The 106728-nt window shown below is 32.0% G+C and overlaps 3 protein-coding genes across 5 annotated transcripts; 2 read left to right on the plus strand and 1 right to left on the minus strand.

Moving 5' to 3' along the window:
* The first annotated feature begins 7622 nt into the window (after positions 1-7622).
* Positions 7623-23649, plus strand: LOC124363605. Its single transcript, XM_046818861.1, has 11 exons — positions 7623-7775; positions 9009-9200; positions 9404-9598; positions 12867-13231; positions 13936-14110; positions 15269-15426; positions 17330-17480; positions 18518-18703; positions 20475-20842; positions 21614-21797; positions 23410-23649. The coding sequence occupies exons 1-11, from the start codon at positions 7754-7756 to the stop codon at positions 23601-23603; spliced, it is 2190 nt and encodes a 729-aa protein (XP_046674817.1). The 5' UTR covers positions 7623-7753; the 3' UTR covers positions 23604-23649.
* Positions 23650-24822: 1173 nt separating this feature from the next.
* LOC124362841 (BICD family-like cargo adapter 2) lies at positions 24823-103504 on the minus strand. Of its 3 annotated transcripts, XM_046817690.1 has the most exons (18): positions 103256-103504; positions 102322-102437; positions 101763-101869; positions 94264-94345; positions 91706-91774; positions 88610-89236; positions 86722-86843; positions 80947-81105; positions 51311-51475; positions 50236-50427; positions 46842-47045; positions 45566-45733; positions 41852-42182; positions 41542-41643; positions 41139-41248; positions 36010-36161; positions 33335-33449; positions 24823-31902 (listed from the first exon to the last, which is right to left on the minus strand). In XM_046817690.1, exons 3-18 carry the CDS (start codon positions 101808-101810, stop codon positions 31663-31665), a joined length of 2886 nt encoding a protein of 961 aa, XP_046673646.1. In that variant the 5' UTR covers positions 101811-101869; positions 102322-102437; positions 103256-103504; the 3' UTR covers positions 24823-31662. The 3 variants fall into 3 exon arrangements, with proteins under 3 accessions (XP_046673646.1, XP_046673645.1, XP_046673647.1); XM_046817689.1 differs by lacking the exon at positions 102322-102437; XM_046817691.1 differs by lacking the exons at positions 24823-31902; positions 33335-33449; positions 36010-36161; positions 102322-102437 and adding an exon at positions 39434-39591.
* On the plus strand, positions 60924-80430 carry LOC124362842 (carboxypeptidase B-like). Its single transcript, XM_046817692.1, has 5 exons — positions 60924-61202; positions 64228-64419; positions 75726-75914; positions 76792-77156; positions 79997-80430. The coding sequence occupies exons 1-5, from the start codon at positions 61043-61045 to the stop codon at positions 80354-80356; spliced, it is 1266 nt and encodes a 421-aa protein (XP_046673648.1). The 5' UTR covers positions 60924-61042; the 3' UTR covers positions 80357-80430.
* Positions 103505-106728: the final 3224 nt, after the last annotated feature.

Raw genomic sequence — 106728 nt, forward strand, 5'->3', positions numbered from 1 at the left:
AACAGTGATCAATCATTTTTACGTAAACACTTTTACTATTTTTGTGAACAACATACAAGTTGTGTTTATAAAAAAAATAGGTGTATTTTTTAAATTAACAGGCAGTCTCATTTTTTGTTTGAAGGAGTCAAATCTAAATCTTACTAAGCATAATATAGATATAATAAGGGTTAATACAATGTGAATTTTCGGTTTAGCTCCAAAACACTTTCCTCTAAGTCCTTCGTCTGGAATCTGACTCGTCAACAACTTGTCTTCTGGAATTTGGAGCCATGTTCGCCTGAAGAGATCACATAAAAGGGCGTCAAAGAGGCTTGAAATCAACTCGTTACATTCCCTTTACACCAAAGACACATAGACTCAAAAATGTTGCACAAAATATTGCACCTCCAGACGCTGTACTAAGAGGAAGGTGAACTGGAGCTAAACACAGCACTCAGATTAAATCCATCATTGCGAGTAACGAGTTTATACCCATCATTAGAATGATACAAATACTTTTTAAAAGATTTTAATTTGTTCAACACTGACTTTACTGCTGATATAGCATACCTAAATAATATACAATTAATATTGTTAGTTCGATAATATTTAAGAGTATATTTTTATATCTCATTCAATTAACGCTAAAGATGCAAACTTTATTCTAAAGAATTTAGAAGGTCTTCATAAGTTTTACTTTAAGATCCCACATCTCTCCGAAGGATTACATTGGGAACAACCTAGTGACGTAATATAACTAGATAAGTAGAAACTTTCTATTGGCCTGCATCAATTTTGCTAATTTGTAAATCAGTAATCATTTACCCTCCACACACACAAGCCTGTTCGAGTTCATTGATCAGAGAGAATGGTTCAGTTATTCCTTTTACAAAATATCCATGGCTAATCAACATATTTCAAGTGTGTAAGAATAGTTTGTAGCTATCAATATACTCTTTGAAATTTATGATACTCATTTTATAGACGGGTTCTTAAGCACATTAATGCAGTTATTTTTTTTAACACTGTCACACCCAAAGTAAGGTCTGTAAGATCTAGCATGGTACTCGTGATTCAATGGTGTAAAACATGAAGTTGCATTGTTCGGCAACAGCAAGGCTCTTTGTCTAGACAGGTCTGAGATGTGGTTAGGTAGCCTGTGATATTCAAGGGCTATTATTTTGTCCTCAATTACGTACTGCGGGTAATTATCATGACCTCATATTTGTGACTTCTTGTGAAATAACCTCTAACTAAATACCTCACTTACACATATCATTTAGTCTTTATTAAGGCTAAGAAAACTGACGTATAGTAAAATTTAAAAAGTACATTGTAAACTTGTGTTTTATGTCATACATTTTTCTGTTATTATTTACATTTTTTTGTTGATATCTTTGTAAATACACAGTTCCTATTTTTTATGGTTATATAATGGAGTACGGTAATGCACTTCAGTTAGTGATCTTATTCAGTTAATTTATTATCTACTCCAGATAACATGCCAAATAAACGCCAGAGTGATAAGGAAGAAGCAACTAACTGCTTAAGGTCGTCAGCTACAGAGGTCCAATTGTTTGATCCGGTAAAGATCTCCATTAAGGTTTGGCATACTACATTCGTTACTGGTCTCCCACTATCCCAAATAATAGATGATATCACAAAAAGGTTAATGTTCATAAATTGGTTATGCCCGCATGTCTTAGGAACAAATTTATCATTGGAAATATCGTTAATTTGTGTAAATCCAATTCTGCCAATGATTCCTCTCTTGAAACATTATGTGAGATATTGTCATTGTCATAGGGTTAAAACAGTTGCTGATGCTGAAAGGGTTGTTATTTTTAACGTAAGCAAAACTGTGAATCACTGATAATCTTTGCTAACAACTTGAGGTGTATGATCAGTGGCTATGATTTTCCAAACCACTTTTATCAGCAAGCATTAGTAACTAATTTTATAATGAGAATTACTGACCCCTTTATTGAAGAAAATGTACACCAAAGAGACTACGCATCGAATCGTTAACTGAGATTTTGGAGTTAGCAAAACCGCTATAGTGCATTCAAGTTGCATCAAGTAACTTACAGCGTACTGAATATCACATAGAACCAGAGTGTAATTCCAATGCAATGCCCCCTGTTTTGTATGTTGCGGTAAACGTTTAATGATAAATTGCAGGATAATATACTCTATTTCTTAAAGTATGAAAGTAACCGTAACATTACAAGAATTCTTTTTAATGAAACAGTTCTATAAGACAGTTGTCAATTAATTTAATGAATTTTGTCACAACTTTCCCACATCTAATTTAGTGGGTGGTATTCGTGAAGCTCTATCTATTACCCCCTTTAATTCCAACGATCGTCGGTATATTTGCGAAGGTTGCCGATGATCGATATAGCGATCGTAAGTATTTTCGTGAACATTTCCGACAATCCTTATAACGATCGTTCTTTATTTTGTATCTTATAGGTACATGATTTCTATTAAATCTCATAAAACTGCGTAGGTCCCTTTTGAAGTCTCTAAGGAACGTAATGAAACACGTTTGACCTTCTACGGAGTTTACTCTATGGATTATAATCTATGAGTCTGCATTTAAGACAAAAGAGGTCTAGCATTTTTTACATATCTACTGCATAATAGCTTGGAATTATGCGCTACACTACATAAAAATCACTCTGGCACTAAAAGGGTTAAGACCAGGTACATAACTTTCAACATGTTAATTTTAAAGCTAACCATTAATAAATACCCAGTCTCTATACAATTTACACGGGTCGTGGTCTTCCCGCGTACGCAGCTCGGCAAGCACAGAGAAAGTTCCTTGTTATTTGGCCACACTGCAAGTCACCTTGGACCTGAATATAAATGTCAAATTTGCCGATCCATTTCTAGACAAATCTTTTCTGCCTGCCGTCAACGATTTGTCGCCATGGACGGACAGAAACGATCACATAAAGCAGCAACGGTAAAACAAATAAAACACTTGATTCCACTTCTTCAGAATTTTCAACTTTCTGTAAACAGTTTGGCATAGAACATAGTACTCTTCCAGTTAACCACCCTTCGTCAAATGGGCAAATTGAAAAGTATGTGGGAACAATAAAAAAACGCTTTGAGAAAGCTATGAAGCTATGAAGAGGTACCGAAGAGTTTATAACCTGACTTGAATAACTTCCTCTTCAAGTACAGATTTATCACCTCATATGGCAGCAGGTGTGCCACCTGCACAGCTTGTATTAGGTTGAAAGTTACGATACCAGTTAGATTTATTCCGACCCAAAAAATTACCACGAGAAAGAAAACGTATATGGAGAAAGAAATTAAGCTCTCCTACAGATTTCCAAGCAGGTCAAAGTTACATTGGTCATAAATGCGAAACGGCAAAGTTACGTGGAAAACCGGAAAGATAAGAAGAGGATTAGGGAGGAATACTTGGAAAATTTAAGCAGCGGATATCTATTCAAAAAAACACAGAATTTTTTACTCACCTCAGCGGGGAAATGACGTATAGTTTGTAAAGTATAATAAATTGTAATTTTATGTTTTATGTTACATGTTTTCATGTTATTCTTTACATTTACACAGTTTATACTTGTTATGGTTATTTAAAGGTGTTAAGTATTTTTACGAAATATATTCTCCAAATTTGTTTTATATATTTTCTTTAAAGAAATCTCTTCATATAAAATTAAGTAGTTCGTTAATTTCCTATTGGACAAATTAGAAGTTTCTATTTAGTCCATTTTGTAATATTTATAATCCTAAATATAATCATAAATCTTTTATTTTACAATATTAAACCAATACCTTAACACCGATTCGCTTTTACTTGACTGTTCTTGATACATATCATGTTCAACCGGTTTGAACGGGAACAATCCAATATTTCACTTTTTACACTAAAACCAATAGTTTTCTTGAAGTTATAAACAGTACATACTTAATTAATTAGCATGGTTTAAATGTGAGTATTGGAAAGAAAATAAATACTTGATATATACAGAAATTCAACGTTATTGTTAAATTATTGCTAATGTTATATCATGTATTTTAAGTGTAAGACTTTTGTCAAATATAATATTTTTTGTTTTTAAATTACTTTAAATAAAAACACACGAAAAAACAAGAACGTTAATAATGTAAAACGCATTCCTTAAAAATCATTGCTACTAACGTAACAGGTATCACAGGAATTATCACGCAATTCCGAAATGGAATGCTCATCTTTCACTGGACATAATAAAAAATTACAGAAATTCGTCCCTATAGTTTATATATAAATATATATATATATATATATATATATATATATATATATATATATATATATATATATATATATAATTAATAATTAATAATTAGAACTTAATAATTTATTTATTTATTATTAAGTTCTATGGCTTAATGGCTCTTCAATCAAAATCACCAGTTGGATTAAATGTGAGACACAGTTAATTTTAATTTTAATTTATTATTCAAACATTATTATCTATCTCTGTGTTTAGGAAAGGTTACATGTTTAATTAATTTACTTGTTTTGATACCATATGTTTTTGTTGTTTGAAATGTTTTTATAACCTTCATTCTTTTGTTTGTTTATATTTTATTATATACATGCTTTTGATAATGTTACTGAAAAGTAACGAAATATTAAGCATTTCGATTTGAAGAAACTTGTTTTGTTTTCTTTTATACACACACACATATATATATATATATATATATATATATATATATATATATATATATATATATTTTATTTAAGGAGAGGCCGATCTCCTTTTAAGCCTTGTTTTGTCCGTCCTCATTTGCCACCGGCCTGTGCGAAGATCGTATCATGCAGAATAAGGGGGAGAGCTGATACAGTACAAGGCCGATGATACTGATAAAAAGTGCTAGGGGTCATAGACAGGATGAACCCGCGCTATCTCTAACCTTAGATCCAACGTCCGACATCTCAGACCATTCGGCTTCCCCCGGCTTTAATTGTTACTACTGTATATTATTAAAATAGGAAGTGATAACGTCTCTATTCAGATGATAAAGGCTATGAGTCCGTATGTAATAGAAGCAATAACTCATCTGGTGAATCAGTCGTTAGCTAATAGTATATTTCCAAAATGCTGGAAAACGTTTTTTTACATCCGCTATCGAAGACAACTGTCCCTAAAAGAGTTCACGAGGACCCATTTCAATATTGCCAGTTATTTTGAAAACCGCTGAAAAAATTGTTGTTTGTCAAACAATGAATATATAAGATTAGAGAATACTGATTTTGAAATTAGATTACCAAAAACAAATCACAGTACGTGCATTGTCTTGGTAAACCTGTTTAGTGACTTGATTGATGCCAAAGACAAGGATGATTGGATCATGCTCGTACTCTAGACTACTCGCTGGCTTTTTATTCGATAAGCCACAAGTTACTCCTGGCAAATGAGCCATCGTGGCTTTGTAGCGAGAACAATTGAGTGGGTACAACCATATATAGCAGACAGAATGCAAGTCTAAGTTTAAGGGTGAGATGTCAACTGCTCTTAAGAGAGAGCGAGGTATATCTCAACAGCTGATTGCGGCCTATACTTTTCATCCTGTACATATCAGATTTTTCAACTTGTGTTCAGAGCTGTACGCCACATTTATACGCTGATGATTGTCAGCTACATTTGACCTAAGATCCTGAGTTCTTTCAGGATGCTATTTTCCAAATTAACACTGACCTTGAAAAGATCTTGTCTTGGTCCTCCGAAAATGGTCTCAAACTAAACATAAGGAACTGTTCTGTGTTACATATAGCAACACAAAACCACATACAAACCCTCAGTGAGAGTGGTTTAGAGGTCACTCTTGGCGGCGAGAGCCTATCAATTTGTGATAAGGTCATAACTATAAGAGTTCGTTTTAGTCAGTGACATCTCTTGCAGACCTCGTGTCTTATAATATCCAGCGAGCCATTGACAGGATGAGGGTTTGTATCGGCTTAAAAGTTTGTTGTCTGAGTCTATACAACTTCAGATCATGCAATCTTTAGCTTATCAGTATTCTATTATTTTTACCCTGCTTGTGGGAACAGTATCGCGAAGCACGACGCTCAGAGAATTCAATAACTCCAAAACACATCGCTGAAGTATGTGTTTTCTCTGAGACGGAATGATCACATGTCAATATCGTAATGCTGTTAAGCAGTATCGTGATAGCTGACTTCTGCAAGCTGTTGACAAACTACATGTCTCACAAAGTCCTCCAACTCAGGGAGCCCCAGTACCTGAGTGAGAGACCTTAGATAAGGTCTCGCAGCGTAGCAGCCGTGACCGGAAGCCTCACTTCCTTACAATGAGGCTTGAGCTAGGCCGAAAAAGTTTTTTCTTCTTTGGGCCGGCATTGTTATAATGCCCTGGTTTCCTGAAGTCTCTTTCCATTAGTTGTTTTAAAAAGAATGTAAAAGTCACAGTTAGAAATTAAGATTTGAATTGAGTTGTCCTGAAAACCAGTTTGTAACTGAGGAACGCTTATAAATTAAAGCATTTTTATTAATTAATTAACCTCTTTAATAGTAAAAATACTTCTTTTATTCTTTGTTTGAAAATTTGTTGACGATGGAAGGATTGTGAAGGAAATAGGATTTTCCCGACATTTGCCATCGTTCAGTGATACAAACAATGATATAGTGTAACTGATCTTTTTGCATCACTGAACGATGACAAATGTCCGGAAAAATCCTCTTTCCTTCACACCTTATATAACATGTAATGCTGGTTTATAGTAGTATAGTTAAATTATAACTTTGTAAAAATTAATTTTACAAATCACTTCTTTTGTTTTTCATTCTTAAAGAAAGTTTAGTGCCAACTTTATTTCTGTTTTAAATCACAGAATATCATTTGGCAAAGTACTGAAATATAAAAATCCCTGGAAGTGGCCTTGCACTGTTTGAATCATATTAATCAGCAAACTAAGGAAAATATGGAAGAGGTATTGCCCAAACACTGCCACAATGTACATAGAGGAAAAAAAAGGGAAGGCAATACAGTGACTCACTGATTGGTGAAGTTCTAAACTGTATAGTTTTATGCTATATTGGTTTATTTAGAGATGTAGTAGTATGAGAATACACAGAATTTAAAGTTTCACTTCAATTCAATTTTGTGCTATTGTAGAACTTATATAGTACTGTAAAGATGTATTTGTTGCAATGATCAGGGTAAACAATAACCATAACTTTTCAGTTTTGCGAGCAGGTTTAGACCTTAGTTTTGGTTTGAACAGTGTTGAAAAATACAATAAAAGCTAATAATGTATTATATATGAACACATATAGAGCCCGTTATTTGTTAGGATAAGTCACTTAAACAGATGAATAAAGAACAGATTTGTCTTGCTATACATTATCATTTTTAAGTTAATTGTGTAAGAAAAACTTACAAAACTCGTTTGCAAAATAAGACAGTTAATAACAAACATTATTCTACCCATGTGCCCAACGAGAAGTATTCTCCACTTCAACATGATTCAGGTAAAACAAGAGGCAATTAGCAACAATTTAAATACAATTAAAGTGATGCAGAGACAAGGTAAGCTATAAGGACAGGAGGAGGGGGGAGGATGGAACTATCCTCAGTTAGTGAGCACGATGACAGTGGCGGTGGCTGTGGCAGCCGTGCTGAGTGTGTCAGTCCTGTTGGTAGCTGGAGACTCTAAGAACTATAGCCAGGCTCAACTTCTTCGAATCTCAAATGTAACCCTGCAAGATCTACACCAACTCATGACTATGGAGGACTCAGGAGGTAAATGATTCAATCTGTCCAATGTAGGTCTCCCTCATATTGCTATTATCATGTTGTTTTTGTTTACCACAAGTAAATAAAGTAAGAACTAGACAGAATAAGTCTCTGTTTTAGCTAAACTAGTTTTACTATTTTATTACTAACTGGGTATAACCACCACATCATTTACAGTTGGACCGTCTAGAAAAGTGACTTTTACTGTTGATAAAATTCTTAAAAATATAAGTTGAAATACAATTATAATATTTTTTTAAACACTTATCTAGCTGAAGGTGTAGTTGGATAAAAACTTGTTACATTATTCCTAATTGAATACATATCCAGGAATGATATGATATGTTTATTGCATTTTGAATGGATAAAAGTTACTATGTGTCCCAAAAACCCAACCCCACGACCACAACTATTAAATAATTGAGAATTTTCAAATCTCCTTTAGGTATATAATAATAACATCCTCAGAGGAATTTTTTAAGGATTTTCAAAATTATTCCACTTTTTCTCAAAATGGGAGTGAGGGACAACTCAGTAATATAACCAAAATAATCCACAAATAATATCTGAAATGTAAAGTTTTAAGACACAAGTATGAAAATCTACAAAAATTAATTTTTATACATGCTATTAGAAATAGCTACATTTTAAATTAAGATTGCATTTTTACTCTAGTTTAAGCACTTTATTGAATGGCATCAACTGGGTGACCTATAATTTTGTCATTCTTTTTATTAAGACCTTAAAATTGAACATGATGTACTAAAACTTACTTAACCTCACAAATACATTTTTTGGAAAGGGGATAATAATTTAACACCTTAACAAAAAGCAGTCACCTGGCCTGAGATAGTCCTAATAATCTGATGCTGCAAGTTCACATGTATGAAACCAATGCCTTACTTACTGCAAAGCACAGATTTATTTACTTATTACTAAAAAATGCAATTTACATTTTTAAGGACTATTTCTGCCATAGGGTGTTAACAGTTTTGGAACATTTTCTCCCTTATTAAATGCACCAGGAAAAACTCCAAATACTATAATTTTTGTAATAAAAACCTTATACATAGCTCTCTCTTATTTGTCAGATTTGCCATTAAGCCTTATGGTTTTTGACATCTGAAGGAGGATAGATTAGAATCCTCAAAACATAGTTTTCTATTTTTGTAACATAAAGGACAGCAAATGTTCTAAAACCTGCTCTTCTATTAAAATAATTACTGTATTATTTTTCAGATTTAGAAATGATGGCAACAAAGTTAGAAACTACTGATGTTTTGGTTCTCAATGATTCAGTGGCATCCATCAAAGAGGAGTTGAGCAGCATGAACATGACATTTGACGTTCTAATTGAAGATCTTCAGAAAGCAATCGTAAAAGAAAAAGAAACATTGGTGGCCCCGAGCAACAAAAGTTTGTGTGAAGAAGGTAAGTTTTCTATATCTTTCATGATAACTATATAACTTTCAGACAGTTATAAAAGACATAAAACTTGTTTTAAGCTTCTTCTACATAAAATATTGTTGAGTATGCTGATGTTTATATTTTGTTCTGGAAAATAGTACCTTTTATATAGATTTTAATGATAAAAAAATATAACACTGATATTTACGAATATATTTTTAATGTAGGATCATGTTTGGATTGGAATAACTACTACAGACTTGCAGATATTTACAACTACATGGACCACCTTCAAATGTCATACCCTGACAAAGTGTCAGTTGAAACAGTTGGATTTTCTGCTGAGAACCGTCCAATCAAACTTGTTAAGATACAAACAGACACAAACACAACAAATGCTAAAGCTGTCTGGGTCGACGGAGGTATGTACGAAGTTTCATCCTTAATTTAGAGAAGTGTGGACAGAATACTTGTAGTTTATATGTGGCAGAAGTGCACACTTTATACACTTAAGAAATATTTATTTACTGTCAAAGCACAGCTACAACAAGTGACATTGTCAAGACATCAACCAACTGGCTAATTTTGATTTGATCAGTTGGCTTTCTACAGTGAGGCCAAACCACCTGAAACCCCTAATCGTGTTAGTAATGTTTCAATGGGCTGTGAACAGAAAACTTACATGATGATGATGACATGTTTGTTTAAGAAATTCTACCATTCTGTAAATAATATTACTTGAAGAAAGGAAGGGTATTATTTCCTTCAGACATTTCAATCAAAGTTTCCAAGTTAAATCCACATATTTTATAAACACCATCTTGGGACATTTCATTGTCTTTTTGTTATGAATAACCCATATTAAAAATCAAATAAAATTCTGGCATCAAATTAAAATTTAGTTTATTACAATAGTTGTTCTAAATGAAATTTGAATCTATTAGTTTGTCGTGCAAATTAACAAAACCAGATGAAATGTTGACTATTATAGATCTTGTCATATATACCTGTATATTTATTAATTTTTTGTTGTCTATTAACATGTTCACCCCAACGTGCTCCATTGGTGATACAAGCTCAAAAATTCTAAAGTATCAATTACTCCCATTGTAATATAATACAATTAGTGTAGCGAGTACAACTGTTATTGCGAGCTAACCAAACTAAAAACAACGTCGAGCATGGCTGCTGCTAGGATGGATAACCGCTGAGCAATCCTGTCCTTGCAAGCAACCTACCTGCCCAGCCATTGGTGGTTGTTCGGAAGTCAACATTAAGCAGTTGGTCTCCAGGTTAAGTGTTAGAGAGGGCTTCTTAGGTCTAACATCGCCTGGTAAAATAAGACATTTTAAATTTACTTTACTTTACAATCACCTACTTAAAATTATGATTGATTATGTGCTGACTCATTACCATATTGCTATATCTATTTCTAAAGCGTCTGAAGCTTTGGAAAAACTACGCACAAACAAAGGTCCAGGGCCAGATTTGATCCCAACACTTTCAGTACTGTGTTGACTTAATTGCTTCTCTCCTTACACTTTATTTAATATTTCGCTATCCAATGGCATCTTTCCTGAAATATATATAATGTCAGCCATATAGCTCACATTTATAAAAATGAACCTACTAGCTCTGAAACAAATTATAAACCTGTTGCCATTTTGCCAGTTCTTACAAAGGTTTTTGAAAAGATCATACTCAAAAAAATTAATTTTATAGGTAGGCAGTTCATTTTTACTTCCCAAAAGGGATTTGTGTCTGGTAGGTATTCATCTACTAATCTGGTCCTTTTTCTGACATTTATATATGACACTTTTTCAGAAATGTCCCAGGTTTATGCTGTAGAATTGGATTTTATCACGGCTTCCAACCGTGTCTTACATAGTATCCTTCTCTGCAAGATCAAAGTCTATGGTTTATCTGGTCAAATGCTCAGCTGGTTTGGCTCATATTCGAAAGGATAATTCTTCAAGTGCACCATAAATCAATTTTATTTTTACATCATCTATCATTACAACGTTAGAAGTCCCACAGGGGTCAAATCTTGGACCTGTCCTATTTAATTTCTAAATAAACAACATGAGCAGAAATTTAAGGTATCTTCAATGTGGGCACCTTCTCTTCACTGACGATCTGAAACGTTATTATCGTGTCTTCAGTCCAAGATGCGTTTACTCCTTCAGGTGGACCTTTAACTGGTTAATGAGTGGTGACGATAATTCTGTCCCTCAACCTACAAAACTGTTGCATAACTTGTTTGCATAACTTTTCACCATAAGACCTCTCCACTACTCTCATTACTCTTCAGGTGGCAATACTCTCGTAGACAAATGGGGTGAAAGATCTTGAAGTTACCCTTACTTCTTCGCTATCATGAGACTCTAAAAGTGTCTAACGTCTGCAGTAGGGCAGACCGAAATCTAAACCTAATATGGAGAATATCTACATGCTTTAATGACCTCCACATGCTGCAGATCTTGCATTGTTCTCTGATTTTACCTTACTTAGAATATTGCAGCATTGTCTGGTCTCTGCATCAACGTTGCCTTAGGGAGGAAATTGAGATTATTCAGACATGATTTTTGTGTATGGTGAGTCAGCGCCTTGGAAATAACTATCTTGATGTTCCAACTGATATAGTAGCTCATCTCAACCTATAAAATTTGGAGACTAGGTTTTACATCCAGGATGTATTCTTCCTTTTCTGTCTGGTGAATGCTGAAATAGACTGTGTCGATCTCAGTCGGGTAGAGCTGCAAATTCCTGGTGATACCCGCTCCATCAGACCCCGCTTTTCACATGACCCTCAGTCTCCTACATATAAGCACACTTTCCATCTCACATATTAAATTTTCTCAAATTAATATATCTATTTGTATTTTTTCATTATTTTTTTGTTACTAGTTATTTGTATACTTTTAAATTGTTATATTATTAATTGTTAATTATATTTAATATTGTTGTATTAAGTTATCCAAATTTTAATTTTTTTTATTTTTAGCTATTGTTATATATTGTGTCACTCTATTATATATTATTTATTACTTTTATAGTATATTTATTATCAATTGATACCAATTATTAATCTTAAAATTATATCTTATGTAAATACTGGCTCTGCCATTGGCAATAAAGAAATTAAACAGGTGTTTTTTGTAGAAAAAATGTGATATATATATATAGCGATATACTTTGTGTGGTACTTTGAACATTTTCCACACATATTGCGGAATATCATAATGAAAATTGTGTTTCTACATACTGTAAAGAGTACTGAAGAACTTAATGTTTTTAAACTTCTTTAATAAGTTTTTTTCAAAATATTATTGATTCATTTTAATTTGATTAGTAGGCCTATTAAGTACACTTGAAATCCTGGAACTGAAAAAGAGTTTAATTTAATTACAAACCTTTTAATACGCTATGTCTTTAATGTATTAAATACATTTTAATAAATTTTATTAAAACCTCTATGTGCGTTATGAAAATACAATGAAAACAACTTCTTCATAACATGACAAAGTCATTCAATGCACTATGCTAAATCACAACAATTTCAAACCAAATGTATACGCACGGAAAGTGTGCACCACTGGTGGTGCATGTCTGATTTTGCGGAGCTCAACATGTACCACCCTTGGTGTACATAAGTGTTTTAAGAAGGCAAAATACCTATCTGTTAATTAGGGGTTCATGCCAGAGAGTGGATATCTCCTGCTGCTGCCACATACATTCTCCATGAGCTACTGACAAGCTTACAAGCCAATGAATCCACATTCTCAGGCCTCAACTATTACATTCTACCGGTGATGAACCCGGATGGCTACGAGTATACCCACACCAATGACAGATTCTGGAGGAAAAACAGATCTACCAACAATGCCTCTGACTGTATTGGAACCGATCTGAACCGCAACTGGGCCTACAACTGGGGAGGTAAGGAGTCAACATCAGACCCGTGCTCTTCAAATTATCGAGGGGCTAAAGCATTTTCTGAATCAGAAACAGCCTCAGTGTCATCCTACATGTTGAACAGTACTTCTCAAATTATGGTAAGTACAAAATGTTTACAATTAGTATAGAATATATGTCCATTGTTAAATGACTGTCCTTTCCACTACCACTGAAGATCAAGCATGTAACCAGCAAGGGGGTCCAAGGGTTCCAGACTACCCCAAATTTAAATTTTTGTCAATTACTTTTTTAGTAAACGATTATTATTATTTAAATAATTCAGTATTACTGACATGTACTGCTGAAACATCGTTCTCAATAAAGAAAACGGGTCACGAAAATTTTAAGGAACAAAATGGGGCCTTACTCTCTGTCCACTACAGAAAAATATTAGTTGTCCGGATCTTCCCCCCCCCTCAAAATATTTTCCTGGCTACATTCTTGCTGAAGATGAAACCAACTGTTTCAACTACTGTAACTGTTGTAGTATCAATTGATTGCTTTAACTGTAAGTAATAGATTTATTATTAAAATGAGATTAGTAATAATAAAATTAAAAAGAAAATGATATGTTATTACACAAAAGTGAGCTAAAATAATGTTTAGGTTATATTTAAAGGGCTGATTCCCCTAAAATATTTTAGGGAAAATATTACTACTCTTTTCATCTTTTTCAGTGTTTTACACAATTATTATGTTTAAAAGCTATTCCTCAACATTTAATGAATTTAAAAATAACACATATTTAATCAAGCCATATAATTTAATTTAATTGTATTAAAGTGCAACTTATTTGTTATAGGGCTATTTGAGCCTGCACAGCTACGGACAAGCAATAACGTTTCCTTGGGCTTACACCTATCACCGTCCTGCAGACTTTAGAGAACTGTACAATCTTGCTTACAACATGACCTACAACATCAGTGGAGCATCTTATAGATATGGAACTACAGCTGAATTATTTTACGTAGCATCCGGTAAGAATACAATGTAAACTGTTTCATCCACTTATGATGACCATGTCGTGATGATGAGAAATAGCTTCATTCTGACAGAATTATGTAAATGAAGATTGCCAAAATGATGATTTTTCCCAAAGATTGGGAATGGATTAAGAGCTTTAAAAATCTTGTTTGTTTCTTTATTTCTACTTTCTAAATGTTTATTTTACTCCACAGAATTCTTACATATTGAAAGATTTTAACTCTTTATTTTGTTATAATATTGTTAAATTCATGTTTATCAACTACAATAATTCTAATGAGGCCTAATATATGATTAATATAGAGATTAAACCATTGAAGTAAAATTATGGTTAACATCAATTAACATTAAGACCGTAACTGTACTGTCATGAAAACCAACATAATAGTTATTAAATAAATACTATTGTACAACAATTCAGCAAGAATAAACTTCAAAATGTCTTCAACTTAGTAGATTTATTAAACTGATATAAATATATTGAGTGAAAATCAGGAAATTCACACTTTTCATTACCTGACACACTTATTCTTTTTATATAATATAGTTATGTATCTAATTAGAACTCATCCAATTAATGATATACAAATTAAGTCCACTTTTTGAATGAACCAATTTGGAAGAAACATTTTTTGTTGAAATATATATTCCTTCGTGATAAGGATAAAGTTGCTGTTCATTCTGCTAATTGCTTGGTGTTTCATTACTGAACATAGATCTATCACTAACGGTATCAGGACAATGTAGTAATGATAGTTGAATTGTTTACAGCTTAAGATGTTAATAATTTAACAAATTTTGAAGAGAAACATATTTTTCTTCCATATTTTTAGAGCTATAGAGTAAATAAATTACTCAGGTTAAATTACACAGAAAACGGCTTTTATTCAACCTGAAGTAATAATGCAGCCACTGTATGTACTTTATTTCAAATACCTATTAAAAAACTTGTGGAAAATTACTGATTTATATTGTTATTTATATAACTTTGTTTATTTGTAGTTATAGTAATAAAAGGCACTCCAGAACATTTTGATATTTTCTAAAGTATTAACAAGATTTCAAAGCAGCATACTAAACATGTTTATCCTGATTGAACCAAGTACTGTATAAAGGAAACTAACGACTGTAACAACTAGTAACGTGTGCAGGAGGATCCCAGGACTGGGCCAAGGCAACAGCCAACATCACTTATTCCTTCACCATGGAGCTCAGAGACACCGGCCAGTTCAGTTTCTCTCTTCCTGCTACCAAGATTTTGGAAACATCGAAAGATGCATTTACGGCATTTACAGTCCTCGCGCAAAAAGTGAAAAGTTAATAAACATTCTTTTGATTTTCATGCCAAAATGTATTTCTTACCTTTTACATTTCTGTGTGCTTCATTTAAACATTATTCAATATTACTGCATTATGAAAAAAATGTTGTCAAATATATAAATTTAGAATATAAAAGACATATCTTATGCTTTTTTGGATAAGGTAAATAATTCCACACATATTTTGATTTATGTAAGAAAAGAACATCTTTTAAAAAGGTTTATACTACATATCTATATACTATATAAAGTATCCTCTTTTACCTCAAATTTAATTTTAATTTTTAATTTTACTTATATTAGTGCAATATCTAGAAATAGGTTTTGTATACTCTTTTAAGCCTTAGTTCTTGGCTATGCTGACTTGTTTTGGGTCACTATGGCTATTATTCCTATCATGATTGGACCTCTCTGGGATTCGAACCCGTGATCTCTCAGTTAGAGACTTGTGACTGTATCCACTAGTCTATGGAGGAGGACTAGAAATATATTATAGTTTTTTTTCAGCAAATATTAATTTATGTAAAGTACTTCAATTATTTCTTGCCTCCACTCATAAACTTGTTCTTTGGATCAAATTATTAACAGCTGAGAATTCTTACAGTTAGGTACTGTTTTTACTAAAAAAATTTTACTAAAGAATTTATACAAATATAAAAAGTTATGATTAGTATTTTGTTTTGCTAATAATTTACAATACTGTACTGGGAAAAATTCAATAAATTTCTTCTAAGCACAGGCAAAACATGAAACACAAGCAACTATTAAGAGAGATAGTTTGTTCAATCCAGTAGATATTAAAGTCACATTAGTAAAATAAAATCTTAATTATAACCAAAATATACAACTCATTGTCTATATTACTATATCTTTTGCAAAATCAATCTTTCATAGATGTTCTTTTTCAAAACAATGCTCTCAACAAATTTGAGGAATCAAGCAAACGCAATAAAATAAAATAAATAAAACCCTTGTTTGGCCACTTTGTGTTGTTGAATAATGTTAAAACGCACTTTAAATTATAAAAATTAAAACAAAATTTCTTCACCACTTTTTAATTAATCACATACATACTTAGATAATTCAAATAAAAACAGACCTATTTTATCATTTAATTTATGTCTTGTAATATTAACCCATTGGCCTTGTATCACGGAACGGTTCCATGACAGCTAGTCTGGGCTCAAAATTTATATCACGAAACCGTCCCGTGACAAGTACAGCGCCATCTAAATAATTTTTTTTTAACTCCTTTTTCAACCTAATGTTAGTATAAATTAGACTAATATTGTTGTAACACGTAAGAAAAACTGCAATACTACAATTAATTAATTGAAATTTAAATTAATAATAAGTTACTATAAGAATATTAGTGTACTACAAGAGAAAAAATCAATATTCTTGGAATTTTCAGTATTTAGAAAAAACATTTATTCTGACAAACTATGCGTATGTATATATTTATATATATATATATATACACATATTCTAGTATTGCTAGGTAGAGAAATACATTTCAAATAAAATAAAAGCAACAATAGGGTATTTTATTTTATATTATATTTGAGTAAAAAAAATTTTAATTTAAAAAATTCCAAAACTTATTTATTTTGTACAGCATTATTATTTTTAAATTATGACCAAATATATCACTATCTATTTATTATTAAAGCCCATTTCATGTTAATCCAAAAAGATATAAAATATAACCAAATACTTGAAAAAAATTTTTTATAAACATATAACAAAACTCTTACGTTTTTAGCATTTTTAATAGGATAACTCCAGTTGAGCTGATAGTAAAAATATGTATAAGCCAATGGGTTAAAGTAAAACACCAGGTGTAATAGGACTGCCAGCAACTGAAGATCTGAACAATGATAGTGAGACTAGATAAGGGTTGTGGATAGATTAGATAATGCTGTGATTGTTGATTGTCCATTATACAATGCCCACATGGAGGCTGTGGCTGTGCTACTGGTGGGAACTCTATTCTCATGGCTCTGTGTCTACCTCTCTATGCTGTCAGCTGCTGATGTTCAAGGTGATCAACATTACAATTACACATTTAAATAGAATGGCTGCATAAAACATGTGTGATGTTTTATTATTTCCTTTCCAACTTAAATTCAATTTAACTTTTTCATTATTCATTGATTAATAATCATGAAAAACTTTATAATTGGTTACTGGTTTCTAATGTTTGATCCCAATTCTTACTATATTATTTCGAGTAGATATTAAATTTATTACAACCATATTGCTGCAAATTGATTTCTCATTTCCACAGCAAGTGTTGACAAAGCTGATCAGTTGATTTATAGTATTTTGTATGCATTTATTTAGTTGGTATGTTAATTTTTGTTAAAATGCATTTAGTTCTACTTTAAAGTCAGATCTAAATAGAAACATGGATTAATTTTATTTAGTTAGATATGTCTACATAATTAATCAACATAAATTTGTATTGTATTGTATCAACTATATTGATTATTGTTACTTTGGATTTTAATTGTTAAAAGGTTTTATTTGACAAAAACCATACAACCTGTAAACTGTTTTATTAATAATTTGGAAACTTTGCTATTTGACACAAAAACAAACAAAATCAATTTAAAAATTATAGTATAAGAATGTTAGAAAAGTATCTCCTTAAACTTTATGTGATCTGTATACAAAATAAAAAAGATATACATACTACATATAATTCAACACTATTATTTTATACATTACCAATTTTAATAAGCGTAAATACTTTTTACAAATTCTTCAAATTAAGTGGATGCAACAACAAGTAAAATTGGTTTGGCATTTACAGAAATTTCTCAGATAATTTTAGGAAAAAAATGTAAAAATAACACAAGAACTAATCTTTTTTAATCCAGGCCTTGTAGTATAGGAGTATTGTTATGACCATATGACGGCTAATATTTTTGCTTTTTGTTGTTATTTGTTTTGTTGGAAATAAATGGCAGTGTTTCACTTCACACTTGCTCAAAAATGTGTAGGAAATTTTTACAGCAATCAGAGATTATGACAGTGTTATTTTGTTTAAGTAAAAAAAATGGATATTCATTACAGGAAATCCAATGACATGGGACCGATATTATTCATTGGAAGATATAGAAAAATATATGGAATATTTAGCTGATAAGCACGACTTCATTTCTACCGTTGACATTGGTCAGACACATGAAGGACGATCCATCAAGGTGTTAAAGTTGGAATGGGGGTCTAGAAAAAATGCTTCTGTGCTTATAGTTGGAGGTAAATTACAAATAAGGTATGAAACCATAAGAGTACTAACAGAAGAGATGAACAGTCACTAGTTACAATAGACACAATACATAATATGTCACTTGTCGACATGCAAACTTTTAGTGTTATGGATAACCACATAATACAAGTTTGAACAAATTTCAGATTCAGAAACTGAATAAAACATTAAATGTAAATGTTACTGAACAGGTTTACCAATTAAATAAAACAATATTGAATTGTTATTAGAATTATTTTTTATCAGTGAAGAAATGCTGTGTAAAAATTAACAATAAAAGCTTAGGACAAGCAGTTTGATTGTTGTGTCGAGAATCTTTTGTGTAAACTCTGCAACATTTGTAATCCAAAGAAAACTGTCCAGAAGAAAACTTACAATTTAGAAATTTTACCTCTGTAGAAGCCTGTTGGAAGTATTCATATAGTTGGAGGCTGTTTAAAATGTATTATACTATACCCCAGCAAATATTAAAAATAGAGAAAATACTTCTAGACTAATTCCCTCAGAATTAAAAATTGTATTCATATGAAATTATTTTTTTAATGCTTGATTAGACTAAATTCAACAGCAACATGCTTTACTTTAATAAGTAAACAAAATCCTAATTTATGTTCTTGAAATTAACCTTTAAAATCTGATAACAACCCCTTTCATATAAGTATATAGATCTTAAGTGATGTTTCAAACATATCCTGTGGTCAATGAATTTACTCTGGAACCTTTATTCTAGGTCATAATGATTAATATTAACCTTATAACATTACCCTCATATTTAAAAATTATATATCTAACATTTCTGCTTATTTACAAATATTTAGATAGTACCAAATTTGTAAATGCTATTATAAAAATGTATTCTATTACTAAGAGCTTTCTCTGTCAAAGATTCAAAATAGCTGATTCAATTCAGTTTGCTTTAAATTTCAAAACTTCTAGCTTCTATTATGGTACTTCCATGAAAGGTTTTAGACTTTATTCTCTGAGAATAATTTTAATTCTCTGCACTTATTTTAATTTGTAGAACATTTATACATATAAACTTTACACCTTTACATACAGTTTAACTTTACTAAGCTTGATAGCTTGATTCAATATAGGCATAGGCAGACAATAATGTGTTTCATATCTTTAAAAAACACATGTACTTTTTACTTGTTTTTTTTTGTTGTTTCTTCTACTTGTGTACATAAACAATTTGTTAAAGCTGAGATCACATTATTTTATACTTTAATGTTTAACTATCTCTGCAACAATATGAAATTTACAAATACCCATTCCAAAAATTAGGTTATATTTTTAATTTCTGCGGTTTCTGGATATTGGAGGTTTACTTCCTTACTTTACCCAACCAATTTCAAAATTATTTATTTTCAAGTATTTATACTGATGTTTAATTTTTTTTAACTAAACCAGATTTCTATTTAGTATAAATAATTTTTTTTAAATTTTTATTGCATATTTAAAAACTAATTGTAAAACTTTAAATATTATTCCAAATGTTGACATTATTAAACATACCAGTTCCAAAAGTGGCCCTATCAAATGCTGAATAATAACAGTTTATTACTGTGCTTAATATCTATTACGCTTCAACATTTTTTATAATTATATGAAACTACAAGAAATAAGGTGTTTTTTATCGTTAATAATTACTTTACTATTCTTGAAAAGTTCTATAAAACGAACAAGGCTAATGTTTTGAAACTATAAGACTCATCATTATTTGAATTGTAAAACAACTAATAATGTCATCTACTCCAGGAATCCATGCAAATGAGCACATAGGGCCAGCAGCCACATTGTTCCTACTGAACCACATTCTGGAGTCCAAAATAAACAGGACTTCACAGGATTTTCAAGATGTGAACTATTACTTTATCGCAGTCGCCAACCCAGATGGGTACAAATACTCCTTTGAAACTGACAGATCTTGGAGGAAGAACAGAGAACCCATCTTATTGAAAAACAACAAGACAGTCTACGGTGTGGACTTGAACCGCAACTGGAAAACTGGTTGGAAGAGACACAAGAGACCTTGGCAACCCGACTACAGCGGTCCCCAACCTTTCTCTGCTGCCGAGACCAAAGCCTTAGCCAACTTCATACGGAAGAACATAACTAACTTAAATGTAACTATAAGATCTTAGATAAAAATCAATTATGAGTGCATAGGTTTCATACAATGTATGTGAGCCTAATAATTCAAGCAATATCAATTAAACATCACTAGATAACAATTCAGAAAAAATACCAATATTGAATAAAGCTAAAAATATTTTCATTATAAAACCTCATTTATAAAATATATATTGTTGAAAAAAGTTTTCTTTTTTAAATGTTAATAACTGAGGAGTGGAAAACCACATGTTAGAATTGACAGTTTGATACATATGAAGTTAAATGCAAAAACTAAGAACTAATACAAAAGTTATTGGCAAAAATGCATGTAATAAATCCTATCTATTTAAGGTGCAAAAAAGAACATTAAAATATTTTGTTTGGAGGCTGATGGAAACAATGACACGTGTTCCAAATCTATCCTCTCTTAGGTTAACAATATTAATTACCTATAGCCAAGGTTAGAAATGTCATGACATGTTACAGAATGAGTTTATATGTATTTTTTATGATCAAATGTTTGAAAGGTTCCCTTAAAAAGTTAAATTTGTTTTGCAATAGAGAATTATTACCAAAATGATTAAAATTTGAAGACGATTTGCCTAAATTGTAAAATTGCTAATTGTATACTCCTTAGCTTCTCACTACAAATCCCTCCTTAACTGACATCCCTAATAAAACATAAATGTTGTACTAATTCAGTTAATATGTTAAAAAATTAACTATTGAGTTCATAAAAATTAATTAACATCTCTTTTTGCTTATTGTTAATTCCTTTTCAGACATTTGTGACGATTCACAACTACGGCCAGTATATAATATATCCTTGGACTCATGTAACGGCGCCTATTAGAGACTATAAACACATCCGCAAGTTGGCAGAAAAAATGGCATTTGCTATCAAAGGACAAGGAGGACCGATGTATAATGTGGGTTCAGGCGCCAAAAAACTTGCTATAGTGCCAGGTAAGTTGATAGTGCTAATGTTGGCAGATATGTATACAAAATTAGAAAATCTGGCGCTGAGTTTTAAAATATGTGTAAAGTTTTACTACATTACTTTGGAATAGTGGTGGTTGAATTGAAGAATACTACTCTGTTTTAAATGGATTTGAAAAAGGTTCAGTGAAATGGCTATACTTGTTAAGAACTAAGTCATCATCTACATCTACCTAGCTTTTCCTTTAATAAAGTAATTTTCCATTTTATTTTATTATTTTCATTTGTTAGATTTTAAAATGAATTTCCATGGTAATGCCTTTGAACTGCAAAAATGTGGGCATATACTTGTTTTATATATAAAACTTATTTTATTGCAGATACAAATACATGAACATAAATATATAAAATAACAAACTGTAAACATAATGACTTTTTTAACTACAATAATTTGTTAATTTGGCTATCTATCTATGCTTTTTGAATATATAAAGTATGATGGAAAAATGTTTTAGCGATCAGTAATTTGTGTACTTCTGATTAGCTGTTGTATGCAAATAGACGTAGATAACTCGTGGTGATGAATGAAAATAAATGTGGAAAATACTAACTGCAAGCACAATAATATTGAAAAACTACGATAATTTGTTCATTAGGTTATCTAAGGGTTTTCAAATAAAAAGTGCCAGATACATTTGTTTTGTCCATCAGTAAGTATTAGCATATATCAATTCCGAAATCAAATCTTTTGAGAAGATTCAAACTCAGCTTACTGACACATTACTGGTTTAGAAGAAAATAAAAGGCCATAAAATAATCTTAAACAAAAGTGAAATCCTTCTCTACATCATTTACTTTGTCAAATATTGGATAAAAAACATAAATAATTATTTCTATTCTTCGTCTTATTTTCTATAATCTGTAGGTTCTACTCTTTAATTCTTTACCCAATGCCTGTTATCTTTTCCATCATCCCTCTTATTTTAATTTAATCTTATATTTTGTTACTTCCTTCCTTCCATTCTCTTTACTTTCCACATACCTGTAATCACCTGTTTGGATGTATTTACACTTAGCATGGGCAAAATAATATGTGCGTGCTTTCCAAGCTCCTTTTACCTAAGTACTAAATTACTACTTACTACTTATTACTACTTATTAGTACTTTTACTAAATTTACTTCATAAATTTAGTAATTTCTTCAACTAGCCAAATTTGTTCCTCAAATTAAATCCTGTATTATTATCATAGTAATTCATCGCGAAAAAATGTATTTAAATATTTGCTTCCCTAATATCTAAAACCAATTTCCATCAAAAACATATTCAAATATGATAAAAATAAAATTTGCAAATTTTAGAAAGCTAAAATTTAATTTGCTTCAACATGCAATTTGTATTTGATTTTAAAATAGAAACAGTTGGTCCTGTCCTTAGCGTTTCTAATTGAAACCATTATTTTATTGAGCTCAAAATTGAAGCCTCATAATAATAGTATAGCCTTACCATTATTCCAACCAGTAAACTATTTTGGTCAGATATTTATTTTCTGTTGACAGTTTAAATCATACAAGCATTTTATATTTTAAAACAAACTCTTCAATACTTGTTTTCCCAAATATAACACACTTGATGTGCAGGTACGCCAGAGAACTGGGTGCGGCGGGTGGTGGAGGTAAAGTATGTATTCTCTCTGATTCTGAGGGACCAGGGCACTTACGGCTACGAGGTCCCACCGGAGCTGATATCTGTTGTGGCAGGAGATGCTGTGGCTGCCGTTAACTCCCTTGTAACTCACATGAAGTTCTCCCGGCGAGTACAGTCTGTCAGGTAGTCTGTGCTTCCATCAATATATTAAACTACTAATCTTTAAATTAAAATGTGACCTATTTATTTCTTTCACCTTGAAAGTGTGAACCTAATTTTTTATTTTGGTAGACGTTACTAAATCTCTGACTAACTTTACAATAAATTTTATTTCATAAATATATTGTTATGTATCTACCAGACTGTATGATTCTTGCACTGTATTGTTTTTATTTAACTAATTACTTCCTTTAAAAAAATATTTTTCATTTGCCTTAGAGAAGAAGTGGAAAGAGAACCATATCTAATTTGTTTATCTCTTGATCTGGGAGGTGCTATGGAAACTACTTGGAAGATGATATAGTCCCATATCTTTTTGATAACTGGCGTTTTTTGAGTGTAGCCATCTAAAGATTATGCCTATAAAACATTTTTATGAATATAAAACAGTGTGTATTATATATTACGGACGAGCTTGTAAAAAATATGTGAATCCAAAAATCACAATTATCTAGTGGATAAATAAACGTAATATTGTATAAGTTTTGAATTTTACAAAAAGCTAGGATTTTGTTCAGAATTTATATCAATGGCAAAGACATAACAATCTATTTTGGTTGGAATATCTTATAAATTTTCACCGTTTTCATTTTTTTTTTTTATGATTTATGTAAGTTTTAAAAAAACATAGCTTTAAAAAAAAGAAGACGTCCCAAAAATAAGTTGGCCAAATGAAAGAATATGGAGTAAACATTCCTCCCAGGACTGTTATCCGAATGCTCAAAGTTGTTGGTCTAAATACCAGATTCTGCCATGAAGGCAATGAAGTAAAGACCAACTTTTATTGAATCACAAAACTGATTATAATGCTAAGTATTACTATTTTGTAGAGAAATATATGGACCATGGGTGGATCTGCTTGCATACCCATGGAATTTAAAGGGTTTATGTAATTAAATTGGTTTAAATAAAAATTATGTAATTAATTTATATTTAAAACAATTGCCCAAACGCTGGGCTACAGCCAATAAACCAGTTTGTTTGTTTATTGGTAGCACTATGTGAATAAATCCATGTCAACCATTCCAGCTTTGTCATTGTATAGTATTGCAGGCCAGGACTAAAACAGCTGATGTGAACTTAGTTATCAAGAAGTTAGTTTCTGAGCCGCAGTTAGACCAGCCAAGATTGAACTGGCAAGGTTTAGTCTACAACGTTTACCAACAATGTGTAAAAAAATGCTTTAATTCTGTGAAAACATATTTATTTAGTAAAAGTGCACAAGCGCTAACAATAAAAACAACCTTTATTATAGTAACAAATATATCCTCTAAAAGTTAAACTAACAATTGAAGGAATAAGTCTTGTTATACAAAAAACTATAAAGTTTGTATAATTATTTTCAGACTTTTAAACTAAATCAGTTTGATTATATAACGAGACTGGAATTGTTACATCACATTCTGACAAACACTTAGCAATGATAATACCAAGTAACTATAATGTTTATCAATAGCTTGTTAAGGAAGAATATAATTTCAGACAAAATAATGTGAGTTTTACAGTTGATAGAGTCTTGTACCATTAGCTTAGGTAAATACATTAAATCAAATGAATAGGGAAATGATAAGACTCTTAGATGTTTCACTTTTAAACTTGCCTGTCTTTTGTGTTGCAATTATTATAGTAAAAATAAACAAAATATAATGTGCCAGCCCAAATTCCAAAGTACAAGAAGGCGCTTATGCTACTAAAATTACTTAACTGGGTACATTCAATATAAATATTGGCACCATAATTAGTTAACATGAAAGTAGCATAATATCACTGTAACAATAAATAATACTGTTATAAAAATAAAGTGCTAAACATGAGTTATAAATATTACATTATACAAAATCTTGTGTCAGAAACAAAAGAATTTAGAATGGCACACATTTACTATTAGAAGAATAAAGTCAGGAATGTAAATATATCAATGTAACAGAGGATTACAAAAATTTTGTTAAAGGGATAAATGAATGTAGTATCTAATACATAAAGTACATTAATGAACAAAATAAATAAGAATGCTGATATAACTTCAAAAAATTATAAGAAATTCATTTTTGAGAGCAACTACTGTATGTTATGTTAAAATAACAATATTCACATCTTTCTTTGTATTAATTTCAACCTAATATTAAAAATTTCATTAAACACTATCTGACGACAGTGCAGTTTTAGTTCACATTAATATTTATAAAATATTACAACTTTAATACTTATTCTTAAACATTCTGTAAATCAGGAACTATTGTACATAATCTCCAGTCACTTATTCTCTTCATTATTTCTCATCCTTCCAAATTATTTGATAAACTTAAAAAAATAAAATTTGTTTAACTGAGGTAAGAAAAATGTAGAAAATACATTATTATGATGAAAATGTACACTGGTAATAGTAATACAACAATACAGAAATACTATAATACATGTAAAAATCATATATAGTAATGGCATAAACATGTTCACTCCCTAGATTACACATGCTGATTCTTCTGAGTAGTCCACAACTATACGTTATGCCACTTAGGAGTAAACGTGTTAAACTCAAATTAAAATTATAAACCAATTTCAACAGTTTTCTTATTCTAAGTTATAGTTGTAAAATTCATCAACAATAATTTAGGACGTAACTGGGAGGATGGATTCAATTTTACATCTAGAAGTAGAACCAAATTATTACTATCTAATCACAGCATTTTTGTGAAAATCATACACTTACAACACAATGGAACAAATAATACCAAAATTTTAATACTTATTACATACATACCCTGCTTTTCTTATATTGCCAGTGCTCTGCGAGTCAGAACTGGCATTGACATTACCATATATTTTGTACTACTAGGAGACTAGAGTTATTCCCCACATTGACAGGATACGATCAATACATTCACATGACTGTACATTATTCAGGACAGCACAGTACAACATTACATGCCACATTATTGTGTGTGAGGTACAACTAATTTTACCAATGATAGTTTTTCTTTCTCATTTATAACATTATTTGGCTGATGATTAACCCTAGAGCTGGCAGTTGGAATTTCTCTAAATGACAATACTATCTTCCTCGTTGTGTAAAAAATATATAAAATATATTTGTATCTTATTGGCTAATTGTATCTTATTGTGTATAATTTTTTTATCTTTAGGTGTATATTTTAGATAGTATGGATGCATTAACAAATTATCATAAGTATTTTGTTTAAATTGATTGATTGATTGATTAAATTGAGTATTTTCCATAAAAACAATTTACATACAAAATTAAATCTAAAACTATTCTGGTGCAGTGTTTACTTTATTACGTTCCAGCCACTGCCTTCGAGATTGTAGTATTTGTACACTAGTAATGCAGCGAGCAGCACTATTTAAATGTACAATACAGATAATTAGAATTCTGAGCTTTTTAGTGAAAGAAAGGTCTGTAAATCAAACCATTTTTAGATATATTGAAAAATGCATTACAAAATGTGTTTATTATCTAAGATAGATTGCCACTACGACAGTAACAAATTTTTATCGTCTAAAAAAGACAACTGCCAGTTCGAGAGTTGATAAATCATCCATTAGTAATAAATATAACTCTGGAGTAATGTTAATTAAATGATTTTGCCTCGTCTCATTTATTCGCTAAAACATTATCCACATTATAAGTCTAAACCACACATATTACCTTTTTTGGTGATCGATGGCTCTGATTTAATTGTATGATAGAAAATAACAGAATTTTCATACATGTATACAAACATCGATCTCTGGCAGTTATTTTAGTCTTCTGTTTGTTTTACCTTGAAAAATAGATAATACATAACTATGTTGAAAAAAAGACAGTAAATTGTTACGAGACAAAAAGCTAGTTTATAAAAGGACTAAATAATTAGTAACTCATTAGTTAGGGCCATATGGTCTTAGTGTAACCATTGCATTATTACCTTAATGTATTTCATTTCTATGGATCTTGTTTTAAATCTCAAAAACTTTGTGCATTAATTTTGTGCGTTTTATTTTTCTTGTCAAAAATGTTTTTAATTAGTGTCATAGCTGCTGACTTGGTATTGCGTTGTTGATTCCTGTCATCTGTGCAATTCATGATTATCTGCAGTTTCAGCTGCTTTACTCTGCTACTTTGTGAATAGTTAGCATTATTCCTGATCACTAATATTCTAATAATAGAATAATGTTGACTATTCCTCACTGTAAATAATGGATGACTTTGTTCAAGATGAGAAAATTTGTGAATACTTATATCATGAACTGCAGTAAGTGTATTGTGAGTTAAACTTTTCTTTAGTATCATGAACATTGAATCTATTTGCAAAAAGATAACTATTTGAGAAAGACTGAAAATATAAAAGTACAAAATATTGAAAGTGAATATAAAATTATAATATAAACCCAATAAGCATATAATACAGGAAAAAACTGAAAATACTGTTGGACCTAAAATGGATTTTATTTAACTAAAATAATAAGCAATAGTATCATTTTTGTTTATCAAATTAATTGTAACAATTTTTTTAACTCAGGTTTTTTTGAACAAATTATTTTATTAAATAAGTAAATAAGGGAAAGTTTACAGAATAACATTAGCATCAATAATAAGTTTCTTAAAGCTGTTTAGGCCAAACTCTACACTCTATTAAAATTAATGAAATTTTGCTGAAAATTTCAATTTTTTGTAAGAATGTTACAAGGAAAAACACAAACAGACAGGAGAATAATTGCTAGTAATTTATATTTATATTATAACATACAAAAAGGGGACCGTCCCTAAATGACATAACATTGGGAGTAGTTTTCAGCCGGATTATACACTGTTACAGGGGGAGAATGGTGAGGGAGTTGTGACACAGCGTTAAGTAACTATTAAATCTCAACAATTAATTATTCATATTCATTCTAAAAATTTGCCTGTTTTTCACAAAGATATTAAAGTTAGTATTATATAACCCTCTCCAACCAATAATTAAGTTTTAATCCTCCATATAAATACCTCCTTAAATGTAATAGCAGTTTTTTAAAATCTGTTAGTATCAAGCATTTTGGCAGAGTACGAGTTTTTGACGTTTGAGCCCAATGTTTACAGTAAAGATCAAACTTTACGAAACTGTGCCTAAACACTGTATCCATCATAAATCCAAATATTCAAGTTAGTAAAAAAGAATGACTCAGAGGTGTGCCGTAGTAGGATACAGAAAGTTTGGTGCTGTAAATGTACAGATAGGCTCGCGGCAACTGGTGCGACAAGGAAGCAAACGTCAGATCATCTGTCAGTTCTGCATGTGCATTACAGTCAAGTGTAAAAATACAGTGAATGCCTTACCTAGTTGTTGTAGTCTTGTTACTATGTCGTTGCACTTTCAGATCCAAAAAAGTAGACAGAGTAGAAATGTTTCAAATTACAAAAATGCACATCCCGAGATGAAACAGCAAACAATTCAAAACGATGTAGTACAGTTATGGGATGCTAGTTTTATATTAATAAATCACGTTTTACTTAGGAGTATGCAACTGTCTTTATTATGTTACAATATTTAGAATAATATAAATTGAAAGGGTGTTGTTGGCAGCGTTACATAATTTTTGAGTTGGGTTGGTGTTACCATTGCAAGTCCATTACAAGGAGAGAGGGGGGTCTAAAAAGTGTGATTTTAGTGTTACGTAATTATGGGACGGCCCCTTCTCTCAATTGAAGCAGCAAATTTAAAAAGCATGTCCAGAGACCAAAGAGTTACAAGAGATTCTTAATTGTCCTTCCATGTTCCTTCCAACATAAATAGTAGAATAACTTTAAAATAAAAAATACATTGCTCTTAGGCACTATTATCTTTGGCTTTTTCTCACTAAAAATACTTAAAACTGAAAGACAAATCTTCTTAAAATAATTGTACACACTATCTTACAAAAGAAAATTAAAAATACACAACAACCCACAGTACAATGTTTTCATAACAAAAACACAACTTGTAATTTACTCTCCAAGATTGTAATTTTGAATATATTGAAATGAACTGATAAATTATCATTATACAATGATGTAATTGACATGAAACATTAATGAAAAAAATCATTTCAGTTCAATGTTCTTGTTTCTTGTTACTTTTTATTACTTCTGTACAGACAAAACAAGCTAATGAGGTTGAAGTTTAATACACAAGATCAGAAGGCAAAATTATCGAATGCTGCTGGGAAAAATGTTTGTTTATAATGTAATACAATACATTTGACTTTGAATTAAATATATATCAAACTTATGTATAGCATTAACTTATTGAATAAGGGTTAATAGTGTATTCAGATCAAAATTGATAGCTCTATAAACTAAAGTTTTACTTTTCATCTCCAGTAATATAAATGTAGGACCAATACGGTATAGCTGGGAGCCATAGTGAATTTGATATATAATTTATAACAACTGACACTAAATATAGAATCATATTTAATAGATTTATATGAGAGCTGTTTGGAAAGTATCTGATATTTGACATTACTCCTTATCTATAGCAGCTACTGTTATCAGATTCAGCATGCACTATCACTACCCCTGCTTCCACTGAGAATAGCTCTCATTCATACCTTCATTAAGTCAGCTGTGAGGCGGTCTTTCTCAAGCCTTTATTGGGGTTTTCTCTAAACAATGAAAAAACATGAAGATAGAATATGCATTAAGTTTTGTTTAAAACTCAGAAAAACGTGTATAGAAAAAACTCATATGATCCAGCAAGCCTTTTGTGGTTCTACTCGTTTTAAAAATAGCCGTGATTCACTGAAAAATGATATACTTTATAGTTACTATTCATCAACACAATCCATAGCAATCAAAGCGGAGAATTGCTTTAACAGTGAATGAGTTGGAGTAACTCTTGTACATACAAAAAAAAACCGTTGCTGCTGAAAATCTGTATGAGAATTTGGGATTGAAACGAATGGTTTTGTATATTTATCCCAAAATTGCTCACTGAACACCAAGAGGTGCAGCGTTTGAAAATCATGCAGAGTGCAAGACTTTTACATGATCATCAACCCTAAATTTAAAAAAGTTATTCTCAGCAATGATATGGGTTTAGGGCTATGATTCATAAACAAAAGCCCTATAATTAGCCTAGATCAAAATCTAGCACCCAAAAAAAGGTCAGCAAGTTCTAAGCAAAATCATGGCTATGATGACAGTGTTTTTTGGCAACAAGGCTTAGACACCACCAATATGCTCTGGGATATAGTATAACAAAAAAATCCTAATGTGAGCCAGTGGAGACTGGCTGCTTAACCATGAAAATGCACCATCTCATTCCTCTCACGTGATTCAACAGTTATTGAACAAGCACCATACCAGCCAGGGTGCCACTTCTTCCATACAGATTTAATATGCCACCATATAGCTTCTAGCTGTTCCCGAAATCGAAACAGCTACCCCACTCAAAGGAACCAGATTTCAAACATGTGAAGAGATCAAAGTGAATTTGATTGCAAAGCTAATGCCAATCCTGAAGTCGGACTTTACAACTTGTTTCTCGAAGTGAGAGAATAATTGGAACAAGTGTATCGTGACCAAAGGAGAGTACTTTGAAGGAGCCTGAAATTTGGTTGTGATCAGTAAGCTAGTTTTTCAGTAACATCACAATATTGGATACTTTCCAAACAGCCCTTGTATGAGCTGTTCAAAATTATGTTCTGTAACAGTTTCTATACCTTAATTGCATAAGTCAATCGTCACAGCACTAGCTGATATTCTGTCAAAATAACATGTCAGCACTAATTAGCTTGAATTGACTATACCCAAACGTTTCTAATCCTATAATATTAAACCTATAGTAGTAAACACTACCTAGATTATATATGCTCAAATTTAATAAAGCTTGCCTGTCAAATATAACTTTAGTGTTAAACCACTAAAATCTAACCTCTAAGGGTTAATTATTCTACACTTGTAATTGATTTCATTGAGCTTTAACAATGTTATTGTTGAATTATACTTATATCATACTTAGTTATGAAAATTAGTTTCAATGTAAACAATTAGAGAATAGAAAAAGGTACTACTTGGTCCTGCGTAGCTCTAGCAGTGCCTCGAGTATCCGGTCCATTTGTGCTCTGTAGTAGCAGATCTGACGATTCTTGTCCAACAGTTTGTCCCGACAAGTTCCACTGCACTGACCTTGCCCCTGCGTGCTGCGGCTCAACAGCTCCCTTACTGCGTTCAACTTCTGTTCTCTGATCTCCTGATTCTTCTCCAAGGTCTCCAATTTCGCCAGCAGAGTCTTGTATTGATTGCTTTCCTAAAAAGTTAAAGATGTAAGTACTCTAAAGTAGGAGGTGGATGGGAGTGATTATTAGTATTAGGTCAAGATGTCAAAGAAAGTCCAGTAACGTGGTTTCATGAGAATACTTTGTTTTTGTATACACTGTATTCCTCTCCGCAATCTATTAGTGGTAGTTGGAACTATTTCAAATATTTACTTGTCTCACTACATTGAAGACAGTTCATTCTATCTTTTTATTAATACTACAAAGTTTCATTTCTTTTATTCAATTGGTTTTTTCACAAAATAGATCATACCAGCTGATCATACTATCATTATAGATCACAATGTTCTCTGCTATTTGGAATGGTTTAGATTTACAGTGTTAAACCTAATACACTTTACAGTGATAAATATTACTGTTTTTGTCAATATAGATTATAGTATAAGTCTAATTTATTAAATGTGCAATAAATGCAAAACAAATTTTAAGTGTCATCTTCAGTTAGCTGGGTTGTGTAGGTCTAATTACAAAATTTGTTTTTCTTTTATACTGTACAATGTGTAATGTTAATCATATCATTTTCTACAGGTATTTCTGTGATGATATTTTTAAAATTAACCTTGATATAATGACAAATAACAATGCCCAGATAGCTGATTCATAATGTGACTGTATACTCCCACAGTTGAAAGTAGAGGGATCCAAGAAAATTCCCACACTGAAGAGTTAAACTGGCTGGGATTCTTGGGTAGCATTTGGTCCATTATAACTGGGACTTTTGAGTCACAATATGTCTATCCAATATGTCTTTGGGATTTTTAGAAGTGAATTAGGAAGCAAAGGGTTAATATTGTTAAGATTGAGCTATTCTGTGAAGTTTAGGCATATCCAAGGAAAACTACCATGCTCGTTTACACACTATGATTCTCATTACACTAAAAATCGGTAACATATATGCATATCTACATAAACACAGGGTGTTCAGAAAAGGGTGTCACAACTTACAAATGACAAAATATTTGTTGCCACGCAGGCCAGCTTCTGCTGCTTCTTCATATTCTATTATAAGTGGCACTGTTGTACAAACAAAATTAGTGGGACTTTTATAATATTATTAACATCATTGTTTTTGTTAAAAAGTCGGAGAGAGTAATGCTGAATTTGTCAAAGATCTCCAGAGAATGAATTAACTGATGAGTTATTTAGTGATTAATGTGGATTTTAACAGCTTGGAGAAGACTATAAATTAGTCAGCAAAATGCTCTTTCTAATAAAATAATTCCAAACTAGTAAGACAAGTAATTTTATAATTCTTGGATTACAATACACCTAACTAATGTCTTGTGAATCCTGAATTTGTTTATGCAGTCACCACAAAAGCAATATTGTCAATCTTTTCTTTTATACTTTTTTAATCCAACACAAGTGATGGGAATTAACATAAATGAAAGAAGTGGTACTAACAGGGGACTGAGCATTCTGTAAGTAACACATCTTCTGGTTCACCGCACTCAAGCTCTCTTCTAAATGATCTCTTTCAGCTCTCAGCAATGTCACTTCGTTCTTCAGTTCTTCCATCCTGGAAACATGTTATACCAACACTGTTAAATGTCAACTTATATTAAATAATTTATATAAATGTGATTTTTATTGATCTTATCTCTACTAAGTTAAAACAATTTTGACTTAAACCATCAGTAACAATATTTAAGGTCAAAAGTTTGATGTGACGTTTGGTTGAATACTTTCAGTTGTAATAAAAAGAGAGCTAATTTAACTTTTTAACTGTTTTTTTTTTACTGTAACACCATGCAATATTGTAACACCTTCTTGTATCACTATCTTATATATATAAAAATCTTGAGTCACGATGTATGTTGCCAATAAACTCCAAAACGACTGAACCAATTTCAATCAAATTTCACATGTATCCGTAATTTAGTCTAACTTAGAAGATAGGATAGTTATTATCTGAATTATTCGCTTATGTCGTGAATATAAACGAATAAAATGAAGAAAAAGTTTTCAAAGCGCCTGCACATTATAACCTGCAATTACGAGATAGATACGTATATTAAACAGTGAAACACTATTTGAAGGCGCTAAGTTATGATGTATAATTGTCTAAACTAAATTTTTGGTTGAACTTAAAGGTTGAGTGGTAGACCACTTTGTAATAAAATACATTATGCATGTACAATACATTTTTGACATATTTTCTTGATTGTGACATCAAGGTAAAATCTACATCGGGGTTGGAAATATAATTTACTTCAACCAGAAATGCTCATACGCGGGCAAAACTTACGAAAAGCGTGCGAAGCCGCGGGAAACAGCTAGTAGTCATATATAATAGTACCCTAAGTGAATTTTTGTTTTTAAATTTAATTGTATAGGCTTGGCCTAAAATGTCATACATATAGAAATACAAACCTGTTTTCAAATTCCCTGTTTTCCACGGGAAAATATTTATGATTCTCTAGTCCATTTTCAAACCAAATAAACAACTATAATACTGGCCGATTGGAAAGGTGAAAGTTTATCATTACCAGTTGTATTTGCCAGTACTATATTGATATGTCACGAGGCTGCGGTGGTTTAGCAAATTTTGAATAGCGATATGCAAGAAATTCGATGACAATTCAACGCTAAAACCTATTTTAAGCTCTTAGTTTTTATCTCTGTGTCTATTCATGTGCCGACATAATCTCTTGTACACCTAATAACTTTCCTTTCAGTGATGTTTGGAAAATACATGTATTTAATTTGAAAAAATAAAGAGATCAAACAATTAACACACTCCTACTGCGGGGCAGAATGCAGTCCAGCATTACCGGTCAGAACTTTCATTACGAGACAATTTTTCCAGTACACAAGGTCTGACATTGCTCTCTAGTTCTTGCAAACAACTGTCTAACACTGGTTGCGGCAGCAGTTGCGAGAGCTCTTGTACCCCTTTAGACCAGCGATTATCACTGTCAAACACAAAACTTGTGCAACTTTTTGCTAATGATAACACAGCTAGTCCAGTCAAGGTTTGGATGTGACCGTGATATCAAAACATAACCACTTTCCTTGTTTTGACCTAACTAATCTGACATCCAATCGGAACGTGTGTGTGTGTGAGGCCATATACCAACCAATGCCAATGAGCGGTGGGCGGTGAGTGTTTAATATTTGTATGCACATACAGTACAGAAAACACTTGACACTGGCCATGACATGACGTGGGCAGCATAGCGGTACCGCTGATCTACGCTGCCAATTCCAGACATTGAATTTTTCTCCTACCGCTCAGCCCTCAGCTCATTCTATCATTGTTGTGGATCATATGGGACCCAAAGGCTTCCTTCTTGGCTTTATTTCTCGCAAACCTACTATTTTTTTCTCCAAAACGTGTCTTATCAGTTCTGGTAAAAATTCAAGTAACATTCTGGTGTACTGAAAAAACCGAACTCTAAGCCTGTTTAGAGTAAACAATGTACATTGTAGGCCTATGCAATCTATCTGACAAATGTCTTTTCAAAATGTATAATTGTTTGAAGATCCATTTCAGTGACTGAATAAAACTTAAACACAAAAACACTGTTTGTATCGCAGCTACTACTGCTTTACCGCTTACAGCTAGCGCTCGTACACAAACTGAGGCACGAGATAATCGGTTGGAGGACTTTAATTTCCAATGGATTGTTACATGCTTGGGAGCTTGCTGCAACACAGGAGTAGAACTAACCAAGATAAACTGCACTACACTAGTGGAGGCAAACGGCATCAGATAGAGCTCACGAAACATGTGTTGATCTTCTTTCTTCGTTTCGAGGACCACGTCTCATAAAATACAATGTTTTAATAGTAATCAGGTTTTGATTCAAGAGGTGTCAAATTATTTCTTGATTTCATAAGTTCTTAGAAACGGAAAAACTGTTTTTGAGATTTTCCTGGTTCTACAGGAAGATTCCCAGCTAATTCACGGTTTTTTTTTTTGCGGTTCATTAAATTCCCTTCATTCCAGGTATCGCGGTTGGGAGGCCACCCTCAATTATCAAAGATATCTCATTTTAAAGATACAATTAACTACACAAATCCAAAAGGATTTGGTTTTTCTTGTAAAATGTATGTATGTACACTATGATACTTACTGCTTCAGTCGGTTTTTAAGGTGGGTGATGACCATCTGCTGAGTGTAGACCTGGCCCTGCAGCTCAGTGTTGGAGCTATCAGTGAGGAACGCAGCTCTCTCCTCCAACACTCTAGACATCTCTAGCTCGTGCTCATTCTGCAGCACATTTAGCTGCCAACAAAAAAACACTCTCATCTCAGCATTTTCTGCAAGAATTTCTTCCTACACTACAACATGGGACTGTGTAGTTGAGTTTTATTTCCAGTATTATTTAAACAAACACAAAATATAATGTCACATGATGACCAGAATATTTCTTGATAAGGGCTTCCACTGCCTTTATGATCTTATTATTCGAAAACTAGAAAATGTGGTAGTAACAGAATTAGCAAAGTCATGGTTTCAAGTCTATCTTGGGAAACAGAGACAATTAGTTGAGCTAAGACACACAGAAAATGGAATATGTAAACTTGCAAGATACTCCAACTTGTTAGTCAATTTGTCCTACAAGGATCTGTTTTGGAGTTAGTGATTTTTATTCTCTTCACTAATTATTTGTCCCAATATATGGGAGATACTTGCTAAACTTTCATGTACACTGATAACACAATCATGGTGTTCAGTGAAACTTCAATTGAAATTTGGCTATTACATCTTACATATATCCCAATACGCCATACCAGTAATGTCACAATGATTTAGCAGTATAAATTACCAAAACTGCCCAAGTACCATTTGTAAGACAATTTGAATTTGTACCACACATACCAGACATTGTGATGAATGACAAAGTACAATTTTTACATATTACACTTGACAAGAAATTTTCCTGGACAACTCATGAGGATAAACTTTGTAAGAAGCTGAGTTCCAGTCTCTATGCAATTAAAGTCATAAAAGCTTTAACTGATGAAACAACACGCTCATTTGGATCATCACTTCTACTTTATAGAAAATTTCGCTTAGAGAACTCTAGGCACACAACTTTGTATCTTGAAATGTAGTTATAACTATGACGCTAACACTGTGTTCGATGTATATATGAATAAAGAATATTGTCTATGGTTTTTTATTTATAAATAATTTTATGATATATATATATATATAAATCAAATTTCTAAAACTTTTAGAACAAACACAAATTAGAATTATTTTGTCATAGTAATAGTTTTTGTTCTTAACCTTTCTTCCTTTAACATCTAGATCTAGATACGCTTAGAAATCAAGTTTGTCTCTACACTGGCTAGGATGGTACTCGAAGAAGTGCGAAATACCCAATCTTTAATCGACTAGGCTGTGACATAGTGACAGCTGAAATCTGCTGACTATCTGTCTCTGGAGACACATTTTCTTGTGTTTAAAAATATTTCCCCTCCTTATAGACTAACTGCTCTCATTTTGACAACAGAACTCTTTTCTCTGATAGGTGGTTTTCTTTCTGTGTTCTTTTGTCATGTATGTGTTTTTGTCCAGGAGAACTTCAAAGTCTTCAATATGGATGTTGAACTTGAACTAAATAATAATACTGCAGTCCAATATTTATTATTATTTTTAGTTCTCTCTGTTGTGATGTCTTTCAAATAGCTGTTAACCTCCCTTGTTGATTCTGATTGGTGGTTTAAGAGCTGGCTGTACTGGCAGCCATAGTGATTTTAATTTCATAAGAGCACTGTTACACTTCAAAAACTTTAGAATGGGAAAGAAGATATGTAATGGTGAAGACGCTTACATGTCTTCTTCAGGTAATTTAACACTCCATGAGAACAATATTAAATCTCAAACACTTTTATATGCTTTTTTCATATTAGAGTTAAGGAGGATGTATACTTATAATAGTAAGACTGTTTTAAAGACATGATTAATACACATCCAAACATGTTCTAGTTTTTTTGTACAGTTTATTTTAAATATTCAAACAATGAAGTATAATAAGTTTCATATTAATTTGATGAGTAACCAATAAAGAATTGTATCCTTAAAATGAGACAACTTCATGTAAGCGTCTTTACCATTACATATCTCCCTTTCCCATTTTTAGGCCAGATGTTAAAAATTAATTTCAAGTATATTGGCAACATGTATTATGAGCTATGAATCTGCTCCTCTTTTGTACTGATTGATTTTCATAAATTACCATCTACTTGTTATTAGTGTTCACAATTGGTACTCTTACTAATCTGGTGCAACATATCTTTAAGTTATGTGCTTAAAAGAAAGGGCATTCATACCTTATCTCAACACCCTATTCTAATATTGCATCATTCTAATCCAGCATTGTGTCACCCTAGACTACCAAAAACTTCGCTGACATCCCAAAAGACTCCATCTGCCCATCTCTCCCCTCCTAACTCACCGGTAGTTATCCCTTTCCTACTTCTAGGACAAAAAAAAGTACTCAAATTATGTGATTCAAAGTGTAAATATACTTGAATCACATCAACTTTATTGTTTTTTTAATTCAAAACAGAGAATGTTTTCAAACTATTTATAAAACGTTGGTATCACAGAATTTGAAAGATAATTGTTTAAACGTCTTTCTATATAGTTTCTACATTTAGAAATTTTTTAAAATTGCAATAACCTATAATAGAAAAGTCCTAGAGAGTTGAAACTTGGCACATAGGTTCCTCTTAGTTCAAGAGAGAACACTAATGATTTTGGAGTCTAAACGTTAAAATCAAACGTAAAAAAATTTAATTATAATATTTGTAAATTGGCATTATAGCCATAAGACCATAGAGAAATTGTACAAGCAAAAAGGAAATCACAGAATAAACAAATTTGTAAACAAACAAACTACAATGTAACAGTTAATCATATGGCATTAACTTGATGATGGCATATGATCAAATTACTTTGTAGAATGGGTTAGTTTCTTTTTATGACACAAGCAAGTATACAAGTACTTGCAAGTACAAGTACAGAAAGCAAGTTGTCAAAAGTTAAATAATTTAGTATTTATAAAAAACAGTTAAATGCAAATGTAAACAGGAAGATAACTGTATATAACTGTACAAAGCCATATAGAATATTAACTTACACACATGACCCTCACCACAGTGATGATGAATACTTCAGGTAACATGATAACCAGTACTGCTATGATTAAAATTGTGTGCATAAATTAATCTATAATAAATGTGATCTTGAGTTAATTTTGAATATTAATATAACGTTTATCAATTGTTTAACATTATTGTTTAATGTTGAATACACAATCAGTGGCATGCAAACTTGTAAACCAAGATGTTTTTAAAAACTGCAACATTTATTTCGCAGAACGAAAACTAGAACAAAAAGGTTTAAAAATGATTGGAATTATTCTATACTATGAGTTTTAGCATAGCTTCCTTTAATGTGATTCACAATCTCAAAAAGTAATTTAAATTATTTATCTATATTCATTTGTTACTAACTAAAAATAATTATATCAATTGGTTTAATCTGATTCACAATAAAAAGTTTTATTGAAGATGAACTTAGGTACAAAAAAACTTATTAATAAACAGGAAAGGAATACACTTAATTCTTCACTACACAGTTATATCTTCTTTAAGTGATACTAAAATCATACTGTTCAAACTGCTCTTCTTCAAGACATCTAAACATAATGTTGTGTTAAAATATTGTTTAGAATAGCAAATAAATACTTTACACATTAGAAGTACGAGATAAAATAGAATCTGAACTGAAAACACCACATTTTAGAGTTTTGAAATTTAATTTCTCATTTACACATGTACAGCAGGGGCACTGACGGTGTTCTAATGAGAATGTATAACATGTTAAGGGAATGTAGCCATCTAAAACAAAAATGGACAGAAGCCAATAGCTCTCTGATGATTATTCTTGAACAGCTATATACTTTATTATAAATGTTTATATTGTATCAGTATTTTATGAAAAATAAAACTCAAGAATTACTGTATACTTTTATTACCTCTGTGCATCCTAGGATATGCAACCTGTATTGCCTATAGTTCTTAAAGAGTCAATGTCATACCCATAGCCTCTGAATTTCATAGAAAATATTACCCAAAATTCAATTGGTTTCACAATTTAACCTGTTCTTGATATTTGTATTTCATTGTATGATACCATTCTAATATCAAAGATTGTGAATAAATAATATTGTCTATAGTGTATTGCCTAAGCACTATCAATCACTAGACAGCTGCTAAGTCTCAGTTACGTCCACTTTATTGTCTCGGTTTCAATTTAATTGTCATTTAAAGAAACAAACTAGTGAATATTTCGAAAAATGAAAAAGAGAGTTTCAAGCAGTGGTTTAAAACATATTTGAAAAGCTTAACAAAGAAAGAGATCAAAGGTGAGTTGGATAAAGTTAATGAAAAATCTGATTCCGCTAACTATTTACAATTGAAAAAAGGAGTTTAAACATGGCCAAACATTCTCAAAAGGACATTGTTTGGATGGTAAGTAGAGTGGAAGTGTTATCTATCACAAAAATAAGGAAGAAAATCTACAATATGATTTTGAGTGATTGACAAATCAAATTACACAAAATAGTAGAGACAACATGCATATGACAAGGTATGATGCTTTAAATTTTGCATGAAATAATTGCAAAAATTATATCAATCGACGAGGTGATGTCATGGCTTTTATTTCAGGACACAGAATTATCATCTAAACCAATTACTTGGAAAGAGAACAAACAATAGCTGGATAGTATTATGCAACATTATTGCACCATTGAGCAAAACATTTATAAAAAAATCTTTGAAAAAAACTCATTTGAAAAGGCAAAAATCTATGGCTAAATTACTATGAAATTACAGTTTGAATTATTACTACATCGACTCTATTCACAGAATCTGGCTCCTGTTACTTTTTTTATTTCCAAAATTTAAAAATCAACTCAGCGAACAACAGTTTATATGAGACAAGGTAACATGTCATCGCCCAAACAGATGCTTTAATGTAAGGATCTACAAAAATCCTACTTTTAGAATGGCTTAAAAAAGGTGTAAAGTTATACAATATATGTTGTTACGTTAAAGGTGTTTGAGAAACACTTGAAAAACTGTATAGAGCTACAAGGAGATTTTGTTAAAAGATTTTAAAAAGTTTTCTACTAAAATTCTAAAATTAGAATAGGTACAAGGTAGAGATTATTCAACTCACATCATGAACTCGCTTATTGTGCATGGCGATCAGGTCTTGCTCAAGTCTTTTCACTTCTTCTTGGAGACTCTTCGTTTTCGATTTAAGTATTAAATTCGATTCTTGCAATTCTGCACATATTAATAATAACAATCAATATCTTACAAAAATTCAGAATTACAAAATAATGTAGCATACCGAACATGAAATAAAACAACTGATAAGAGGAGATGAATTTTTATGTAAAGTAAAGTGACACTAATTATCCTATCTAAATAGATAAATGATATTTTGTTGTACATGACGTCATGGTTTAACCCAATCAATGCAATCTTTTGGTTTATCGAGCAAGTATCACAAAAAGAACGTAATTAAAATATTTATAGTGTTTTGACAAAATTGATAACAACTGAGAATAACAAACCTGCAAAGAGCAGTGGGTTTATGTTGTTGTTGGGGGAAGTTGTCACAGAACGTGGCTCTCCAGCTGAACCTGTCTTGTCCACTTTTCTCAGGTTTGTCTTCTCTAGAATTCAAAAAAATAATGGTTATGTGCTAAAAATATCTTTAATAATTTCTCTTCTTTGAATATTAGATTCATTAACAATGAATAAATTATTAAAAATACAATTTAGTACCCTAACTTTTTACGAAAACTCATACAAACCATGTAAAAAGCTAAATTTAATATTAATTTATGAAAATATACTCTTATGTTTTACAGTATTTTTTACCTCGTATGTGTGACATTTTAACAGGCATTGAGTTCAACTGTTTTTCTCTCTCTTTTTGTAATCGTTTATTCGTTAGTCTCACTTCTTCTATTTCTTTGGTTAACTTTGTTATTTCTTTTTCTCGAGTCGAAACCTCTTGCCTTAATCCTCGGATTGTAGCCAATAAATGAGTTTCCTCTTTGACAACCGCAGTGCTCTGTTTCAATCTCTTTGCATTCGATTTTAGTTGGTTAGCATCTTCTTTCTTCTGGTTAGCTTTTAGTGTAATTATCTCTTCCCTGCACTCTTTGAGTCTTTCTTCTAATTCTTGTATGTGGTCCTCGTACTTTTTCTAAAATAAGGAAAAGTTAAATATTAGTTAAGTTTAGATAATACTACAACTATGGAGGATCACCATTAGGACCATTAGGATTCTAAATATGAAGACATGAATGTCATGATTGACATAACTGAGAAAATAACATCTGAACCAGAGAAAGAATTTGAAGTTTTTGGGTTCATAGGAGTAAATCTCACTAAGCATAAATTGTATGACAAATTAATGCAAAACTCAACTGAGATGTATAGATTTTTTTCAATCCAACTACAACCAGTTCAAACAGTTTTTAAGCAATTCTTAAAAGAGCAAGAACTGCTCCTTCACAAGCACTAGACACAACCATTCATCTCATATGAACTACTAGATGATGGACCATTTCAAGTTAATTTGTTGTTAGCATCATGTTATTATGTGGCATATACTATCTATGTAAATCTTAACAGATAAATTGGAAAACTAAAAATAGTTTCCAAAAGTGTATTATTTCAGAAACAATTTTGAATGATTCCCTAAATCCCTGAAACTGGTGAGCTGGGTGGCCCGTGAAGCAGGTCCATCTGTATTATAGTGGTCCATCTGGTGCGATAGTTTAGATGTTTGTGCTTCTGTCACGCAAAAGCTACTATGTATAATTATCTTCAAAGCATGAACACAAAATAATACGAGATAAAACTAACTCAAATCATTAATATATGAACATTGATGCCTCAAATATGCCTAATTTCGTTCAAAATTATCAAAGAAGCAACTTGATACATCATAGTGCTACGGGACTCAGACTTTAGGATTCCTCTCCAGTGGCCTAAAATAGTTTAAGTGATACTGAAATCTCAGGAGCTATTTTTAATCAAATATCACATGAATGTTGCATAAACATTAGAGTTATTTCATTAGTGTTTGTAAAATCTGTTTCACTATTCAAGTACACGGCTGTGCAATATTATCCTTTAAATTTTAAGTCCAATTATTTATTCTAAAGTAGATCAAGAAACGGGAATATTTTCTAATGATCATTACACCTCCCAAAAGTGCTTGGTATGCTATTTAAAAAGGATATGCCTAAATCATCCCTGTTACTCAGTAAGGAATTGTGTGCGAAGCCACACGTAACAGCTAGTATTTAAATAACGGTTATTTTAAAAATTCAATAATTCAAAATAAATAATTCAAAAACTTGGTAATTCTAAGCAATATATGGGTCAACCTCGATTTTTTCTCATATTACAATATAATGTTCCAATAGTCAATTAGAAAAGGAAATGACTAGAATTTTTTGCCGAAAAGCAGTTATAGGGAGCAGGCAACCGCCAGACGGTCATATATTGCTTAGAGTTACCTATTAGTGATCAGGGGCACTGACGTGATCTGGGCTTCAAATTTGGAACTACTCAAGTTAATTTTTTTTCTAAAAGAGCAAGCAGCGCAAAGCGCTGCGCAGCGGGCAGGCATCGAGCGTGATCCTTTTTTTTATTAAAAATTTCTGATAAATTGTTATTACATATTACAATATAATGTAGGTAATGTATGTAAAAACAATTTTAAACACATAATTACATGGTGGAAAGCAAAGTAAACCAATATAATCCGCCCAATACAAAATCTCCGTAAAAATCTGGTAAAGGAATCTGTGTCATTCCTTTGGCCTGAATCAATTCAGTATATACGAAGATCACGCACGATGCTTGCCCGCTGCGCAGCGCTTTGCACTGCTTGCTCTTTTAGAAAAAAAATTAACTCGAGTAGTTCCAAATTTGAAGCCCAGATCACGTCAGTGCCCCTGATCACTAATAGGTAATTCTCGCGGTTGCCTGCTCCCTATAACTGCTTTCCAGCAAGAAATTCTAGTCATTTCCTTTTCTAATTGACTATTGGAAAATTATATTGTAAAATGAGAAAAATCGAGGTTGACCCATATATTGCTTAGAATTACCAAAAACTTTTACAAGCATATTTGAAAAATGATCAATCCTAAGAACATAAGTCTTATCAGACTTAAACTAAAACAGGTTAGTTAGTTTACTGAGGTTAGAACCTATTAGGGTAAAACTCTCAGTTTTTCAATCTTATAGACTGTTTCCTGAAAAACCCCTTACATTATAAAGTTAATCTGTGACTTTTAAGGGTTTCTTTTAGTATTTTATATTAGGATTATACTTAGATAATATATTGAAATACATTGGAAACCTAATTAGAGGTAATATTTGATATTTGTACCTAACTAAATATAAAATATGGCTTAGATAAAATATCTGATTATAATTCACTAAGTTAAATTAAATGCATTCCTTTAAAGGCATGTTTCAAGTACTCCGGCCTTTTAACCTATTGGCTACAAATTATGTATATTGCCTTCTGTCATTTAGCATCAACATAAATTACTGATGACGGACACTGTCCGTCACACTAAGTTTGTAATTTTGGAGTCAAAAAATATTCCTGATATTGATTATGATTTTGGTATTTGTTTATACTATTACATAAATGGTCTGTTAATACTCGTATATAACATGTTAGATTTTGAAGCTGGCCAACTCTGTGAAAATCGATTGTTACTGTTTTATCAGTTGATTGTTGCCGTTAAAAATCGTGTTGCAGCAAAATCACGATCTTTTCAGAGAGATTTAGTAACTTTGTATAGAACATACTCAATAAATATAAAAATGAAGTGAGTGATGGTAACTGTGATGACGAAAGTTTGAGTAAAAGTAGTAGTAAAAGTGTCAATGAAGAAATTGAAGAAAATTATGTGACAAGGCATAAACTTGAAACTTGGGAGTGGACATGGCAAGCAAATGATCTACATAATTTTCATTTTAGTGGTAGATCTGGTATAAATCCAATTGTTGCTAGGCAAATAAATACTTAAAATATAAGGTAATAAATTTAACATGTTATAAGGTAGTTAAATATTTTTAATCAACTCTAAGCACCCACACAACAATTTTCATTGAAAAAGTGAAAAATTAATTCAATACCTGAGGGTAAAAATATTTCAATTTTAATTGGTAGTGAATGGGTTAAAAAGTAAAGTTAAACTGATACTATTCAAACAATACAGATTTATAAAAATGAAATCTGTAAAATATTTGTTTTCGTCTACTGTATTATGATTGTGCATTTTATAATAAAACACAAATAGAGGTTCTATAAAATTAAAATAAATAATTTCTTTAACTTCAAAAAGGTTGATAAGGCTAATAAGGGAGGGCTCAAACAGTTCTCTAAAAACTTCTTACTATGTATTTTACCTACATCAAGATACCAAGATAATTTGGACATGAGCACAAATGTGATATAGGATTAATAACTCCAAACTCTAAACTGCAGATCTATTTTAAATACCACTAAGTGGCAACAACTACTCGATCTATTTGTGTCACTGTACACGCACTGACCTGCATATTGAGGAACTGAGTGTGCAATGCAGAGAGTGACTCCTGGCGTGAAGACAACTCCTTCTCCAGTTCTACCAGCCGAGAGCTGGACTGAGTCTCACTTGAAATGACTGGGAAACACGACTCAGATCTTTGCCGGCGCTTGACGATGCTTTCAAGTTCCCTGACCTGACCATCACAAATAACAAATAAAATGAAAGAATAGAAATTGTTGATATTCACTTAATTTAATTTCCAAAAACGAGATAAAACTTTACAATGGAGTACTACAAAATTTGAAGCATCTGATTTATTGTTAGTTTTTAAACCCTAATTTTTCACACATGTTGTAATATATCATAACTACACTCGATTACATGTTTAAAGTTTATTTTTGACAATTTACCTTTGAATTGTGAAGGTAACAGGAATTTTTTGGACGTTTGCCATTGTTCAGTGATACAAACAATCAGTAACACTACGGTACATACTAACACATGATTCTAACCAACAATATTTCCTGATACCCAGAACATCCATGAACACCTATCACGATCTGCCAGCTACCTCAATAGAGAAGCACTGTTCTTTATGAGAGTTACTGAGAAATTTAACAAAGTTTTTGTTTGACAATTTATGGGTTAAACTAATCAAAAGGTAATTTTCTAAATAAAGAAGTCAAATGTTGATATCTTCACACTAAAAGAAACACACTGAAAATCTTAAATATTCTCTCCAGCTACAAATTTGTGAAAGAAATAGGGTATAAAGTCCATGGTATACTTGAGGCATTTTATTAATTTTTTTAACAGTGAACCATGAAAGTTGTACATATACAATCTTTATATTGACAGTTAGTCTTCCAGACAACCACAAAAAAAAAATATACATATAAACCCCTGAAACATGTTGGACAAAACAGTGTCTCTCAAATCTTTGAGAATCCTGTCTTACAGGTGTGTGAAGTAATAAATTTTTATTGCCATTGAGCATTCTTTTCAGACAATGAGAATGACTTATCCCTTGGTAATCTATAATGCCACAACCATCCTGAGTAGTTAGCCAAGGTAATTTATTGTAATCACTATGATATTGTACCATTTGTTATAGAAAACATAGTAAAAGAATTATCTACTTTAATACCATTTTCTTCATGGTTTTAATTTTAGTGTCCCTGTCTAAAGACTTGACTCTTTGGTTATTAAAAATTGTTTAACTAAAGGAAAGAATCATTTTAATTACTATTGCATTAATAAAGTATCAGGAGTACATACATATTGTGATTGGCTGGACTAACCTGACGTTTAAGGTCAAGGTTCTCCTTCAGAAGCATCTCCTTTTCATGTACCAGATCCTTGACTGTCTGCCGCTCCACTGCCAGCGCTGCCTGTAGCTGACTGATTGTGAGGTTGTGAGACTCCAGCTGCTGGCTGTACATGCTTCCCTCTCTGCCACCCAACTCTCCCTTTAGCACCCCCAACGTTGTACTCATCTGGGCTATCTGGAATATGGAACGACATTCCATGTATTCATAGAATATATATAACATCTTTGCCTACTTTCAACAGTTTTTCTTGTCTAAAGTTTATACAATATATGATTTGAGAGGGACACTAATTACTAAATACATTACCACTGTTGTGATACACATTATTGAACTATTCCATGTCAATATCTGCAATCTGAACTTAACGTCCACAGCTAAAAAGCTCTTTATTTATTAAAATGCAGAAAATATTTTACTATGCATACAATGAACAAGTTTTTACATATAGTTAGTTAAAAAGATATGAATAAATTTCATAGTACAATTAGTATAAAACAACATGAATAATAAGAATATTTTATTTGCCATACTGGCTTACACAAATAGTAACATATTCTTATTTAGCAATATTGTCACTAACCTTCGTAAATAAATTATAAAGAATTAAGTCACTAAAATACAGTTAATAAGTTAACACAGATAAAAATAGTTATTGCTTGATAAAATATTAGCAAACTTAATCAACATGAAAATACAACTAATAACAAATCAATTCCCATTAGGCAATACATCGAAGTGTTCAACTTTGCTCCAACTAATGAAAAAGAAGTTTTAGAAATAATTAGCTCTCTCAAATCAAAATTATCATGTGGTTTGGATGAGGTACCATCCAAGGCTGTCAAGCATTGTGCTGAACAACTCGCTGCCCCCCTTGCTGCTGTGATAAATAAATCATTTGAACAAGGACACTTTCCCATCATTACTAAAATTATCGAAGATTTACCCAAAACACAAGACTGGAACAACTACAAAATTAGAGAACTATCGGCCAATCTCATTGATATCCACATTTTCAAAAATAATAGAAAAAATTGCAATCAAAAGGATGACTGAACATCTGCAAAACCAAGAGCTGCTAACAAAACATCAGCACGGCTTCTTAAAAGGAAGATCAACACTAAGTGCATTAGTCAGCCTAGTTTGAATTTGTCACAGATCAGCTGGAGGACAACAAACTTGTAGCAGCTGTTATGGTTGACTATAGCAAAGCTTTCGACTGCTTGGGACACGAACTCATTCTAACTAAACTGGCAACTCTAGGTGTCAGGGGAGGGTCGGGGAACTGGATAGCGAGTTACCTAGAAGGACGCCAACAGCTTGTAGAATTACAAACATCAACAAATGGTAAGAAGACATCCTTCAAATCCACCTTTCAACCCTCAAATAGAGGAGTACCACAAGGCTCAGTTTTGGGCCCTTTTCTGTTTGTCCTTTTTACCAATGATTTTCCAAATTCCATAAATTATAACTCTGTAATGTATGCCGATGACACTACTCTCCTTCTAACCACAAATACTGCTGAAGAGCTCCACTCTGACATAATATCATCAACGCAAGAAACACTTCACTACTGTCTCCAAAACGACCTGGTAATAAATCCAAAAAAAGACAACCTGCATAAACTTTAGTAGGCGACTGGACGAGATACCAAAAATTCCTGATCTCTTGGTAGAAAAAGAAGCCAAATTACTGGGAGTTACCATAGACTCTGATCTTTCCTGGACTACTCATGTCAATAATTTGAGCAAGAAGCTGGCATCAGGAGTTTTTGTTGTGAGAAGAATGAAGTGGATTGGAGGACTCGATATAGCGAAAGCAGCCTACTACGCCTTGATTGAATCCCACATTAGGTATGGTTTGATAGTGTGGGGTGGCACAACCAAACAAAACCTAAATAGAATCCTAGTCCTACAAAAGAAGGCAATAAGAACACTTGCTGATCTAAAACCAACAGAGAGTTGTAGAGAATCTTTCAAAGCACTAGGAATTCTAACAGTGATAAGTCTCTATATCCACACTGTTGTTACCCACACACACCAGCAGGACTACAGACGAGGGGAGAATATCCACCACTACAACACGAGACGAGCAAAAGACTACATACTTCCACTACACCACACTACACAGTACAGCAAGAAGCCGTCGTACATCGGACGTAAACTGTATAATGCACTACCAGAATCACTGAAGAACCTGAACACCCAACAACTGAAGAGACAACTACAGGACTGGCTGGTGGAACGACCGCTATACACATTGGAGGAATTCTTCACCATGACACAAACCTACTAATTTTGTAAAGCAAGAAGCATGAAGACAATTCTGTATTTTGACGCCATTACATTTTCTTGATGAAATTGTAAATAAAGCATTTTGATTGATTGATTGATTGATTGATTGAATTTAAAAGTATAAATAACAAAATATTTATGTGTTAAAGTAAAGTTTTACAGACACCTGTAGCAAAAACATGAATTATTCAATACAGTTGTTTAGTATAAAAATAAATTTCTTAGTTTAACAATTTACCTGGGATATTAAGAAAAATTAATTTAAAGAATTAATTGGTTGACAATTATTGTTGATCAACCATGTATAAATAATCATGATGTTGATTGTGTTGAAATGTTTGTTTGAATATCTTAACTGAATGTTTATTAATAAAATGATTAACTTTATTGAACACATTAATGACTGCATAATGATTTGCTCAATTTATGAAACTCAATTACTGCTTCTTCTTATTACATCTGTTGTGATCATGAATTTCATTCACAATTATGATTTTTTTAAATTAAAATAATCATATCAAATATACATAAATTGGTGATGATTTGTACTTCTACAGTCAGATTTTGCATTTTTGTTATTACACTTAGTGCTTTTTATGAATTATAATTTCAAAAAGAATGAAAGTGACAAAAAGAACCATATCTACAATATTACAGTACTGTAATACCACCACTAAACTTGGGTCGTAAATTCATACACATTGAATACCAATAATTGGACTACAATATTGCATATACCATCACTACTAACTATTTTTCAAAGAGGTTCTATTAAGACAACAGTTAAGATTATTTATTCTATTGCACTGAATGAAAGAGGAAGCTTTGAACTTTTGAAAACATCAACTTTGAACCACAAGCAAAGCCTACATTATCTTTGAATAAAATCTAAAAAGACATTGTTTTTTGTAATTTAACAAAAAATGAATGGATTATAACTCAATCAGACGACTAGTAAATATTCTTTGTCATGCTATCTTTTTCAATTTCACAATACAAGTGGAAATTTCACACGTGATTATACAAGTACCATACTTTATTCTCAGGCCTAACAACCACATTTCAAGACTTGCCTCAATATCTTTCCTGGAGATGACATTCTTCAACTCCTGGATCTGCGTGCCCACGTTACTAGAGGCCAGGAAACTGTACTTGTCCCGGCGGCCCACCGAGCGATCACAGCGACACTTACTTAACTCTGCCTGCAGTCGGTGGGTTTCACTTCGTAACCGCTCACATGTCACCTCCAGCTCCTTGCTTTTACTCTACACATGTCAACACACCATTTGCAATTCCTCAAATCTTTTAAGGAACTTTATTATAGAACAGGACTGAACTATAATAAAGCCAAATAAATATAGAAAAGTTCAATAAGTGCACCGATTTAAACGAAACACAATAATACAGATTTAAGTGGTAAGTAATATAAGGATAAGAAAAATCCTGGACTTTTTTTGAAAGAAAAAAAGAAAGAAAGATTCAAAGAAAAGTTTTGGAATTTAAGAAGCAAAATTTTGAGTCCATATTGAACACAGATAAAATATTGGTAGTGCCTTATATTGCTTGAATTGTAAGACTGGAAACTGATGTTTTAAATAATTGAATAACAATCTATATACGTGTTGAGGATTTCTAACATTTTTTATATTTCCCCTTTTAACATAGCAAAGCAACCTAATAGGAAAAATATATTGTATTTTTTATATTAACAATTCGTGTTTGGATCCTGTTGACAAACAGGTGGCTCCCCATGGCAAGGCCGAACGTATAGATTTTCCCATAAGAAACCATATCTTTACTATAAATTATAACCCATCAGTTTTAACAGATAATCACATTTTTAACAACTCATTAGCATTCAGAAACTAAAATCTAAGTTCCTGAAGTGAAACCTTCACGGATTTGAGACTTGTTCCTGTTTATAACACAGTTTCAAACTATCCCAATGTTAAAATCGGAGCCTCAGAAGCATGACTATCAGCTATCTAGTGTGCCTTCTTAACCATGTTCATACTGTCATCAAAACATGAAACAAGTACAGGTATTTATATAGAAAACTAAAAATATATATTGTATGCTATGTGTAATAATGCACATATAAATAACAACTAATTAATTGTTGATTCTGATGTTTTCAAAACAATGTACCTTGTAAGTTGTTAGTTCAATTTGTAGCTTTACAATTGTTTCTCGGGCATCTTTCAGCTGTTCTTCCAAAGCTTCAGTGGTGGTTTTTGATACCATCCCTTGCAATTGGTTTTGTAATTTTTGTTTTTCTTCAATAAGTTTAGTTTCCCTCTGCTTCCAAACTTCCTGTAACAATTATTAACTGTTACTGAATGCAATGGTTTTATTGTATTAATTAAATAAAATGTCATATTTCAATTTCATAAATAAGAATAAAAATATATTGCATATAGATATAAAATTATATATTGATTTTGAACTGTTGTTAAATATGTAATGTGGAGGTGAAAAAGTGTTGTGCGTATAAAAATATTCTGTCTTACTCCATTCAAAATCTAACTTATTATCAGAGGAATAATAAAATGCTGATTACACATAAACTGGATACCCTGGGAAGGTAACATATTTAAAGCAAAGAGTAACACCTGTGACCTGTAGTCAATTGGAAAAATTACAATTTTGCTTCATTTGGGACAGCAGACTTGTAGACTAGTTATCTTCTTCCACATACAAACTCACAAAACTAAAATAAGAATTAATTATATCATTCTAGACCTAATTTTATTAGAAAAATTACTAATTTAAGAAATAGATTTCATTACAATTTTCACATTGCACTCGTTTCTCATAACTGAATTCCCGGAAAATTGTTTCACTGAGTATGGCCAACCAACTCAAAACCACCAGTCTGAAAATGTATGTATATGAAAATATTATAAGATAAAAGGCGACCTTTAAAAAGAAAAATTACCATAATTTTCAATAGATTAAAAATTACACTTCTTGCAGTTTACCTAAACAAACTAAATTAAGTTCTTTTTTTGCCTCAACTATTTCACAATATAGACCAAAAATAAAATATAATATGTTAGACATGGTAAGCAATTTCCTGTAGGTACCTTTAGTCTTTTTTATAATAAATTTTTAAATATCTCTTAAGGTTTCAAAATAGTGGCCATTCAAAGTTTGGTAAAGTAATTTTTATATCTCTCAGTTATTTAGAACTCTCTGGTCATCTCCATGTATGTTCTTATATGTTTTTGGTGTCTCATAAGGTTTCTGGCCATAGCAAATTTTGTGAAGTATAGTATAGTGATAATTTTGAAGATATATTAATAACTAATTTATTGTTAAAAGCTACAAAAACTTTTAATTAACTTTAAAATATGCTAATTCAATTTTATAAAACTGTCAATTTTACTAAAATTTACATAAAAACAAACAAAATATACAAACCCTGCCTTAAATACAAACAGCACAATATTTTATGTACTATGGTTGGAAGAACAATAACTAAAATTAGTTATTTTCAATATTCAACTAAATATGAATTCTATGTGAATCCACTTAAAAATGTTCCACAAAAGTACAAAAAAAATATAATTTATCCTTATTTTTCATTTCATGATAAAAACTTGTGCACAAAACGTGTCTTAATAGCTTTTTTGTTTCTCTTTGTTCTTTACCAAAGTTTTTGTGAAATTCTGCATAAAACATTTTCAACTCCCCGTTTATTTTGGAAGTATGTAGTATTATTTTTTTAAACAATTTTTACTTAAAGAATAGCAAAACAAACTTGTCACACCATTTATTGGTAAAGGATTTTTTAAATAACAGCTCAAACAAGAAGCGAGATAAGACATAGCATCAAAGAAACATTGTTTTGTTTCTTTTAAGCCATTTACCCGTTCACCAACCAGTTTGACTATCCAATTTTGAAATAACCTATAAATCCTAGAATAGGAGAGCTAAACTACTCCAATCATCTGACTTAGTCAAGAAAAAAAAACAGGGCTTCATTAAAGTGTAATATTTGAGGTAAGATTTTATCATTAATTTCTTATGTTTAATGTAGGAAAGAACCCTACATTTACTCTGTAAAAGAATGCACAGTAAATAAATCAATCAATAACCAATCAGGGAGTAGATTTTCCTAAGTGACTTTTAACGTTAGAAAACTTTGAAAAGGGAATTTTCGACCACTTCAGATTTAATATTTTCTTTATACATCTTGAGATGGAAATGGCTCTGGATATGAAATGTTGGTATGCTTGGGAAAATAAACTCACACACAAACCGTGTTGGTGTCTTGACCTTTCACACCTTTTTTCAAAAGGAAGGAATGCATGAATGAGCTCTATTTCCATGACCGTGGATAATGCCCCAACCATATTGCAGGATATGCAAGCTAAATTGCAGTTAGTAACAGAGTTAATTGACCCACTAACACATTGTTGCAATTTGAAGGACAAATTCCTCGATTTGTATGAGAAGAAAGATCTGTTGACAAGTTCAGATCCCTGTGGGCGAACGGGAGCGGCCGGTGACCGGTTCCTCTGCTGTCTTGGCCGTCACTTCACATTGACATCGAGAACGGGCCGGGCCGGCTCCCACTCGTCCAACGGGACTGCGGCGATGACCTGGGACAACTCGCGGCCCCGCCTCGCTCTGACCGGGTCAAAGGTCTTTGACTGCCTACAAGATTGCGTCCAATCATTAACCGCTGTGTTCGGTGATTCTCCTCGTATGATGGATGCTCGGCGAGACGCGAGTTCTGCTGCCAACTGACCGAGGATGCGCCGATCACGTGTGAAAGTCCCCAAAGCTCATTGATTGCCCGGTCACAGTCACGACGGTGGTTTCACTGCTTGTGACCAACATAATAGACCCACTGTTCTGATGCACCGCGAAAGCGACCATTTAGGCCTCTTGTCGCGCGAGCCTCTTACAAAATAACGTACCGTGAATACCCGAGTGCTCGTTTACTTTACACCCCCCCCCCTTCTTCACCAACCAGGTGGCCCTCATTAAGTGGCGTTTTGGAACTAAACCGCGTCCAAAATAAACTACAAATGAACCAACTCTGAACTTGTACAAATATTTGTTAGTACAGTTGTCTTCGTCTGAGTAGTCTATTGGATTGTGCATATTTCTGCCTCCACATCTTACACAAACGTTGGTACCGTACAACATGTAAAACACGAGTGTGGAAGTCACTGAACCGACAGCCGCCTGTGTGCAAACAAAAGACGGTCGCCCACACGCTGGATTGTGAATAATCTAAAATTAATGACCGCAGGAACATGCCATCATTAGCGAAGGCTAGGCCATCAACAGATTACATTATCAATGATCCTTTCCGCATCCCAGAATTGGATACAAATTTTCCGTTACAACTTCCTGATTTATTTGATCTTTTATTGTAAATATCCCAACACCATAATAAAGATATTGTAACATATTTTCTTTACTATGGTAACTTAATTCAACATTCAGTTGATTTAAATAATTTTGTTACATGCAAGATTTTTGTATGTAGAGGCCTTTTTCAGAGAAACCACAAGTCAAATCACATTTCAGGCCTACTGCAATATAGTCTTAGGCCACATTAAAAGTGTCAGGCTTCATCACAACTTACAATAAAATTTAGAGGTATTAGTATTAATAACTAACCATCAGACGTAGTCTTTTATCACGCTGACTGAGGCTATTCAACTTAAATTTACATATGAGCATGATGGTTTCAAGTATGTCACGCTAAAACAATTGTGCCTGTGTACAAACAAATCCATGAGAGAGTCTGTAGTGAAGTAGTACTACCTATATGAAATAAACGTTTACAGACATATAACTTTATATAAGTAGTCTTTGCCTGAGCCAACCATGAACTCAGTCAAGACTCATGACTGATAGGGAGGACTTCGGTAGACAGTTTTATACTTATACGTCCTGGGATGGTAGGCCTACACCTCCCTGAGTTAATCTTGCCCTCCGTAAACTTGCAGTAGCTTATTCTTGCTGGCTTGGATGCATATTAGGTTAAAATATCGTGTCATTAAGGTCCCTTAAGGTTCGAACAGAGGTTAGATGTGCTCAAGTGGTCACCTCCCACTGCTGAGAGACACGTGCTCAGGTTTTCTGGATATGTAACCCTCAGTGATTGTAACAATCAGTAAGTAATCTACTGTTCACAGTTATAAGACTTCAGTTACAGTGTTTAATACACAAGTGAAGAGAAATTAGGCCAAGGAATTACTTCACAGGACAAGGTTACAGACGGGTGCAATTTAAGAAAGATTCCAGTAATGTTAAAAAGCCATTCCTAAGGAGTTACAGTTATGTTTTCGTCACAGTATTAATAGTTTGTTCATTATTTACATATTTCTTTTTGAAAATTAATTTATGGACGAGGTGGAGCGGAAAGGATTTCGCTTGTCATCTGCACTATACAGTGATTGGTCTAAAGAGTTGTCAGATCAAGTTATAGTTTACTACGGACAGTCATGTTTTAACACAAACGGGACAGCTCGTTAGTAAATAACATAAGTAATATTTTTGTCATAGTATTAATAGTTTGGTTATTATTTACACATTTTTTTCGAAAATTAATTTATGAACGTGGTGGAGCGGAACGAATTTCGCTTGTCATCTGCACTATACAGTGATTGGTCTAAAGAGTTGTCAGAACAAATTATAGTTTACTACGGACATCGTATTCGTCACAGTATTAATAGTTTGTTCATTATTTACACATCTATTTTCGAAAATTAATTTATTCTCGTGGTGGAGCGGAACGAATTTCGCTTGTCATCTGCACTATACAGTGATTGGTCTAAAGAGTTGTCAGACCAAGTTATAGTTTACTACGGACAGTCATGTTTTAACACAAACGGGACAGCTCGCTAGCGGGGGCGTCGTAGGGCTGATATTTATTGGCCTCGCGGGCGCCGCTCTTCCTTTACACACACTACAGATTGCGAACCTTTGACATTTAAATTAGCGGGGTATTTTAAATGGCAGGGGTCCAGTCTCCAGCTCTTACAGCCGTTATCCGACGAACACATATTTTCCCAGTTTCCAGTTTCTAGACTATACTGCTAGGTAAAAAGTTGATAACTCATCCTTTGCTTGCGTCCCAAAACCTCTTGTGCCTCTGGTGGGTCCTGGCCCATTTACTAAAGAGGCCTTTCTTTGTTCATAAGAGAAAAGTCTTTCTAACCCGAACTACGCCCTTAACGTCAAATTTTGGATTCCCCGATATAATGAGCAAAGTAAAGAGCGATTATGTATCTTACATCATCCTGTGAGGAATATCGAGAAGTCGATAAGGATCATTCTCAAATAATATTTTATATAAATGCTTACACTTCTATTCATAAAATTACTAACACCACAAGACATAAATGCATTAAAGAGAATTCAGCATTAAAAGTTAAATATCATTTACCAACTGCCTTAAACAAAATTGAATGAATCAAATATAAAGTGTATTATTATTAAATCAAACTAAAAAAACCAATTCAATTTCACATGAAATTTTGTATAAACAAATTATAGCCATTATTTTCTAAGTTAGTGAAGTTTTCAATGGCTGTATTTTACCACCTACACAGACATGTATTTCTGAGATTATTTATAATCAGTCCGCTATCATTTTGACCAGTGTTCAGTTACATCATACACAGCTCGAGCTTTGTACTCGTGTACAATTGTTTACTAATGGCTTCCGTCTACTTTTCAGGTCTGGGAAAATCCGTTCTCACACCAGCCCGAAAATAAAAATGTTAAATTAATATTTAGAAAATTGTACTGTTTTTTTTTATATTAACTGTACATTATTAATTTTCTGTACGAAATCAGGAAATTTCCATCTTTTTCTGTATTTTACATTAAGAAAATGTATTTATAGTTCATAATGTCAACAATAATGCATGGACCACTCTAGGTGTTAGCCATCTTATATGAATTTGTAGTTAAGTCACTCAATAGACATACTATAATAAGTATATTATACATAATTTTTAATAAAACAAAAACGTTAACATTTTAAAGACCACTTTTGTTTTATTAAACATTATTTTATTAAACGGTTTCTTAATTTAAACCAATCAAACATAGATATTTTTAATGATAATTTGGAAAATATTTTAAAGATATGCAGCAACCTTTTATTTTGATTTAATTTATTGTTCATTGTAGAAGTGTATGTGTACAATGAAGCAAGTTGTTATTTTTTTTAAATTGTATAGAGTTCATTTATTTATGTTGTGTAAAGAAATTTTAATATTAATTTGTGTAACTGCCAGCAGTTTAGTTTAGTTTAGTTTGTTATGTAAAGTTCATATTGAGAGTACATTAATTTTAGTTAGGATAGCTGTTTTGGGAATAATTGAAGGTTTTGTACTTTGTTTGTGCTATATCATGTCCTGTAGCTGTCATGTAAAATTGAAAATAAATAAATAAATTATTTATGACGCTTCACACTATATTATAAATTATACTTCAAAATACCATAATGTACGGCTGTGTATCAAAATTGTTTTCACGGAATGTGCTAATAAAATATTAAAAAGAACTTTTTATATTTTATTAAATATTATGTAGAACTTTGTTGGAATTTTGTATCACTAATATATACGAGGATAATGTATCACTCGTACATGTACATAAGCTTTGGATAAGAGTTTTAGGAAAACAATGTTTTAATCCTACTAAAAAATGCTAAATCGGAGTACGGTGAAATCTCTCTGCGACCTTTCTATTGTTTAATGATTCCGTGATATTTATTTAAGACGTTGGAAGGCCAAAGCTTGGATTTGGGTTCGATACAATGCACTTAAGTTGTGCATTCGGTTTTCTTTTAGTTTTTTTTTTATATATTCACAGCTCTGATAAAGCCTTTGATGGACAAAACCAATATTAAACATAATTTCCTCTCGCCACGAAAAATTATAGATATTAAAAATAACACTGTTTGGCAACTGTATACACAATCCCAAGAAAATATTTAGTGCGCTAAAACCCAAACCTGTTTTACAGTTATTACCTGCTGCAGGGCAGGCCTCCCTTATCTTATCAGTTTTGAGGAAGTCCAGTATCATATTCAGTTTCTGTTTGGAATTAACAAAGTTAAGTCGTGTTTTGTGATACTTTACGTTGAAATGGAATGTTTAAGTGAACAAGAGCGTATTATGATCCTAATGATGCGAGGCTACGGAGTCCCGGTGAGATCTTATGATGAAGTAAGGAATTTATTTAATGACACTTCTCAATCGAAACCCTGTATCCAAATCAGGAGTTCAAAAAGCAATCCAACGTTTCCAGGAACTAGACTGCGTTAAAGACCACTCCAAATGGACGACCAAAATCGGCTACAAACGAAGCATTGTCACTTGACGTTTTACAGCCTGTTGCAGAAGATCCTCATGCCTCAACAAGAAATTTTTCTAAAATATTAGGCATATTTCAAACATAAGTTTGTAAAGTTTTACATGACAGTGGTTATAAAGCGTACAAAGTTCGTTTAGTTCATGATGTTTAGTAGGACGATTGTGACCGTCGAGTAGAATTTTGTGAAAAAATGATGCGGAACATTGAAATTAATACAATTAGATTAAATGACATTGTTTTCTCAGATAACAGACTTTCATGTTAAACGGTAACGTTAACAGACACAATGCTCGTTATTGGGCCAATGTTAACCCTTAATGGATGAGAGAGTAACATACCCAGCACCCTGAAAAATTAAACGTTTGGCTTGGCATTGTGAGGTATCAGTTTGTTGGGTCTTTTTTATTGATGGATACCTTAATGCCGAGGTAAACCAGGAAATGTCACAAAATAAGGTAAATCCAGGTATCCAAGCAGCAACCAACAATTGTAATGAAGTTTGGTTCCAGCAAGATGGAGCACCTCCACACTATGGCCTGCATGTCCGCGAGTATTTAAACAATACTTTTCAAATCGCTGGATAGGCAGAAGATGAAGTATCGAGTGGCCACAAAGATCGCCAGATCTATCTCCACTTCATTACTTTGTGTGAGGTCACATTAAAAACAACGTCTACAAAACGAAACCCCATTGCATTAATGACCTTACAGACAGAATAGACGCGGAAATTTTTACAAAAAAAGTCCCGCGTGAATCATACAGCGTGCCGTTTCAAGTTTCTACAACAGGCTTGGATATTGTCAAACTGTCTTGGGACAGCAAGTTTGAACATCTGATATAAAAAAACACATGTTAGTAAGTTTTAGCAGTTTTATTGCTTAACGTAAATTGTAATTACATTTGATGTTGTAACTTTACATTTAAAATTGTTTAACTGTCCCCTGAAAAGCCCATTTTGGGGAAATTGTTTGCTTTTGTTTCCTTGAGGGGTGTCCTGAGTTTCATTTTTCTCTCTTTGTCCAAAGAGGGTTGAGCAGGATCCATCCATGCTTTTAACTTAATTAATTTCAATGAGCTGCCATTTTGTACTAGTCTAATATACATCATAGCATGTCAAGATATAATTTTTTCCAACCTTATAAAAGGTACATCAAGACAATTGCTAAGCCATGTTTTGCCTCAATAAATGTTTAATTAATTTCAATGAGCTGCCATTTTGTACTGGGTTGTTGAGATAGAAAGCTCTAGTTTCCACTGTTCTTATTTTTGTCAAGACCTTTCAAATGAGGTGTAATTTAATAGGTCTTTACATTTAATTTTGAGCCGCTCCATCAAAATCCCACTTTAGCGAAATAGGCAAAACTGTAACAGTGACTAAAAAGCTCACTTCTATTTCCAAGTAAGGTGTCCCGAGTTCCATCCCTCCATCTTTATCCATGAACAACTAAACAGAGTGTATGCATTCTTTTAACTAACACTGTACATATACATTATGTAATCTATGACTTAAGACTTGAAATAGTTAAATTTTCTATGAATCAATTTTGCTATTCCATATTAAATTTCGTATACTGAGATTTTATTATTCTACGGAAGTATAGTTTGCCCTGTTTCAAAATAATAAGGGTCAGGTTTCATTCCTATATTATCTCAACTACTAACGCATCTATCCGTGCGCAATGTGGTGCTGCCCTGCGCTGATGGCGACGACAGATAAAGCATCCCTCGAGATAGTGCCTATCTCGTAACAGAACAAAATGTCTGGAGGGTAAAAAATGCATACACTTACTTTTTTCTTCAGCCGCATTACCGTGGGCCTGATTTCAATTACTATCTACGTTTACAATTCCTTATGGAATAATTTTCTATTTATTCTGTTTTCAGAGAAGGACTATATCTTACGGGGCTACGCCTAAAATATATATATTTTTTTCAAATAAACATATTAACCTCACCGAAAACAATTACCCGACCTTGAACCCCGAATGGACAGCTTAGGACTGAAACACTATCGTAGTTGTACTGTCTGTCTCAGATTGCACTGACTTTATCCTTATTCTCAAAAGACCAAAACAATCACGATAATCGGTGTAATTTTGGGGCGACCCCATCAATAAACCCCCGTGAAAAATGAAAAGTGTGCAATTATTTTCAAATCTGTTCTGAAGTTATTCGTTATTCAGTTTCAAGAAACAAAACACCGTCAGTAAAATTCCCTTATCAACGATTTTAACAGAGCTAGAAGCATCACTAACAACTGTTATCTCTTTGAATGTAACGTAAACATATTCTGAGAACAAAGATTTAATGTTTTTAAACCTTTTGAGAAAAATTATTTGGAATCGTAATAGAAACCACATCGTACGTACATATTCGTCTGTTTCCCACCCTCGATGTTACAGTGTTACTGCGCGGGTGTGTGGAAGGAGGGGGGGAGGGGGTCCCGCGTGGGCTCCACCGTTACCACGGCGGGTATATAGGCGGGCGGGAGGTGGCGCGGGCGAGTGACAGTGTGGTGGCGACATGTGGCGGACCGAGATCACGGTGGCCGGGGGCCTGATGGTGGCCCTGGTGGCCTTTGTGGCGGCGGAGAGGGTGAATTACAACGGCGCTCAGTTACTCAGAGTGTCCACTCCCACCCCGGAGGTGCGCGACAAGCTCTCCCTGCTGGAGGAACAGGAAGGTAACGTCGTCGATAACTGTGTAGTATGTAAATACTTGTTAAATTTAAACTTAACGCTGAAAAAATGTTGTAAGTTTCTGTAATTATAATTTATTATTCTTTATTACTGTTCTATTGATTTATTTCAACTTAAAAATCAGCTATAGTAAAACGACCATGAGTGTTCCCCATAGAACAATGTTAAACTTTTACACTTATAAACACTTTTATGGTCATAGATTCATGTTCATTTTAAACATATGAGTAATACACATCCACACGGTTTTTAGTCTTTCTAGTAAAGTTAAACAATTAAGTGCACAAATTTGATTTTTTTTCAATTAATCAATCAAAATATTTGAAAAAGATTTTGGTACATTTAAATTATATCTTCAAAACAAGACACCTCCCAACACCCTAACACTACAACTAAGAGCATAACAGTGCTCAAAATTTTACATTATTCTTATGGGGTAAAACAATTGACACAATTTAACTACAGCAGGCTTCTTTCATAAGAATGCTTAAAAATGTATACGAGTTTGGAAATTGTAATTGTGGTTCGCTAGAATTACCTCCATTGTAAAATTCTTGTTACCATACGTACTGTAACAAATAATCATTAAAAAACTATTACATACTCAAAAGTGTCCTTGGCTCTACTATTAATCCTTTTTAAAGCCTCGTTTACACTCCATGTAACAATTAAAATTAATGAAATGAAAATGAAATGAAAAATGTCTTTATTGAATATAACGTAAAACATTTTCAATTGGCGAGGTTAGGACTATTAAGTCCTCTCTTACACCTAACCATAACATAATAATCTAAGTTTTCTTATTAATCTTTGCATATAAAAGGAAAACAAAAAAATACACAACAAATAACATTAAAAAATCTATATACTTTGGAATTGCAGTTATTTAGTATTTTTCCTGAGTGTTTGAATTTTGTGATAACACAAAAAAAACTTTCAAACAAAAAATAAAAATTGTGGGATTTGTGCAACAATTGTATTGTATTTAGCGAATATCATATGAACAGAGATGTCCTCTGAGTATATAAATGTTGCAAGATCTTAAGGGATTGGTAATTATTTATCACACATACAACATTTTATTTTATTTTACATTTTATTCACTTTTTATTTCAAGGTCAAACATACACAAAATGCAAAGAATTGTACTTTTTGTGGCACACAATTTTGCTCCATAGTGCATGGATTTTGTGGTACGACCACAAAAACCTCTGCCAAACAAAAACAGATGTAAACGTCAGTTGTTGCTGCTATAAAAATTCATTCACCGTAATTTTTTTTAATCACACCTTGAATCTATAAAGTTAGTTTTAATCAGTTAAATTATCATGTTTCCACAATATTATTGTATAATTCTCAGTTCTCAAAAAGTCGTTTAAAACCTTCCTTAAACTTTAGTATATATATATATTTTTAAATGTGTCATATTTTCTATGTTGTGAAATAATTTAAATAAGACTATACACAAATTTTAACGATCTCCATCTTGAAACTTTTATTGGTTGAAACTGGCTAATGAACTTATCTGGAGTAGGAGTATTTTCTCTGTACAGGTATGAATCAAGTTAAAAACTACAGCAGTTAATATGTTCCAAGTCCGGGGTTGTATTAAGTTATTAAGTATGGTAAGTTGGGTGTTATAATTTGAAAAACCCATACATATACTCTTTTCAGATTTTAGTAGTTTTGAGTTCTGGGGGCCATGATTGGCGAAAACACAATGTTTACCAATCTATGTTTAAAGATTATGTCTATCTTGTATTTCTCAAAAATCAATCAATTAACAAATGTGTTTTCATGGAGTAGAGGAATGAGTCATGTATTTCCTTATGCATAAATAATATTATTTTTCTATAGACCATGGGTTAAATCATGATACATAGAATACCAGGTGACTGAGCTGTTTTGGGTTTTTTTCTGGAAAGGCCATGTTACAAATTAAACTCAAATATTTAAGCTTTTTATTAAGTCAACTCATTACATCTGTCGGAAGTTTTCTGAAAAAATTAGGCAATATATGATTTTGCATCATACTGTTTGTTTATTTCATAGTTTTCCATGTTTTTGTGATGATGCAAACTGGGTTACCTATAAGGTTGTTATAATGTTACATTTATCATTACTAAAAATTAATAGTACTTGAGTAAAGGATCGTTCCAGTAAATTCATAGGACCCCAAAACCTTTAAATTCTAAATGTTTAGTAATAATTCTTTTCCTTAAGTTCAAGACTCATTCTGCAGAATTATTTTTGTAGAACTCACAGACTGAATACACATGGTGTTCAAAAGAAAGATCAAAATTTTCACAATTTCTCCTTAAAATGTCTATAAAAATGAAGAAAAATTCCATTACTAGTTTTTTTAAAGGTATGATAATTAGAGTTTGGTTATCAAATAAGTACCAAACCTAGCAAAACGTTTTGAAATTAAATTGTATTTGAATTTAAGCAAAAGCGAAAATAACAAAACAAAAAGCTCTAACTCTTTCTTTTAAGAAACGTTGATCCCCATCAGTGAGCACACTGCCTGATAATGATGCTTCATTTTTATTTTATTATTAAATTTTTTTGCTGAAACATCATTAGTCCACATATTAGGTATTTTACAAAAATATACAGTAGGTTAAATGTAGTTGTAAAACATGTGTTTTCCAGTGTTTTATACATGATGTCAAAATAACACAAACTACTAATCTGAGAATTGTCTTACAACAAACAGTACGCCGGAATTCGACATTCAGCATTTGTTTAGTGTTACCATTTTTAAGGAAAACTATCATGGCAAATTACTCTCAGAAAAAAATTTGAAAATCATCTAAAAATTTCTGACCTTAACACCAGCTTTAATCTTGGATATTTTCTTCTCTCACCATCCCCTATAGGGCGGCATATCAATGACATGGTGTAGATTTGGTTTTGGCAACCCTTTTGGAACCCTTGTACAAATATTTGTTTTTATAGCTTCAAGATTACCTTATAGAAAGTAATCAACACTGTTGTTTTTAACAGATGTCGAAAAATGGTATCTGGGAGAGAAGGAGGTGGATGTCTTTGTCCAAGCCGAGAAAGTGCCACAGGTCAAAGAGTCTCTGGATAAAGATCAGCTTGAGTACCGTGTACTCATTGACGATGTTCAGGATGCCATAGACAAAGAGAACCCCCCTCTCTCTGAGGATGAACTCAACTTGGTTGGACGCAAAGGTAAGTCACTTTGTCTGAATTTATTATACATTTCGTCTTTTCTCACAATATCAAAGTACTGTTATCTAACATTTAAAATTATACAATGTATTTAAACTTGTAAACTTATAAAATGTTTTAACCAAATGCTTTAACAAAACAGTGGAGGTAAAATGCTCAGAATTAGATAACAGAAGTTAATAAATAGGCTTTGAAATATTAAACTTACTTGCATTATTATTCCAGTGTGTTGATATGATATTTAAAAACATAACTATTTGATGAGTTGAGAGGTTTCTATTTGTTATATAAGTTATTAATGTCTTCAACTAACTTACCCATTATTGTTCCAGCACAGTAAAAGTAAATTGTATCAGTAACTAACTCTGACACTACTCAGTTACACATTGCGTTTAAAATCTCCTAAATAATGGAACTGTGTATCAAAAACCATTTAAAGTTTTCAGATATGAGAAGTACTTTAATGGTGAACTTACTAAATTATAAGTATTCAAAGAAATCCTCTCCAAAATATGTCCACATCTAACGACAAATGTTTTATGTGCTAAAGGCACTCAGCCATTAACTTTGTGTAATTAAGTCAAAATACTTATGAATTACTTTTATCCATATAAGTTTTTGATTCAAAGCAGAGACTCTGGTAAACATTGCCACTACCAACTTGAGTCTTTCACTCTCCCAAGTAATCGCCTTTTCATTCTAGTAATTATATGAAAAATACCATACATTATTTTCTCAACAGTTAATTAACCATTGAATTATTCCATCACCAAATACAAGACTCCTGTGGATTAAAAACTTATAAAATAATATACAAGTCTGATCACTAGTGTTATTTTTTAATATATCTGATAATCAAAAACAACAATGTAGGATTATTCTGATTCTTCTCACTCAGCATTCTATTTTTCTGTCAAACCAAAAGATCTTGCTTCAGCTCCATTTCACCTTCCGCTTGTTCAACAACTGGAATCTGACACCTATAGAATTATCCATTATCCTATAGAATCCAAGTCCATTAGGATCCAAAAAAGTCGTGACAAAAAAAGCTAAAAACAAACTTTGCATTTTTTTGACATTTAAGAGGGCTAGGCTACAAAATCAAGTGCAATTTAGATGAAGAGGTGTTCTCTTCGCACCAGGTGCATGACAATGAGAACACCTCTTCCTTTAGATTGCACTTGATTTTAGTCTAAGCGTCTCTGATGTTTAAACTATGCAACTTTTTTGGATCTCTTCAGATGGACGTGGACTCCAGCTTCTAGGAGTCAAATCTATAACAGCATCAGATTTCAGAGCTGCACTAAGGGGAAGATGAAATTGAGCTGAACTCAGCATTTGCATTGAATCTACCCTTCCCACCATAGCTACGTTATATGCAAAAAAAGATTTTCTGTCTTCTAACAAATTATGCAAATTTTTAAATATATACTGTCAAGTAAATCGCTAAGAGGCACTTATGGCACCCATGGTTATATTTTATTTATTTATTTATTTATTCAAACAATTTTATATGACAGCTACAGAAACATGTTCCAAAACAGCTATCTTAACTAAGTTACAATATATAGACATAAATAGTAATGTACAAGTTATAATGAAAATAATATTCTGACAGTCACGTTAAAAAATAACCAAAAGCATATTTTTATCTAAACTTAAACTAATTCTATGAATAACTCTAAACTCAATTAGTTAAACTAAACAGGAATATAAATATAACTAATCTAAATCAAAAAAGGTTGCTACATTTCATTAAAAATACACTTAACTTATCATTAAAAACATCTAGATCGGAAGCATAACAATTTAATAATCTCAATATTTTGTATAAAGGAAAGTTAAAATGTGACAGTGTTTTACACCTTGGTAAGGAAAACAAATTAAATGTTCTTACACTTCGTCCAGGTACATATAAATGAATGTTCTCTAATAAAAACCTGCTATCGATAGAACCATTTAAAACTTTGTGTGTTAAGGATGCTAATGAAAGTTTTCTTCTCAGAGACAGTTTAGGGGCAGCAAAAATGTTTCTCAAATCGGAAGTAGGAAAATCAAAGGGACATGAACGAGAAAATCTTTTGAAATATAAATATCTTAGAAATTTATTCTGGAGAATTTCTATTTTATCACAATCAGACTTGGTTATTGAATCCCACACTACCGCACAGTATTCCAATTTGCTTCTGATTAAAGTTTGGTACAACCTTATTATGGCTTCTGTATCTTGGAAAGACCTAGTATTTCTTTTAACAAACCCTAACAGCTTATAAGATTCAGCTATCACGCTATATACGTGATCATTAAAAGTAAGAGTGGAATCAAAGATTATGCCCAAGTCCTTTATTGTATTGACTGACTTTAACGGAGTACTTCCAATATGATATAAATTATTGATAGAAACATTTCTCCGAGAGTATGACATAGCAAAACATTTTTGGACATTGAGATATAATTTATTAAATAAACACCAGGAACTAAGTTGATCAATTGAGATTTGTAACAGTTGTGTATCTAATGTACTGTTTATTGGTTTGAATATTTTTAAATCATCAGCAAACAACAAACACTTGCAGTCAGAGAAGCAGTCTGGTAGATCATTAATAAAAATTAAGAAAAGAAGAGGCCCCAAATTTGAGCCCTGGGGCACACCCGAAGAACTGTGAAATATTGAAGATCTAGTACCAGAAATTGAGACATACTGAGGTCGATTTTTTTAGATATGAAGCCATCAAACTGCAAGCCCTCATTGAGAACCCCAAATTTAATAATTTATTTAACAGAATATCATGGTTAACTTTGTCAAATGCCTTAGAAAAATCTGTATATATTATTGATATTTCTAAATTTTGAATTATTATAACACAGTTACAATCCATGTTCTTTAGAAAAGTAATGAATTGCAGTCTTCTTGACTTTCATCATCCTAAAGCAAACTACAACCTCTTTGAAATTCTACACATATAAAGAAATCATTTAACACTTTCACTGTGACTATATTCAGCTAGACTTACTGCCATGAGTAATCTGATTGTGTGCTGTAAGGCTTAATGCAATGTTATTTCACCTCAAAAAGGATAGATTAGATGATTTTACATATTATTAGTTTACTGATCATCAAAATGAATCTAACATTTTTATTCCGATAAATTCATTAATTGGTTGCTTCGAACTTTGGATATTACATTTCATAGTAAATAATATTTATTGGAAACTAGTTCTTCACTATCTTGTGCCAGCTTGTAATGAAAATAACAGAATTTATTAATCTATTTATTAGAATTTATTTTGGTCTTTACAGTTAGTTTGAAATTTTATTCTATTTTATCATATGTTTATTCTATTTTACACATATGTTTTTTTCTGTAAACAATGTCAAACTGATGATGCCTTAACCGGCGAAAGCGCTTTTTTAATAAATTTAATGTGGAAGTATATAAAAAATGTCTTTTCCATTAGAAAATAACAGAGTCAACATTTATGAGTTAAATATTGTTTGGTTCATTTAGTGTTGAGATGTAATTATAAAACATTGAATTAGTTAATGCAACGATTCAATGCTTACGAGGTGTGTTCAAAAAGTAATGTGTGTTCAAAAAGTAATGGGAAGTTTTTAAGTTTCACGGGTTTGGAGAGTCCAAATTGTCAAGATTTTTTTTATTATTTTGGTACTTGAAGTCTACTAAAAATTGTTTACTTTTTCAGTGGCAGCTGCTAAGGTTAGATGTGTTTATGAACTCAGCAATTTTCATTTGTTAACAAAAATAGATCTAAGAACTTGTATCAGATTTTGTGTGAAAAATAAAATAAAGTGTAACAAAGTATGGGGAAAATGTTAACAAAAGGCCTATGGTGAGTCTGTTGTGAATAAAACAAGGGTTTACAAGTGGTGTAATTGTTTTAAATATGGCCGTGAAGACATTAAAGATAACAAACACTCAGGACGTTTCAGCACATGAACAACTGATAAAAACATGAAAAATAGTGGAAGATATGCTGATGAAACAGAGAAGTCACTGAAGATGTTGGCATATTAATTAGCTCATGCCATGAGATGTTTTCAAATGCTATGGGTATGAAAAATGTGGCAGCAAAATTTGTCCCAAAATAGTTGAATTCTGAACAAAAACAGGGGCGAATGGAAGTTGCTCAGAAGTTCCTAAATGACGATGCAGAACTACTGAAACATGTTATAACAGGTGATGAACCATGAGTTTACCGATATGTAGTTTAAACTAAGATTCAATCATGCCAATGGATGCATTCAGAATCACCAAGATCGAAAAAGGCTCGCCAAGTGCAGTCAAACATAAAGTTATGTTCACTGTGTTCTTTGATTTTAATGCCATATTGCATCATTAATTCTTGCCACAAGGTCAAACGGTCGATAAAGACTACTACCTGCAAGTTCAATAGCCTTTGAGTGAAGCAATCTGAAAAAATACCCGGATTTGTTACAAAATAATGCACCTGCTCACACTTCATTGCTTTGTCGTGAATTTTAGGCCAAAAAATTACTTTAACGATGCTCCAACCCCTGTATTCACCAGACATGTACCTTTTTTTTTTGTATTTCCAAAACTAGTGAGAACCTTACAGAGTCGTTGTTTTAAAAGATATTCCAAAGATCAAATTTGAGAAGTGTTTTGAGAATTGAAAGAAGCACTGGCACAAGTTTATTTCTAATGGGGACTATTTTAAAGGTGACAAAATTAATATAGATGAATAAATAAATATTTTTTTCAAAATAAGAAAATTTCCATTACTTTTTGAATATAATTATATTATGGCTAAAGCGGCATTTCCACTATGCCTTTACTGTATAATATGCATTTAACACCTATGTAGTAGATCAATAACATTGCGCTTCTGTGTATGCTTTATTCTCATTCTAATGCACCTGATTGTCATTAAGTGATAAAAAAGAGCTTTATTAGTTTGCATGTATAATTAATTCAGAACTAAGCGTGTTCATAAACTTAGTTTTAAAACAGTTCTCATGTTTTATTAAATGGATTGTCTGAACAAACAATGCATTTTAATGTAGGCAGAGGTGGCCTATAGATTAATTGTTTATAATTTAATTTGCAGTATTTAATTAATTTTCTAATGGTAATATGTTGGATTTTTAATAAACATCAGGGATTAAGAGAGAACATAAAATTTAGACAAAAAATACCAGATTTTAAAAGTACTTTATGTAATACTCTTCATAGTACATCTTAATAAGTACTAATTGTTTTAGTTATGTTTTTGATTTTATTACAAAATTCAAATGCAATATGTGGTGACTAAAATTTGTATTATCTATCACCATTAGAAAGGTTGATGATCTTTATTTCTGCTAATCGCTACGTACAATCTAATTCACTTTTATTGAATGTTAAGAAATTTTTCCTGTTCCTAATAATTGTAGCTGCTATTGAATTGTATTTTTTAAATTAATTTTGACCCACCTCACTGTGATTTGTCCAAATTGTGTAGGTTTAATAAATTGACTTTTTAGAGTGCTTGCTAATGTTGTTTTTTAAATTTATTTCTATACATTTCAAGGATTTTTCTTCACAAACATCAAAATATATATATATATATATATATATATATATATATATATATATATATAAAATCAGATATAGGCATAACTAAAAAATTTAATAATTCATCAAAATGGAAATAACAGCTATGAAAGTCATGCAAACAAGATCAACATTGCAATAGACATTCTTCTGATCACATCATTAGAGGCATAGTGGGAATGCTCCTTGAAAATAGGAATTTCTGATCTAGCATGACAACAAGCATGTAGTATGGTGTCATGGTGAGATATAAGTGTGTTGTACAGCAAAGCGGCGGCTATGGTGTCGAAAGTGCAAGCCTTACCGAGGCCCCAAACTGTGCTGCCAGGTCCAACGCTCTCCTGGTGAGAGGGAACAACTCTTCCAACTCTGTCCTCTTTCAGCTTGATTTTCTGTTGTATTCTGTTCTTAACTAATATTTCTTTTCATATGTTTACAACCAATATTGTGTGTTTATCTATTACAAGGTTAATGTGCGCCACACATGGAAAATTTCTAATCTACAGCTCATTTAATTCTCGGGATATCCTGCAGCAGATACGACAACTAGAAGATCATACAGAAAAGAAATTGTTACAAAAATTACGAATCAACAAGTTCCATGGTTAGACATGTACCATCATAGAACACATTCTTGTCTAATTAGAAATGAATTTTCGTGCTAAATCTAAAGTCTACGGATGAAATCTTTCTCGAGATATCTTGTGACATGATACATTAAAATTTTTCTTCATTACAATAAGTTTCATAGCAACGTTCAAAATATAAAAGTTTTGATAAATTAAGGAGGGTACTACAACCCAAGAATATGCTGAAACCAAATCTTGTCACCGAAATTTGAAATTTATCTTCCATTGTATCACTTTTTCCTTTCACTCTATGAATATAAATATCACATGTGATTGTACACAATTTGTTTACAAATTTATTTATTTAACTATTTTTTCATTGCTATTATGATTACATATAAGTCCATTGTAACAATATTGGCTAACACGTACCATCATCAAATTTAGTGTTTTTTTTTTTTTTTTTTTTTTTTTTTTTTTTTTTTTTTTTTTTTTTTTTTTTTTTTTTTTTTTTTTTTGGCGTTGGGATATTGGGGTGGATTCAGAGATCCTCACACGTCAACCTGAGCTTATTGTGTGCCCCTTTGACGTTAGAGGGTTGCTCATATATAAATGAAGCTTCATGCAAAATTGTTTTCGTGATATCGTTCAGACAGGCCAAACAATGACATTTTTCCAGCATGTTGAGTCACTAGAGCTCAACCAAAAATTATTTAATCCATTCAAACAATATTAACTAAACATATTTTCATTTCCAGTTTGGCTGTAGTTTACGTTATTTTATTTTTGTATGTTATAAATACAGTAGATTTAAATGAATTTAATATTCTCATGTTTCCAAACAACAGCAGTAGTAGTAGGTTATCTAAATAAAATGTTGGAGAGGAACCGTCAATAAATATAAATACTTTCTTGCCCCAATAAAATAAAACCAAAGGGCTTCCAGACAGAATAGCATTAGACAACAATAATCCTTTGGCATACACATATCACTGTTATATACTCTAACCTTTGTAAGTTTTCTATATCGAAATCATTGTAAAAAAACACGATACCTCAAAATATTCTGTGCTTTAAAGTCTTCCTTCAGTGCACAATTTCCTTTAGTTTTGAACTATAAAAGCATGACCCTTTAACATGAAAGTGAACATATTTTAACCTGCATGATAAATTCCTCTTTTACTAATACTATTGTTGCATGTTCAAAAATATTAAAATCTTCTTTCATCATATTAAATTTTATTGTTATAAATGTTTTCAGTGTGCAATAAATTATCTGTAGTGATGCTTTACAATGTAAGGGGTCCTTATATACAAAAGAGTCTGGTCTATAATCATATTAATTACAAAACACCATGCCAAACAAATTAGATTTATTCAATGATCTCAACAATTTTCCTGAGCAGAGAATAATCAAATTTTTGTGAAATATTTTTAAAGCTTCAACTGTAGACAACAGATTGTTAGAAGTCACATAGAATTTCATGAAATTTGTGGACAAGCTATTCAGGACAATAAATTTAAATGCATAAAGGTAAATAATTGGTGTATAGAAATTTCTATTTATAAACCAATAATTTGTTATTTTCACTTAACAGTGAACAAGAGAAACATATTTATTGTTTAAATAATATAATTCTTTAAAATAACAAACACATAACTTATTATATTGTACTTTTGACTTGTAATGAATTGGAAGCCAAAAAAAACCGTTTTCTAAACAAAGAAAAATATTAAATTAAACACAATCATTATTGTTTAGTTTGAAATACTTGTTTTGGAGATTTTTGGGAGATGAAGTAATCTATACTAATTGCAATGTCCTGAGTCGCAAACACAAATTTATAAACTTTATCAGTTTTTATTTATCCACAAGTTTTATTTCAGTTATTATATACAATTTTGAGCAAAGGGAATGTATAGTGTAGAAATGTTGTATTGTTATTATTGAACATTTCTCAATATCTCTTAAAGTTTCGAATGTTGCAAGATATACTATATATGAAGGGAGACAATAACAAAGTAACTCCTATATTCACCAATTTTATGAAATTCAGCACAAATACATTTGTCCAGTGGACATTTTGGATAAGTTTGTAAACCAGAATCAAATCTTGAAAAATTGTTAAATGGCAGTAATTACACATATATATATATATATATATATATATATATATATATATACATATATATATATATAATTTATTTCAATAAACATTGAATCGCAAAAAGTACTTGCTCCGCCGGGACTCGAACCCAGGATCTCTCACTTGCCGGGTGAATGTGCTACCATTACACCACAGAGCCCTCACTTTTTACGATTCAATTATTTTGTATTTGGCCGTTTCTTTCACATATGTGTTTAAATAACCAAACTAACATATGATCGGAAGACCAAATACCTGTCAAATGACTTTTATTTACATTCATTAAATTTGTATAAATGGCAATAGCTGAATTTAATTTATTTCAATAAACATTGAATCGCAAAAAGTACTTGCTCCGCCGGGACTCGAACCCGGATCTCTCACTTGCCGGGTGAATGTGCTACCATTACACCACAGAGCCCTCACTTTTTACGATTCAATTATTTTGTATTTGGCCGTTTCTTTCACATATGTGTTTAAATAACCAAACTAACATATGATCGGAAGACCAAATACCTGTCAAATGACTTTTATTTACATTCATTAAATTTGTATAAATGGCAATAGCCGAATTTAATTTATTTCAATAAACATTGAATCGCAAAAAGTACTTGCTCCGCCGGGACTCAAACCCGGATCTCTCACTTGCCGGGTGAATGTGCTACCATTACACCACAGAGCCCTCACTTTTTACGATTCAATTATTTTGTATTTGGCCGTTTCTTTCACATATGTGTTTAAATAACCAAACTAACATATGATCGGAAGACCAAATACCTGTCAAATGACTTTTATTTACATTCATTAAATTTGTATAAATGGCAATAGCCGAATTTAATTTATTTCAATAAACATTGAATCGCAAAAAATATATATATAAAATTACTGGTACATATATATTACACAACTCTCCCCTCTACCATTCCCAACTAATCCTAGCATGCTCTGACATACAGACACATACAAAAATCAGTGGCATTACATTCAGGGCAATCTTTGTAAAATAGTAACACCTCCAAAAATGTATAAATCCATTATCTTGAAATTTAGTAATATTAACATAGTTACAAACATATAAATTGGTTTCTTGAAATGTGAACTTGATTAGCATGCAATCAAATAGAAATTAAGTTTGTAAATATTAACTTGTAATGATTTGATTATTTATGTTTTTTAGCCAATGGATTGTTTTGATAATATGATAAAAAAAGTAACTTATAATGATCCTTGTATTCTGTTATGCTAATAAATTTTAACTAGTGTAATTGTTTATAAACAGGAAATAGTTTGTCTCCATACCTACCATCAGCAAATTAGGTTAGGTATGGATGGCCAACCAATGGGGTATACAGTTTTTATTTTTATCTCATGTATGTATGTGTTTGATTTAAACACCATTTTAACATCTTTGATGAATCAGTAGAGGAAATACTTTTTTTATATCTTTCTATAACCTGACTGACGATGATGTATCAACATCGAATACAGATAAGATAATGAAAAACAAAAATTGCTATAGTAAGTTAACTTTTTCATCAGATTTGATGATATTGAATACGTCTATGGTGGGAAGGGTTAAATCAATGTAAATTTTGAGTTTAGCTCCAGGTCAACTTCCTCTTAGTACAGCATCTGAAATATCGAAACAATGTCAAGAGTTCATTTTGAGCGTCCTCATTACTAACCTTTTTTTTGGATCTCTTCAAATGAACATGACTACAAATACCAGGAGTCAAGTCTGTGAAACGTCAGATTTCAGATGCTGGACTAAAAAGGAGCTAGTCTCAACATTCACATTGTATACTTCTCAAATCTTTTATAACCGTTATCTTAAAATTTTATGAGATATAAAAAACATGTAAGGATGTAAAGCACTAATATTCTAAAACTCCTTGAAAACATCTTAACATTTTAAGAGATCAAAAATATATTATCATAAAAGTTGCTAAAGATATTTTTTTAATATGTAGTAAAATATAAAAATGATGTACAACTGTGGATAGCTGCCATCTTGAACTTTTTACTTAATTAAGACTAAGTTAGTCTAGGATTAGTTAACTACGATTAGTCAAGCCATGTATAAGTACTATATCCGAACAAAGTTTAGGTTTAATCTGTTATAAGTTACAACAGGTATTGTTCAATCATTTAAAAACAAACAGTTCAATAATATTTATATTTTTACTATTAATAATAACATAAATACTATTTAATTATTATTGTCATGTTTGCTTTAAAATTAATAAAGAATTAAAATCCAATAAGAAAGAAGCTTCTAAATTGTACTAATTACTATGTTTCCCTCTATTTCTGAAATGTTAATGTATACTTCTCTAAACCTTAACCTTACAAAATATTAAATAAAGTAAAAATATAGTAAGAAGTGTCATTGTAGACCTGTGTTATAAAATAATTGAAAGAATAATTCTTCACGTATTTGAACGGTTACCATAATGAAACATCTAGTAACCCACTACTTGATAACAATCTTATCCAACGTATCTTGAGAAATATTTTCAAAATAACTTTTTTCAATCATTTAGAAATTACCACAATTATGAAATTCACAAACCCACATTATAATGAATAAGCCCATAAACACACCTCCATATATACAGAGTTAGGCGACAGTACATAATACGATTAGTCATACTATTCTGATTCATTTCATCTATCAGTAATGATTGGTTACGTTTTTCCAAAAGATACTTTGCCATAAACACTTGCTAGTTTTTACATGCATGATGGTGAATGTATTTCTTCAACATGAAGTTGTCTGTTTATTTTCATTTTAATCCACGACCAATAATGTAGTAATAATAGTTTGTTGTGTTCTGTTCACTTTTGATAGTTAATTCTAGTAGTACCAGCCTTTAATAACTAAATTTAATAAATAAAACTCTGGTAATAATTTTAATACTTCAAATATAATCTATTGTATTCTGGCAAGTTGAGGATATCTACTTTTACGATCATCTTAGAATTATTACAGTATGTCGGTGAATGTATTTCAGGACACAGGATGACCTGGCAATATTACCACCGGTTAGAAGACATCCACGGCTACATGGACTACCTGGCCCAGACCTACCCCAACCTGGTCAGTGTGCAGACTATCGGCAATTCTGTGGAGGGTAGGCCACTCAAAGTGATCAAAATATCCTCTGGAGAACCAAACAGCAAAGCCGTCTGGATAGATGGAGGTAACAACAATATTAAGCCTAGCCTTCATTTGAATATTTTGAAGGGGACAGTAATTTTTAAAACTTTACATAATGTTTATAAAGTGAGTAATTTTAGATAAACTATCCAACAAGTATAATGTTCACATAGAAAATTGTGGTTGACCTGCCTCATAATCAATCTTAATATCTTGCTTTGAACAAATAATCAAAATGTTGAGTGATAAAATGTTGCTCCTTTCTTATGCATGTTAAACATCTAAGTAAATTATGTAATAGTTCACTAATACATCCCTACTTTTCATTATATGTGACCTTAACTTTATTCTATTTATTGCTAGTTGATAGGAAAATCCACTATTAGTTCATATTCTATTTACATTTCCGTTTCCATAGACATCAACCATAAACAACTAAGAATATGGGTTTTGGCCAACTGATGCTTAGTATTGTCATGGTATGGCATAATTAGGATTTCACTGATTCACTAGACATAAAGATGCGGTTATATTATAATGGTAAAACATTGTGACAAAATTTATCAATTCAACATTTAATAAATAGAGAAATTAATTAGGTTCAAGTGCTCTATATATATTTTCTTCAGTAATGAATGATCTAGAGTAAATTTCTAATTTTCTTGGTTTATCATGCACTATATCACGTAGTAATGCAAACACGGTTTATTATGATTTCAAGAGTAATTTGAAGAGCTGAAACTGTAACACTGTTAGCATTTTACTTAAGAGTTTTCGTGAGAAATTCAGATATGATTTCCAGTGGGGAAATTAAAATTTTTATCATCCTACATTACAATGATTGATTGATTGATCAATGCAACTGAATGATCAATGCAAGGGCTTAGAACGATAATAAATTAAGGGTTTGTATGTGCCAGGGACTCATGCGAGAGAGTGGATATCACCAGCTTCTGTGACGTACATCATTAACCAGCTGGTAGAGAACAGAGACAACTATCTAGATGAGGTGAAAGGCATAGACTTCCACATCTTGCCAGTTTTGAACCCAGACGGATACGAGTACTCGCACACTGCAGACCGGCTGTGGCGTAAGAATCGTGGTCGCAACTACAACGGCGTGTGTGTGGGCACTGACCTCAATCGCAACTGGGGCTACAAGTGGGGAGGGGCAGGCTCAAGCAAGGTGCCGTGTAAGGAGATCTACGCTGGAGCACAAGCCTTTTCCGAGCCTGAAACTGCTGCTATCTCCAACTACGTATTAGCCAATAAGGCCAACATGAAGGTAACACAAACTATTTAATACTACTTTAATTCAGTCCCCTTATCTTTGACGTCTCAAATTCTAATTGAGGAGATATTATAATATAAGCTTCCTACAATATTTGTTTAGTTTCAAAGTTTTCTTGTTCACATGTCGAAACATTGTCAACATTAACAATATATCACTTCTAAAGTTTAATCTTTTAATAGTACAGGGTACGCCAAAAAGAACTCCCTTATTTTAGAAGGCAATAAAAACAAAACATAATAATATACAAAAAAATACATTTTAATGAAATGAAGTACGAGGGTCGTCCACAAAGTAACCTCCGTTTTGAAATAAAAAAACAACCAGTTGAGATACAAAAAGTTTATTATATAAATGTTAAAACTACAGCTTTTCTCTACTTTTTTACATATTCACCATACAAATTCAAGCACTTATCATATCTTTTAACAGTTTTTGAAATTCCGTCTTTAAAAAAATCTGCCGCCTGAGAACGTAGCCAACCTGTCACAGCGTTTTGAAGCTCTTCATCACTCGCAAACCTCTGAGATGCAAGCCACCGCTTCATGTACGGGAAAAGATAGAAATCACTGGGAGCCAGGTCTGGGCTGTAGGGGGGGTGGGTCAAAAACGTCCCATTTGAACTTTTCCAAAAGTTTTGTTGTTCTTTGAGCTGTATGAAGACAGGGGGTTGTCATGGACAAACACAACACCAGATGTCAGAAGACCATGACGCTTGTTTTGAATCGCTCGTCGTAGCCATTTTAAGGTTTCACAGTAAAAGGTTTCAGGAAAATGATCCGAAAGTTCCGAGATTGTGAAGCGACGGTTCTTGCGAATTTTCTCATCCACTTTGTTCACCAAGTCATCACTGACGAGAGATGGCCTACCACTCTGGTCTTCATTGTGAACGTTCGTTCTTCCATTTTTTTAAAAACGAACCCATTGACGGACTCATAGTGTTTGGGCCATACACCGCACTCAATTCACGATGAATTTTAGCTGCTGTGTAACTTTTCGATCACAGAAATCTTATTACACCACGAACTTCACACTTGGCGGGATTTTCTATCACGGCGCTCATGTTTTTGCGTTGTAACAAAAGAACGCGCGATCGCACGATGCTCTCCCTTGCACAGCTAGAAGCGTACTGAACGGCTGCGCACACCGATGTGAGAATAGCGGCGCTACCCCCACTACTTATCGCGCCACGCCCAAACGGCGGTTACTTTATGGACGACCCTCGTATAAAAAAATGAAGTATGCCATTTACATTAAATTACAGCTGTTGAGTACGGGTTTGAAACAATAGATTACTTAGATGCTGACATTCATTGTTGATGCATTCATTGTCTCTCGGAAGGTGTCCATTACTTGGCGAGTCATCTCAGACGGAATGGCAGCAACCTCGTTTGTTATCGCTTTCTTTACAGCATCTATGGTTCTGAAACACTTTGGATTTGAGGTATTCCAATAGGAATAAATTGCAAGGTGTCAAAGCGGGTGATTGTGGAGACCACCCGATATCACCTCATAGGAATACAATGTGTCCAGGAAACATGTCTCTGAGGATGTCAAGAGATCAACGAGATGTGTGTGAAGTTGCCTCATCTTACTGAAACCACATATTGCCGGGTCCGTGTTCATTTAAAATATTGTCCACCTTTGGCCGAAAGAAAGATTTTCAACATCGCACAATAACCATCACTGTTAACTACAACTATTACACCGTCACCCAGCACACTAATCTGATAAACTGCACACCAAACAGTAACTTTTGGGCAATGAAGAAAACAGTGAAGTTATCGGAGGGTTGTGTTCGTGTTCAGAACAATATCTAAAATTTTGTTTATTAACTGCGCACATTTGTAAGAAGAATGTCTTGATACAATCTTGTTTGAGTTTCAAAGTCTCTGTCACTCAATTCTTGAGTCATTACAATCTTATATGGATGCTTTTTCAGATCTCGGTGGAGAATTCTCCAAATGCTGCGGTCCGACAAATGTAGGGTTGTCGCATGTTTTCGTGCTGAGCGCTGTAGTGACTGCAGAATTGATTCCCTTACCAAAGCGACATTTTCAGGTCCTCTTGCAGTGCGAGGACGGCCAGGAGATTTTCATTTTAATGAAGAACTTGTTTCTCTAAAGTTCTGAGTCCATGTGCAAATAGTTTTTTTATCAGGAACGGAGTCATTCTCACCTAGCGTAAAGTGGACGTGGAATGGTCGCTGCATAGCTATTGTCGAACCACCATTTTTTAATGAACTCCTCAACCATGAATGAGGAATGAATTATTCCCACCACTCTACACCATTCCCGCTCGTTGCAGGGCAGCTTTAAAATCGGGGAGTTTTTCTGCCACACCCTGTATATTCAAACAGCACACAGACCTTCTGCCCCAAAGATCAAGAGTTTGAACTTGGCTGCTCTCTCAAATAAGAGTATAAATCTTAAAACACATCAAGTCGTTCGTTCACTGTATATACAAAAAGAAAATGGCTATAGTTCAGAAGTGAAATGTATTCCTTTATTGAAAATTACTGTTACTATCTAATCAATAACAAGTTACTAAGGCTTTACATAATCATTACACATCATGAGACAGACACAATGTGTTCTGATTTTTCACATCACTGAGCATGCTTGATCAACATCCACACTTAAATTGTTTTCCAGCACCTATTGATCAGATCTGTGGAGGAGTAGGCTATACAAGTAGATGTAGTATTTAGGTCCCATATCAATTCATAAACTTCCATTTTAAAAATTAATCCATATAGAGACTATGAAAATTAAGAAGTGTTTTAATTGTTGATTCTGTAAGGCAGAACAATAAGCATATGTGATGATCCACAGGGATACCTGACATTCCACAGCTACGGGCAATACATACTGTATCCATGGGGCTATGATCGCAAGGTACCGCCAGATTACATGGACCTGGCTCGTGTCGGATATGCAATGGGCGAGGCCATGCGTAAGCAGGGAGGACATCAATACACTGTCGGCAACAGTGCTACCACTCTCTACTCGGCAGCTGGAGGGGCAGATGATTGGGCCAAGGGTCAAGCAGGGGTCAAGTATGCCTACACTGTAGAATTGCCAGACACTGGCCGCTACGGCTTCATCCTGCCTGCCACCTATATTCAGCCAGTTGCCAAGGAGGCCTTTGCCGCTGTACGGGTGTTGGCACAAGAAGTAAAAAATACACCTTGAACTTTGTTCCTCCACTCTTGTTATTTATTGTATTTATTTGTTAGGATGTGAATATTAAATTATATTTTTATAAATTGGCTAACTTTTTTATCAAATCCTGACCGTCTAATAAACTTTATTTAATCAATTGAAGTTATTCACTTTGTTCAAGTTAATATATCACAATGCTAGAGCAGCCAAAACGAAAATTATTCATTGTCGTGAATTTTGTGCTTGATGAGACAATGAACAAGCTCGGTGATGGGTAAACCAGACAGAGCTCTTTTGTAACCTAGATATCTCTAATCTCGTAATGATACAACACAAATACAACTACGAAATCATTGTGTTGTCGAGTGTACGTTTTGGATACTGAAATCATGGCAAGTACTAAGTTGGCCATAATACTCAATCAATTCGGTCTTACTGGAACCTTTCAGATGGACATAAGACTTTAGATTCCAAAAGTCCAAAAATTTGGAAATTTCTCAATTTCATATAAAAGTTAGAAAACCAGTATAAAACTTAATTTGGGATATCTAACACCACTAGTCAACATTACAAAGATAAAAAGTACAATTAATTAAATGTTTCAATGACGCAGTGCTTACCTTTAGGGATGAGATCTCTTTACATAACTTCTTATTTTCTCTTTCATATCCAGTTATAAGTTGTTCCTGGCTCTTTATTTCATTCTGAAGACACTCTAGCTGCTGACTATTAACTTCTGGGCTCTTCTCAGCTTTAGAACTTTTTTGGAGTTCATAAATCTAGAAAATAAAGTATAAAAAGATTTATTAAACCTGTAAATGTTATACTAAAATTATTTATAGTGTGATATATTTATTGAAATAACACTAATTTTGATTAAATCTAAAGAACCTCAGGGAGCCATGCAGAAACATCTACTAACCCCAGAGTACAAAGAGAAATCTAGAATACATTGTATTGTTGTTTGTATAAAAATGAGAATTTTTTTAACTGTTTCAGAATATATTATACAAGTAAAATAAGTAATTAACAAATGGTGTATTATCACAGCTTTTGTAAATACCTAAGTACAAGTATTATTGTTGTAGCTTTGGAACTAACAAATTAGTTGCTGCCAACAGCGTGTCACAAATTTCAACTTCTATCTTTCAAACAAAAATTTCTTAAAATAGAACATGTTCTAATTATACCATCAAGAATGTATATGTGCCAGAACAGCATTCCGGTAAGTGGAAGAAAAATTTATTTATCGTAAAATCTGTTACAGAGATTAAGGAACAAGTAGTATAATTTGTTGGGTACATTGAATTCCATTGTTTCAAGTATTAGCATATTTTATGCTTAAATTAACCAAGAAAAAGTTGAATACGAATGAGTGTTCTGCATCAGCTCGCGGCACTGTGAAATGAGCCTATTCTCTCATCTCGTCTTAGTCTGTAAACGTAAATGCTACGAGATACTAACCTATCAGTTTCAAGTTGTTACAGTTAGTTTTGTTAATTTTCTACAAATAAAATCAGTTGAGTATTGTATTTAGTTTAAGATGAATTTCATAGAAATGTATGTATGTATGAGCTTATACACTATAACACGAGCTTGTGAACACAAATATCAGACTTAACTGGTACAAAGACAGTACTTGCACAAAGCTTTTATGAGTTCATTAGCCAGTCTTAACCAATGAAAAGTTTTAAGATGGCGGCCATTCGTATTCAAGCAAAAGGTTTAACTCAACTAATTCAAAAATATTGACCCAAACTGCTACATTGTTACGTAGTTAGAAACAACTTTTATTCTTTCACTTTTTCAATATCACAGTTTAAAAATGACGGCCATTCAAAATTATTTAGAAAAGGAATAGTTATATTTATCACTAATTATACATTATAGCACAAAACAAACGTGTTTTAGGATTCACAATAATGGTTTGTTCCGTGATTTATATAACGTATGGTTTCAAAGTAACGAGTATACAAAGTTTTCAACTAGTATACAACATTTTGGGAATAACTGTGAACACGATAACTACTGTAGTCCTTAATAGATACAGACTCAACTCTGTACAGAGGCGGTATTTGTATGTAATTAAGATGAGTTTGTTTACCAGTATAGATACCTTTCAAGATGGCAGTTAGTTACTTGCATTTGGGAAAAACTTGTATCTCTAGTATTAGGCCTATTTATTTCTCAGTGATTTTTTCAGGTTTCAACATGATGGTTGTTTTAAGTTATAGAAGTATACAATTGAATCATTATAAGTGAATATATTTACAAACATAATTTCAGATTAATTGTAACTAAATGGAGAAATGTATACAGTTGTAAAAATGTTTGTCTAGTAAGCTTTCAAGATTATGGACTTTCTAAATGTTTGAAAGTGTTACAATTACGCCAATGTTGAGGATTATTGTCCCATCAATGTTGTGCAAATTAAACATCTAAACTAATAATGCATCTTCAGTTTGACATTTTATGACGACAGTGTCATTGAAATCTAGATTTCTTCCGACTGAGCCGGAAGGGATATTTACAATTATTTCTTGATAAACTTTGTTGAAATAATCAGTTGAGTTAATCTTTTCTCTTCGTTTCTAATGTAAATGTTTATCATCAGTAATACATCATTAAAAGTTATGATAGTGTTTGTTCTGCTACTAAGTGTTATTTGATTGATGAACTGTTATTATGTGTATTATACAGTGTATGGTAGATCTAATTCTACCTCTCAGAATACATAAAATCATGTTTTTAATAGGCTATGTTTCTAAAAAACCTAGACCCCTTATAGCTGTAAGATTCCCTGACTCACTTCCCTCACATTGTTTCCTGGTAGTGCAAGGTTACAAGTACACCCCCTGTGTGCCGTGTATTGTCTATTTATGTATTATTACGGATACAAAAGATGTAAGATGTACAAAAGCATTGTAGACATAGCATGGTCACATTAACATCTTCTCCAATTTACTATCACACAGTATAAAGTAAATATCAAAAAGATAAAAAAAATTAAATAACATTATCGTTAAATCAATAATAAAATAGTTTCTTGGTTCTTAGACAGGTGTGCAATGTAAGTTATTAGCAGTTAACTACATTTAAGCAGTTTTCTTAAGCAAGAGTTGAGGATTGTTAATGCTAGGAGGCACGTTGTGGCCGCATACTTTAGAGATAAATACATGAAATAACAAAAAAAATGGATTCTGAAGGAAAAATTTAACCGGTTTTAAAAGTAAAAAGTTTATTGCTCACAAAATGATTGCCTTCAAATTTTCATTTTTGAGTTTAAACAGAAGTTAAGTACAGTAATTTAATTATTATAAATAAAATAATATTTTTTATTTCTATACACCAAATTCTATGATCAAATCAGTTAACAAATCAGTTAAAAAAAATTAAAATTAGTCAAAAATTGAAGGGAAAAAACAGAAAAATAAATTTTTTTCATTTTGATACTGCTGTGTGGTGGCTCAGTTTGGAACTAATCCCAGCACAATTAATTAGTCTTAAGCACACACAACTGGTAATCAATTATTGCTTATATTTCATATTAATTTGAGTTCTTTTATAGATTCCATAAATAACTCTCAAAATATTACATTACTATTTAACAATTTACAGAGAAGTAAATTGAAGCGCAGTTACTTGCGGCTTCCACACAATTTCATAGGCTTTGCAGGTGTATGAGCACATCTGGTCGAATGAATTATATTTTTGGCACCATAGGGATTTGCCTTGTTTCCCTTGATGTCAAAATTTATATACGAGGCAAGTTTTAAAATTAAGTACCGTTTTTAATTTATGGTAGGTGTTTAAAGTATGTGTGCGATCGAGTCTACATCTGTTTGTGATTTTAAAATGCCGCTACCTATTGAGAATCCCACCAACTGCGAAGTGCGTACTATAATATGTTTTTTCAGTGCTAAAGGCTTAAAAGCAGCTGACATTTATCGTAAAATCAGAGATGTTTATGATAATAGTATTATGAGTGATGGAATGATGCAGAAATAGGTTAGGACCTTTAAAGATGGCCGCACAAACACTGAAAATGGGGGACGGCCATCTTGTTCCAGGTGATGATACATGGGTAGCCTATGTTACACCAGAATCGAAACTGCAATCATGGAATGGCAAAATTTATCATCCCCTAGGAAAGTGAAATTCAAACAAACAATTTCAGCTCAGGAAATTATTTACACTGCGTTTTGGGACAGAAAGGGTATATTGCTGGTTGATGTTTTGCTTCGTGGGGAAACGATCAATGCAGCAGTGTACTGTGAAACATTAGAAAAATTGCACCGTACAGTTCAAAACTAAAGGCGTGGCATGCTGAGTATGGGTGTTGTCCTGCTCCATGATAATGCCTATCCATATACGGCAAATCATATCCAAGACATTATCACTTTTTTTAGCTGAGAACAATTGGACCACACTCCATATAGTATTGATATAGCGACTACTATTTGTTTCTGCACTTGAAGACACATCTGGTGGGGCAGCACCATACCTATGACGACGAAGTAAAAACGACCATGATGTAGTGTTTATATAACAACCAGCAACCTTCTTCGACAATGGAATAAAAGCTGATCCCACATTACAATAAGTGCCTTAATATTATTGGGAATTATGTAGAAAATTAGAGTAAAGTATGATCTTCCAAGTGAATAAATTATTTTAAAAAAAATATATACTTTTTAAATTTAAAAACAGTACTTGCTTTTAAAACACACCTCGTACATACACAGGTCTCATAAGACAACTAAGTACACCATCAAAAGACAACTAAGATAGGTTGTATATCAGTCTTTAAATGTATGTCTTAAAAGCTAGTAACTTTGTCTTTGATATCTTCATTACAGTAGAGACCAAGCACTGTATGCCTTATTTTTGCTAAAATGCCCCTTGCGCGCGCACATGCGAACACAAATTTAATTCGATTTTTATATAATAGTATAGATTGAATGATAACATATCACTAGAAACTCTGGTAATGTGCTTTTCAATGATAATTTAAACTATGTATGGAACTTCTCATATATTGACGTTATAGCTAATATTAACCCTTCGCGCGCTGTTGACAAATATAACCGCCAATATTTACTTTGCTCAAAACGCTGTTGACAAATATATTCGCTTTTAAACATTGAGGTTATTATTGGGAGTAAGTAGTTCCCAGTTTTGCCGGTGGAGTGCAGCAACTGCTGGAGCATATATCCCTCAATAGAAAAACACAGTAATAGTGTTGTCCCCGCCTCCCGGTTTTTCTCCAAGCTGCAAAATGGCGGCGCACTACCCATGCCACTGCCTGTTTTGCCAGACACAAGCGCTACTGACCGAACTAACTCGCCGGTTTACTTCGTTCGCGGACTGCGAGTGAAACTGTTTGTGTTTACGTTGTCAAATTTGGTTTTTGACATATTGGGAAGATGTGTTGTGTGTACACGCAACGGTTTACGCAAGGAGACCATTTACGTGTGCGAGACATGCACCGCCCGGCCGAACCTGCACCCGGATACGTGTTTCAAGACGTACCACACGTTGACGTTATCTTGAACACCGTAATGGCTAATTTTAGATCTTTTTATACCCATTAATGTTTTTTTATTTTAATTGTATAATATACATACTATACATATAATATAATATAATATTATACACGATAGTAAAATTTCGTTCAACATTTCATTAAATTTGGCATATTTATATTGTTTTATAATTTAAATAAACGTATTAAATAAAATTATACTTTTTTCGTTCCCAAAAGTCTTTTTATATGGTAACAAACTCAAATACAACATTAGCGTTGACTTTATGGAAAAAAAATTTTTGAGGTATATGTAGCGTTTAGGTATAGTGCGTCCCAAATTGCCGTAGCGCGGGAAGGGTTAATCTTAGTTTCAGTTGTAATTCTAACTTAGTGTGAAATTGCCCTGATTGTATATGAAATCAATAATAATTATTACATGTATTTTAATAAAACTATTCTTTTGTTGTTGTTTTTTTTTTACTGATAACCAACAAAAATTCAGCTAGTAACAAAGATCATTGGAAATGTATGTGTATATACAGAACCCATAAATGTTGATTGATTATTATAAAATAAGGATGTACAATCTGTGCTTGTTTTGTCTGATTTTTCTGAAATTCCATTTCTTAGTTATAGCTCTTTAGGATACTTATCTCAATTTTTTTTTAAGTATCTATACCAGATTTAAATATTATTTCAAATGTTTGTTACATTACTATAAAATAAGATAAGACTACCAGTACTAAAAACAATTAAAACCTATATAGTATAAAAAATATAAATTTTCAAAGTTTACAAACATTTTGAAAAATATATTGTGACTGATTGTTCATCCTTTATGCCCTTCGCAGATAATTAACGTAAGTACCTTGATATTAAAACGACTCAGTTGTTCATTTAATTCATGAACTTCCTTATTGTGAAGCTGTTTTAACTCTTGAATTTCCGCAATATATTTATTCTTCATGTGAAGTAACTGTGTTTCCAACTCTGAAATAACAGTTCAAATTATTAATAAAAACATGTACAAAGAACTACAATTAACAAATACACTCAAATTTTCCTAAGATTTATCAAGTTATTTGGCCATATATCCTATATATACGAGGGTCGTCCATAAAGTAACCGCCGTTTGGGCGTGGCGCGATAAGTAGTGGGGGTAGCGCCGCTATTCTCACATCGGTGTGCGCAGCCGTTCAGTACGCTTCTAGCTGTGCAAGGGAGAGCATCGTGCGATCGCGCGTTCTTTTGTTACAACGCAAAAACATGAGCGCCGTGATAGAAAATCCCGCCAAGTGTGAAGTTCGTGGTGTAATAAGATTTCTGTGATCGAAAAGTTACACAGCAGCTAAAATTCATCGTGAATTAAGTGCGGTGTATGGCCCAAACACTATGAGTCCGTCAATGGGTTCGTTTTTAAAAAAATGGAAGAACGAACGTTCACAATGAAGACCAGAGTGGTAGGCCATCTCTCGTCAGTGATGACTTGGTGAACAAAGTGGATGAGAAAATTCGCAAGAACCGTCGCTTCACAATCTCGGAACTTTCGGATCATTTTCCTGAAACCTTTTACTGTGAAACCTTAAAATGGCTACGACGAGCGATTCAAAACAAGTGTCATGGTCTTCTGACATCTGGTGTTGTGTTTGTCCATGACAACCCCCTGTCTTCATACAGCTCAAAGAACAACAAAACTTTTGGAAAAGTTCAAATGGGACGTTTTTACCCACCCCCCCTACAGCCCAGACCTGGCTCCCAGTGATTTCTATCTTTTCCCGTACATGAAGCGGTGGCTTGCATCTCAGAGGTTTGCGAGTGATGAAGAGCTTCAAAACGCTGTGACAGGTTGGCTACGTTCTCAGGCAGCAGATTTTTTTTAAAGACGGAATTTCAAAAACTGTTAAAAGATATGATAAGTGCTTGAATTTGTATGGTGAATATGTAAAAAAGTAGAGAAAAGCTGTAGTTTTAACATTTATATAATAAACTTTTTGTATCTCAACTGGTTTATTTTTTATTTCAAAACGGAGGTTACTTTGTGGACGACCCTCGTATATAATTTTACAAAAAAATGTTGCTACTTGAATTTATTTTTTCAACTGAAAGCTTCAACAATCACTAGGTTTAGCTTTATAATTTTGCTAAACCTATACTCCTGTGTTAGCCTGGGTTTTCAAAATATTTATACTAGTACTTTTATAAAAATTACACATCAAAAATATTTCTCATGCCAGCTTTCTTACTGATATCTGGTATACATATAGTTAAAGTTGTCTTATTTTCCGTATTTATATAGGTTTAAATTAAACAAATACGCTTCACTCAAATGTTTGGATTCATATAAATATAACTTCAAAATTTTAATAAAAGTAGCACCATATTTTATTTAATGGAAGGGTTGTTCAAATTTTTCTTCTTAAAATATTACTGTTAGGTTCCTGATAGGCTTGTCCTGACAAAATAGTTTGTGAATAGTTTTATGTTCCAAATTATATTTTTACCTATATACAAATTATAAAGTATTTAGACTTTTTCAACATTAATACTTAATGTCAGTTGAAATAGTTCTAAGGAAAATTGAATTTAACTACTTATCTCATAATAAAAAATAAATACCAGTATAGAATTTAAAAATCTGATATTTTTTAACCTAAAATTTAAAATAGCAACCACAGATAATTTAATGTGATATTCACTAAATTTCTAAATAACTATTAACTAAGCATTTATATCTAACAAGCTCTAAGATTACACACCTAATTGCTCATTGGTATTTGTTTTTAATGACTTATCTTTAATAAAAACTTCTGTATCAATTTCTTTAACATTCTGAAACTGTAATGTTTTGCCTAATTCAGATTTTTGTTGGTGTTGTGAAAAATCAGAATGTTTTTCAACACCACTACTTAAATTCACTTGGATTTTATTTTGCACGTGATCCACATTTTTTAAATCACTGGTCATTTTTAAGCCAGCTTTTATAGGTAGTTCATCAGCAGTTTTTATATCATTTGTATCTTCTTTATATTTATTTTCAACACAATCTTTATTAACATGAATTTCTTTAGGATTTTCATGTTTTAGTGGACTTTCACCATCATCTGGCAGTGCAGTGTTCGAAACATTTTCTTTTACTAAAATACTTTCCATAGAAGAACAAATACTGTCATTTTCACTCTTATCTTTGGTACTACTTTCAAACTCTTCGGAATAATCCTTTTTTAATGAAGTTTCACTAGTTTTAAGTGGTTTTGAGAGTGTCCTTGAACTTTTATTCCAACTCTTCTCTCCACTTTCAGACGAAGAGAAGAGAGGAGTGGTGGCTCGTATTAACTCATTCGCCTCCTCAATTATATCCTCAATATTTTTCTCCTCAGCATCACCTACAAAAATATAATTTAATTAACGCTCACACTAGTAAACACAAATGTTTATTTGCTATAGTTATTTTACAATTATGATAACACAGTGCTTTATAATAAAATTCTAACCTGAAAATGTGTATTACATAAAATAACAAAAAGTGAGTAATGCAATTAAATATAATCCACTATAATATAATTATAAACATGATTACTTACAGCAAATATGTTTAAAGATACTACGTTTAAAGATATCTCTGATTCTTTTATATCATTCAAACTTATTCTATACAAGTTTATCATAAATCAATCATACATACAACCATATTTAGAGCACATCTTCACAATGCAAGAGCTTAAATCACATCCGCATGAGCACATTTAATCATACATACTTATTATAATATAAGCACTTTTTTTATATCTCTGGGTTATTTTATTTTGTGTTATGCATCATATAGATTTATTATTTTTAATTTTGAGTTAAGCTCCATTTCAACTTCCTCTTAATGCAGCATCTGGAATCTGATTCTGTCACAGACTTCGTCTGAAGAGATCCAATCAGTGACGAAAAAGTTTAAAACAATCACATCGTTTTGACAACAGAGACACCAAGATTACATATTACGAATTGGATCTATACTTAAAATTCACATTTTGTTGTTGGTCTTTTCTTATTATAGTTGCTTATTTACAAATTTTACTTAAGCTATTATTTTAATTAATGTATATTATTAATTTATATTTTACCAAAAATAATAAATTTCATGAATTCTTATGTGCTTTTTGGATTTTAAGAAAATCAGTTTTAATATAAGCATTTTTAAAACCCTTTCCGGGCCAGGCGGCAATATGTTGCCGTCGGTGACACGCGAAAAGCGCCAGGTGGCAATATATAGTCGCCTTGATATTCATCGTTTTCTTAAATAAATACGATGTCAAATGATTAAAGTTTTATGTTTTTTTATTCCCTGGTATATTTGTAGATAATTAATAAGAATATCATTTTTATTTTGGAGGTCTATGCTTTTTTATGTCGTAATTGTCACGTGACATTATCACTGACTCGATCTATTGTTGTTAATTCTTTATGCTTTAGTGTAATCATACTATTGTATGCTGGATTCTTCTTCATTATTTTATTTTGTGGTTGTAAATATTAGTAGTGTTAGTAGTTACGTGCTTAGCTATTGTGTGTAGTAGTTACAATGACTGACAATTTGCGATCTCACGCGAGTGAAATTGTAAGTTGCATATTTGTAAATAGAAAAAGTGTAAATAAATTTCAAATAAAATTGTGTAAATATTTCTTGGTAAATAGTGTTTTTAACTGTATAGAAACTGTTTATGGATCCTACAATCATCTGTTTACCGGTACATCCATAATGTGAATATTTATTTTAAGTTTCTTGCAGTGTAAGAGTCAGTTGCTTTATCACTTGTTGCGAAGTACAATTATGTGTATTTATACAAAATGTGTCATAAAAAATTTATTTATGAGAGAAATAACACAAAATTTTGTATGGTTGTTCCTTTCTAAATGTACAATATAATAAAATAGCTTCCCACAGTAAAATTATTTTTCATTTTTTAGTTATTTACAAAAAATAAAAAATAAAAATTTCTTTATATAATCTATTAAAACATTATTTTTTAAAATTTTAAATTACTTAAAACTACATCTATATATTTTTTTGCTAATAGTATATATCTATACGAGTAATTTGGTGCAACTTTTAGGTCATTCTCTAATTTTTATGAAAAGTTATAAATTTTAATCTAAGAGACTGCAAAATCGCCAATTTTAGCCTGGCACTTTTGACTAGTCACAAGCAGATATGATGTGTGAAAAAATTTTGCAACATCTCATATTTGGTCCTGGCCCTGAAAGGGTTAAGCACAGCGATGTAAAAAAATAACACCTAAAGAGGGTTACATGGAAATATTGATAAATATAATGAGTTCAGCAATAGTTTCATGGCAATAATTTCAAATAATAGGCAACAAATAGGAGAACTGAGCAATGAAGAAATGTACTCATTCCTGTAAGGGATGTAGCACTAATTTTGATTTAATAATTATTTAAATACTCAAAATCCTTTTTTTTCACTAATAACATGAAATAAACTAAACCTGGCGAAATTGCAGCCACTGCACTGTATGTTTTTATCTGCTATTAAAGGAATTGTTTTGTTCATTACCATAATATATTCTACACTAATAAACTAACCTCTAACATTTTTAAAATGTAAAGTAGTTTAAGATGAATGTATATTTACATAATAGCACTGACCATTGACCAATTATTTTAATAAAAGTGTATGATAAGAATAGAAAACTTCAAACTTACATCTAAACTTGATTTGTATAGGATTAAAATAATAGTATCTTAAAGCCAAAAGAGACTCTGTGAGATGAATTTCCAATACTGTTAGAAGCTTATAAATACAAGATTACAGGTTCATTTATATGAGTTATTCATTTACTAACCAAAGATATTCCTCTCTTCGGGCGGAAGGATTTGTACCATTCGATCAAGAAGCTGTCCAATTACATCTCCTGAAATGTGTAAATTAGAGGTAAATAATTACTGTAAAACAACTTTACAAATCTATTTTTCTAGTACAAAATTTACTCTCAAAATAACTAAAAACTATCAACATTTTGGAAATTTTTTCAGTATTTCTTGTAAGAAGCTACATTAACTGAAGTTTTTAGAATTTTTGAAAACTATATTTGCTAAACTAACTAAAAATTAACAAATATATCAATGAGCAAATCAGATCAGATAGAAAGAGTAGCCTAGGTCCTATCTTATCTTTGCCATCCTTTGTATTTTACTAAAAACCAGCTTCGTAAATTCTTCACCCAATAAACCAACATCCATAACCAAGCCTACGTTTGATCAGTATTATAAATAATGTTAAGCATAAAATTCCCAACCATCGAAGGATTCACTTCTGGCTGGTTTATACCTGCCAGTACAACCTTCACTGGGTACAGCAAAAACCAATGTATTACTTAAATCTGGACAACCTAATGAATGTCCAGGAGAGGCACAAATGTTGAGATATTGAAAGAAAAATGGTTGATCAATAGGTCTACTTTACTGGAGGGGGAGGATGACTTTTGGAGTGGATGGAGGTCCCTAAAAGGTTTTAAGTTTCTGGTTGACCTTAGTATGTTTATAAGAAAATACTGACACTATTTTATTCCATATTCATATTTTGTAAACAGAATAACTTTTGTGCATAATTATAATGGTGCCTCAAGGGTCCCATCTAGGACCATTCCTCTTTACTTTATTTGTGAACGATATTGGCATGAATCTTGAAGGAGATTTCCTTTTGTTTGCTGACGATGTAAAACTATTCGGGGAAGTGGCATCATATCAACAACTGGTTCGTCTACAAGAGGATCTCATGAAGATTGAGGAATGGTGCGTACTCAATGGCATGGACTTAAACCCTACTAAATGTCTGGTGATAACATTTTCAAAATCCAGACAGACTCATCAATTTAACTATATACTTCAAAATGTCACATTAAGAAGAGTTACGGAGATTAAAGATCTGGGCATTCTTCTGACTGCAAATCTGGATTTTGGAGCTCATATATCTAATGTATGTGGAAAAGCTCTTAAAAAACTTGGGCTAGTCAATTGAATTTGTAGGCAGGGACTGTCTGCCTCTTCTCTCAAGACTCTTTATGTTGCTCTGGTCCGACCAATAATGGAGTATTCAGTTGTTGTATGGTCTCCTCATCAGATTGGACACTGTTCATCCTTGGATGCTGTGCAGAGACGATTTATTAGGACGATTGGAGTCAAGCTCAGATACAGATACATAGAGGTTGACATTCAAGCAATGGAGCGTTGTCTAAATTTACCAACCCTTTCATCAAGAAGAACGCTCATTGACTTGATGTTCCTTTACAAAATTCTTAATAACACCATTGATTGTTCCGAGATACTTCAAATGATTGATTTCCACGTTCCTCGGTCGGCGAGACATTTCCAGCTGTTTACCATCCATCATCTCTCGACAAACTACCTTTACCACAGCGCTATTCCAAGATTGATGTGGATTGGAAATGCAGTCTCTGCAGATCTGGATTTTTTTGGGATGCCCCTGTCATCATTTAAGAGGAGGGCAGCCACTATACTGCATGAGCTTGATTAGTTTATTGTTATATAGCCAGATGTCACTGTTATAATAAAATTATTTTTGTTACTTCTATTATTGTTACATTTATACATAGTCTACTTACGTTTTCCTTTAAGAATATTATATATTTAATTGATCATTGTTGCTCTTGTTGTTTACTGTTAATTTGTTATTGTTTTAGCTGTTTTTTTGATCTGATTAATTTATAGTTATGATGTGGATGTAATTTTGTTGAATTTATTGATGTAAAGAGCAAATGGTAGTCATCAAGAAACCAAATATTGTAAAAAGGTGTATTGCCGTTCATTGTAATAAATAAATAAATAAATAATGATTTCTATATAAATACAACAAAAAATTAAAAAATGCTAAATTGAGTGTTTTATACTTCTCCTGCAGTAAACCCAAAAACATCTAAAAACATCAAAAACGTCAGAACTCACTTTTTAGGACACTCTTACAGAAAAAACCCACTATTCAAATGGTTAAGGAAAAGAATAGCGTGAAGGTCATTTTAGGACCAAGTGCAACCTTCTTGTCATAGGTAAACATATAAAAGGCAAGTGAAATGCCTTTTAGAAGAAATAATGTAGGAGACAACGAGAAGGATACAGAATAATGTGTGAGGATATTATTAAATTGAAAGGGAAAATAGTTTAGCCATGTAAACATGATGATGCAAAACAAAGGAATGGAAGAAAGAAGGAGATAGAATGGGAGATCTAAGTTAAAAAAAGAATTACAACCTACAAACAGATGAGAAGAATAATAAAAACAATAAGATGGAATGGTAAAGTGCTATGGACGTCAAGTGATGAAATGCATCAAACACAATGTTAAAACTGTAACCAATATACCTGAATACTTTGGAAAACTCCTGACCTGAATAATGTTCTGGTGGTCCAAGTTCAGGATCAGTACTATTGGACAATTCAACACTCTCAGATATTGTTTTGAATAAGTCCTGAAATCAAAAAAATAATTCAAATAAACAAAATTTGTACCTCTTAGATTAACTAACTGTCAATTCCATAAATTTCTAACCAAATTTTGTAGCCATAGAAAATTAATTTTATTGCATGTTCAAGATGTCTTTTGAGACTGTATACTGAAGAAATGGCCATCCAAACTTGACTCGACCAAATCTCATTTTAGAGGACTATATTATAAATTAGTTGACATCCTATATACTTAATAAACAGAGTATGTATATTTACTATACTTAATTATTCATAAGTTAATTCATAAAGACTGGAGCCACATTGTGAGCTGGTATGACACGGCTGTAAAAACCATAATTACCGCAAAACCACATTGGTACACCACTACACGATGGTGTGTGTGTCAGGAAATGTGAACATTGGAACTTGCCATATACAGTACATTAAGACAAACTGAGAGAAAAATCGCTCCCAATCTTCTGTGTGAAATTTAAAAGTTGTACTCAGAATATAGAGGTTTATCAAACAAGGGATATTATTGTGTTAGAAGATATTTTTACTGCTGAACATATTAAAATTATCAAATTGAGTACATAACTTGCCAAAAAAACTAAAGCATTCACTTTGTTTGGAAACACACGAGGAAAGACAAAATATTCACAAGATAATTTGTGTATACAATATCTATAGAATAGATATATAAATAGATGGAACACAAAACATAACATTTTTTACTTAATCTTAATTAAGATTAAGTTAAATTAGTTTAGATTAAGTTGGGCCCATGAGGACGGGCAGAATAAGGCTTAAAAGGGGATCGGCTTCTCCTTTAAAAAAAAAAAAAAAAAAAATTGTAACAAATTCTTTTTTATAATACAGACAGGATCATTCAAGCACATTTAAAATTACTCCACTTTAATTAAATGTACGTGTAAATGTTGATTTTTATTTAAAAAAACATACTTAATACCTCACTTTATACACTCCAAAATTTTAAATGCAATTTAATGACAATATTAATTGCTACACCACAAAAATAAGTTGTTTAAGTTTAAAAGTTATACTTTGTACATTTATTTCTGTATTGTGTGGAATAGCAATTCTCGAATATTTGTAATAGTTTCAAAATGATACAGCATGCATTTTTGAAAGCTCTTTAAAAACTGTTCATGTTACACATTATGAAAACCAATGTCAGAATAAAACATTTTCTTAGCTTGCAACATGACAAAATCTTTAGTACTTATTTTTATGACTGTATAAGAAATAATTATAAATATGATAATACTCCATATTATTGTTGTACAGTTAAATGTTAAAGAATATTTACATACAATTAATATTTATTTAAACAACGATAAATCGCATTAGGTAGTGAAGTCTTATACCAACATCCATACGGGCACATAAATGACAGGACTGCCTCGTTAAATCAGTCGTTAGCAGGAACTTCAGTTTACTGGTGCTATTTCAATTACCTTGTTTATTGTAAACAACTTATTTGGCGGTATTTTGAACCTGTGATGAATGAGAAAAACATCCTCTCTGCAGAAATCAGAAATTTATTGTCACGTAACGTTACATAAATGTAGTAGATAAAATGTACAATGAACAGGTGACTCGTCAATATAGTTTAAAATATACTAATCCTAATTAAAAAAAGTTATAAACATAATTAACAATTCATTGATAAATAATCAATATTAATCGCACAAATATAGATCCAGTAAGTATATAAAACATTAAATTCTAATGGTACAGGTACAGGTTATAATTCATATTAAAATTAAATAAAGATAGATACGTTAGCTATTATTACGCTAAAATAAAATAATTTACAAAACATAAAATACATTTAAAAATAATTAGTGATAAAATAAATACAGTGGAATTAATATATATACATCAAAATGTTTTGATATGGTTCGGGGGTTATTTAATTAATGAAGGTTGCATCATTTAGAAAATCAGTTTCTGAATAATATTCTTTCTCTATTAAAATATGTTTTAATTTTATAGAGAACTTTTCTGGAGGCAAAGAGGATAGAGATATTGGAATTTTATTGTAAAATTTTAGTCCTTTGTAATAAGGGGACATTTCAAATAATTTAGTTCTATGGATTGGGTATGTAAGTCTGTCTCTCTGTCTTGTTATTATAATCATGATCTTTTGTGGTGATATTATTAAGTAAGTTTTATGGGTATACATTAAGACCTCATATATATAAAGTGACGGAATGGTCAATCAATTTAACTGTTTAAATATAGACCTACAGGATGATCTAAAATTTAATTTTGTTATGATTCTCAAAGCTCTTTTTTGCAATATAAAAATAGAAATTGCTTTAGAGGAAGAACCCCATGCCAATATACTGTATTTCATGTGAGGAAAAAAATAACCATAATACACTGTCATCATCACTTGAAAACTCACAATATTTTGTAAAACTTTTAAGGCAAAACACGCAGAGCTCAGCTTATTTTCCAATTTTTCAATATGATGTTTCCAATTAATGTTTTCGTCAATGTATAATCCTAAAAATTTTACTGTATTAGAAACACCTACCGATTCATCATTGAAATTCACGGTCTGAAGAATAGATTTATTTTGGTGTGTTTTAAAATGAATAATTTCTGATTTTTTGCTGTTTAAAAATAAACCATTTAGATTGAACCAATTATTTAATTTTAAGATAAGTGATGAGATTTTACAATGCAAACTTACAGTGTTTAGGTCTTTTACTATTGCTGTTGTATCGTCAGCGTACAATATTAAACCTTCATCTGTTACTTCCTGTAGGTCATTTATATAAATTAAAAATAATGTTGGGCCTAAAATGGATCCCTGAGGCACCCCCTTACTTACAGACTTCCATTCAGATTCATATTTTATGCTTCCAATTTTAATCAAAGTTTTTTGTTTCTTAGATTGGAAATAAGACCTAAACCAGTTTAATTCTCTCACACCATAAAATTCCAATTTTTTAATAAGATTGTTATGTATAACGCAATCAAAAGGGCTAGATAAATCGCAGAACACACCAGCAGTGGCCCACGACTCATCCAAGGCTTGAGAAACCTCATTTACCAAATGAGCCAGGGCCCCTTCAGTGCCATGACCTTTCCTAAAGCCAAATTGATTTTTATGAAATAAGTCATATTGTTCCAAATATCCAGTCAACTGAGAATTTACAACACTTACAAACATTTTTGAAAAAACTATGGGAACTGAAATTGGGCGATAGTTTTCAATGTGAGCTCTGTTTCCTTTTTTAAAGATAGGTGTTATCACAGAATATTTCAGTCTGTCAGGAAATTTGCTCTTCATAAAAGAGAAATTAATTAGAGTACATAGTTGGGTGCAGATGTAGGGATTCACCTTTTTTATAAGGAAGGTAGGAACATCATCCCATCCTGTGGAATTTGTATTTTTTAATTTCATTATGGCTTTTGATACATCTTTGTTTTTTACAGTTAAAAATTTGAATTCATGAGGCGTTTGTTTCATATTATGAAAAATCATATGCTCATTATAGGGTATACTTTTGGAAGTTTGTTTAAGTTTCTCTGCAGCTAAAGCAAAATGTTTATTGAATTCTTGAACAATTCTATTTGGATCAGATATTGTATCATTGTCAATAATTAAGTTAATTGTCCAAGACTTTTTTCCTTTTGACCGAATCCCAATTCAGATTTAACGACTGACCAGACAGCCTTAGATTTATTTCTCGACTTGGAAATTAGTTCTCGTCATTAAACATTCGTTTAGCATTGTTAACAACTTTTCTAAATATTCCTCTGTATGTTCTATAATATTTTAAAAGCAATGGTGATTTTGACTAAGCTGTGTAACTCTCTTTTTTTTATACTTGAAATTATTATCCCCGTAGTACACCAGGAGTTTTTAGTAATTCTCGTCTTCCCACTAACGGTTTTCATTGGAAAACATTCATTAAATATTAACAAGAATTCTGACAAAAAAGCATTAAAGTTATTGTTTACATTATTAGATGGGTCCAAAGTCCAATTTAGTTTTTTTATTCTTGATTCAAAATTGAAGACATTTATTGCAGAAAAAATCTTTTACTTATTAAAATTGATTCTCTTTTAGTTTTCTCAGGTAACTGGATGGAAATAAGCAAAGAATTATGATCTGACCACCCCATGTCAAAATTTATTTTATCATTTACCATACAGTTCATACTTGAGAAAATGTTGTCTATGCATGACATTGTGAAATCAGTAATTCTGGTTGGTGCCAAAAAATTATATAAAACCCCATTTTGTGTCAGAATGTTTGAGAGCAGAATTCTGCTTGAGAGTCTGCTGTTTTGCTTGCCCACTACTAACACAGGAAAAGTGCAAAAGTAATGTTATAAATCAGCGTTTCCCAAACGGTGGGTCGCGACCCACTAGTGGGTCGCGGGCGGATTTAAGGTGGGTCGCGGCGTTTTTTTAAAGTAGTGACTGTTACATCTATTTACGATGGAGAATTTGCTGAAAGCTGGATTTATTGTGTTAAGAGAAAACTGGAATCTACTGATGAAGTTAAGCTTAATCGTCCGTCCTACTAGCAATGACGTTATAGTGCCTCGAGTATTTTTCAAATGTTAAGAAAGGGAAAAAAATGTTTCGAAAATATTGTCCTGAATACCTTCAATATGGATTTACGTTCATAGGTACGGAAGAAGAACCTTTACCACAATGCGTACTTTGTTTCGAAACCTTGGCTAACGAAAGTTCATACCTTCAAAACTTCAGAGGCACATTTCAACAAAACATCCAAAATGCTTGAATAAACCTTTGATGTTTTTTCAAAGTAAGAAAAAAGAACTTATTTCGACTCGGTCAAATATGGAGAATGTGTCATGTGGGCAAGGCAATAAAAAAATTATTATGGCCTCTTACCAGCTGTCTTTGCTAATAGCAAAAAATATGGCTCCGCACACAGCAGGCGAGAACCTTATTTTGCCCGGAGCAAAAATAATTTTGTCACTTCTGCTTGATGAAAAATCAGGTCAACATATAGGTCAAATACACCTATCCAACACTACAGTGAAACGTAGAATTGAGGAAATGTTTGCTAACGTAAAGGAGATTTTAATATCTGCTGTGAAAGAAAGTGACTTTTATTCTTTACAATTAGACGAAAGATATTGCTGACAATGCTAATTTTGTTATGTGTTTGTAAGGTTTAATCTCAATGGATCAGTTGAAGAAGACATTTTATTTTGCCAATTACTAAAGACCAGTACAACTGGCTAAGACATTTTCAAAACTCCTTGGATTGTTTTATTCGCGAACATGGAATTAATTTGGTCGAAATGTGTTGGGCTTACAACCGATGGAGCTCGTTCTATGTCGGGAAAATGTACCGGGCCTCGTAGGTAAGTCAAGGAAGTAGCTCCGTTAGTTGAATGGACCCACTGTAGCATCCATAGGGAGGCTTTGGCGGTTAAGGGAATGAATCCAGACCTCAAAAGCACTCTTGATGACGCCGTAAAAATTGTGAACTTAATAAAAGCACATTAAAAAAACTCTCGGATGTTCGCTGTAATGTGTGATGAAATGGGAAGCGGCCATAAGCAGTTACTTGTACATTGTTAAGTGCGTTGGTTGTCACGGGGAAAGGTGCTTTCCAGATTGTTCGAACTTCGAGACGAGATTGTTTTTTGGTTCTTCAAATTGAACACGATGGCAAGGAAAAAGGCCAAAACATTTTCTTTGCGATTGCCTCAATGATGAGCCTTGGCTGATAAAACTGTCATACCTAGCTGACATTTTTAGCTCTCTAAACATCCTTAATCTTACATTACAAGGAGAAGATGTACATCGATTCTTTGTTCAAGATAAAGTGGATGCTACTATTAAGAAAATTGATAGATGGCATCAAAAGGTACAAGCAAATAAATTTGATGCATTCCCATTGATGAACGAATTTGTGGATTTCCATGAGCTGACAATCGATTCAGTAACCTCAGAAATTATAATTGAACACTTACAAGGCTTGTCATCCGAACTGAGGCGATACATTCCACCAATAGCAGCTACTAATAAGTAGATACAAAATCCATTCGACGAGGATAATTTAAAGAAACGTCAACTTAGCAGCATTTGAGGTATGTACACATTTTTACATGAAAATTTTTGCTTATATTTTATTTTTATTCAGAATTTTTTAAATGCCAATTATAATTTTTTTTATTGTAATTAAGTATCACACACTATATCAATTTTTTTCTGAATTTTTCAATGGTAGCTATTTTTGTTATTTTAGGAAAAAAATTAACTCTTTCAGAAGTAGTGTGACAACTGGTTGACCTACAAGCTTTAGTTTTTAAGCGTTGCAAAAATTACCTTCTATAAAAAAATATAATTTTTCTTCTTTCAGGAAGATGCTTTAATTGAGTAGTCTGTGATTCCACCATGAAAACCATGTTCAAGAAGAAAGGTTTGACCTCATTTTGGCTGAATGCTAAGCCAAAGCTATCCAGTTTTGTATGAAAAGGCAATGATATTCCTAATTGTTTTTTCGACAACATATCTTTGTCAGCGTTGCCTTTCCAACCTTGGTTCACATCAAGAATAACTATAGAAAACAGACTGGTGGACGTTGAAAGTGATTTACGCCTCAAAATATCTAATTTTAATCTTAACATTGAATTACTTGTTCAATCAAAACAATGCCAGAAGTCACACTAGTATTATAGAAAAAATATTTGTAATCTTCAATAATCAATAAACTCTTTCTATGTTTTCAATACTAAACTGTGTACATATTTATTTACATTTTAATTTTTTTTTCTATACATGTATATAAATATAAATCATGTGTATTTTATATTAATGTTTATATATACATAATATACATATGTATATATAAAATCACGGGTGAGGGATGGGTCGCGAATTTGAAAAAACATTTGGAAGTGGGTCGCCAAACACAAAAGGTTGGGAACCACTGTTATAAATTATACAACATGGGAAACTGTGATAAGATAAGAAAATATAATATATGTATGTCCTGACTGTAATATAGCTTTGTGTATAATATATATATATATATATATATATATATATATATATATATTGTAATTAAATAAGGCTATTGCCATTTATACAATTTAATGTATATATATATATATATATATATATATATATATATATATATCTTGCGTACTAAAAGACTTTCACAAAAAAAGTTTTAACTCATCTGTAAATCGCTTAAATTTAAATTCTGCACTTTTTAAATGTGAATAACCTATAATAAACAAATACATATATTTTAAACACATAAAAGTGATTTTTATTTTTGGGAATTATTCTCATGTGGAAAATCTCACTCCTCTAGAACACCATTTGATAATGTTTAAAGACGTCATTATTACTGAAAGGGCTAAGTAGTGGTAGTCAATAATAGCTAGGCTATTTGGAACTTACTTTACATAAACTATCCTGAACGAGCAACTCAGAAACTGGAGATGTCATAGTTGGTGGTATATTGTTAATGTTTGCACATGAAGACTTTTGTCATCCAACTCGAAAATCTGTCAATCAAAACCAGATTCAAAATTAAAAAACATATATACACAGCCAACAAATTTAAGTTACACATTTACATCGGATTAGTATAGCTTAATAGTAATTAATACTTTTGAATCACATATACAAGAAGAAATTCAGGTTCATGAAAATTCATAAATTTGATTCTAGCTAAGCAATTATTGATCAATGTAGGCCTATCTCTTGCTTTGAGACTTTTATCAAACCAATAAAATCAAAGATTGTTGTGGCTGCTTATTATAATGCAGCCTTTTAAACTAATATATAAGAAATATTTTTTGGTAAACATGTCTAGGCTACTTTAGCCAATGTTGTTTTTCAAATATAAAATGCTTAGAAAGTAAAAAAAAAAAAACAATTAAGTCTTAAGTTTTGAAAGTCCAAATTTTTTTTATAAAACCTCCTTTTATGGTGTCACTGGGTGTTGACAGATTACCTAGACATGAAACGGGCCTTGGTTGCGCAGTGGATAAGTGTCAATGCGCGCACGTGTCTGATGAGTGCAGACAGTCAGTTTTATCTGCTCCACAAGTGAAGAGCATGCTAGCATGGCTAAAAACATAAATATAAGTGCTTAAAATAGATATCGCAAGTGCTTTGGTTTCGAAAACTGTAAAAATACTGATGAAATAATATATGTATATATATATATATATATATATATATATATATATATATATATGGAGAAACAGTACCCCTAAGTGTTATGATAACAAAGTAAAATAAAACTCTAGACGCGATCAGACCAATATCTGCAATAGTGCTGCTAGTAGTCTACTGGTTGCACCTGCCATCCCCCTCCTCTTACCCCACCCATCGAACATTACCCCTTTAAATAATCCTCAACGCGAGAACTGTTTCATGTATTAATAAACTATCTGTGCCAGTCACAATAAACAAGCACAGCCAACTATGCAATTTCTTCTTCTTGCACTGTCGATCATAGTTACCATAACAATAGTAATTGACTACAAACACACTAAAAAAATAATATAAACAACTCAACACATCAAGCAGCTGGCTATTGAGAATGTTACCTCAAAGGGCTAGGTATTGAGTTTGAAAACGCTGCTAACTGTGCAATTTTTCTTTCGCCACACTTTTGGGGATCGAATGATTACTCAATTCCACAAGAGAACTTTTTACTATACCTTAAAACCGAAACTACCGAAATATCATTAGTTGTCTTTTTAGCCAAAGAGACCAGAGTGCAAGTTTAACCTAAAGGGTTTTAAACTAAGCCTACTGTATTGCATCAATTTAGAAGAACCAAATTTCTATGCAGGCTAGTAAACACATAACCTACCATTCGAAAGGTCTTTTACTTCAAACATATAACCTATGTCATGATAACACAACTTAACACTCACCTTTCTGTAACAAACAACAGAAACAACTTAGATTCATTATCAGTATTCCGAATCGTTACATACACCAGTCAATTAACAAACGATTGGAACATAAAATGATGGAGGAGAAACTAAAATTATTATAATCTCAATACACTAAACCCTCCCATCCTAATAAATGGTCAATCTAGTCTAGAGTCTAATCAGTAGATAGCACAGACTCCAATTTACGAAAACTTCAGTCAATTATTGTATAAACAAACAACTTCCCGGGGCATCAACAACGAATCCAAAGAGAAATAACCGTGATATCTCTTTTATTTTTTACTCTATGCAATGAGATGAGACCATGATTACATTTAATTTGACAGTAACAATTCTTTTTATATCTGGTCTCCATAAACTCTTTCTTACTGCACCGATGTTAGAGTTACCATAACGGTTCGAAAACTATTGTTAGTCAATTTACATTTCTCCTATGGTGTTAAATCCCACTCCAACCCATGAATAGGCCAATTTGCCTTAATTTGGAAGATTCAACAATGTTTAGGTGTTCCAATTCCGTTGTCTTCCCTCAAAATTTAAATCTTTGCTATGGTATTTTTATTACTGCAAACCAAGAAAATCAATTTTTATTATTTGAACGTAAAACCTATCATGTAATGTCAAAACTCTAAGACTATCTACGACTAGAATACCTAGGGGAGCTAACACATATCATAAATTTACCTAACGATAATTTCGTAAAATAGGGTTTCGGATGAAGATAACAGAATCTAACAAGGTTTCAAATAATTCTGTTTTATTCAATTGCTTTTATTTATTTCCAATCTGAAATGTTTATATGATGTAGATAAATATATATTAATTGGAGAAATTCCTGCAAAGGCTACACAGATCTGTACTTGGGAATTATAAGCCTCAGTCATATAAATATGACATTCAACTATTCAATTCATTACCACACACCATTATTTTAAATTTCGAGTGACTCATAATGATATAGCTAGAGAGAAAACTGTGTATATTGTTAGCTAAGAAGTCATATTTAAAAAATGTTAGTTTTATCAGGAAACGTCTGTGTACAACCATAAGAATGTTATCAATGGTAATATATTAATATACATGGTGCTGTTGGTGAAAGGCAAATTTAAAACATATAATACATTTACATTTTGACAAAAAATACAAATTTATTGGAGGATAATACTTTTAAACAGTTTTCATTTAAACTAGAATGTTAGGAAAAGTTGAGCACGCACACATTACAACTCCTACGTATGCTCGATTACTGCATAATATTCGCTATACATTTAATATTTAATTATTCATATTGTATCACTTATTAGTTTTTCTCTTATAATTATATAAATATTCTTCTGTCTCCTACGTAATAGTAGATTCGATATCATACTATGCACAGTCTCATATACGGGTTGAAATAAGCTTTCTAAATCAAATATTTATATGTTTAAAGTTCTGCAATAATCAAATAGTTATTTTAATGGAATTTACTATAAGATCGTATACATGTTGTAAATTCAAAGACATTTTATAAAAGGTTTTTGCTGTACATTAAATTTACCGATCACCATTATTCCGATTTAAAACATTGGTTTTTTTTTTTTTTTTTTTTTTTTTTTTTTAAGTGAACATGTAGTTTCATTGTTTTATCTTTCTCTACATATGGGGAGAATGATTGTTCAAACATAGTAAGGATTGCCGACCAAAGACGGGACGAATGGTTCTCACAGTGTTTACTATAATATTTCTTTTCATATTTAGACTACGAAAAACATAGATAAATACGTTTTGGCCTAAAATAAAATATTTGTATCAGTTGAAATTATAATCCATTAAACCGTTAAAATAATATTCTTAAAATCGGAGAGGTTGTAGGCAAACTTATTATTAATCTATGTTTTCTATCTATTTATCTAACACCACGATTTTAAGAAGTTCAGAGAAGTTAAAACAAATAAATTGCATGTTCCACTGCTGTAAAATATGTACTTTAAATACAATAGGCCTATTGCTTTGTTACACACATTCGCATAGTTTTATACGATACTATTGTCAATTTTAATAAGTTTATTAAAAGCAGTTGTCACACGCATATAATATAGTTGGTTGATTACAAGTCATACTATGCAAAATTTAATTTAAGCACTGAGAAGTTCCATGTGAATGTTCGACGGCTTCACAAGTTATAGTATACATTCAATTCTTTTTTGTACTTACATTTATAGTGCAACACATGTCAGGCTAGACACTTACAAATATAATACCAATCGCCAAACAACATATTTAATTATATTACATAAAAAGGAGACGTAATGTGGCCTGTATTTCTAATCAAGCGTGTGGATGACGATTTTTCCATAACGATTACGACCACGAATTTGCCACCAAAAAGTGACATGACGTTTCTTATGTACTATGAATGTAAGTCATATAAATTTTCTCATATTTAATTTTTTTGGCAGACGTAGTGTCCCTATGATATTGGATAATGGGAATTCATAAATCTACAGGATAACTTTTGGAAAGTGGGTCCTTTTGCAAAATGGCACCGCCGCAATGCAACGCGGCAGCCTGGCCCAAGCGTTACAGTGCGTCCTGTATAGTGTCAGGAATTTTGTTGGCGCTGTGAGCAGTTAGCCAATTCTGTGGCGCTATAAGTTTAGGCACTATGAGCTGTGGCAGTGTGAAGCCACACCCTCATTATCATATACAGTAAACTTACAATAATTGGATACAGACACATGTAAACTGTTAACTTACTTATGCTTTCTAGTATAAAATGTAAACAGAATTACATAATTCATTCATTCAAACTTTTTATTCTAAGCATCTTGAAATAATGATAATTTTTTAGACATTCGGTGATTAAGTAGTTAGTTTATAATGTTATCGTCTCTTGTTTTAAAACACTTTGTTGTTGGCAAATCACAATTAAAATTCAATTTTTTTTTCTTGAAAATAAGCTATAACTCTTAGAAATTAATATGTAGTCACCTAAATACTCATAAATGCTTAAAATGTGAGATAGCTTTAATTGAAATAGCGGCTAATCGATGAATTAAATTGATTTCATGTACCTAATATTTCTAGTTTGTTACTTCCTTCTTATTTAGTCTAAATACTTAATCAAAGGCTTTTCTTCTTAAAGGGAGTTCTAATTAAACACAGTAATGTATGTATAACCTAAATGTTTAAACTAAATAAAGATTTTTTGCCAAATATTAGGGTACGATCTTAAGATTAATTCAGTACCAGTATTTTAGTTAAATTTTAGTGAAATTAAATTATTTTACAGTACATAGTATTTAAAATTTGTCAATGAACATATTATAACTAATAGAATAATTTCGTACATCGGATCTCATATATTTAAATGGTCAAATTCTTAGTAAAAATACTTGAATTATATATTTTAACTTATTCGAGTCTTATCATTTCACTTCCCAGGTTTTCGTAGTGTTAAAAGAGTA

This window comes from Homalodisca vitripennis, chromosome 5, assembly GCF_021130785.1.
Source record: "Homalodisca vitripennis isolate AUS2020 chromosome 5, UT_GWSS_2.1, whole genome shotgun sequence".
Classification (NCBI taxonomy): Eukaryota; Metazoa; Arthropoda; class Insecta; order Hemiptera; family Cicadellidae; genus Homalodisca; species Homalodisca vitripennis.

Excerpts from the sequence above, each read along its gene's own strand:
- LOC124363605 (XM_046818861.1), top strand. The coding sequence starts at position 7,754 with ATGACTATGGAGGACTCAGGAG. Across the intron at positions 14,111-15,268 it reads ATTATTTTACGTAGCATCCG|GAGGATCCCAGGACTGGGCC; the intron begins GTAAGAATACAA and ends TAACGTGTGCAG. Across the intron at positions 21,798-23,409 it reads AAAACTTGCTATAGTGCCAG|GTACGCCAGAGAACTGGGTG; the intron begins GTAAGTTGATAG and ends CTTGATGTGCAG.
- LOC124362842 (XM_046817692.1), top strand. The coding sequence starts at position 61,043 with ATGTGGCGGACCGAGATCACGGTGGCCGGGGGCCTGATGGTGGCCCTG. Across the intron at positions 64,420-75,725 it reads CAACTTGGTTGGACGCAAAG|GACACAGGATGACCTGGCAA; the intron begins GTAAGTCACTTT and ends AATGTATTTCAG. Across the intron at positions 75,915-76,791 it reads AGCCGTCTGGATAGATGGAG|GGACTCATGCGAGAGAGTGG; the intron begins GTAACAACAATA and ends TGTATGTGCCAG.
- LOC124362841 (XM_046817689.1), bottom strand. The coding sequence starts at position 101,810 with ATGACATCTCCAGTTTCTGAGTTGCTCGTTCAGGATAGTTTATGTAAA. Across the intron at positions 47,046-50,235 it reads TCTCCAGGAAAGATATTGAG|ATAGCCCAGATGAGTACAAC; the intron begins GCAAGTCTTGAA and ends TCCATATTCCAG. Across the intron at positions 33,450-36,009 it reads CTTAAAAACCGACTGAAGCA|GATGGAAGAACTGAAGAACG; the intron begins GTAAGTATCATA and ends ACATGTTTCCAG.